At 36.7% G+C, this 144,179-nt stretch overlaps 2 protein-coding genes across 8 annotated transcripts; one reads left to right on the plus strand and one right to left on the minus strand.

Moving 5' to 3' along the window:
* Nucleotides 1-16,909: 16,909 nt before the first annotated feature.
* Nucleotides 16,910-42,777, minus strand: LOC149792949 (uncharacterized). Of its 7 annotated transcripts, none has more exons than XM_089966805.1 (11): nt 42,480-42,733; nt 38,802-38,856; nt 37,373-37,446; nt 33,137-33,210; nt 31,870-32,184; nt 27,158-27,291; nt 26,142-26,268; nt 23,533-23,661; nt 21,006-21,044; nt 18,941-18,982; nt 16,910-18,292 (listed from the first exon to the last, which is right to left on the minus strand). In XM_089966805.1, exons 4-11 carry the CDS (start codon nt 33,198-33,200, stop codon nt 18,207-18,209), a joined length of 936 nt encoding a protein of 311 aa, XP_089822931.1. In that variant the 5' UTR covers nt 33,201-33,210; nt 37,373-37,446; nt 38,802-38,856; nt 42,480-42,733; the 3' UTR covers nt 16,910-18,206. The 7 variants fall into 7 exon arrangements, with proteins under 7 accessions (XP_089822931.1, XP_089822930.1, XP_089822929.1 ...); XM_089966804.1 differs by having other exon boundaries at nt 42,443-42,733; XM_089966803.1 differs by lacking the exon at nt 42,480-42,733 and adding an exon at nt 41,882-42,082.
* A 22,669-nt stretch (nt 42,778-65,446) lies between these two features.
* On the plus strand, nt 65,447-78,539 carry LOC149792950 (neural cell adhesion molecule 1-like). The gene is made up of 7 exons (XM_089968925.1): nt 65,447-65,520; nt 67,877-68,071; nt 72,023-72,286; nt 73,009-73,281; nt 73,817-74,080; nt 74,446-74,588; nt 78,519-78,539. Exons 1-7 carry the CDS (start codon nt 65,481-65,483, stop codon nt 78,537-78,539), a joined length of 1,200 nt encoding a protein of 399 aa, XP_089825051.1. The 5' UTR covers nt 65,447-65,480.
* The last annotated feature ends 65,640 nt before the right edge of the window (nt 78,540-144,179 follow it).

The raw sequence follows: 144,179 nt of genomic DNA on the forward strand, positions 1-144,179 counted from the left end.
GAGTAGCAGACTTGAAAAACTTTTTGAACTCCAGATGCACCTGGAATATGCCAGATGCCACCTGAACGAGCTGGCTGCGGAGGCTCTTGTGGAAGAAGCCAGGATAGAACAGGAGGAGGAAGAGAGAAAAATGAAAGAAGAGGAGGAAAGAAAGAGAGAGATCAGGTGTCACCCTATGATGAACCCTGTGTGCAAGGTGACACCTAAGGCAAGAAAATCTCCCCAACCTGTAGCTACACCACATTTACAACAGGAGGTAAGGATGCCAATTCATCCTAGAATAAGAAATAGAAGAAGAGAAAGGGAAGTATTCACTATTCCAGAGACAGAAGATTGGAATAGTGAAGCCACTCAACCCGCCTCTGCGCTTACAGCAACAAGGGCGAATTGGCAAGGAGACTGGAGTCGAAGATGTGTGTGTGTGCCAGACCAGGAAGGTGCCAGCATTAGATAGGTGCATCTGGAGTTAAAAAACAGCCCTTTTCAGGGCTACCCCAATCTCTAGAAAAGATATAAGAATCGATTTGCCAATGTGTGTAGGTAAAGTAGTGTGAATATAAACACTGACTCTTTTTTTTCTTGTGTGTGTGTGTGTGTGTGTGTGTGTGTGTTTGTTTGTTTGTAAGCGCTCACGTACGTTTGTGTGGATAGTAGATTTGGGTTTGTTTATTATTTCTTAGCGTATGTGGAGAGTATAGTTTGGGTTTTGTAACCGCTCACGTACGATTCTGTGGATAGTAGATTATGGATTTTGTTTTAATGATTTGCGTGTGTAAATAGTAGATTTGGGGTTTGTTTATTGTTGCTTCACTTATGTGGATAGTATATTATATGAAATGAGAAAAGTAGGGGATGTTTTCCTTCACGTCCGTGCGTTGTTTGGTCATGATCTAGGTAGGATCAATTTTATGTCTTAGGGGGATGTTTTCCATCACGTCCGCACTTTTAGTATAAAACTAACAGTGTTTGCCATTGGAGCCCATTCTACGGAATAAGCAAACAAGAAGATGCCAGCAGCTTCAGCTTTGTATAACAACCTTATGGGAAGTTGGTATTGGATGGTGGATCGATTGAATGTAGCAGAAAGGCTTGAACAGGAATGGAGGCATGCAGTGACAAAAGACTTAGTCTCAAGACAAGTAACCAGCCTGCACTTAGCCATCAATATTGTAAAAGAAATGATATAGGATGAGGAGAAGAGAATCAGAGGTTTAATTAACCCACCGTATGTGAAAGTGGACAAGTTGAAAGAAGCCATAGTTTATGAGACGAGTGTAAGGTGTTTTTTAGAAGACATTGTAGAATGGACAGATTGGTCTTTTGTGAAGTGGGGCTTAGACAAGCTTAAGAAAGTGGAAGAAGTAATGAGGAATGTGTGACCGAAGAGGTCAAGAAGATCAAAGAAAAGTGGTCAAAGGAAAGAAAAGAAGAAGAAAATAGAAAGAAAAAGGAAGAACTAGAAAAACTAAACTCAAACTGGATGAAATTCCAAGAGAAGTTCCGAGCCATGGGTCACCCGGACTGGATGCCGGAAACAGAAAAGAAGAAGAAAGGAATGATGGAAAAAATAAGAAGATGGTGGAAAAAGTTAAGGAGTTAGAACAAGAAGAAGAAGAAAAAACCCAAAGGCCCTTTTCAGGCCACCCACATTTCTCAAAAAGAGATAGCCTTTCGATTGCCTACCCCTTTATAACAAATTTAAAAAAAAAAAAAAATCCCATGTTCAATTCCCCTTGTCCCTAAAGTAGTTTTTTTTTTAACATGTTCAATTCCCCTTTGTCCCTAAACAAACCCAAACTCTATTCCCATGTTCAATTCCCCTTGTCCCTAGACAGACCCAAGCTCTATTCCCCATATTCAATTGCCTTTGTCCCTAGAATCGATACTTTTTTCCATTGTTCGAATGCCTTTGTCGCTAAAATCAATATTTTCTTTTTTTTCCTTTCTCCAATGTTAAATTCCATTGTCGCTAATCTTACCCAGGGTTTTTTGCCCATGTTAAATTTCCATTGTCGCTAATCTTACCCAGGGTGGTTAATGTTAAATTTCCATTATCGCTAATCTTACCCAGGGGGTGCTTTTAATGCTAATTCCCATTGTCGCTAATCTCACCCCTTTCACTACTGCTGTATCCACTGTTTTATTCGTTCGCGTTTTTATTCTCTTGTGTGTAGATAAGGTGATACGCGTTTGCGTTGGTGTATAGTTGCACGTGGTTATATTATTTGTTCCAGTATGATGAATTTGTTCTAGTAAAATTTATGAAGGTGGAGGCACGGGTAACTTTTGTTTTATCGGTACATGTGCAATTCTTATTTTTGGTATTGTTCCTCAAATGTACGATTCTCTTGTTCATCACAATATTCTCGGCATGCAAGTTCTACTTTAGCCTTTCTGATCCTTCTGTTCCTCATATTCATGTTGATATATTTGCTGCATTTCTTCCTTTGTATGTTTCCAGAGTCGGTTACGGGTGGTCTATGCAATCTAGATGCGTACCCGGACAAACACATCTGAAATAAACCTTCGTTTTAATTTTGTAATCACAAATGCATCAACCGCTTGTCGCAAAAGATCCCACTGTTCACCGGTAGTTTGTGTCTTTCCTGTAAACTCCCTAAATACATTTTAAGGCCACTTGTCTAGCATGTGCTTATCATATGTCTTTGATGGCATTTTTGATGGGTAGCATATCCAGTTGCATGGAATATTAAGAGCGAAAGATCTTATCACAATCGGCTTAAACCGGTGTTTAAAACTGCGACCTGTAATCAGGCATTACGTTTGGCCTCATTTCAATATATTATTATAAAATGTTTATCAAGTGTAATAATATCGTCGTTGATAGACCTAACCTCAGTTGGAAAGGATATAATGATACCATCCATTGCTTTGCTAACATCCGGTTCTCTTTATGTTCCAGTGAGCTCCGCCACTTGTTCTGCGGTTGCGTTTGTTCATTTTTAATATCACTGGCACATTCCTCAATCGCCTTTTATGGTTTAATCAGCAACGTAATGTATGTTGTTTCGAAATCCCGTGACGTATGCTCATGATATTTATCACAAATGTAAAATACGTTTGATACTTTTGCGGACTTCTATATTACAAATCAGTTCATAGTGTTCATTAGCGGCTTTACAGCGTTGCTTTTCATACCTTTATATGACATCAGTGGACGATATCTATATAATTTCATTTATTGTTAAATTCCGCGCAAATAAGTCACAAAATTCAACCCACGAATGGTAGGCGGCATACCATTTCCAATGCATATTCGCAAGAACGTGTGCGTCAATACCACGAAATATCATTAACATGTTGCAAATGTCACAAATCACCATAGCCACATGTTCCTATTGACGAATGAAATAGATGACGCCAGTGCTGTTGTGCTGAACTCGTGACTATATTTGATTTCACTTGCATTGAAAATTGTCAATGGTGGGTGCTTAGTCGATGGTGAATTAACGCTTTTTGAAAGACGTTTTTGAAAGACGATGGTGCAATCAAATACAACGAGCCACAAGTTAGACATGGTAAAATCGAATTAAGCAACAGTTGGGTTTTTCCTGATCCATCAGTGCCAATGATCTGTACACGAACTGAGTTTGAAAATAAATCAATATGCTAAGACGGTTCAGATGTTGCCTTTGCGGAAAAGGCGATGATCAAAACGTCTTTTGTCCAAAACCATGTGTGAATTTCCTTTTTCGTGGTGCCATTGAATAGAATAGTATATAAAAACAATCATACAGACATATTACAAACTATGTCGTGCATAAACACGTAATAATAATCATCGAGTTTAAGCACATAAGGGATAAGTAGCTGTTACTGGAACTTGTGTTTGATGTGGATTAAAGCAAATTCACATTCGAAAGAACCAATCCTGTCATCAAAATGAAGTATTATAGTGCAGAACGATCGCACCAATGGGTAGTACGTCTTGGATTAGTCATAGCAGCATTGAATTGTGAAATTGCATGTTCGATTGGATTAAAACGAGCTAATGCGAATGGACTAAAGACTGTTTCATTTACACAAATAACCATATAATGACTTTGACAACGTTCTTCATCAGACCCACCTTGGTTTGCAAGGGTGGTAACAAAGGCTTCCTTGATTCAACAAGTGGTGGATGCTGAACATGTTTCCTCCTAGGTTCCAATGGCTGTCGGTGTATCCAATATATATTAATGTAGTGGGAATCTCTCGCACGACTATCCCATTCGCAGAGAAAACACAGTACTTTGTGTATCTTGTCTGCAGACCAAACAAGATAGCATGAACTTTCAAATCGCCACAAAGCTATCACTGATGTTGATCATAGTCTATGCACCACAAAATTATTTTCAGGTTTTCATACGTTTCCTTCAGATGGACTGCATGACTAACTCTAATTGATGGCAAAACATTGACATTATGCAGAAAAAACTGATTTGAGTCTAGTCATCGATTAATCAATGAAAAGTCTTCAGTTATCTGGATCATGAACGAGGTTGGCTACTGCCATCACATTTTCATGAAGAAGAATGGACAAGATCCTTTTGACTTTCATGGTAAATGGAAACCCTAACATCACGTGACAGGAGATTACTCCGCTTTAGTCTGGAGCTAAACAGCTCTGCCTAACTCTTGGATACTTCCAAATCCCTGTCAAGATCAGTCATGTTAACTTGTGTTATGAGGTGTGGTTCAGAGGAAGAGGATGGGATAAAATATGGATCATGGAGCATTGATGGGTCAGTACTAGAAGTTGTATTATCTTTCTCTTCCCCGACTGACTCTAGTGATAATGATTATAGTGCATCATGAATAGGCATTCCTTCTCCATGATGTGCTGGGTAAATAGCTTATTGAACATAGTGTTAATGCACAGTCCACGTTTTCTTCTTTGACACACCGTTCCCAACTGGGCGCACCATGAAGTAACAATTGCTGATATGCTATGTTGGCTCTCTCCAAATCATTGACACTTCAAACGGCGTAGATTTCCTTTAGCTGTCCAACCACTGGCAAAGATTTGTTGCGCAAGAGTCTCACCATGTGCGTTGGGCGCACCTCTTGTAAAAACGCAGATACATTCAAAGTCCACGTGGATAATATAAGGGACTTTCATCTTTTGTTGCAGTGCAGTAAATATTAGCATTTTTTCAGGTTCTTGCATTATTGTCCCCTGCTATTTTCAACTGATCTCAACACATTGAACATCATAATTAGTAGTCAGTTGTTGAATTTTACATGCATGAAGTCATGTCTGATTCGAAATGTCTTTGGTGCCGGCTTGTGGTATAATTTAAGCAACCGGGCAAGATACTTTATCCATCGGCAGTGTGATACCGATTCTAGTCCCATCATTTCTTTAGAAACATCAAATCAATCGGGATCAGTCCATGTTGTCCATGTGTGCATAGTGCGATCAAATAAAAACCTCTCTCCAGAGTAAATACATTAACATCAACATCTGGATTAAGTGTTTTGAGTTTGGTTACTATGGCCTTAATAAGGTGCACACAAATTCGATATTGCCAAATTTAAGCTCACTTTCATACAGGTGCTGCCGAAATTTTCGGATCCACAGTACAGTTTGTTGTAAAATATGTACCTTAACATTGGAACATCGGTCATGAGTCCTTCTTAAACATGGCGTGGGGTATTTATCCAGCGTTATGAGATACTTTTCAGTACTTGTATTAATTGCGGCACTGATGGCGCTGGTTTTGTTACTGTTCAGGATTGTACGAGCACTGTTGTGAATCCAAGGCTTAGTAGTTTTAAATGTATTATTGTCCCGACCGAGCGGCATTACCAAATGTGTATTAAGAACAATATCTGCTTTAACTCCAAATGGTTGTAAGACCGATGTGATTCAAGGATTCATATTTGTTCACATTTCTCGAGCCTTTTCGCCTTGTTTGGATATGTATAGGATAATCGCCACATGACGTTCTTATTCGAGACTACAAGTATGAACTTTGAATTCAGGTATTTGTGATTTCTGTGTTCATTCACAAATAGAGCAACCTCTTTAGAGAAAAGCAGATTAGATACGTTTATTTTCATCCCAATGGCGGCTTTGTTGATCGTGGAAAGTTTTATTCATATTCAAATGAACCTATTATTACAAGTGTATCATCTTTTCTAGCACTTCTTGGTATTCGTACATTACTCTCGTGAGGAAATTGTTTCAGTTTTTGTACCTTTGTTGCAATAGTAATAGTTGTTTTCGTATTGTATTAGTAACCGGTGCTAGGCAGGACGATTCTGTGTAATTATTTGTGATAGATTTAAATTTTTTCAGGTTTACTTTTTTAATTATATTTCATGCTATTATAATATATTCTTGTTTACGTGATTTGTGACTTTTTCTTCACAAAATATGTTTGACCAGACTCTTATTGTTTTATAAACACCTAAGGCTGACCTAGTTCCTGACCATAATTCAAAATTAGTAACAGCCACGTGAACAAGTTCTTTATTCATTTAATTTTCTTGTGTAAATAATACGAGTGAGATAGAGGCTGTATTGGATATGTGAGCCTAGTCCTTTAAATAGTTTTAGTGAAGTAAACAACTTTTTTTAATTTTATTCTCGGAGTAAACATGATCACATGGCCCTCATAGGGTATCTATTCTGCGTCTCAAATTACTGTATAACCATTGTATTAGATAAATAATCTCAGTCTGGGCTTAAACACTTATGTTGTAGCAAGTTTTATAGTTATATTTTAATTTTTCTTCAGATTATTTGGATTCTAAATGATTATTTCGTTTCTCTGGAAATATTTGAGTGTTCGTACATAATTCGTTGACAAAGAAATTTCTTAAAAATTTTAATCGGCTTTCCAGCACACACTGGAGCGTTATTTCTTGTGTCTCTACAAGGAACTGTAGACAACAGCATTGTATAGGATATAGCACACGTCATCACCGTCCATGTTGGATTTTCAGCTGGACTCGAACTTGAGTTCATTCGAACATTTCATTATTAGGACTTCTTCAATTTTTATTCGTGGATTATTCCTGAATTAAGTTTGGATTTGATTCTTGAAACCGCAAGTTCTTATTTTTTTATTTTTACAGAGTTATTCCTGGGAAATAAAGTATTTGCTATTTTTTTCAAAACTTGCTATGTATAGTTTCTTTTGTTACTGTTTATTCGAGCCTAAACACGTAACATCATAATGACATGTTCTGAAGCAGAGTTCATATTTTCAACGGAATACACCTTTACACTTGTTGCGTTCCAATGTCACTGAACGTTTTATATATTTAAGGTGTATATCATTGGGTCTAAACACACTAGAGATAGAGTTTAATTTATTTTGCGCTGAAATACTAAACGAGGGCTTTGTAAATAAACTGGCGTGTTATGCGAATACTTCTTAACATATACATACACAAACCAGTGGAGAATGTGTCTTAAGTCAATAATGGCAAAAATAAACTCAAAGGATCCATGAATCACTTCTGCGCCAATCCACACACTAGCGTATGGTAAATCAAACCCAATTGTTCTAAGCATGCTGGACTGTTTGTAAATCTCAGATACGGTTCTTGCTTCTCTGGACGTAGAACGAGGTTAACAAAGTCCCCACGATGAGTTAGTGGATGCCATAGACTATTGCAATCGCCAGTGTTGTATCATGTTATAAGCTTCTTATGGTACTTTATACACAAACAAACGAGGTCCATCAGCAGTAACACGATATAGCAAATCATCCGCTTTCAAATAATTAAGTGTGCCTATTTCAGGATCCTCATTGCGAAGTTCCCTTGCGACACTAGATAACGTATCGATATTTTCTGATATGTATAATAATGAGCCTATTAAGCAAACAGTTGTGTTCAGATACATTTAGCGAGGAATAATCGAACTTCATTTTAAATTGAGACGTGTTCGCTGACTTATTGGAGTAAACACTATTTTATGAAAAAATTGCTTGCTGAATTGTTACTTAAACATTTTATTTCACTTGTTATATTACATTTCCTAAGACCATGATGCAAGCATTAAGATTGCATGTGCTTCTGTTATAATGCAAAATACGGATCACAACCAAACGCAGAATACCACCACGAAAAGATAATGATATGGTCATGAAAACCTCAAGGTTTCCACGTTCGCTACAAGTCTAACGGGCTTCCTGCATATGTTCTCGAATAAGATGATAAATCTGAAAGACACAAGCCAGTCCCTAGACCTGACTACAGGGCAGACCTAAATAACCGTATGGTCATTATGAAGCTGGTCCTCTCCATAAACTACTCACAAATAACGGCATTTACTCAGTATATTAAGATCTCAAAAATCATATAGCATTTCATTGTTTTCGTCCAAGTTTTTATGAATGGATCGCCGATGTATTATATAAACACAATATTGTTTGTATGTATGTGCAACCTCTACGCAAAATTTAAATATGGTGTATGATTGTGCAATCGCGGTATTACTTTTGGTTTTGACCACTGAAGTCATGTCAAAATTTTTTGGAGAATCCTGATAAAAGATAGTAGACGATAGTCCAGTTAATGTATATATGTATACTGACCCCAATACATTCAACATTTTCCCTGTTAGGGTCTTCGGCTACTTCTTTTCCGTTCTGTTTTTGAGATATATAAAAATCATAATCAATGCAGACCTAGTAGACAATTTTTTCGATGTCGCGATTGTGATTTTTCAGAAGAAAATATCACTTGGTCCTTGAACGCCGGTAGCGCCAGGACGTGTGTGCTTATCACTAGCCAGGTAGCAGACAGTGAAAAACTAGCATGTTTGTTTGGCCCGTCGTCTGCCTTACCTCATTGGCAAAACAGGATATTTAATATCTGGAAACATTGGTTTAGTCTGTGATTACTGTATACCTTCGAGGACGTCGCTGAAGATTGTATTCCGTACATCACATTAGTGTACATGACAACACGGCATAACTACATCTGGATGCTATTGCTTTGCTAGAATGCAAAGCTTACACTCAGCAGCAACATTTAAACCAGTACCGTGCTACTTGGTGTTGTTTACTCCATTAACTTCCGCCGGACTAGCTGAAACAGAACAAGAGCATCTCCTTTAATCCATGTAAGAGTGGCTTTGTGCACACGATGACAGTACAAGAAAATCTTGGTATTTCCAGGTCATGGCACTTCCATGCTATCCGCTTACACATGCATAACCCGCACAACTTAGAATGAATTAATCCCTCGTATAACTGTCTTCATGGATAAATTGTAATGTGGATGTACCCAAAGTGCAATAATGTCCCGAATGATTTGCCTAAGAAAGACCAACACATCCCTCTACAAAACGTTCAAGTGCAATAAACGCGATGAATGCATTTGACACTACCGTGACAATGGTGTCTGTTGGCACTGGTGTGGCGGGTTTTATAAGTTTGTTGAAAATAAGCCCCGACTCCGTTACAACAGCTCATGCAATCATGGCTTGAAGATGCAATATGGATTATATGACTGGAAATAGTACTAATTGCCAAAGATATATTAAGCAAACGACAGTATGAACTCTACGCCCTGTCCAAAACAAAACTGACCATCTATCTAAGGTACTAATCCACAATGCCACCACTGAGGAACAATTCGAGCGAATCCTTTATGAAGTCGACAACTGTGAAACCTTGAAAAGTGCAATATTGGATAAGACACAATATTAGCAAAATACTATGTTGTGTATGGGTCATTTGGGTGGTCGTATTTCTGACACATGTTTTACACTGTGTTTATTGTTATAAAATGAGATAATACATTATCATTTGTCTTTTCTAAATTATTTTTTTAATACTCTATATCCATAAGCCATTTACTAAATTGAAGGTAAAGTTTTGCATTTTTTTTCTCTTCTTCTCTTTTCTGGTAAAATGTTGTATCCAATAATATTTTATTGATGTTTTAAAAACGTACCAGAAACTGGATTTCATGTATATTTGAGGTGTACTTCTCTTGAACAATATACAATTTAATGTATTCATGCAATAGGGTTTTACTAATTATTTTTCTATATGTTTGAAGGAACGAATAGAATTGAAACATTTTTGTGCAGCTGATGCTGTGTTTATTGTAATATACACGATAAAACTATTCGTTGCGGGCGTACTCCTCGGTTGTACGATATAGTGCATGGCCCAATTATTTTTTAATATTATTAAAAGTGGAAAAAGATCTAATACAATTAAATATTCGTAAATGTCGTACGATCTTGCCTTAAGTTGTGGATAATATCATGCAATATTGTACGATTTTTATGTTTGTATATCCATGAAGAAATGGCACAATATTAGATTGAACAATGTTTTGTTTTAATTTTTCCACATGATGGGTTGTTTCAAAGAACAACTGAATATGAAAAGTCAAATCATTTCGCATTCTTCATTTGGAAGCCACATTACTGTACTATGATCCTATTAATTATGCCATGCATTATGTAACATATTTCTGAATTCTGATGCACGACGGACGATAAGATTCAAAGTAGATTATAATGCAGTCTTTCTCTACCACAAAATAAGATAGCAAACTGTTTAGTTCTTATCACTAAACTTGTGTTCACAAAACAATAGTGTATCCATGTTGCGCTAAAACACAAATGCTACAAATGTACAAGTTTTAGGGTCCAGGTAGATATAGCATCTGTTGCTCTTGGACGGTTAGTTCCTCATTCTCTACTGCGCTTATATAGAGCCAAATGCGTTTTCTCACACATTTTATGCACGATTCCTACCAGCATTGTACATACATTTTTAAGAAGAATCAAACAAAACGATCATAGACGATCACATTCACTGCATTTTTAGTCTTTCTTCTCTGATAATTTTACCTTGGCTTGTGCACTTGGTTAATTTATTTCTGGAGACGTCATAGGTGCTGTGGAAAACATTATATAGAAACTGAATGCGTCTATGACTCGTAACATCGCGAAGTTACTAAATGCGACATTTAATCTGTTTTTCCAATACTATCCCAAGTTCAAAATATCTTTATTAGGTATAGATTAACTATCCATATACATAATTTATGGAGAAGTTTATTAGTTTTATAAAACATAAAATTAGGCAAAGAGTCATTAACTATATCATATATATATCAGTAAATCGGAGTTTTAGACAATTATACATTATATTTTACTATGTCACGGAGCAGCAGCGGCTTTTGTGGATCGTGGTTGTTGTTGAGGGGTGGACAGAAGACGGTATTCGTTAGTGTTCCTGGTAGCGTGGCATCAATTGGCAGATATGCCAGACACGGAGATGAAATGCGTATATTGGATACTGTATTTTGTCATGCTTCGATAAAGGACAAATTGGTGTACATGGATTATTATTTATTGTATGAACGAAAATACTCAACGCTTGTTGCTGGGTACATGCTCAGAGAAATATAAACGGGATAATAATCTTTACATGCTTGATATGTCGATCTAGTATCGTCGCCACTCAACATACGCAGGGATGACCACGGAAGTAGAAGCTTCTCAAACAGTCCTTGTTACACGATTCCATCTATTTAGCCTAATGCAAAAAGGGGGGGGGGGGTTCGTTCCGGACAGGATACGATGTTCTTCGCCATCCAAGTTGTAATCTCCCTCACGAAGTGGTCCTCTCTGGACTGCTTAGAGCCATAAAACCCAGACTGATGAACATCCTAACATAAGGTATTTGATAGAAGTAAATCAACTGTAACCTTAGCGTTAAGGTTACATGCTGGCCTACGTATATGCGAGCCGAACAAGGTGGCGAAGTTGCCTGATGACCGTGACGGGCTGATCCTAACGGATATATCTAAGAACGTTCAGAAACGAGGAGGTAAAGTTTCGCATTTCGTAGCTCTAGCCGTTTCCTTGCCAAGGAAGTATATCCCCCACCAAATGGATTTGACTTTCAGCAGAGCCGTTGTAATAGGAGTATCACGATGCTCGATGTTTGGATGGATAATCCCTTCGTTTCTTTAAAATATTTATGTTCATGCCAATCTTTAATTTAATTATAGTATGTACCTGGAAACGACATGCTTTTAAAAACCGACGTTTCTGATGAAGATCTCAACTATAACCATCGCCGTCAATATATTTGCCTCAATGCTCACCACCCTATAAGCATCTCCGGTAAAGGTGTGGATAAATCCATAAAACTAATATTGCTTTTGGACGATGATAAACAACACTACACATCGACCAATGATGTTTCCGGGATGGTGTATGACATAACCTCGCGTCTGATGTCAATGCATCCATACGTTTCTTCCACCTAACCTTCGCAATGACATCCACGTCTTGTTCCCAGGAATAGAAGACAGGGCATTTTCAGCCATGTTCATCATTGCATTCATACATTATATATACATACTTCGTGATCTTTATAAAGCGCAGATAAATCTCGACAAATGTATTTTGTACACATCGTTTACTCATTGCTATCTGACACACTGTATCTTTCTTGCACATATAAATTTGTAACAACTTATCGGCTTATCGGCATGGAAACAAAATCCGACAAAATGTCCCTCAATATCAAGCAAACCTTCCTTCATCCAAACCGCATTCTAATATAATTAGAAGCAATCAGTTTTGATAACAGTTCTTGGTAACCTACTAAATCATAAACACTGTCATGGAATTTGTCTCTACGGTGAGGACGAAAGTTGTGGCATGACAACCTTTATACTGATATTGTGTTTCCTGTATGTGATAGGGGTTGCCAAGAATAAATCTTCATATACTATGGAAATACCAATAGTTGAAAAATAAAGAACTGATTATGTGCTTCTGTAACTTTTCAAACTCTCTGTAAAACTATTCACGTATTTTCATTGGCAGATTCTGAATATGGTCTTATCAGCTAATCATTAATATAAATGTCTTTATTTTACTTTTTGTATAAAGAGATAGCGTATCCAGCAACAAAATATATTTGCTGCGAAATCTGTTGCTTTTGAAGCAGATAATAATTAATGTATCTGACACTTCACCGACCGTAAATGTGTTGTGTAACCCATGGCGACTTTGAACATTTTGGTAAATCTGTTGTAAGTCTTCGGCGTCCATAATTATTTAACGTATCTAAACACTGTAGTTAGAAATAATATTATCAAAGACCCTCTGATATATTGGCAGTTGAATAATAGCTGACGATTTATACGATCGACCTTTTTGTAGCATTCAGATATCACTGGTACCCAATGTTCTTTCTGATGTTATTGTTTAATCATTACAAACTGTTTGTAAATGCATTGCGCTGCTTCAGAAGCATACTCAGAACGTATTTCGTTTTCAGGTAATAGCATACTTTGTATACGGAATATCATCTGGTACAGTGCAGATCACAACTTTGTAAGCCACTAACACCCATCATACGTCTTAAGGAAGTCTCGAATTGGAGTCACATTTAAACGAGACATTCTCTAAAACTGTTTTGTAGCATAGCAACTTTGTAGGCAGAAGTCACCACACTACAACTGAACATCGGTACTTGTTCCCCTCGTCCTGAATAAATAAATACAACTCTGGTCAATATTTGTCTTACTTGCCATTCCATCCTGATATTTGGGCCATTTTATGAAAGTATCAAATTGACTTTCAAATACACAATAAGCAGGCAAAGCCACATGAAACGAGCATTCTTCTTTGACTTTTTCCACTCGATGAGCTAGTGGCCTCTGAAGTGGTAAGCACGTGCATAACTTCATTCACTACATAGGTACACTCACGACACCACTATACCAATACAGCAGAATGACCGTGTAGACTCGCAATGGAGCGGGAATGTCGTCCATGGCTGCTGATGTTAAATAGTGCGGCATTACCCTGGTCGACATGCACATTTTCTCACTCTAGTTAATGATCGGACCTCAAGTCTGTGGGAAGCCCATTATATCATTGCTGTGTCGGTTCCATCAGTATCGATGAAAATGAGCTTGACTCAAAACCAAACATGGATTTAATTACGGGTCCCTCACTGGGTTATATTGTATCGTCCAGTCCATCTTTCTCAGTCGACGTATGTATTCACATTGATATGTCGGTCATGGTACTTTCCCTTTTTAATAAGTGAGTTAAGCGTGTTCGCATGTAAGCGTACATTATTGAGTGGATCACAATGGTTTAACGCGAAGGTCTTGATACTGTTCTGATTGTAAAGCTTCTTCTTTCCACATGACAACGTCAAACAATATGCTCGTTCAGAAATCGAGTGTAAATACTTTGACTTTGAATTTAGCATCAAGTTATACATGTTGGTTCCGTAATGGTATCCCCATTGTTTTGAGTTACCACTGACAATCATGTATTATGAGGTCACGTCCTTTCGTACATCTCAATGGTCACCACCGATATCTGGGTGATGTCTAAGGCGTTGTTCAATTTTAAACCAACATTAGCTGTCACGTACGCTGCATACGCGTTGGGACGAGTAACCTTTGTCGCCTTTTCGTATTTAACCAATTAACAGAAAAGGTTCGCGTACCATCACAGAGTTTTCGTTTGTCCTCCACCAATTGAATGCCTGAGCTTGGATCAGCCGAATATTCAAGAATACAAAGAACACAAATGGTTGCATTTGGTTTCTTCCCCTTGAAATTCACCCACGTGATATGGCAAATGCTTTGCATTGGTTCTTCATATAAACACATTGCATTCAGATGTTCTATTCTTAATAGTTCTTAACGTGCCGACATGCATCTAAATTCTGAATAGTTTTGAAGCGTCGGTCCAAGTCACATTCCCACAATTATACAAATTATTATCCTCGTCTGTCTAACCTCATGCCTCATTTGAATATAAACATTGAGCCGGATTTTTCAGGTTTTCATTGACGTAACCATGTAGGATATCCGATAAAGAATCTTCACTTAAATTCGTAAAAGATCTACAGTTTAATAAATCTCATCCAACCGCAGAAGGACTTAACATTTTCTTTTTCAAAGGCTTCTAGATCAAGGAATATATGTGTCCTCACTTACAAGTAATTAAATCAAAGTGTATCATCGTCATCATCTTCTTTCTTCTCTCCTTCTTCTTTCCTCGTCTTGTTGCTGCTGAATAAACACATCTTTTGTCGTTGCAAAGAGCTCTCTCTCCTTTTCTCTCTCTCCATATTATCCCTCTTTTTCTCTCTCTCCATATCCCTCTCTCTCTCTCTCTCTCTCTCTCTCTCTCTCTCTCTCTCTCTCTCTCTCTATCTATCTATCTATCTATCTATCTATCTCTGAAAGCAGCCAAGCATGATACAATTGAATATTCAAGCAACAATAGTACTAACGTCACAGGCAACAATTATTACGAGGTAGCGGAAAATCAGCCATGGCTAAATAAAATAAAACTCCACGTCTGCAAGAACGATACTGGTTACAGATGCTTTAGAAGTCGTAGTATTAATAATTATTTCGGTTAAAAGATGCATCCGCCACATGCATATTACAACAGTTTGACCTTTTGCTGTTTCAGAAACATATATACGGTCCTTCAATGTTGCCGCGATGGTAAATAGTAAACACTGGTGCACTTATATACTGACTGTGATGTGACTGAAACCGTGTTGTGACTCACTTTTGTAATTGGATTGGTGAAACAATCCCCTCTCTCTCTCTCTCTTTATATATATATATATATATATATATATATATATATATATATATATATATATATATATATATATATATATATATATATATATATATATATGAGCATCTTTCGCTTATTCTTTTGCCCGAGGCAGGTTGTATACCATATGGAGTGAATATAGCAGAATAATCTACTAGCGAACATTCTGTTTAACCCGACTACCTATTTTACCTGATGACCTAATAGGCCATGACCAAGATTACGGAAAACGAAGCAGAAGAATATGTCATAAAAGTCAAGAGTGTCTTAAACGGGTTTTACTCTATGGAACTGCCATGCGAATAAGATTGATAAGTAATAGAAAAGTGAAGTGATGTGGTTTGTGTGTGTGTGTTAGATTAGGTTAAAATATCAAACTGCCCTTTTCAGGACCGCATATATTTCAACACACAAGTGAGTTACTAATCATAATTACTAAAACAAATTGTAGTTTCTGGTTTGTTATGTAAGTTTCTGATTATCTGTGTATGTTCTATACAAATTTAAACGTAAAACTCCTCGCTATCCATTTTCTCGTGATAGTATGTGTTTGTATGTAAAAGTATAGTACTGTGTCTATAAATACTTCAGACCCTTCCTTGCATGCGGTATAATATTTTCATGTAACGGTAGAGTAATGTTTTCATAAACACGTCAGAACCGCTCCGATATATGGTAGGCAGAGTGCTTCGATATGAATTATAATTGTAACATTACGTCTTTCCAGATTTAATTTTCTTTGTCCATTTTAACATTAACATTTCGATTTGTCTCATTTAACTGTCGGTCTTTCTTTCATGCACAATTTAAAACTTACCATTTTTATTTAATGCCGAAGCTGTACATTATACTGACCCCATAAACACTTTTGACCCCACACAAAGTGAAAAAATAATCATATTACGATGATTATGATATACATATATATATATATATATATATATATATATATATATATATATATATATATATATATATATATATATATATATATATAGATAGATAGATAGATAGATAGATAGATGGATGGGTGGATGGATGGATGGGGGATATATATATATATATATATATATATATATAGTTGGAGTTGATTCTTTAAACCGTAAGTTCTTATTTTGTTATATTTACATTGTTTTTCCAGATAAATTAATTATTTATTAAATTTTTCAAATCGTGTTGTTTTCACTGTTTATATATTGCTGTTTATTGCAGCCTACACACGTAACAATAAATAGTTCGAATAATCGGATCGAAAGCAAAATGCAGACATGTTTGAGAACGGTCATAACAATCACTTCATATAAAAAAATCTTAATCTTTATTGAAATCTGTATCCTCTCTCCAGATTATGTCATATCAGTATAAAAAAACAATAATCTATAATGTACATAGTATTCATTAAGATTTGTTCTGTTTTCTCCAAATCTCTGTTGAAACAAATATTGTTGCTTTCTGCGCGCATGCATCATACATACATGAGACAGTCAAAGGTATATACCGAGTATAAGAAACCATACGTGTTATATTAATATCAGATGTGATATATGAATAAATATTATATGAACGAAAAAAATTAAAACCTATGATTTTCCTTATAAATATATCCTGGTACACCTGCACGATATACTGAAATACATATGTAATTTACTTAAAGTCCATAAAATATAGAACAAAACAAAAACAGCAAATGGATACTAATAATGTTATTATCGAAGAAAAACTATTTCCTCAATTTCTATTTAATGAACAAAACTGTGAATTTATGTAACTATAATTCAACTTTATTTTTGATATTCTTATTAAGTTTTGATCTTATTTATTGTCTTTCTCGTTTCGGAAAATGTATTGACAATTTATAGTCGGCTGATTTGTTTTGCGATACTATACATTTGTCATGAGGATGTACATCAACACCAGCATCAGTCTTAACTAACTTCATTTGCTTCCTAGTTGACTTTTAATAAACAAACGACTAGGTCAAGGATGATCAGTCGGAAACACTCCATTAGTGACTATCAAACAATTGATTATGATATTTGAAAATAATAATAAAACGCCAATACTTTCTGAACTCTATCTTTAAGTTGTCAAAATTCCATGCGAGTTTATATTATGTAGCCTACACGAACTATATCAATAATCTGTAGAACGTACGTATACTAACATTACATTTTTTAATATCATATTATCAAACGTTGTAAGCTAATGAGTTATTACCTTGTGCATAACTGAATAAAATTGTTCTCATGTTCGTATCTTTTGCGGCTTATGTTTCAAATATCATTAAAATACTGCAAAACATCAGAACATTTAACTACACTCACATAGAACTAGATGGAAGTCGTTGTGAAATTAAAGTGTTTCATAAATGCCTAACTTCATCATAAACAAATATTAATCACAATTTTTTTTTTACTTGCAAAATTTAAAATATTTGTATTGACGATTACAAAAATCTAATTAAAAAATGTAATGTATCGAATGAGATATTTGTCGATTTATATTAACACTTGCAAAACGATTGTACTCAAACCATAAACTACTTATGGTCCGTTTTATGTATATAGATTCAACATGTTGCCTTTTTGTACACTAATTAGGTGTTCTGTGCACGCTCTATTGTAACATTAGTAACAGAACCTTGTGTGCCCACACCAGATTCATTTGATATTGACTCAGCTCCTAAAATAAAAAATATATGGTTAAATTGTATTAACCGAATAGAATTAACAGTAGTATGCGTAGGTTAATAAACTTGCAGAAAATCTTAACTTTCATCAGTGTATAATGAACGATAGCACAAGTCACATAAGGTCATGTGAAAAGAAGTTTTACTGCGAAGCAAATATTGACACACAACATTTTTGGAAATATTTGGCATACATTGGTAAAGTCAAATTAAATATTTTCGAATGAGGTCATAATATTGTTCATTCTGCGATATTATTAACCTATATTTATTTTGAAGAGGTGCACTAGTACTGAAGATTGTATTACTAGGCATATACATTTGTTCTAACTGCAGGACTGTGAACTATTCTCTTGTGGGTTTTTTTATGCCACTCTGGATCAAACAATTTAATATTATTATTATTATTATTATTAGTAGTAGTAGTAGTAGTAGTGGCAGCAGTAATGATGTTATTATTATTATTATTATTATTATTGTTAATTCACTCAAAGTTCAAGTGCAGCATTTCTTTGTATGATGGCACTATAAATGAAAGATTATGACCAGATATCATACCATATCCTCGTTTGTTTATTCACTACGTATTAGGAGATACAATAAATTAAGAAAACAAAAATAGATTATGTGTCATATTTTACCATTTGATTGTATTCCATTTACTGATAATAAAGGTATTGCATCTGAAAAGAAACAAAAAGCAAGAAAATGGTTATATTATTGAAATAGCATGCACTTGAAGATATGTAAAATATAACGGTTTCCTTTATTTCAGCACATTATTGGATACTTTATACAGATCAAAAGCACAGATATAAAATGTCGAAATAAAGAATTACACCTAACAGAATCATTTTATAAATTTCAAACGTTTGTGTATTCACAAATGGATTTGCGCAAAATAACTTAATCTACACATCAATATCTGAACGAGTAGTTCACAACAGTGGTTGCAGAATATTATTGACATATCATATGAACCACTTATTTGTCTTTAATATCTACAACATGTTGTCAGTTTTCGTGTCTTTCAAGAAGTTCGTTGTGGAATGGGAATCTCCATAAGATGGTAAAATGAAATTTATTCAACGATGTCAATGGCAGCAACAACTTTTCCTCCATCTCTTGAACCGTCTTTGAGGCTAAGATATAAGGTTCTGATTCTAACCATTCCCTAAGTTCAGTAGGACGTGTGGTTGGTCACGTGATATGAACGTGGGGATGAATAGTAACTAAGGATTTATCCGACAGTAGAAATAATCGATATATCAAAGTACTTGATATTAATCTGACAATCACTTCTTCTAAAACGTTTTGTAGTCATCATGAACGCACTAAAAATAAGGCCGTTCTCAATGACCTTAGGATATTTTCTGTGGACAAATCTCTCTAAAAATGGGCATAGCTATTAAAACATATTATCATAGATATAAGACAGCATGATTGTTATTAATTCATTTGATTCTCTTATAAGGTCCATTTAACAAGATGGACCCTGATTAGCTAAATACTTTTTCATTATTTGGATACATGTTCTGGCAACGAAAGTAGGCTACGTAAAATGATCGTAGTTCATTATCCTGATCATCTGAATATTGTTTCAAATTGTTGACTTTTAGAATTAAACTATGAAGTATATTGTGCAAAAAAAGATTATAAACACACACACACACACACACATACATACATACATATATATATATATATATATATATATATATATATATATATATATATATATATATACATATACATATATATATATATATATATATATATATATATATATATATATATATATATATATAGGTGTGCGGTGATTCTACATAAACGTTAACCAAGAAAAGAACAATATATTTTTATTCACTTCTGACCAGCTTGTTTTATTGGATACGTGACTCATCAATAATATAAAATGTGATGTTTACATTGCTGTCATAAATACCACATAGTTATGTTAAAGAAACAAGTGAGTATCAAATATGTAAATAGTAATCGAATAGTCTATAATCACAATACATACATCGGATGAAGTGCAAAGTATGATATCCTACCTCGGTTACATTATTGTGCTTCTCGGAATATTACATGCAAAGTGTTTAAGATCATTCATATGTCGATACATATTGAAACTTTGAACCATAAATTGTTATCCTATCACAGACAAATACAAACATATAGTGGAAACAATCATCATAAACAGTTCCTCGACATATAATCGTGTCTCTCTGCTAACGGCCGATTTTAACATCACATTTTTCAAACAAGACTCTTAAAAGTTACCATTAAAATAGGGTCTCCTTGAGATTTAAGTGGTTTGACGTATAGAGTTAAAATGATCAGTATACTGTGTGAATCGTGGTTTCTAAGATGTTATATATCTCAACCAAGGAGATAAGATGCGTCCGTTCTACAACATAAACACACGTCTAATATGGACGTACGTAACAAGCCATAATGAAATCCATCCTATATGGAACATACGGGCATTATCTGTTAGACAAACCTGTCTAGCTTGTTCAAAGTTGGACAAACAATAAAACCTCCAGAACAGTAACTAGCATTATATGAATGATGAAGAACAACGCAAGATGGATTTCGAACATTTCAATTAGTTCAGGTGACAGTCGATAAAGTGAGTCAACCATTCTTCAGTTGAAAGATACGTGTTTTAAAGAACAAACATGCTGACATTGTAAAAATTACCTTGATTATTTTCTGACTTTGCATTCTTCTTTAGCATGTCTAGATATAAAAGAGAAATGTTTTTAATTTTCAAAAAGTCGCAAATTTATACTGACTCTTCGTTTGCGAATAGTTTTCTTACATATCTCGCGCAAGAGTTTAAACTTATTACTGGTCGTTAAATAAGAACATGAGAAGACATTCTGTGTTGTTAACTTGCTGATGACGTTAATATCTAAAATACGGCCTACCATCCGCCTCTTCAACCTCCATTCCCCCTTTTCCGAGACATGAGGAAGCCCGCCCTCATCAAGTCTGAGTAAGGCGGTGCGACTACCGAAACAAGAGTGGTCGAATAGGAGAGAGAGGAAAATAGCTGGGTAACTACATTATGGGATATGGCATTTGTTCAAAGGCATAATACAAATTTCACCTTGGCTATCTGTTAATACTTATAGAGCTAAAGGAAGACAGCAGTCGGGACGGTCAGCCTATCTCTCTCTCTCTCTCTCTCTCTCTGAAATATATATATATATATATATATATATATATATATATATATATATATATATATATATATATATATATATATATATATATATATTTACATACATATATACATAAATACATACATGCACACACACACACACACACACACACACACACATATATATATATATATATATATATATATATATATATATATATATATATATATATATATATATATATATATATATATATATATATATGACTATTCATGTAGATGATTAGTCTCCCCACTACTGTCCCCACTACTGCCCCATAACTATTTAATACCCTTATACCTAAGAGAGGATTTTTATATTATTAAGTACTTCATATATAACAACTTCTTAATTTCGGTCAACTCTCTCCACATACACATTTTAGTTATTTTTCATTTGTGATTAGTTCCATTCCACGGCAGGCAGGACAAATCCTTTTAATCTAGGACCTGATACTTGCAGTAAAATAAATTAACTATTTTGTAAAAGACTGTCCTCAGGAAATGTAAAAGCATTCACCATTTACAATGCCTAGTGCTGCTTTGTCAAAAAGAAATCAGTCTCAGCAAGATGTTTTTAAAAATCAAATTTTGAATCATGTTAGAAGATATTGACTCAGATCGATCATACTTTATATGGCAAACTTGTTTTATTTAAGTAGTTTTAGAAATTACAAAGACACACGCTAAGAACAGTCATTACACCAAGGGGTCACTTGCTTCTTTAATTAATAAACCGCTCTAACTGGCACACTGGTTAGTAAGGTTGCTACGTAGATACGAAGTTTGAAAGAATGGCTTCTGAATCGACCAGTAGTATATTATGTTTATAATCACATCATTAGAAATCCTATTCCCTTATCCCGTAAGGGGAATGTTTCCCATTAGTGTAAATATCCCCCTTAGCTTCCTACATATATTAAACATTATCATGGTGGTGTGGTGTACATACTCAATAGTTTAAATGAGGTATGAAGCTGAGGCAGTGGAAGTCGTTCAGAGGAGGGTAAAATGGTTGTGAAGTAAACTGCAGACAGTTTCAAACCTAATTTGAATACCGCAAGGAAGGTAATTGCCGTTTAAACTTTAACATATCGCTTTCATGACAATACTCCTTTTTATATCATCTCATCTCTAAACAATCATGTATTACCGTAGCACAATAGATTAGCACTAACAACGAGAATAAAGTAGTCAACAAATTTATTATTTAATGTATATTTTGGAATGGAAATTGGAATAATTTGTTTGTTTTCTCAACAAAGATGTATTGTATGTGTGCGTGTTTACATGTGTGTATGTGTACCGACATATGTAAGTACTAAGTTGTTTTTCATCAACTGACATGCTTCCAATAGTAAACTGAATCTTAGGATCAACAAAAAGAATAGCATTAATTGTAACTGAGAGATGTAGATGAATCCAAATATAGAAGGACATACAAAATTGAAGATATAAATCTCCATTAATTGAAGAATGCATGAAAATAGTTTCAGTCGTACTGCGGAATATATCTGCAAATATATTCCATTATCAAAGCAGCCAACCAACCTAGCTAATGATACAATTAACTATGCGGAGACTAAAATGTGTGTCACTGCCTCCACTGTATTTCTATGCATCTGAAATGGAACGATCCAAGTTTTCGACATTACAGGTATAAACATGATCGCTAATGACCCCTATGTAAAAAGACTACATGTATCATTCAGGAGGGATTTGTTTCGCTAGAAAGTATGCACAAAATAACAGGAAGATAAAGGTAAACAATATGGTACATTCCATTAAATCTAATCTATTTACTCTACCAATAAATGATCAACAGCATCATTGAAACATATGAGAAAGCATAATACTATGTAATTAAATGTTAACAATTATAAATAACTACCCACGTTCCTACATATATAGATCATTGCAAAAAAGTAAAATTCATCAATTAATTCGTAATTATATTGTCCTTGCCGTGAACATATATTGCATTTCTCAATTACAACAACCAATTAAAGAGGTAAAACTTACGTTGTATGCGCCTGCATTGGATGAAAAGTACTGGTAAACCCACAATAACCAAAAGCAATACGCATATGATTCCCACAAGGGTACCCGTTGTCACTGCTGATAAATCTGTTACTTTTCTTTGAATCCTACCTGTAACAACATGGAATAGAGGGTCTATATATATATATATATATATATATATATATATATATATATATATATATATATATATATATATATATATACATATGCTAAAATGTACGTAAATGTGTACATATGTCCTGAATTCGACATTTTGGATCCTAAGGACCTTTATTTGATGAGATCCTTCAGAAACATCAATCAGAGCGATAGGTTTAACTGATTAAGAACAAAACATTATTTTTATTAAGTATTTGTTGAGTTTACCTGTCGCATATTTGCAACATATAGTAGAGAATTTCCCGCCTTTATCATACAACCTACATTTATTTTAAGAATGTTTGGATAAAGTGATTGTTTTAACGACTGTACAATTAAATACAACATAATGACCAAACGACGCAAAAACAACTAAAACTACTATCTGTATTAGACATACTTCGCCTGCAAATTTCTAAAATGATTGTCGATAATCCATCTCTTTCAATTTAAATAAACCTATTAACATTGTTTCAGACATATAACATATCTCTAAACGTATATGTGAATAGGAAGCCAAATCATTTTATGATAAACGCTAGGCTCAGTTAATTGTGTAGGACCAATATATATACATCAAACATTATCAGCGTTTGAACCTGTCTCTATAGATTTAGTATATACACTCGTGACGAAGACTGCAACAAGGTCATGTGATCTGGATCGAATTACAACATCACTGCTGCATGAGTGCTTATACCCAATATTGCCTTCACTAACTGGTGTTATTAATAACTCTCTCTCATCAGGGGAAATCCCATCATTTTTCAAAACTGCCATTGTAAAGCCTCTGCTGGAGAAGCCAACACTCGACCACAATGATTTAAAGAACTACTGCACAGTTTCTTATCTCCCATTTATATAAACAAATCTTAGAAAAAGTTGTTCTATTCCAACTTTATCTCATCTGAATTCAAACAGTCTTGTTACCAATGTCCATCATATATATAGCCTTTGCCACAGTACTGTAATTACTCTTCTGAAAGTTGTTAATGACATTCTATCTGCTTTGGATAGCGGAAAAATTACAGTCCTCGCCCTCCTTTATTTGTCTTCAACAGTTGACACAATATACCATGATATATTGCTTCACCGTATCCAGCATGTATTTAGCATTCATGATACAGCCGTACTGTGATTCAAGTCCTACTTGGTCAGCAAGACACCAATTGTGTCCGCAAATTGAATATACTTTAGCCCCGTTGCTATATGTTGTGTTGTTCCAAAGGGGTCTGTTCTTGGAACTGTTATATTCATTATACACACTCAGGCGCTCTCAATTGTCATAGATCAACATACAGTGTCTCACCAATTGTAACCTGATGACACCTAATTATACAAATCTAGCCACCGAACTGAAGTTGATGCTACCATCCAAAGTGTAGATAGGTGCCTTTCTGAAGTGAAATCATGGATGGCATGTAACAAGCTGCAGATGAATGATGGTAAACTGAAGCCATTCTGAGCACAACACAGAGACTTGCTCATTCACATTCGTTACCACAAACACTACATATAAGATTAAATATACACAGTCAGTACTAAACCTAGGTGTTACACTCGACAGAACTCGCAAATTGCACCTAAATGCCATTAACATGTGCAAGTCTGCATATCTTAAGCTGAGACGCATCAGCTCAATTCGCAAATATCTTTCAGTTGTTGCCATTAAAACACTTGTGTATTCGTTAGTACTTTCAAGAATGGAATATTGTAACTCAGTGATGTCTGGTTTCTCTCAATATCTACTCCAGAAACTTCAAAACGTTCAAAACACAGCTGCTCGGATCATCCTTAGAGTACCACGATCAGAGCACTCCTCCCCCTGATATGTACCCTTCACTGGCTATCCATTCGATCCGGAATCAAACACAGCACTTTCTCTCTCTGCTGTGTTTCACTGACGGACTCCAGTCCAACATACCTATCCGACCTCTTCCATGTGTACACGCCAGCAATATACTTACTTTCCTCTTCTGACAACCGTATACTCAGTACTCCTACTATGAAAGTCATATGGAGCACTTTCTTTTGCATACCAGGGCCCAGCAACGTGGAACAAATTGGCCACTGAACTTAGACACAAAGACACAGTTATCTCATTAAAGTGTTCTCTTAAATAAAACACACACACAAATATATATATATATATATATATATATATATATATATATATATATATATATATATATATATATATATATACACTGCATCATTTGCAAGTGATAACATAGGTTTATTTTGTCCATTCCCTTATTCTGTTATTTGTTTATGTATTTATTTTTCTTTTATTCATTGTCACACAGAATATACTAATCATAACTGGCGTCAGCATTTCTTTGTATCTTCCAGTGCTTAAAATACAAACTTTTTAAAAGCAATTAAGCCATTATAATGATGATGGCACCAATACTAATGCAATGTGCAAGAGAAAGACATAGATTTCATACTTTCATCTTTGAAAACTGTACAGTAGTCAGATAACTTTGAGCTCTTCACACATCTCAATGCAGGACTATTGATACATGCATAGACCGTACCCGCCTCTTGTCCCGGTTGTAAATTTATCTCGTTGCGCTGCAAAATAAATCATATTCTTTCTAGTTTTATAAGCTTTTTCAGGTTGTGTTTTATCTCACATGTTAATTTCCTGTAAATATCTAATTATACATATTTCTATAATTGATTCCACTGATCCAGTTTTGATTAGAGATACGTACATCTTCCTGATTAAGTTTTAAATATGAGACAGGTGTGATACTGATTATTATTTAATATTATTTAATGACGTAATATAAATGATGCATGTTTTGGCAAATACGCAAACGCCATCCCGTTTGTGTTTATATTTTTCTGACTGATAAAGACAGATTGCAGCTAGTCACACCAATATATCGGCATATGTGTTTTTTTATCAAAGTAAAGTAATCCCTAAAATCCATCAAGCCAAAAACTGAGCATGATAATGATATGTGGTACTGATTATTTGTACGAGGACATATATACCTTTCTTGATTTACAAAGGTCCGTAAAAGTTAGAACTAATCTTTTACTCTTTCGATACATCACTTTGCACTTAACACCATTGCATGTTATAAACTAGAAAGTACAGCAGGACCAGTTTGCACTAAACACCATTGCATGTTATAAACTAGAAAGTACAGCAGGACCAGTTTCAATATAAATGGTCCTCATAATTGCGGTAATTTTGTGGTAAAAAAACACCCTTCTTTCTGTTAACAATGTAACTCCTTGAATATGTACACGCACGCATCGTGTATCTAATTTTTGAATGTTAAGATAGTGTATAGCTCCATCTAGGTACCATCCTTTCTAATTAATCGCTTACTCTGAACAAAATTTAGTTTAAGGAAGTGACGAGTATTGTTGCTTGATCCTTATAATAGCTAATTCTTATTCGTAATATTTTATATATAAGAATGAGGTATTCAATTGAATTACGTACGTCGACGGATATACCAGGCTGTTCCAGCCAATATGCAGTTGCTGTAGGTTTGCCACAACCGTCCGGTTCTAGATAGGTTGTCAATGTGTCATCACCACGTATTATCTTCGGTCTGCAACGTGTATCCGGAGCGACTAGGATATTACGAAACGAATAATCTTGGTTTATCAGTCTTGAAATTTCGATTATATGGATGTTGAAATTAAATTCATTTATAGTGTCCATATTAATATTATAAAAAACAATCCATACTGCAGAGCAAAATATTTCCTAGCAGTTGATATGGACAGTACTATTCTCATAAAATCTTTTCCTGATACATTTTCTTACTTTATGTCCTGAATCAAATCTAAACTTGTACGCTCTGTACCTGTTTATAATTACCTAATAGAGTATAACGAATTAGACGTTTTGGAGAAACATATTAGCTTGGACATTCATCTCTTCTATATGAGCTGACATCATTTTACTGTCAGTGGTAAGTAATTTAGACAGATGCTTACAGAACTGAAGCGATACTTCCAGTCACACAAGACCCTCATAAGTGGTTCCTCCTCACAACTATGATTCTACGTTACCCAAACACTATCCCTCGAACACCATATGCTGTACAAAATAGTCGGTACAGTATATAATTATCATATCATATGACAATTAAGTGCTTAATCCACAGTACTATATTTCTACGTCAAAAAACAAAAACAAAAACATATTGTTATGTACGGAGGCAAGATAATGAGTGATATTTGAAATGTCATCTTATTTTCTCATTAGCTTTATGGACAGAGATAATTTTTATTACGGACGGTCTTATCACGGACGGACTTTAATTACCAAAACACCCTGCTTTTGAAATCTAATACCGGTCAGCAAGTCAAAATAATGAACATAAGTGATAGCATTTTCTGAATAACGGCAATTTTGTGATACTTTTAAGATACTCGCCTGTGTCATCCTTACCTTCCCTCATGTGAAGCCAAGAGATCATAAGCGTGTGGGGTGGTTGAAACTAAGATCACTTATATATTAAAAATTAATATATAAATTAATTCGAGTAGGTTCACTCAATTATAATGTCAATAGACTTTAGGAAGCTAAATGTATTGTCACGGAATTAAACTCTTTTATTTACTGAATACATGGACTCGGATTTCGTTTTTTGTGTACAACGATACCCGAGGGTGATTTATGTATATTGTATCGTATTTCGAAATAGTGAGTTCGGTTCATCCCATGCCGCACGTGCAAAGTGATCTTGATGGGACGAACCGAATGCCGACATTGCACAGACTGTCTGTGTATAAATACCTCACCGTATTTACATTTCCTTACACTACAAAATAGTCTTGTCAGCGGGCATTCTGCTTCATGGACATCCACATCTTCAGCTGTAGAGCTGTCTGTGACCGAGGTGTCCGGATGGTGTAATGTCCGGGGTGGCCGGAATGTCTAGTGTCGAATGTCCACAGTATCCGGAGGGTCTAATGTCCGGGGTGTGCGGAATGTCTACTGTCTGTGACCGGAGTGTTTCTGTCTGTGACCAGAGTGTCTGGAGTGACCAGAGTGTCTGTGTCTGAATTGACCATAGAGTCTGTGTCTGGAGTGACCAGATAATCTAATGTTCGGGGTGTCAGGAGTGTCTAATGTCCGGAGGGACTTATGTTCGGAGTGTTCCGAAGTGTTCCAAATGTCCGTAGTCTACCGCAGCTGTGAAGCTGGACTGTAGCAGCGGTGGAGCTGAAACAGTGTACTGATGATGAAGTGTATCTCCGTACATGTAATTTCTTAGCCGTGGGCTAATTCTGGGGTTCGTAAAACCCAGTGTATCTTTCGGGACTCTAAAGATAAGTTGTATAAACTGACCCCCTGATGTATCACCATAATTTCGCAACCTGAGTGAATGCATTTTACTACTTGAGTAAAATTTTACATTGTTTACTACCAGAGTAAACTGTATCCATCGTTTCATTATCAAATCTCTGTGAACCATCAACCCCTGGCCTTTATATTTGCTAAATTAATTTATTCGTATTTTTCATCATTAAGTCTATACGTTCTAATGTTAATTTAATTCAATATTTGGATTATATATATATATATATATATATATATATATATATATATATATATATATATATATATATATATATATATATATATATATATATATATATACGCACATTTTCATAATTGGTTGCTCATTCAAGTCATCAATTATTAAACATTGTATTTATATCGTCGTCATTTGTTCTGTTCTAAATCCGACAATCCCACCCGGTTATCTTGTTACATGTATATATACCCAAATCACCCTCTCTCTGTCTCTCTCTCTCTCTCTCTCTCTCTCTCCACGTCACACACAAATTCGAACATTTTTTCTCTTTCTCTCACCACACACACACACACACACACACACACACGTAGTAAATAAATAACATGTTTGGTGTGTCAAACACGAATGCATACAAACATCGACACAACGAATATTATGTTAAGCATTGCGCATTGCGATTAATGTCAACTGTGGCAATTGACGTATTGGTAACCAATGACGAACGTGACATTTATTTCGAGCTGAAGTTAAAGTGTCAACGCATATTGCACAATCGAAGTCCACTGTTCAAATTATGTAAATTAATATTTGCGAACGTATTTTAGGTGGAAAAAGTTATAGACGAGACTCAGATATCACAGTAATATACATGCAATATATTTGAAATTCAGAAATGAAAACAAAACTATAATTTTGATGGAAATCAGTCATTTTATTTTCTTGTGACATGATTAAAGAAGACAAAATGACCAAACATTAAATTGGTACGTCTATTAATACAACATATGGACATTTGAAACAGGAACAGCAGCTTAAAATGCCAAACTGAATATGTAACTCGAAACAATAACATACAGTGATAGTAATGTCTGCAGCTATTGTGATGTCTTGCTTTTTAAAGTGTGAACCTTTATGCACGATGCATTTTTGACACTGTAATGAACAATTCAAATTGCAACTCACTAATATGATATTACTTGAAGAGTTGTTATCTAACCATAATTGTTAATCAACCAAATTTCCTGATTACAATAATTTCAAGCATGCATGCTCTGAAATATTTCTGGTGAATAATTATTTCTTGACTTTCTCGATTTTGTCATTACAGATTTTCATAGAGTTAGAGGCTGAAGAAGTGAATGAGTTTTACAATGCAGAGGTGAAAAGAGTGCGAGGTTGAGGAGTTTTAAGAGAAGTTGGAGAAATTACATTCTGAAATACCTTCGATATCGGTAGAACAGCGAACATCATAATCCACTGCTATTGCCGCAATAATGACATATATTGTTAAATCTGTCTCTTTTAACAAGCTTTACACTATTCCAATAAATCGTACTATTTGTCATTCTTTTTTAATATAATGTAAACCTGGACACGACATTTACATGAGGTGCCTCTTATATGCCATTCTATTCAACGTATACAGTAAGCCTTATTTTTCTCTCCTGCCTGGCCGTTACATACATATCATTTCCTATTCAAGGACAGCCACCTTTTCTACCAAATCAATCACGTATGCACAACCTCCAGACAAATAAGTTACATGTCTTCAATATAGTTAACCCGGCCATACTATGAAGACAAGACTTGCCCACATGCACAGATTCCAACTTTGCATTTATGATGCTAAGGTACTCGCTGAACTTTGTAATGCGAACATCCATAAACAATCATTTCCAAATCCTTTCAATCTCAGAATCAGGAGACAATTCCAAGATCTAGCAAGTACAATTCTTATCCCATCATCATTACTGAAATAATTTAATGACGCAGCCTAACGGCATTTCTTATTTGCGTTATTGCTGAATGTTTAACTACTTAATTGCAGACCTCACCATCATGATCGGTATATTTTAATAATATATGTTCAACCTCCAGAATCCACATTGTATAAAAAAACTGCTGATGCCTTCACTACCACTCCATTCCAACCACAAATTTAGGGTATCTTCCCTTGGACAAATAAATAAGGCTCCAATATAAATTCTCTCAATCCGTGACTTGTTTATTTTTCCTACACACTATTTATTGAACGACGGTATTGATGTCAATCCAATACGTTACACTGCACACTGAAAAGTGCCTTTCTAGTGCTAATGTTTTTCTATATTCCATGCGCATACAATGACTTTTCCTATTCTATGTAAACTAAATAACGTTACAAAGCAAACCTTGCTCTATCGTAGGTAAGGTTAGAAACGTTTTCACGTATATCTTTTGTGATCTTATACAACGTGATTTCTTTATGCAGATACATATGATCGTTCTAGATGAGAAAGTAAATAGTACTTTGTGGTTTAATTTGCATCTTTCCTAACCTTTTCGAAACATTTCTAGATGGCCCAGAATGTTTAATAAATTTTCTTTGTTTTATAATTTCAAGAAACGTCATAAATTTATCCAACTGGTTAAGTGAAATCCATTTGTAAAGCAACATATATTCATGTTGCATTTTGTGAAGACATAATAGTGTTGGTGCATGGCAGTTAAAAGGTTTGTATACTGTACACACACATATCAACAAAAAAAAACATAACTTCAGTTTCAAAAAGAGTGTGCTTCTAAAAAGAAAAACAAAACAGAGCAATAACAAAATCACACTCCATTCTTTGTTCACATTCTTAACACGCGAAAACTTTAAGCAAAGAGGAATACTCACCAAAAACATTTAACACGACACTGTCTTTCCTAGTACCGTTTTTTGTTGTACATTCAATAGTATAGTTTCCATCGTCTTTATCTTGAAGGTCACGTATCCAAATGTTTCCATATTGGTCAAGACCAATCCTGTTACCATATCCATTTAAAAATGTTGAGTTCAGGACAAAACTGTGTAGAAACCACATAGCAATCTGTTTATAGCCGTCACCATTGACATAAAGTATCAAAATTGTGTGAGCATGATCTAGATGAATGTTTTGAAAAAGTACGATGGAATCCCCAAGACATCCTTGTTTTTCACCATACCCTGCCCCTGAAATTAAAGACTATGTGATGCATTTTATATCAATGATATTATCAATACTACTACTACTAATACTACTACTACTATTACTACTACTACTAATAATAATAATAATAATGATAATAATAATAATAGTTCATTGTCATGGTCGTTGCTGGGTAGATTTCACTTATCATCATAAAAAACCGATAGATTTAAATACTTTGAAACCTAGTAACAACTCTCAGGTTAGTTGAAATTAGTGAGAGATCTCTCTCTCTCTCTCTCTCTCTCTCTCTCTCTCTCTCTCTCTCTCTGACACAACACTTTCCTCGAGTCGATGTTGAAAATTGTATCCTGAGAGAAAATATAAATGGAGGGGTGGGGGCTGTTTCATTTCAAAAGCAGTAAGTAATGGCATATAAGTTCAATAATACTCGTATATATTAGAAGTCAAACCAACTAAATAGTTACAAATTAAAAACAATTCCCTGGAGTGACTTCAGTGGTAATTGTTCATTCAATATATGTCTTTGACTACGACAGTACTATGTGCTTTACCTCATCTGCGATCTACGTTTTTCTGTATTGTAATGAACTTCATTTTAACCTTGTATTTTAACAATATGTTCATTGTTGTTACTGCATACATTAAGGCCAAAAGAAGCACATCATTGGTGGTTAGATAACTATCCATATGTATGTATAGACAATGTCGTGTTAGTGTCAAGTATAAAATAGTCATGTCATTGTTATGGAATCATAGAGAGAAAAGTAGGCGGAGAAATAAGAGAGGATAAACAGAACATAATCTGAAAAACTTGAACATACTGAACTTACTAAGTAATCTATATTTCACCACAATAACAACACATGTTCATCAACTGTATATATCACATTATATCCCAATTGTCTTACCATAATATATGCTATAAATTATAGTGAAACAAAACACAGAAAGCATTGTATAAACATTACGTACCCAATGACAATCTTGCCAACACATCTATCAGCAATAACAGACAACACTTTCGAGATACTGTCATCTCAGTAAATCTTAGAATGAAAAATATATTTATAAGTAAGCAAACATGTTTATGGAAGTAATAATTAAACAAAACAAACTGTTTTCTTGCTTACGTGTTATACATAGTAGTGAAATGGGGTTTTATTTGAGTAGGTTACCCAGAAGATATCGTCAAATTGATTCAAATTAGCTTCATACTAGGCTGTTTTCTTCACCTCGTTTGCAAATGCTAGTAATCATTGTAGAAATTACAGGCAGAATAAAAAATCGTTAATATGTTTAATGTTTCATCACGAATCGTTATCTCGCTTTCTCTTACGTATTTTCAAAGTTAATATCAGTCGTTACATATCTGATACGCAAATTTTAAGTCATATTTAACACTGTTGATTTGGAATATTAAAAAGGGACATACTATCAAAAGATATAATTGCTAAATTGTAGTATCTATTTAACAGGAAATAGTTTATCAAGAAATTGCTTCCCTATTGTCCAAAAGTATGTTTTTTGTTTACATTGGTGCGATATGACAAAATCATTTCTACAGCTATCATGGAAACACATTTAAATTCAGACCAGGCATTGCAGGCGAGATGCAATATTTAAGAAAAATGAGTTCCCGACATAAGCAAGCTTAGAAATATAACAGATTACCATTGTACCTATTTGCGATTTGAGTTCGTGTACTTTTTATAATTTGATTCACGGAGAAAATACTCAAGTCAAGTTTTGACCTTCTTATGGATGAACTAATGTTATCACAGACAAAGCGATGCGTCTTGGTATGCAGCAACCTGCAATGTTCCTTCTTCAAACAAACATTACGTGTGTTGTAAATTTCCACACAAAAAATAGCCCATGCAAGCAAACCATACTTTCGCCACCATTCTTCCGAGCATTTGTTTAAAGGTTTATATAAAGCCAAGATTTGAAACACGTACTTAAAAGTCAAAAGAACAGGCTTTAAAGAAGACAGATTATCTCGTATATGCAAGTGAGCTTCATACGGTAGCTCGCTGCATACACGGAGATAAACATTACATGCAAGCAATAGCTTTACAATATGTATACTCATGGTTGTGTTTCCAAGAGGTGGAGCATTCCCAATTTGGATAAATGTTTTCTTAAACTCTTTATAATTAAACTAGTCATTAATTTAGTTTTCCTGCTCGGGCTGAGGAGGGAGAGGTCGGTGTTTTTATTATCTACATCTGGTTCGATACTTTATTAAGCACAACAAGCGTTTGAAGGACAATCTTCCAAAGCACCTGTTTTATATGGGCAATTACTTGTATAAAAAGACATCGGACACATTTGAACTAATAACAAATACACAGTCCATAGCTTTACTCGAAACTACATGTACGTCGCTGATGATACTTGGCTCCATGTATGATAATTCATATTATATACTGCCAGCTACTGCTCATGTGGTTTTGTGGTTAGAAGCTTCCGCCTCAGAAGCCGGAGGTCGTGGATTGGAACCCTGCACGAGTCAGAACAAAGACTTACAAAAATGGTACTAACAGCTGCCTCGCTTGGCGCTCAGCATTAAAAGTTTAACGTTAGGCCTGGTCGGCCTGGTGTCAGGATAAAGTGACTGGGTGGGAAATCATTTTACATGTCTACTGCATGATTTCCCAATGCAAGACATCACTATAAACTGCCGCACTGCAGACATCGTAGCGACATGACTTAAAAAGTGTTAGAGCTACGTTAAATATCCTTCTCACACAAACTGGTTTAATAAAGATAAAGGGTAGAACATAATAAATAAGCCTGTGAATGCATTCCACAGCAACAACTTATTTACATCAGTGTGAGTGACCACAGTTTTTGTTTCTGGTCCAAGGTCATTATGTTGTTTGATATATCACAATGTAAAATGATGTGAGCATTAAATATCTTACAAGTCTCGGCACCATCAACAACGTGGTTACCAAAGAAAAATATCTTATACTAAATATGCATTCTAATTTTGTAAAATATGATTGCATGTATTCTCTTAAAATATTGACTTCAGCGATGGAGATTGTTTTGGTTGGATGATTCCGTGAAACGGTTACTAGTAGACATAGCTTATCAACAGTCAGTGAGGAAGTATCCGTTAGTAAGTTTCTACATGCAAAGCTGTATTGGGAACCACCTTTCCCTTACCAGAGCTCGCTGGAGGCTTTTATCACTGGAAATGTAGAGCTTAGTCTGCAAATAGCAGGAATGCTGATACAAGATCAGACGACCCATGTGTGAGACGATATTTTCATTAGTTACATTCATAGCAGGTCGATGATGTTGAATTCAACATCATTATTACTAACATACAGAATCCTATGTGTTTGTATACTTTTCGCCACATCTGGGAATATATCATTTAATTTATATTCGTGTCTTTGTTCTCCGTAGTAATGAACTTCATCAACAATGGTTTAGATAGTGTCCATAAAGTCATTTTTAATATATTTTGTTTACAGAGATGATATAGAACGTAAGTGAGTACAAAATATAATTCTGAAACTGCATAACCACGAAACAAAATCTTTTCTATATACTTTATCAATCATTTCCAAATAAGAGTGTCTATAGGTCCAACTTGTTTACCATAAAAATAGAATGTCACGACAGTTTTAATACAATAAGAGGACTATTTTGTTTGTTTCAAATATGACATTTTCCTTCTGTCACACCCTGCTAAGCATACAATATTTCCTTGTCAATAGATGTACAATTGTGCATACCACTTAAATGAGATAGTAATACACCGTTGCAAGAAAACCTTATGAGTAACATGATAATTTGTATTTGCAGGGGATATTATATCGGAAGACAAACAGTTTGAAAGACTATCATACTAAATGGCATAGACTTGCCAATATAAAAACAAAATTGTGCTTCTTGGAATGATTTCAACAGAGGGACATGCAATATGTTTCGTCCTGATACCAGCAAATGCTTAGCCAGGACAGAGAAATAGTCCGATGACTAAATATGGCAATATGGCTGGATTTGGATCAGGATACAATATTAAAGTAACGGGAACGTATTTGAAAGACTAAACACAAATAGGGTTGGTAGAATTATTAAGAAATGGTTTGCAATCACATTGGGTCGATCCAAGCCTGCCATGAGCGCAATACTATGAAACTCGGAATTTAAAGTATCATACAATTCTTTCATTGCAAAACGCCAATCTCTGAACGTTAGACAAATTATCTAAGCAGAAAACTAATAGCCTTCAAACAGGAATACTTTGTACTGTAGGTTGAGCTTGATTCGGAATATTACGTTGGTAAGTTTAAGATGTTACATGCAGAAACGCGTTATTGCTTAAAAAAGATTATTTGTAAATTACACGATATTTTTATTGTAAATGAGTATATACATATGTATTTTTTCTGTTGAGAAATATTCAATATTAAATGTTAATTTGTATATCATTAATGAAACGAAACTTTATTTCCGCGAATAGTGCTGTTTCATATTTTAGAACATATTTCAGCCCTGGATACGCAATTGTATGGCAATGAAAGCAAAATCACATAGCTAGAGACGGAATCTTGGCAAGCACTTTGTATTTAACCAATATGTATGATAAGAAGATATCGCTTTTTCAAAGAACAAACATTCATGGCAGAAAACTTTAAAACAGAAGAGTATTATCTTACTTTGAGAACCAATAACTAGAAATTTTAATTGATGCCACACTTTTTTTCCTAAAACAAACTCTCGCATAATTAATACCAAAAAAATGTAATGGTCATCTGCGTGATCATATCGATTCTTGGTTAGTACACATACGATCCCTAAGGGTTCGTTCAATATCACATGCGCAGAATAGTCCAATATACGCTTATAAAGCATGTATCCTCAGCTTCAGGAAAAAACTGCCCCCAATTTCTAAATAAACAAAAGATACAAAAAATTTCTTGCATCAGGCAAATGTCCCATTTCTTAGTTAATTTCTAAAAGACAAATAAATACAAATTCATCACGTCTTCATGCGTTGAAATGCACAAATATGATTCAATACAGTGGTTCGGTAATTAATAGTGCATTATACTTTAAGAATTAAATTGATCTTAACGCTAGTATCAACTTTATATATTCCCGAGATCAGAAATCGTTAATATATTAGTAGTATGTTTCATGTTTCAGGACCAGTCATAGATGAATATGTAGTTATTCTTTACGCACCCTTTACATAAAAGCAACTGAAACTGGTCGAACTCTTTCCAGAGGTCACGATACAGGTCACTTCATCTGAAATACTTTGTAAGTAGATACACCTTTGAGTCAGACGGTGATTCATCGTCACTATGCTGGCGGTAAGCTACGCGTTCGTCTATCTGTCATGGCTTTATGCATATGGTCGAAGAGAGCCTGAATTACTTAATTTTCTCCGATGAATTTAAGTAGTAATACGGGACATGATTTGTAGCATCAAACTCTACTTCACTAGTTTCCTAGGAAATTCAAATGCAAGAAGCTGTATTGATAATCCGATTGTTATTATCAGTTCGGTACAACATCATCTAAAGTCACTCAAACTTTAGTGGACAGTGCCCATCCGCAAACGGTTAGTGTTACCCAATATTTTACATCATTTTTATTCCAAGAAGGTATTAGCTGGCCATCGTGCTTATTATTATTATATATATATATATATATATATATATATATATATATATATATATATATATATATATATATATATATATATATATATATATATATATATATATATATGTGTGTGTGTGTGTGTGTGTGTGTGTGTGACTGCATATAATGCTTTGTTTTTGCTCGCATAATTTTGTCATTTTTGGGGTACGTAAATTCAGCCATGTCGTATTATCTAACAAAACTTGCCTATTAGGATTCACTGGAATGTGTCAGTTATTTATTAAAAATAGTACAATAATGAAAAATCTTATCATGGTTGTGAAATATTTGATCTTTGGGCACATGGCATTGAGTTAATTATCCTCTCGTACCTCTCGAACCACAGTACTTTACCAGTTTCTATGTCACCAAATATGGATGCAATTGGTACCCTACTGAAGAAATGTGGGCATCCCAGTAAACATAATCTCTCTTGTTTACTGTTCATGGTTAAAGAGTTAACTGTATGTTTTGCTTGTGGTGTACATTTGTGAAAGGTTTCTTAATTTTCAAAGCAACTTTCCATCTGACTAACGTTTTGAGTCTTGTAACGGGTGGTAACAAATTAATAACTATCTCACATTAATGAGCCTCCTTTCAGTGAGAGAGAAACCACCTCAAAAAGAAAGGTGTCGCTGAAAATGCTCAATCATCGGTCCAAAAGTAAAGTAGAAAGAAATTGATACAAAGTTATGTTTGAAGAGTCAAAGCTTTCTGTAATATATATATATATATATATATATATATATATATATATATATATATATATATATATATATATATATATATATATATATGCTATACAAGTCATAAACTATATTTTCTCCCCTTTATAACTTCAACATGGAAGTTGCATATATGATCATAGTAGATTAATATATGTCAGGACGTCGAACATTACCCACATATTCCTCTCTTGAATACATATATTATCTTATCAACGTGGTGTACATGTAAGTATTACCTATGCAGACCTTATTCACGGACAGACGTTGGCAATCCGTCACAGTTGGTACGAGCTGAAAAAAAAGGTTTTAATAAATACATTATACGTACCGTATATACCAGAACGTTTGTGCGTGTACAACTCTACAAAAATTGGTGCGTTGAAGATGTCCGGTACCATATACAAAGGCCTTATAATGTGAAGTTTTAGTAAAATGTATTTTTTTTTAATTATATAATGACCGTTTTCTCGGGTTTGACAGATTTCAGTTTTCAACATCTAGCACGGGAACTACACAAAGAGTAGGGACAAAAGTGCGTAATTAACACAAAAGATGCATCCTAGATTAGGATTCATGTAAATAATGGTCCGTTCTCTAGTGACAATTCAACAGATATTACTAAAGTCTTATACTAAGTACGTTTGAATGGAAATATCTCTGCTTCAACCTGCACTCGGTTCCACCCCCACCCCCTTCATGCAGAAGTCTTTCAGAAAACTGTACTACGAAAGTCAATACAATATGACTTGTTTCGTTTTGTGGGTTTGTTTCAGCGCACGATAGGCTATTCATGGCGACCAGCATGTTTGGTGGAGGAAGAATCCAGTAAGAGGCATCGACACACAGCAAACTTTCCATATATATCCTAGCTGCTCGAGCCGGAATGAGACCCCACGCTAACAGTGGTTAGATATCAATGACATATAAAGACGAGTACCTATGACCACTCGACTTCACGGAGATCCTATGCGATCTAAATCTTATGAACCTAAAAAAAAACAATTTCAGTTTTTATAATTTAAAAAAAAAATTATTTGTTTATTTATTTATTTATCTAAATATTTCTTTCGGTATGTCTTTATTTTGTATTTGGCGGAGGGAGGATAAGTACATAACAAAGCTTAAACATATATTATACATAAAAGTAACACTGATATATTCCGTCATACCTCGGAACGGTTACTGGTCCACGAGACACTAGATAATCGATTTAGGGATCTCCGTTTAGCGAGCCTTTAAGAAACGTAAAGAGAGAGTGTTTTGATGAACCTGCTTTTTTTGGTTTTGTTCAAATTCTGGTTTTCAATAAATGTTGTACTGTTTTGCCAGTTTATTTGTAGCAGACGAAAACAACCTTCGAAATGTTGTCAATGATATATCAAACCTTTAACGCTTTGATACATTGGTAGCATGCTTACACTAATTACGTTCCTACTACATTTCTTTCATTTTCTTTTTTAAAACAAATTAAATCTAGTGTAGGAGTTATACGTTCCGATGCTCCATGGCCATCGTATTTATATTAGGCCTTAATTTGTGACTAGGCATGCAAACTCCAGTGAAGTTATGTGACATTTTCAAGAAATATAAATAACTGTACTACTGGTGTAAACGCATAGTGTGGAGCAGACCTGAAAACAACTGTTTGTTGAGTTTTTAAGCAAATGCCTAGAGGATGAAATTAATAATCACTCTTTTTTTCGGTTTAGAGGTTAGGTGTGAATTATGTTGAATGCAGTTAGAACTCTTCACATCTGAGGAAATATCTCCACCGACCCAGTAATACTACTATAGTATTAATATGAATGTGTTTCCTACTGACTGCAATACAATGTAATAACTCACGACCTCATGAATTAGTGTTGGGATACATGTACACCAGAATCATAACATACATGAAGCAAGTCTTTTCAGCATCTCTTTTAATACATTTTCAATCGTACGAGATTAATTTAATAGCTGATTAAAATAGCAAAAGTCAACATCAGAATCAGGAAACATCATTATGTGAACTTTGTTGGGTTCTTTTAGTTTCATTTTTCTATTTTAGGAAGGTTTAAAGCTTTTGCATGTAACTTAATATTCTTCTTTTCCATAAACTATGCAATACACTGAAAACTGAACAACCATTTTCAATATAAATCATATATTTACAGTTATGTTTAAACTGCATTAAGTCTTTCATGGCGTTTCATGTTATCTAACCGTAAAAGAAGACATATTGAAATTAAGTGATATAAAACTTCAAGAAATATGATATATAACATACATGATTATAGTATATGTGTGTATCTAGCGATCCATACTATTTTACTTAAACGTAACGCTGTGTCTTAAATCTCTGCAACGACTATTGTGGTAGCATGAATTGAGTTTTAAACAGTATAACCTCAAACGAGCCTCAAACGCATTGATAATAATAATAATAATGATAATGTAAATAAAAATAATAATAATAAAACTAATATTAATAAAAATAAACGCAAAACAAATTAAGAGAACAACAATTACGGTATTGTACGTGATTGCTTGTACAAAAACGTTTTGAACATTCATTCATTATGACGTATATAATAAATCGATAATGTCCATAATCAGTTATAATATAAACATGTTTGCTACTTTGAGTGCTTTCTGTATAATGCCGGTTAGGGAATTAATTGAATATAATAAAGATGCAATGCATTGAAACACATCTATCTATCTATCTATCTATCTATCTATCTATCTGTTTAAATATGAAATATGCACGGAATACGATACATTCCGTATCAGTGTTTACCTTAATCAGCCTATAATTTGCATCTCATAACTGGTTAATGTGTCGACATATAACAAGAAGTAGGGCTTTGTAGAAGACAGGTAGGTAGCACGATGAACGATCAAATGATATTTTCATGTGAAAGAGGAACTAAGACGAAGAGTGATGTGTATTTGTTTTTTTCGTATGCATCGGTTACTAAAAGAAAAGCAAACACGTTTACATATTGTTTGAAAAGCATCCCTCATTCAGAACAACAAATGTAATCCCTCTCGGAACTTTTTATTATCCCCAACACTGAGATCATACCAGATCTAAAGAATGTAGAGCAACAAAATACTATTAATTTGTGCCTGCTAAATGGCCACGTGAATGAAAAAGTAGAAAATATTGTCAAAACTTATTTTTATTAATATGGGGTGTCATAAAATTGAATGATATTTATAATCCTTAAACCTCAATAGTTTGAACTAGTAACAATAAATACTGCTAAATCTTAATGTAGTCAGTCAAAATCAGAAAACAATGAATCAAACGTTTGCGTATTGTACATACCACAAATGTCTTGCACTAAACTCCACCTAAAATCTCTCTTTACGAAAGTGCAAGGAGAGGGCTTCTACACCATCGTACGTATTCCACTAGAAAATACCCGTATGTTTAACGCTAATAGTACGGTAAGGTTACACAACATCTGAAGTGCATGTAATATCTCGGAGGGAACGTTATATATGTATACACCTATACCATTAATACCGATCGAGACAATCAATAACAGAATATATATGTCATTGGAGATCGGTTGGCAACTATCCCAGTATTAGCTATATCTTGTTGCGAAAACTAGGTCTGCTTTAATTTGAATGGGTTGGCAACTATTCAAATATTAGGTATAAAGCGTTGCAAAGACTGCGTATAATATATTTTAAAATGACCGTCAGCTACTCAGATATTACGTATCTCGCATTGTCGTGAATGGGTATATTATACTTTAAATTGGTCGGCAAAGATTCAAAATGAAAAACTTAAATGATCACTATACTGTAATAGCTACAATTAATCAGCGTTTTGTCATAACAAAAAAACACATTTAACCAGAATTTTCAATACAAATACCTCTATATTTAAACCAGTAACTTGAAGATCAAAATACCGGACACATCTCTAACGGGTCAGTCTCCAAGATTTGTTGAACTAGTTCGTATCATAAGACATATAGTCCACCATAATACCTGGTCAGCACATTGTGGATTTCAATTATACTGAAAATGGTCGTTAGTCAGGTGTTGTAACTGAGAGGGCCATTATAAAAAGTTCTGATGTAATTTCCACACCGGAATTTTCTCTCGGGTAAATCATGGTGTTAGACACAAAGATATCTCATTACACATGTACACCATTGGTACATAACTGAATAGGTCTACTTACACCTGTACACTGGTGTAATAGTCCATAAAATCCAACCACATATGTGTATATAATATATCAATCACCTCAACCGAAAAGTCTTTTGCTACCATATAAATGACTTGGGACATATACAGTCGTGAAATTAATTGCATAGCAAGTGCTATGCTGTAATAGGTCAGAGATATGGTCACATATATGTATATCTGATATGTATATTTGTATAGATATATTAGCCCCATTTCAGCAAATAGTGTGGTTTCTTTCGGTGGAGCAATCTATAACTATATATGACTCCAAATTGATAGGCGACGTTGACACTGGGACATTCTATCGAAACCAACGTATGAAACAGAGGTCGAGATAGATAGATGAATCGATAGATAGATAGATAAAACTGGACCTATAATTTGATATTTAAAAAAAGATGTATTCATAAAATAACTTCAAATGACCTTATCCCAAACTGGAAAATGGATACGTCAACTACCGTTATGAATATTTTTTATGAAAACATAATTTTATGAACGAACTAGATATGAAAAACGTTGTCTTCCTCTTTTCAAACAAACGTGTTCCTTAGTCAAGAGTTCTGAAATAAAATGAACTTGTGAAAAAATATAAATGACCGCAATACATTATACATGAGATAATGTATTTTATGATTAATTGACAAACAATCGATGTAAATTGCAAGCTATTACCATAGGTTATATTTGTTGCGCTGTATGCAGTTGTATAAACTAGAATATATATTTCATCAATTTAAGTCTATATCCCTTCCGCATTTGTTAAACATCGGAACTCTTGATTAATTACACATTTGTCTTTATGTTCTACAACATCTAAAACTTTAATCAAGTTTGAAAATAAACAACGAACAGTATAGGTTTGTGACGTTATCGCAAGAACAATAATTTCTCAAGTAAGCACGATTATAGAATCCTCTAGCTTACCTATGTCCCAATCATGATTTTCTGAAAATATCATGTCTTTTGATGGCATTTTCATTTCGGAAAAAAATGTACGATAAGAACTATCATTACCATTAAATAAGGAATGTGGTAAACATCAGCTAGACAGGTTAATTCGTTGGGGAATTTCAAAGACCTAGACTCAGAAAAAACTAAACATGTTTACCTCTATTGATAAAGATCGTAGTATTTAACCCACTCTCATAGATAAATATTAGCTATGCATTATTTGTTTATAAAATGCCAGTTACTAGTCAGATACACAATGTGTTTTATTTTGGACCACATAGCCAGAATAATTTGTATTTTTGTGCTAAGACTTTCGATTTGTGTGGAGGCTTTTACCCAATTTATTATTTTCTGAAACAACAAAGTGCTCAGTTATTCTTGGACATAAACATTAATTTGGAATTATGGTGAATTAAAACACGGACAAATTGGATCATTTTCTTGTGATAATAACACATCAGACCATAGGTACATTAGTATATTCAAAGACTATATACACTTACACACCTTTAGCTCTAAATCGTATTCCGAGCACCATCACAATTCCATTAGAAATGTATTCATTAGGACTGGTGATAGAACGTTTTGGACTACTTGTGATTTAATTCGCAATATTGTAAGCTCTTTTTTAAGTTTTCACTTTGTATGCTAGGGAACTACATTATTTGTTGAATTTTACTGAACGTGTTATTTTCGATCTTTTAATTGCTTCGTTCAAGTCGTAATATAAAATTTGGGGTTGCTCGGGAAACGAATGTCTCTAAATTACTTCAGAAACCAATGTTTTGAAACTTAAATTCTCTTTATTTCGAAAATCTGTATGTACCAGGTATTTTTATAACATGTTTGGGAAATATATAGTGAAACCAGGAAGCTTTGAAGATGTCATCTAAAGAGGACTTTATTTTAAGTCGTACCCAAAAAGGGTTAGAGCCCTTGCGAAATGATAATATTTTTCCGCTTACCAGATATTATGAAGGGGCGCGTTATTTAAGATTGCCACAGACTGAAAAAAGTAACAAGATCAAGACAGAGCTATTACAAATGCTCTCATTTCAAAGAAGACTTGGTCAAGGTCATGTATTGAAAGTAATACATGTCTTGGGTCATAAAATCTCAATCTGATGTTATTATGGAGAATTATGAATATTTTTTGTCGAAATATTATGTTTCACTTATGTGTGATTCTGCTAATTATATACCAAATAATTTTTCAATGGAAACAAGAGCTTATCTGAGTCGTATATTATCAGGTACTTGGTCTTCTTCTGACATGTCTACTTTTAATGAACGTGTTTGTATTCACCGCGTAGAATACCCCTTTGTTACTGGTAACCCATCGGGGATATTCGTTTATTACTAGGTTTTGACCTAGCTGGAGACAGGGTTGTAAAGAATCCACGTGTAACTGTAAAGCCTTTTTAGATCAGAAGTCGATCTTAGTGAGAGAAAAAAAAAATCTCTAATTTATCCCACGCTTGTTACTAGAGCTATGGCGAAGAAAGTTCTAGAAAATGATGTTGGTCAGGAGAGGAGATCACTCCCTTAGCTGACACGTTTATTGGTCAGGTTTTCTGCGAAGTGATTTTTTGTTCCCTGTATGAATCATTCAAAAAGTTCTGATGTGACGAAGTATATGGCTTGGGTTGGGTGATCATAATATTGTATTTAAATTATTACGAAGTCCTACCCAAGCTCTATTTTGTTTAAAGTCAAATTTAATGAAAGACAGATGTAAAGCTCTGAGTCCCCAGTCAGCAATGCCGATGGGTAGATGGCTAAATATACCAAACAAATGAAATTCAATGTATAACAATTTAATAACATTTCAATTTCCATCAACTCGATCCTTTAATAAGATAAACCTATTGAATCAATTAGTACTGTGATATCGATTTCCACCTGTCCTTGTATTTCTACTTATATGGTGTATCCTTTCTATCTTATCTCTCACAATTCCTTCCTCTCTACCTCCCCGACCTTTCTCCAAATTTATTCTCCTCCTCCTTCTCGACTTTCTCTAAACTCCTCCTCCTTCACTTTCTCCGCCACGACTACACTTCTGTCGACCTCGACTGTCTCGTATACAGTCTAATTTCCGTCTCCAAGTCTTGAAGGCTTGGTACTCAATGTAACCGAAAATTCCCCGTCTCAGAGAAAGCTTCCTGTGAAAACAAAAACACGGTACAATCTTTTTCCTTTTCCTTCTGATCTCTTCCTGTGAAATCAAAAAGACGGTACAATCTTTTTCTTTAGCCCTCTCATATCACACTACACACAGCGTATCATCAGATAACGGCTATTACATTTCTTTGGTCACGCATCTGTTCATGTCGAGATACTCATACGTCCTCCTTGTATGGTAAAACAAATGTTATAATACAGCACGTTAATAATTACTTCTTATACATAAATCAATCAATTCCGTCACAACAGTACATATTCCTAATCCTGCTATTCTATACAATATGACAATAATCAGACGCATTGCTTTACCTTACAACTCATACAAAGTACGCAGATATTTAAATATACCTGCTCTGATATATACATACGCCCAAAGTAACTAATCTTACATATTTCGAGTAACACGATTTGTCTTAGATTTTCGCAATCTTTGCTAAGCACCACCTATCAAATAACTGCTCTTTTTCTCTTACAAAATTAACATGAGTTTCTCCAGCTTCTCTTCTATACTTCCTGATTTTTTGCCGATTAACCTCAGGGACCAACTCATAACCCTTTAAGATGCATTCCATCACTTCAATGATAGAGTCTGATACGAATAAAAACGCACTTTCATCCAAATCATTCTTATCCACTAAATATTCGACCTAGATATGTTCCATTTCGTGCTTCATTAAAAAAAGCTTTTGCCTCAGAAAGATTGTATTTATGGCAAGCTGAATTTATCCATTTTTTTTTGAAGGAATCTAACTGTTCATGGGTAGGATTTGAAATAACGATCTCCACATTAGATGACATTGTAAAAAGTTTGTTGATTTCACAATAGATTTCTAAAATGTGCAATAATACTTAGGATTTAAAATATTCCGAAACTGGGGGAATTATAATTTCAAAAGCAAAGTTCTCTGAACTATTTTAGCAAAATTCGTTCCCGGACGAGCGCCCAATTTTATGTTACGAGTCTATGCTCTTAAAATAGGTAGCAAAAAAGAGAGAATAAAACAAGCTTTGTAAAATTTAAGAAATAGTTTTTTCCCTAGAATGCAAAGTGAAAAATGAGCAAAAAGAACTCACAGTATTACGAATTAAATCCAACAATTGTCTAAGAATTAAAGACATATTCCTAGTAATAAAACGTCCTGAATATAACTCAATTCAGGTCCCGAAGAGATTCAAAAAATGTTACATTTCAATAACATGTAATAGAATATAAAAATGAAACTGACAAACAAACAATTAAATTAAATATACTTAATACAGGCACATCAAGGGAAAAGGTTATCTAATTGCAGATACACGTGTGCATGTGTGCATGTAACCGTGATATATTGCATAATATGTATATATATATATATATATATATATATATATATATATATATATATATATATATATATATATATATTTCGTGTCATTCGTTAGACATCAGATTATGTAATTTGTATCACATGTATATTTGACTAATAATAAAAAGACAGCTTTAGTCTGTAGATTTCTATTTTTAAGGTGGGTGGTGTTATGTACATTTAATTTGAAATTGTTAGTTTATTCTCCTTGAGAATATGCTATAAATAGTTAGCATTGTGGACTTGACCTTGTCCTAAATCAAGTTCATTGTGAAGCTGACTAGTAACTTATATTTTATGAACAAATAAGTCATAGTCAATAGTTCTCTATGAGATTGGACTTGATATTAGGATCATTATCAATGTAGGGAAACATGCTTATATGGGTCTCGGTCATGGCCATTGTAATACCCCGACTAAATAAACGGTGTAACTTATTTTACCAAATTCTTTTCTTTTAATTTGAATAACAGACTATATCTAAGAGTGATCTGAGACGAAAATTTCCAATAAGAGATAGTATTTTCAGAAAATGATAATTGCGACGTAGGCCACGTAGAGGGGTTTATAATCTTGCTTACTTAAGAAAGTATTTATTCTTGCGATAACATCAGAAGCATAATCATTTGTATTGTTTTATTAAGATTTTGTATTTGGGTGGGAGTGTTTATCCAAACAATAATTCTCTATAACTAGAAAGTGCTCCGTAATATTACTGTATTAAAACATTGATTTGGACAAATATTGAATCCAAACAATGACATGCAAGAATATGTTTGGGATTAATTGGAAGACCGTTCATATATCAGCACAGGTCAGGCCGCTGGTGCATTATTTTCACTCAAGCCAACATGCACATAAATACTGAGGTCTTATTTCGGGTCCTACTGAAATTTCATTAGAACTGTTTTCATTCACAATGGTGATAAATGTTTTTGACTCTTTGAAACTTAACTCGCAATAATGAAAGTTCTTTTTAAATTTGCACTTTCTATTATAGGGAATAACTTATTTGCTGAATTTTGCAAAAAGTACTAGTTTCCCTATTATCTAATTCTTGTGTCATAACCACACAGTCTTAATAACAGAAAGTACTCAATATCGAAATCGTTTAACTTCTTTTTGACCAGAAGCTTAATGTCAGGTTTATTTTAACAATACATCATTTGAAAGGAGGAAAGACTGCTGGAAACATTTATATGTTCCGTTGTCTTTGTAGCGGTGGAGATTAAGTGTATCTCATTTTTGCGTGTGATACATATTTGACTGAATTTTTAATGCTAGTTCATAATGCTCAAAATCAAGTGATATTAACAGCATAATGGTAACATATGCAGAGGGGAAACTGGTATAACCTGTATGAGTGATAATTCAAGACCTTTCATAGCATCATATTATATGTATCTTCTAATATAAACAGGTCAGTTGTTCTGAAGTATGTATTGGATAATAATACTAACAAAAACACGAGAATTTTATATGATATTTGTCTAGGAAATCGGGGCTATAATATAAAGAAGTGTCGGTAGTTGTGATTGTCATTGGCATCATCTCAGTCACTCAAGCTCTAGTATAAGTTGTACTAATATTAGTAGTAGTAATAGCAGTAGTGTTGGTGGTAATATTATAAAAGTAGTTTAGTAGAAAGTGATGTTGCAGTAGCAGTAGCAGCGGTAATAATTTGTTGGGCAATCACAAAACTATACATTAATAATAAATGCTGGCACTATTTAAAACGTCACTTTTATGGAGGAACTACTTACTCCCTTTTTACATAGATCCCGATTGCACATTTAAGACGTATGGAAGCTTCTGCTACTTGAGAGACTATTTAAAACCAACGTATAGTTAGCGATAAAAAAATAAACACCAGTGCGTATGTATATTGAACTTATTCTTTAATCTTGTGTGGCAAAATGCCACTATACTGAATATGATCTAATCTCCTAAAATAGTGTAAACATGACATATGAATATTCGAAGGAGAAAACCTGGAATATATTTATTAACACATGAATAAATACAGAGTGCAATATTTTATTTGTTTGCTAGTAGTAGTGTTAGTAATATTATGTGTTTGCTAGTAGTAGTAGTCGCTGCAATAATGGTTGTACAATTGCATGATTTAGCTATTTAGCAGCTGTAGTATAAGCAGTATTTTCTAATGCACTTGGAGTTACAATAGTTGTAGTTGTCGTAGCAGTTGTAGCAATAGCCATTGTAGTACTATTTGCTGATGTATTCTTTAAAACAAATATACAAGCTAGTTCGAATCTCGTTTTTGTAATGAACCAGATTCGAATACTATTAAAAACTAATCGCATCTTAGGAAATCTTATGTATTAAGAGTATTATCGTTTATCCCCATTCAAGATCTAACTAATCCCGTAGTATAAGATACGTGATATCTGCGTTGTATCAGGAAATGTGTATCATCATGTACGTACCTAAGAACGTGCAGATTGTGGTGACTAGCATTTACGTTTGTAAATGCTTGTTAATTCGTCAAATATTATAAATTATCGATTCATTATATATGAAATAAATAAAGCTCTTGCATAACATGATCTGTCAATACGATCTGAGAATTTTCTGTAATGTCTAACGTTAAAAAACGTGGATAACATTTTCGGTATAAATATCTTTTATATTTTTTTAAGGAATATTGTATTCATGAATATTATGCAAACAGTAGTAAATTGTCAGAATGAAGGTGGTAATGAGGCATTCACTTCTGCTTAATACTTGTGATAACTAGCGATTATCGCACTCCGAAAGGTACAAAGTAACGTAATTATATGTATAGCCGAACATATGCATTCAATACATCAAAATATTTACATATGTCATTAACCCAAACAAGCATTTTCTCATACACGCCTTTGTTAATATGGGATTGATTCTATTCAAGATAAATCAATACCTTACCAACTAATTTGGCGCAAGATTTTATTTAATTTTCTGACTATCTGTGAAGATATGTCCTGTCCCAATAACACTCTGATTTATCTTGAAAATGATATTTAATTTACAGTAACATTTAACGGAAACAATGTATTTTACTCGTGAAAGGTAAACTAAATCATAGACAAGCCATAGGTATCGGTTGTACGATCAAAAGTGTATCGTATTTGGACGAGTGACTGATCTTGAAATTATATAATTCAATATATATATATATATATATATATATATATATATATATATATATATATATATATATATATATATATATATATATATAGTGTGTGTGTGTGTGTGTGTATATATATATATATATATATATTACGTATTAGTGAGAAGAGGTGACATAACAATATATATATATATATATATATATATATATATATATATATATATATATATATATATATATATACGCACGCAAGTGCACACATTCATTATGTGCTTATCAATAATTTATTCATCAATGTGGTGTGTTTAGTTTTTAATACCACATATTCGCGGCAGTTTTTCTTGCTTTAAATATAGAAATGTTATACAAAAGACATATGATTCCTTTAATTTACAGGCATTGCATATTAAGGAAAACATCAAAAGTTTAATATATGATCTACAAAATATGTTTCCATTGAAAACAAAGTCGATGACAGATGAAAAGCCAGTAAGTACACGTCCGGTTACGAATTAATTTTCCATGTAATTTTTACGAGAATAGGACTGAATTTACAGTAACCTGGTTGTTGAATATATAAATACGAATGGGGTGTGGGTCATATTGGACTCAATTTATTCTTTTATTTATTATCGGGTTTTAATATTTAATCCATCGGAGACCACTAACATGTTTTATACATGTCCTGTATAATTCGCCAGCAAATATCGATAAAATACATAGTCTACACATAGGATGCTCATTCAATTTACGTAGGTTGTTATATACAGATTTATCCCAGTGTATGGATTGTACTCAACTGGGCGCCCTGCATCTCACAATTCACATAGCCAGTTAAAATGTATATGCTCAGTACAAAATGTAGAACATAAGTAATATACTCCTGATCATAACTCGGCAACAGAAGAGTGGTCCAGCTATAAAACAAAACAATATAAACCCATATATTTATAAGACACGTTCCATTAAACAACCTCAAAAATGCAATTTTACATTATCTATCAAATGTTCAGCTATTCTGAAAATAGTTATGTTAAAACTGGTCTAAGATATATATTGATTCTTCAGTGAAATCACTATTTCACACCATTCGCAACATACGAGTTGTGACCATAACTTTAATGTTTCAATACTAAAGCGGAATATTACTTTATAATGAGTAGAGTATGGACAATAGTTTTATCTTCATCGGACATGTACTAGAGTAGCAATTAATATTTTTATTAATTTTATACAATAAGTATAGGTTCCTTCATTTGTATGTGAAAATATGAAAGAGTTTGTTTGGATGGAATATTGCACGGCCTTGGGAGTGCAGCATATCCTTCCGACAAAACAAATGCAATAACCGTTTCATTATATGCTCATTTTTCTTTTTTTTGCATTCTATTTAAGGCTTAATTGTATAAACAAAATCCACTACAAGAAACAACGTAAATGAATGTATGCCGCATTCCAAACTAAATACACAAGCGCAAATTTCATCAGTACACAAATCAACATTATTACTGCTCACATAACTCCACCCAGATAAATTTGAACTTAGTCGCACGTTCGATATATCTTTCGAAACAAAATGACATGTCTAGTTAGAATTGAAATTTGGAGTCATATTGTGAATGAATGTGCATTGCAACACCTTTTTCCATTTGATCTGGAATGAATAGATTTATCTTTCTCTCGATTCTAGGAAATTTCGTGATTATGAACTGGATTTGTATGCGACGATTCCACATGAAATACATGAGATTGAATAATCTAATGAGAAGCGAGTTGACATCTGCAAATGTGTTTCTGTTTCTGCCATTGAATGTTTGAAATCATAATGTGGAAAAATATGAAGTCTTTAAATTCCCATTATCAAAAGGACGCTATAGAATTTAATGCTTATTTTATTTGGAGTGTTTCAGCGTGCCTTAATAAATAATATTTTCAACTTTGCTTTCTATACAAGTGCGCATATTTATAAGGAACATCTTCATTTCTTCTAGCCTGCGTTTTATTCACATCTCAGATTATTTCATTTGAAATGAGTGACCTATGTGGGTCCGCATGTGAAGCCATCCAAGACCGATTTGTGTATATTGTATCGAATTTGTAACTGCGTTAGCTCATTTCAGAAACACATTTGCAGATGTCAACACGCTTCTCACTAGCTCATTTCAGTTCTTGGATTTGATATCCTACAACGTATTACGATGTCAGTTGTCAGCTAATGCAGTTTTATTTTTCTGAAATGTGTTTGACCTGTCAATTTGTATTTTCAAGCCCCATAGTATTCAACATAATCGTAGGATGCAATTACAGTATCAATACAGAACAAACGAGCCCTAGATTAGACATTGAAGGTTCTTTAATGTATGTTTATAATTTGAATAAATCTGTTTTGCGTGTAACCTCTTATAGCCAAAGAGACAAAATCAGTACATATATATATATATATATATATATATATATATATATATATATATATATATATATATATATATATATGGGGTGGGTGGGCAACGTGTATTCCGTACATATTGATTTGATTAAACATATCCTCAGAAGTATATTATGCAATATATTTCCTCGCATTCTGACTATGCGGTTCTTTCCTGTAACGAATTATGAAACGAAACACCGAAATTGAAAGTCAACATGCTGATTTAAATGCTGTGCACTAATACAATTTGTAACAGTAGACAAGATCTTATAGTGTACAATTGCTATACATAGAGAACACAGGCTGCTTATACATAAATTTAAACACATTTTTATTTCATAATTTTTCAGAACTGAGCAAAAACAAAGCGTAAAAAAAAACAAATGTAGACATCCAAAAGACATACACAGCATATACTTGCACTATAATTTGTGGGGAATTGAATGAACGTGACGAGCCTGCGGAGGTTCACAGGTTCGAGTATAGTTGTTCTTAGTAAAATTAATTTAAAAGGATCACCGCTTTAATAACAAAATATAAAGACGATATTGCCACTGACATGAATGTTGTTCCTCGCTCCCTCCGAGTGAAATGCTGGACGAATGGCAACTGGGTGCAGTACTGAGACAATCATATAACATAATTGGGTAAATATATTTACTAAAAGTTATGTCGTCTGAGATCTTGCCAAGCATGTATTCTGATAGCTAATATGACTGGAAAACGAACATTTTATAACGCTGGTTCTTATAAACCACTATAATTGTTTCAGCATTTAATTTTTTTTAACGAATGAAGCTTCAGAACCTTATTAAAGTTGAGGTGTCTTGTCAATGAAGTTATGTACCTTAATCTGTTCAGCAAATACGTTAGAGACTAGCAACTGTATAACATTCAAGATTCCTGATTATTTAATAGATGCCTTCTTTAAATCCGTTCTCGGATATAATACATCACAAATACTACCAATATATTGCACATCCAGCTTTCCCAGATTTTGTTTTGGCAACGACAGTTGTACGCCCACGTAGGAGAATGTCATGCAATATGGCATTTGCGCCATTTACCGGTGATATATTAGTTGCAAAATCAGGACGCAAAATCTTAACGAAGCGTTACATAATTGAACACATTCGTGCTTTTAAATCATTTGAGCACTTCTTTTTAATTTTCGCGCAATATGGAAGTATATTCCAGCTATATGTATATCCCATTTTCTCTCTCTTTCTCTCTGTCTCCCTCTCTCTCTCTCTCTCTCTCTCTCTCTCTCTCTCTCTCTCTCTCTGTGCTTTACATTATAGAAAAAGAATTCACACTTATATTTTCTAACTGTTTAAGCGCCATTTTATTTACTGCCATAAGGTCTATGGTATATCTATTATTTTCAGTACTCATCCTGATATATGAATCACATTAGACAAGTGCCTGTTATGGCATATAGTTAGGTCGTTCATCTAATTATTGTAGGCGGTATTGTTTTACACTAGCATCATATTGACAGAAAGCTCAATGCTATGCTTGACTGATATAAGTAATATGTGTGTGTGTGTATGTGTGTGTGTGTATGTGTGTGTGTGTGTGTGTGTGTCTAAAAACTATTACATGCATCAACAAAATGGAGTGGACCAAGTGCACTAGGAGAATTTAATATAACCAAGATAAGTCTTAAATGTGTCGGACCTTACCTTCAATGTGTGCACACGATAGTCAGAATAGACATGTACGACTCTTGCGACCGAAAAACATTAACATGACAAATCAGAGAGCGAGTACATGCACCAATTAAATCCCTTCCATTACGACACCGACGTTCAAGCAAAATACCACCCACCCCCTTCTGCTCTTATTGTACTGTTTAAATTACATGTGATATATCTGAGCTATACAAAGATAAATAGACCACATAAATTGGAATGGATTGTAAGGGTTGAAAAATTACATAGCACAGGAAGAATGCAATGTAATAGCAAAAAGACTTACAACACATCTTCAATTATCTAACTATTCTCATTGTATGAACACATGAGTCTTATGTTGTTGGATGATGGTATACGCACATTGGGGGAAGTTTGAATGTCGCAGATGTTCTTCTTATACGCCTCCCTCAATACCCCAATCATATTTAATGGAGGGTTTCTTTGGATAATAACACCAGTTTTGATTAATGGTTTTGACGGAAGATATTTATTTGTTCTGTCTATTCGAGTGTACAGTCTTATTTTAGTTTGGAATTGTTGTTGACTCTATGATAACGTTCACAGTAAGTCACCTGTTCTGCGACCTGGAAAGTAAACAATTATCAAAGACGTGGTAAGCATATTGATTGTGTGATCCATGCTATATGTATAGACGACCGACCGTGCTTGTTCAGTCTTTTCTAAAGCGGTGTTGCGAATTTCGTCCTTGTTACTTCAATGCATTGACCTAGATTTTGTGCTAGTAACGTCTATTTAAAGAAAACATTTAACATACCCTCAATGAAAGAGAAGAAGAAGGTAAATATTTTGCACAGAACATAAACAACGCTGAGTCATTTTTCAAAGAAATGCGTTATGTAATTTTCACTTTTTCATTAAGCTATTTTTAAATAGTTTGCAGTATAATATTTTTTTTATTCAACCAACATTATGTTGCTTCGAATATTAAACGCCTAAAACAAGTCATGTATTTCATTAAGCTCTTGTTGCATATTACTTACCTTAATTCGTTTTTATGTAGGCATTGCAATAAATATTTTAACAGTTAGCAAAACAACTGTCCCACGAACAATGAACTACCTATTACATTTAGGAAATCTAGTTTCGAAATACGAAATATATCAGGTAGTCTTCACATGAATTATGACTGTATTAACAGTGATCCCATTGTTGAATGGAGACAAAATGGTAAAACACGTAATCGAAATGTGTACAAAATGTCGGTAAGAAAAGGGTGCTTACGTCAGAAAAAGAGTTTAAACTGATAATATTTATCGGGAACGTTTTGTCGTGCTTTTTACGTACCACTCTGAATGTTTAAGGTCAGTTGACATCATGATATACTCGTATGATAGAACAAGCATCACAATGCACATTTTCTTCTTCCCATTTACAGGCCACAATACTTAAATTTTCTGAATTTTGAATGTCGTGAATGTTCTTCTTACACGCCTCCCTCAATACCCCAATCATATTTAATGGAGAGTTTCTTTGGATAATAACACCAGTTTTGATTAATGGTTTTGACGGAAGATATTTATTTGTTCTGTCTATTCGAGTGTACAGTCTTATTTTAATTTGGAATTGTTGTTGACTCTATGATAACGTTCACAGTAAGTCACCTTTTCTGCGACCTGGAAAGTAAACAATTATCAAAGACGTGGTAAGCATATTGATTGTGTGATCCATACTATATTTATAGACGACCGACCGTGCTTGTTCAGTCTTTTCTAAAGCGGTATTGTGCATTTCGTCCTTGTTACTTCAATGCATTGACCTAGATTTTGTACTAGTAACGTCAATTTAAAGAAGATATTAAATATACCCTCAATGTAAGAGAAAAAGAAGGTAAATACGTTGCACAGAACATAAACAACGCTGGGTCATTTTTCAAAGAAATGCGTTATGTAATTTTCACTTTTTCATTAAGCTAGTTTTAAATAGTTTGCAGTATATTTTTTTATTCAACCAACATTATTTTGCTTCGAATATTAAACGCCTAATACAAAGTCATATAGTACATTAAACTATTTTTGCATATTACTTACCTTAGTGCGTTTTATGTAGGCATTGCAATAAATATTTTAACAGTTAGCAAAACAACTGTCCCACGAACAATGAACTACCTATTACATTTAGGAAATCTAGTTTCGAAATACGATAAATATATCAGGTAGTCTTCACATGAATTATGACTGTATTTACAGTGATCCCATTGTTGGATGGAAACAAAATGTTAAAACACTTGATCGAAATGTGTACAAAAAGTTGGTAAGAAAAGGGTGCTTACGTCAGAAAAAATGTTTAAACTGATAATGTTTATCGGGAACGTTTTGTCGTGCTTTTTACATACCACTATGAATGTTTAAGGTCAGTTGACATCATGATAAACTTGTATCATTGATCATGATATTAAAACAAGTATCATAATGCACATTTTCTTCTCCCCATTTACAGGCCACAATACAGGCCACAATACTTAAAATATCTCAGTCTTGCGACATCTACATTTCTTTTCGTAGCGTATTTTTCTCAGCTGGTTTGCCTTAGGCATAATGTGCTCGCACTAGGAACTACTTTTCGAGGTTAGAACCCATTGTTGTATTGTGCTCTGCCTGGCGAACAACAAGAACAATAACGGAGATATAATAAACAGATGATTGTGATTGTGATTTTGATTTTTAACGTAGCTTTAACAATTTTTCAGTCATATCGCTACGATGTCTGCAGTGTGGCAGTTTATACTGATGTCTAGCACTGGGGCATCATGCTGCAGACATGTAGCATGATGTCTCACCCAGTCACATTATCCTGACACCAGGCCGACCAGTCCTAACACTAACCTCTTAATGCTGAACGACAAGCAAGGCAGCTGTTAGTATCATTTTTGTAAGTCTCTGGTATGACTCGGCCGGGGATCGAACCCACGACCTCCCGCATCCGAGGCGGACGTTCTAACCACTAGGCCACCAGAACGGTATAATAAACAGGACTATACTCATAAATACATTTACGGTATATGTAACTTATATAACACAGCATGCAAACATTTGGAGAGAGACAAGCCCATACACAGACACGCTATTTTGTATAGCTCATATATGAAAATGTATCTTAACATTCAAAACTGCATGGTCATCAGTGATGACCACATACATAAAATGTATGAATCCTCGCTACTGGGCTCTAATATAAGATCATCTATGTTAACGACGTAATGGCTTAACAGTATGATCCACTATGGGGTACGGAGAGGGGCGACGATCACCCAAACAACGAGTGGGTAGATATCTCTTTAAAGCAAGATTGCGAACTAACTTTAGAATATTTCGAGATGAGCGAGAGGTAGAAGCATACAAGGACACGGCATGGCTAAGAATCGCAAGCAGTGAGAAACCAAATTATATCCTACCCCCATATTTCCGGTTGACCTTATAATAGGATATCGAACGGATAATACAAAAGTGCATTGTTTAATGACTGCTAAGCTCACACTACAAACTGTGTATCTGATAGACAAATCGGGTAAAAATCGCATAGTGACAATTGCAGCTGTGCTCTTGTTATCTAAATGTTTTTATCAATCACCTTATTTATTTCTATATGAATGTGTATTCCTTTATTTTTTTCTGCAAAACCAGTGCAGTCGTCATGACGAAATCGCAGATTTAATGTCATTACAAGATGATGTAGGAAATGTTTATTGGATTGTTTATAACTAGCAATGTACTCCTGCTTTGTAAGGTATGCAAATGTATTGTTTTATGTATTTCCAAGTAATATATCAAACAATATTTCATATAATTGATGAGGACTTGTAAGAACTAATAAAGTGTTAAAAACTCTTTTCTTCGGATAATAATACCCATTCGGCATTAAAACTGTACTTGGTAGACTCTAGAACGTAAGAAAGGTAACACACTGGAATAGCTACATCGGGATGCCAAGATAAAATAAAGTTTTCGCAGTTAGATTGATATCATAAATTGAAAATTTGCAAAGTAATGAAAACAGCGTACTGCAGTTAGAACTAAATGAATTTTCATACCTAATATGTAAAACCTGTTTTACATGCTTTGAATTCAAAATTATTTTACGAAATACATTGATATAATCCTGTTTTTTGCTCAAAGTCAAGAAATGATTTTTGAGACCTAGATTCAGTTAGCTTGTAATGGTATATTTTATGTCCAGCTATACAAGTGGTTGCGTTTAGTTGATATTCTTGTGATACACAAGTCATTTTGTCTGCAGTATTACTATCGTGTTAGTTACTTGATAATAGTTTTCTTTATATTACAAGGCAGTTCATAAACATGTAATAAAAAATGTAGATAAATGGTTATTCATTTGCTCTTGATTGCCGGTGTAATATTAGAAGGCAGATATGCCCAAGAACGAGCTGCAGAACATCTGATGCATATAATCTCAACCAGAGGCCAGGCACAAAATATTACCAGCAATGCTTGTTCAAGGAGATGTCATTATGATTATATATTATTTTAACATACATTACACATCTGGTCCACCAGATGCAATATATTCTCTATGTCATATTATTATTGCTCGATGATATGCCCTCAAACAGAAATTAATATTAGTTAATGTTAAAATGATAGACATTCCATAAACGGCAGTATGATCTAAAACGGGAATATAATATTATACTATTAATATACGGAGAGTCAGACATGGTCGAGCTGATCAAGATGGAAGGGAGATACATCCCTATAAAGAAGATAAAACTGTACACCTATGTCAGAAGACTGGATTTAGGGATGAAAAAGTTTGTGGATCAAATATAGGAAAACTGAAATGTATTCATAGCAACACGGTCTTTGAGACTGATTATGTTGACGCTGAAGTGTGTGTTTTAAAAAATGTATCTTCCTTTTAGATACATGATATATTGGAATCGATATATATGCCCATTGTACTTCCCTTGGCTAAGTGGACAAATTAAATCAGATAGCTGAATGTGACTCTGGGAATATATTAGTGGACCAGTCCATAGAACAATTGTAATTCACTTGTGAAATGTATCAATAAGTTTCAAAAGATAGAGATTTGTGTTGGATAGTCACTCTGCCTAGGGAGGGTAACTTGCAGATAAAGTTAATACCGGAAGATATGAACATAATTGTTATGAAAACAGACTGTGTCAAATCTACAATGCTATTATATAACAAATGAATGAATTTGTTACCGATAATCCGCTATAAAAAGAATTACGAAAAACATATTTACACACCGATGTATATGAAAATCCAACTTTAGAAAAAGGAAGGACTTTTATACGAAATGATAATAGGAGAGTTCATATGACTAATTTAGCGACCGTTCCGGTGGTTTAAGAGGTTAGAGCGACCGGCTGGGATGAGCGAGGTTGCATGTTCGAACGCTGGTCGAGTCATACCTAAGACTGATAACAATGGTACGAGTAGTTGCCTTGCTTGTCGCTCATATTATATTATATATATATATATATATATATATATATATATATACATATATATATATATATATATATATATATATATATATATATATATATATATATATATATATATATATATATATATATATATATATATATTTAACCTAATAATTAGCAAAACAATAAGGATTACTTGCATCTATAACACTACCAATAGATATGATATTCTTCTATTATATTTTGCATACTAAAACGCCGTTTGATTCATGGATATGATTCATGGGCCAGTGGTCTTTATTGCACATAGTCACTATTGTTGTTGTTGTTAGTAGTAGTAGTAGTAGCAGTATTAGTAGTAGTAAGCGTAATACAAAATAAAAGCACGACAGCATCAGAACAAGGAAGTATTACATTAGTTTACCGCTTTAACGAGCTTCTGAATCGCAAGGTAAAACTAGATAGATAATCCACGCAAGTGGACCATTATAAAAGTATCCAAAAATAACACGTTTATGTCTCCGCTGTTTGTGTCTTATGACTGCGAAGTCTACATTTAGTCAAAGACATCTTATTATGTTAAGACACATTTATTGGTAAAATTACAGCTAGCTAGAGTTGCTTTATCATTGGACTATTTGCTATCATTTTCAAGATAAGTAAAGCAAGAAACATGAAAATTTTGTTAGTGGTCCAAATATTGAGGGACTGTATGTGGAGAACAATATATTAAAAGAAGAGTTACAGGAACAATCTAGTCTACGTAAATTGATCTGAAAACATTTTAATTCTGGCGTTGTTTTGATTTTGATAAATTAATAATACATAGCTAATATTTTTCCTACGATTGTCGATTAAGTATTCGATCATTATTAATAAAACTTGTTTGTCTTAGTCTGAATATGGGACAATGGAATTCATGTATATGTACCAGTAGATGCGTAGCGTCACTGTAAATCATGGAATAATGCATAAACGCAGCTCTAGAAAGGTAAGTAGTCATTAAGACTATTAGTTTATCATAGGGTTTATCATTCATGTACATTTCTCTTAATTTAGTAATATACCTTTCGACTGACTATTACTGTTCCTACATTTCGTAAAGGCCTTAGCAAACGCGGGGTCCAATTTGCCTCTTTTGGCGCCACCCCCTCACCCCCCGATTTATTCGCGGGGCCTCTTGTGAGCAAGGCATTTTGAAATAAGCTTTAAAGAAATTTTATGTGATATTGAACTTTAAATATGCTTCCATCGCTTTAAAATTATATTTCTCTATAGATATATTTAAAACAAATTTAAATGCGCGGGGCCCCTGGGAGCGTGGGGCCCCATTGGGCCAAATCGGTCAAATCGGCGTAAGATCGGTCCTGCGTACATTAACCTTACTGCTCATTTCCCAGTAGCGGATGTCCATTTTGTGTCGCCTATGCGTTACTATGCTATCCGTTAACAGCGCTAGTTCAAATAGTAACTGATCTTAGTGATGCTAGGCCGTCATGTATGTGTACGGTATACTTTTGAAAATAGGTCATAGTTCTTGCCATATATGGTATTGCAAATTGTGCAAGAACATTATTTAATGCACGTGTTCAGATTGACAGGCTCGACTACTAACAATGGATGAACTTATATAGGCGGTCATGGAATTTATAAAATAAAAACATATCCAGAGTCCGGGATTGTAAATGCAGAAATAGATAATTGACCATTTGTAGATCATGTGAGAATCTGGAAAAAAAATTGTTAGATTAATATTATCGGAATGCCTAATATCAACTCATGATATCTTAATTCATAAGCATTATTGCCGACGCATTACAATTGTTTTTTTGTTTTTTTCTACTTTTGCAGATACACGCTATATAACATAGGTAATGTATACATCCCTAAAAGAACATACCATAGAGGTATGGTATCACTAGGACAGCCATTGCAGAAGAGTTGAGATTTAAGCTAACACAATTGGTGAGTAGTGACTGCTCCGAAGGTAACTTGTTTTTGGTAAATGAAAGGCAGTTATGCAATTATTGGATACAATATATACGTCATACGATCTGAGCCTGTGGATTTGCGAAATATAATTCCTAAATCAGCATCTTTCCTGCAACAATAGCTTATACACCATTTTGAGAAGTTGGAAGATTTGGAAACAATGCAATATGTGAAGATATTATGCCATCACGCGAGTCGTTACGCCTACGGAGCATGTTGTAGATCCTTTCGACCTATGTCTTGTGCTTTTGCAGATGCACTGTGTGCACCACTATACTAAATGTATACCATCCTAAATCAATGCAATGGATGAGAAATTAAGCAATTTACAATAACGCTATGGTTTGCAAAAGCTCTCATCATATAATACAAGACTTCAAAGTCAGTTCGTAAATTTAAAATGTAAAACAATATTAAGTCGGATAATGTGGCTTGTAAATTCTGATTCTGAGTTAGGTCCTAACCTCTCCCGTTTTGACCTAAATGTGCCAGTATGGGACAATAATATGCCCTGTTACGTTGACATAGTTGTCCGTTGGTCTCCCTGGATCTGCTGAATATAACCCAACCATTCATTTTTTTTCTTCTTTTTCTTCTCCGAATTGTGGCCAACGTATCCACTACGTATGCATGTGTTTATATTTCAAAATTAATACTAACATTGTGTTTGTATTATGCAAGCTATTAATGTCAGTTATAAAATTAATGATAGCTGGATTTAATTCAAACATGGACACGATACATATTGTCTGTCTTAAATAACAATTGTGTTAACTAATATCATAAACACTTTATATTGTGAATAAATTATATATGGACAGTAACAAAACCTACTGTGTTAATGTGTCGTCGAACTCCTTGGCCACGTTCCAGCATGCAGCCCTAACTAGTACAAATTAGGAAGGAATGAGTGATATGAAGAAAAATCATTCCGTGCTTGTCACCATAAATTACCTTTCTAAACTTTTAACCGGTGAGAATTTGTCTACCTATCTCATATCATGAAACGATAACCGACGAGAGTTAGAAAGTGTAATCAGTTGTGTAACTTAATATCTGATCTTATCCTAGTCGAGGGGATTATAATCTGATTACACATCCCCGTCTGTTTGTACCTCTCCCCCCTCCCCCGATTTATTTAAAATACCAAAAGCACAAATGAGATATTAGATGTACATAAATCAGTTCATTTATTGATTTATAAATTCAAACCTGATTAGGCCCAGGTGGGACGCTAACACTGTTATGATCTGTGCGTTTCATTTCAAACGGAAGTAAAAGTCTACCCTGATCGCCCGTCATTGCCAGTTCCTGGACAAGTCCATTTTCAGCGACGGTGTGTATACACGACTACACATGTATGTACATAGAAGGATAATACTATGTCGTTTGCTTTCTTTATGTCAATGTCGAATCAATCAAAGGAAAATAATGACAATTACCAACATGCCTTTCTTGTGGATTAAACAAGCGGTGTATTTATATGTACATGTGTTCACAGGATATAACTCTTAACTCACAACATTATCATAATTTACGGCATTATCTTGCTGTTAACGAAGACTATGAACTTCGTCACAATGTTGTGTGAGGGAATCAACTTGCCCAGATATGTACGCAGCATAGTGCAGTGTTAGTATGTAAAGTCCGTTATACATGACAGGCTCAGAGGGATTCCAGTGTTAGGGTCACTCTAGTCACATTGAGATTAGAAATTGATGTTGTTGTTTTTGTATGGTTTAACATTTTTTCCCGCTCAAGATAGGTTATAAATGGCGGCCAGTATAAATGGTGGAGAAAGAACCCGGGAAACCCCAGAAAGAACCAAAGGCCCACAAGAAGCTACTGGCAAGCTTTCTCACATACTCACATTGGCCAAACCTGAGAGTCGAACACAATGTTAGAAATTACAAGTCAATTAATGAACTGACTAAGTTATGTGCACTTTTTATCACATTAAAGATATCTGTTTTTGAAATCGGTTGAGAGCGGGTACAAACAAAAGGGGAGGTACACTATTACAGTATTGGGTTTCATATACTTACCTGTGGCCAGATTATATCACTAATTGTTTTGTGTCGTCGTTGCTGTTTTTTTAAGAATTAATAATATTAGTAATTTGTTATGGACCTACTACTCAACATAAATAAAGAACTGACAAACTATGATTGCAGTGGGATTATTGATCTTGATCATAATGCGTGGGATGGGCTCGACTGTGCCTTACGCATGTGCCCAAAATGGCCTTTGTCTCGTAGTTAACATGACTCACCTGTTTATCAGCACACCATTGATTGAAAGATTATATTTCCGTACGTTAACACTTCGTTCAGTGCCGACTTACCCAATAGGCCGACTAGGCTCCGGACTATGGGCCACGCGCCTTTTAGGGGCCCCGCGAAAACTGATCAACATAAAAGTGATATGAGATAATTTGCGAGGGGGGCCCCAAGATTTCGACTGCGTAAGGGCTGCCTAAAGGCCTCTACATGGTTTAATCCGGCACTGACTTTGTTTACATTACAATCGCTAGACAAAAAGTGAATATTTGTCATTGTAAAAGGCTGTCTTCGCATCGAATAAAAGCACCTGGTTTAAATCCGATAGTGATAATTACAACAACTCTTTGTTTTCAGCGTGAAAAATGAATTACGCATATTTTAGGAATCGTTGACAATGCCAAGAATCTGACATTCTCTGATTTCTTAGTTTTAATCTTTGCTCTTTTTCAGATACCACAAAAACCCACCTTTGAGAGAGAGAAAGAGAGAGAGAGAGAGAGTCACACAGACGAAAATTAGATAACGGTATGAGTCCCAATCTTGTCTTCGGCTTTTTGGCTCATGGCCAGCAAAGTAATATTTCTTCCTTGTGGTAACAAATGCATTGATAAACAAAGTAAGATAATCTAGGGCTTAACATTGCCTTTTACGAGGACGATCAACCCACACATTGAAAATTAAACACCTTCAACTCACTGCATAGATAATACGACTCTAATTGTGGCAAGCGTAACTACTTTAGCTTGCACGAAAACATCATCCGCACTAAATATCATTAATGTTTTCTAATAACTATGCGTCCTTTTATAAAGTTTTTTTTTTTTGGTGCATAGCAAACAGGATATTCGCATTGTATGCGCTATGAAGAATCATTATAAGCAAAGATACTATATACCTTTAACTTTAGTGACAATTATTAATGCTCTTTGCATAGTCCTTCCAATCGATTGGTAGCTGTTTAAAATTGCAATCATGCATGACGTCGATAGGACACATTATACAATTTAGTCGATTAGGTTAGTATGAAATTTAAATTGAAATAGAATCGATACATAAAGAGACAAGCGAAAATATATCTTTATAACGCCTGGGTCAAATGAATGGCTAATTATACGTTTAGATACCAGTACTTGTATATGCTGTTTTCTCTTTAATTTTTCATTCTGCATATCCTCTTCATGTTTTTGTGAAGCGTTGTATTTTGTCCTCACTATTTAATTCCAGACTTTTTGTCAAAATTAACCCACCTGATCTCCTGTTATATGGGCACCAGAAAGAGAAAGATGCATCCCACAAGAGAGGGTAATTACTGGTCGTATCCAAATATATATATATATATATATATATATATATATATATATATATATATATATATATATATATACATACATACATACATGCATACATACATGCATACATACATACAGTGTGACTGGGTGGGACGTGATGCTACATATATATATATTGTAATGGACATACTAAGAATAAATATTATATTGTAGCATGGTAACAAAATAAATGCTTTGTAGCTTCTAGCTACCTGTATTTCCTATTTATCTCTATCTACGTTTTTAGGTTAGTAGTAGTAGCTGGTAAAATAGATCTCCCTATGAAAAATAACGGTGCTGATAATTGGTATGTAGCCCAAAGAAATGAGCACTACGTACTCACTCTTTCATCAATACAATTAAAACCTGTATTTCACAATGGAATTTTATGGAAAATTAACAGTATTGGTTGATGTGGGGCTCAGTCTAAAACCTAACATGGCAGAGAGAGTACCGAGATCTATGAAAAAGCATATAGGCGGACGATAGAGCCTTCAGATGACTAATAACAACAGCATATATAAAATGGATGTATATGACTGGATGAATGAGGGACAATAGAGCCATCTGTAAGAATTTGTAATTACAAATGTGAATATTGGTCTTTAAGGGGAACATATTACAAAGTCTGGAAGGTATTTGGAATGTATCATTTGATGATATGATGCTTTGTTCTATCAAATATATGTTCAAGAAAATAGTATTTGTGTGTAGCTGGAGATGAAAAAGGAGAGAAACAATAATATTCCCGCTAGCAATAGCCGTTTCAAAATTCTTGTTTAAAACATTAATCAGAATAAACGTAAATGCATATCAGTGAATGAATACATTATACTCATAAATACATTTCCTAAAAGGGAAACATTAATTCGCATCTAAAATTAATATAACGAAATACTGGGCATGGTTAATAACTAATACAGACTTTAAAATCAACCCTTACCCATTACACACTATATCTCCAGTTTAATATGACACATTTAACACTTTGCATCAAACCTATCCTATTCAACAAAACGTAGTGCATTTGTTGTGGGTTTTTATGTGTATGCCACAGGTCCTGTCAACTACTAGTTTACTTAGAGAGAACCGCTCCTGTTGCTTAACTGGAGAGAGCTTCCGTCGCGGATGCGGGAGGTCGTGGGTTCGAACCCAGACCGAGTCATACGGAAGGCTTTTTTTCTGTTAAAGTTATATCGTTAGGGTATTTGTTATATATTTATCTTATCTTCAGAAGCTGTAAAGGTTTCCATTGATAGTTCAGCAATATCTACTAACGATAAGAGGCTTATTTAAAAGATGAAACTTTATTCAAGTTATAAATGTTTATGTCAACATTGAGTCATAATGCTTTGGTTAAAAACATACAAATATTACAAAATAATAAAGACAGACACTATATAGATTTTCATCATATACTTCATCATATGGTAAGTAATACCTATTTATGCAAAAGTGTGTAGTTTGGTTCATTTTGCAGTTCATCCCATATATATATATATATATATATATATATATATATATATATATATATATATATATATATATAATTCGCTTCCTTCTATTTTATGTTATATATGAAACCGATACCCTACATAGTTTCACAGATTTCCTCTTATTCATCTTCATTGCCGTTCACAAACACAATATACCAAGCATTTCCTATTATACCGGGAAGACATGTTCGATGTTCAGATACTGATTTTACAAATTAAAAAGAAGTATATGCCCACCATAATGTATTTTTCCGCACTTATATAGTATTTCTCTGCTTTGTCTGGGGAAGATGTTTTTTGACAAGTGTTTTGGTGGGGTGTTATGCAATGTAAATCTGATACTTTGCTCATGTTATTCTCTTTTTTCTCTGAATCAAATCTACTGCTTTGTTTCTTTGTTTTTACATTTGACATACTAGCACTTATAGGGTGACCTGTCTCTCTATATACGATTGTGGTGACAGTAATAAAATTTTAGTCATATAATGGATATTGTTTATATCACCGTATTCCGACATGGGGAAAAGTTGTCATAATTTATTAACGAAGGAAATGTACATGAGTAATTATTACTTGAAAGTACGCACACTTGTGTATACTGTTTTGTGATGTAGAACTAGTCAAGTTTATTTCTGAATAAAACTGTATAACGTATTAATTGGAACATGCTCGTCTTGTATATAGTGCTTTGCTGCATGGCAAAGAGTTATGATTTAAATGGAAGGACAGTGCAATGTGTAATAGGTAGAAATACGTCCTTATCATTCATGTCCAATAATATAAATAAAGACGCCATTGTTATATTTCATAACTCGTTACCTCTTCTGCGTGTAGTGTCAATGAAAACACAGTTTTTCCTACATAGACAAGACGAGAGATTGCAGATTCATGTCAACAGGCCTACTTATAACACAGTGACGGTTATTATTAACATTATAAATGTCACAAAAATGGATGCTGGGATTTACAAAATGGAACGAAACTTGAATCCAGGTGAAGTCATTGACAGTTTGCTTCTACAAGCGTTTGGTAAGTTAGACCGTAAGTAAAAGTTTTACTGAGCTATAAACCACAATCTCTCTCAATATACGTATAACCTATTTAATGTTTTAATGTCATGACTTTAATAAAATAGAGTTAATGCCTAACTAAACAACGACGTTGATAATTCAGACATTGCCTTCATGAGAAAACGTACGGGCTTGTGTGAGTTAGCAAGTCTGAGCTGCATGTGAGTATTTAGTGTTAGCTGGCTTAACAAATTACCACGATACTATTTTAGTCATGAGTACCGTACATACATATATATGTAGAACGATGCATGAGTACACAGATGTGTTTGTATTCAATTCCTTATGCACCTCTTAAGCTTAAATCTACAATTTCATGTCACTGCTATGACTGGATCTTATCTGAAAATACATAAACTCTTCATGATTTAAATCTTTATTCAATAAACATAAACCAGCACAACAATAAAAATGAGAATATAGGACAATACAACTAGATGTGTTAATTATTTGAAGAAAAAATGATATGTATACATTATTGCAGTGTCTGAAGAGATTAATTCATATATGGGTCAAACATATGCCGTATATGTGTTTCTGCTTGACATGAATTTTCTCACTTAATCAAAGGCTAGAAAAATCCCAGCCTTATAATTGTAAAATGATGTGATGATTGAAATATAGCTTAATAACACCGAAGAGCAAAATCAGCACACCTAAGCAATCTTTCTCTCCAATTTGTTGTTAATCCCTCTCTAAAGATAGGTCAGCCACATGGGTTTCTTTTCTCCAGTCTGCCCTATCATGAACGCTATTGCATTCAGTCTGAGTTGCTGCAGATCCTGCTGTACCACATCCATCTAACCTTTCTTCTGCCTTTCTCGGCTTCGTTGTACATATACCTCTGCCTTCGTGGTTCTTCTGATGCAACTGTTTCTGTCCCTCCGTTTCACGTGCCTAGATCACCGTGTTCTGCCTCCCAGAACCTTATCTTTGATACAATCTACTCCAACTGATCTGCGGATGTCTTTTTTTTTCTTTCGTCTCTTTAAGAGAGATCCCGGTTAGCCAACGTAGCATTCTCAATTTGGTCCAATCTTTGAGCTCTGCTGGTTTATTCTTTAGTGATCATGCTTCTCAGCTAAATATCGGCACTTGTCTGATCAAGGTTTTGTGTTCTTGTCTTTTAATTGGGACTGGCATCTTCCGATCACAGTCAACAGCTGTTAAGTCTTTATACTTATGCTGGGCTGCCTTGATCCTCTGTTGACATTCCCCTCGTAATCTCCCTTCACTTTGACCACTGATCCCATATACATGAATGTCTCCGGCTCCTGCAATACATTTCCTTTGACATCTGTGTTTCTCAAGGGTATATCAACCTTTGATCTTATCAAGGTTTCCATCTTGCTAGCATTGATTTTAAGACCTCTAAGGACTTTCAACCTTCGCTGAGACTTGTGCCACAACCAAGTAATAGGTATACAGCATGTCACATGGTACCTTTCCTCTGGCAGTTGCACTGACGGCATTCACTACGATTATGAACAGTAGTTGACTCTGGCAAGTTCCTTGATCAACAACATCTCGGATTCCATATCCCACTCTACATCCCGCATTGATTCTCACCATCTTTCTTGCTCCTTAATAAATATATTTAATGACTCGTATAATCGTCCTTTTTTAATCTCCGGTTTTTGTTACTTTTCAATACAAACGTCTCTTAGCAATTGACCCCAATCCTTTTCAAAATCCACCAACATCTAGTACATCTTCCCGTCCACAATATGTTCATGCAACTGCTGCATCAACTGAGCCCTTGACAGGTACGAAACTAGATTGATTGTCATGGATGTTTACCCTTCCTCTGATACGTCTTTCAATCATTCTTTCATACAACTTCAACACATTTTCCAAACGTTTAGTTCTTTTGTAGATTCAACATTTGAGTACATCTACCTTTTGCTCGTTGATAGTCACTATTTTCATTTGGTAACTTTTCCTGCCTTTCGAAGTCATTCACGATGATGTACAGCCAACCTACACCAACTTTCCCAAGAGCCTTAAGCATATCTGCTGTGATTCTAGTTGGCCCCAATGTTTGTTACTCCGCATCTCTTGTATATCCAACTCAATCTCTGTGTGAGTGATTTCGTTTTCTAGAAATTGCACATTATCAGAGCTCTCCAATGGTTCCCTGGCATTTCTGCATTAAGCAGTTCCGCGAGGTATGATTTCCATCTATCCCGAATGGCATCCGCATTTGTCAAAATTGTGCTTTTATCTTCGATCATGTTAACGGTTTGTTTATCTCGGCTGCTCTTTTGTCTGGCCTACGCTATGTTGTATACTTTGGCCTCCGCTTATATTATTTGTGTTTCATTGCATAAATCTTTGTCCTTGCCACTGCTTTAGTTGCTTCTTTAAATTTAAATTTAAATGCCGCTCTCAGGTCAGCATATATTTGCACTTCCTGCAAATTCTTAAGGACAACCCTCTTGTTCTTTATTGCAGACTGAAAATCTTCTGCCCACCACGATATGTCTCGTTCATTTTCTTTCTTGTATCATTCCACGTATCATCATTGCTGAATCCATAGAATTTAACTTTAAATTATCACACGATTCCTTTCCAACTTCCCTCGTTCGCATCGCCACTTATTGCTTGAATGAAACCAGGCTATCTTTTAAATTTCCAGGTCCTTATACATTCTTCGCTTGGGCCTCAATTGTTTCGTTTTCACAGGCATCTGCATGCTCATTACCAGCACACTGCCATCTCACCTGGGATGACTTTATAATCGTATATACAGTTCATGTCTGCTTGTCGTAGTAGGAGATTTGACTTGCATTTGACCGACTCCGGTATGTTATATGGTGCTCTTTCTTTTTTCCTATATCACTTGTTAGATACGACCAAATCCAGTTCCTGCACCATCTCCAGAAAACTGTTACCTTACCCGTTTCTGTTGCTATACTCATGTCTTCTACGGATGCTTTCTTCATATCAGTCATTGTAAGTTCCAACAAAACCGCTTATGTCCGTTCCGATCACTATTCGTTCAAAGTCTTGCACAGTTGTAACCAGCGCTTCCATGTCCACAAGACAAGCGTATTTGACCACTTACATGCAGCCTGTCTGCGGATCTTGTACATATATTATTTTGAACAATTCGCTATAACATATACAATCACTGATACATTAAAGTTGTTGTCGTGATGATTTTCCATGACTTTGAAGTTAATGAGCGTTTTGAAGTTATCAAGCACATAACACATTTAAACAAACGTGTGAATATATGTCGCGAAGACTTACATACATATGTTTCTATATTTTATTTATTTGTTTTACAATAATCCAAAGAATTTTAGTGCACACGAGGAGTAGCTATACCACACTTTGTTCAAGATGGACCGTGTATTTCTCTTCCAAACCCCATAACTTTGTTTCCATCAACAAAAGTCAGGTTAAGGTTCTGTAACGGTTGTTCTAGCTTTTAAACAGTACAAAAGCAGTTGCATGGTTCTCATTAAATATTAAACAGTATGCACAGAAATACACGATATTATTCAAGAAGGTTTTTACGGTCCGATTATGGTTGGAATACGTAGTACAAGCGCCAGTTTCCAAACCAATTACAGCTGCAAGAGACGTCTGTTCGATTTCACGATTAAAGAAGAATATTTCCGAATTATTCACTGTCCTCTTTCACTAGTCGCAAACCTTTGTCCAACTCGGTCAAATATATACGACCCTTCAAACCATACCCTATTGCCCTGAATGCATTGAAGTCTATGTTTCAGCGCTTTATGAAGAGAGTTTGCAATTGCAAGTTACACAGAGCGTAATTTTCATTTTTTATTTGCAATAAAGGATGCAAATAATGAAAGTACCAAATTGTTTCGTTATGAAGAAATGTTGTGTTTTGTATGTTCAGCAACCTTTATTATGAGAATGTTTCTCTCTTCAGATGCAGCAGCCTTACCAAGGATAACACTGGTTCCACATATTATCTCGGAACCTACCATAGAATTACAGTGTGGCTCATCCATAGAGTCCTCAAAAAAAGTCCTCTGGAAACTGAATGGCTCTGTGATAGTAGGTCACAGCAAATATTCCCAAAATAGTGCACTGCTTGTCATCCGCAATGTAACTTCCGATGAAAAGTACAACTTATACACATGCAAGGAATTTGAAAACGGACCAGAGAGCGATATGTTCATACTAAATATTTGTAAGTATTTTTTTTCCTTCCATCGAATCGAATTTTTAAGATGTGTGTTTATGTGTGTAAAAATGCGACATATGCCCGATTATGTTGCTTTCATACGCTAGTTCGGTAGATATTCAAATTATATGAGTATGGAATAAGTGTTGATGCAGTAGTTAATTTGCATTTTAACTCTAAGCTGTATTCATAATTCTATATTTATGTACAAGATTATTCCAACGAAACTCTAGAACACTTTCATTTAAATATTTAATGATATACGACCATTTCATGTAAGTCTAACTTGAGCTAAATGATTTTGATAATGAATGCTATACAAGAAGTTGAACATATTTCAGGTCAGCTATATGAAAAAGACAGCTATATGTTTCGAAAGTAACCATTTAGAATACTCCAGTTTAGAAGCTGTGTAGCAGATATAGAGCAATATACAGAAGATGTTATTTATGTAGTTTAAAGTTGAAGATTGCCGAACGTTGTTCTTGAGTAGTCTATTTTTATTATTTGACCTATAGAACACTGACTGGAACATTAACGTTTTATTTTTAACTGGTTGTAGGCGTCCTTTAAATAAAGGTTTGGATACCGAAGCAAAATAGAACTTAGTCTGATCGCAAGGCAGAAATAATCGATGTTATAACAATAGATTTTATGGCTAAATTAAACTCTGTTTAGCTAGGTTTAGATGTCAAAATGTTCAAAGGAACTTTATTTGTTCTTTGTAGTTGGACCTAATGTCATAAAGTTTGCTGCAAACGTCACGGTGGCAAAAGAATATGAATGGCTTAATATATCCTGCCTTACTGACTGTTATCCGATTTGTGTTTGGAATTGGTACAGACCGGACATTTCGTCGGCTCTAGAGAAGATTAATTCAACTGGATACGAATTACAGTTAAAGAACAGAACGCGGAAGGACGCTGGAGGATATTTGTGCAAAGTTTTTAATATTATTGCCGACACATCACTTGAAGGTGTCACATATTTGGATGTTGTCTGTAAGGATAACACGAACAACAACAATCTACTATTAATATTGTTTATGCTGCTGCTACTAGTACAAGTACGACTACTAATATTGTGGATAATAATAACAAACAAATTTGACTAATTTTTAGTTTTATTGTTATATCTCAAGTAATAATTGAACATTTGAAAACAATTTGCGCGCAATATTTTACATTTATTAGAATAATCAATTTATCCAAAAAAAGAATGTTGGCGTATGCTTATTTTTAAATATTATCAACCAAAAACTTTCCTAAATATGGCATGTATTATATATAATGCAGGACGCAACAAATTCAAAATTACAGAACTATTTTAGTTTCTCCGTGAAGAAGTATAAAAATAATATGAGTGCCCTAAAAGAATACAATTTTAATCAGGAACACAATTTCACTCTAACCTGACTGTATTTTTATTGACAATCTCACGTCAAATATTCTTCTGATAATTGTGTATCGTATATAGTATATGGCGTATTGCATTATCTAGAGTATTATGTCCAGAGTATTTCCTGTTTTGTTTCAGATGGACCAGACGAAATATACTTAGACACACCTGACACCACAATTCAACTGGATGTATTTGACAACATATCTATATTTTGTAATGCGGATTGTTTTCCACCTTGTCAGATCAGTTGGACTGAGACAAGTAGACACATTGTGAGACCTGGTTCCGAATTAAAGCTTAGTCATGTAGTAAATGATGCCAACTACACATGTCAAGCAACAAATACAAGAATGAGCAAACACATCTTTTCCGAAACCATATACATTAAAGTGACATCGGGTATGCACGATAATTTGATTTGATGATCATTCCATTGTCAGTGATACAACAATGTTTAAAACAATATTAACTAGTCATAACGAGATATGTTATTTTCTTAAAAACCAACTTATGAATATTTTATTCGGGTGAATATAATTTTATTATTGTATTACTAATGTGTAATACTAAAACATATTAATATTCAAGATGATTTATACAATATATAGCACTAACGAATTAGTCTTTTCTGCTTATGATACAAAAATTAAGTATTTTTGTATTAGCAAAGAGTTGAGCAATCATCACTTTAATAGAAATTATATATACAGGGTAATATGCATTATGTACTGCATCCTTAGGGTTATTTCCTTTGCGTCTTGCAGGTAGGAACTATTACAGTACTACGAAAATGATACCGGAAAATCCTGGAAAAGGTAAAGAAACATGTAACAAATGGGCGTCTCGCATTCTATTTTTCATACATTTCTGTACAGTAATTTATTTGACGGGTCTACTGGAATATAAAGTAAAAAAAAATATTCTGTAAAATAAAGAATTAAATTCATTATATATATATATATATATATATATATATATATATATATATATATATATATATATATATATATATATATATATATATAAACGCTCCGGTGGCCTAGTGATGTGAGCGTCACCCTTGGATGCGGGAGGTCGTGGGTTCTAACCCCGGCCGGTCCATGCCAACAACTTAAAGAAATTGTACTAGCAGCTTGGTACTCATCATTAAGAGTTTATTTCTAGGACAACTCGGCCTGGTGTCTGGATAATGTGGCTGGGTAGGACATGATGCCACATGTCTGCGGCACGATACCCCAGTGCTAGACATCACTATAAACTGTCACACTACAGACATCATAGCGATATGACGGAATATGTTTCAACGTTAAAAATAAAAACACACACACACACACTATATATAATTTTGGGAGCCACATATCATCAGAAGAAATGCCTATCTTTAGAAGTCTTGTATTTTCTGTAGAGCCGACAACTCGATCAAACAGGATCAGTGATTTAAACATCAAATACATCGCACTAATAACGATCACAATCGGAAAAATAATGAATGAAATTGTCATTTGTTCATCAAGGCATTTCTGAAAAAAAATGGTCAATATACTAAGACTTTTACAAAAATATTAAATGAAAAAAGAAATATGCATTTAATTCAGAATTGATGTTATGGCTGATATTTTAATGAAATACATCAAAATGAAAACAGCTGCAGGAACGATAACATCTGCAGATAGCTTCAGTTAATGAGATAATCTATATGATAGTAGGCGGAATGTTTAACTGAGAATTAAATCTCAGGAACACTGACAAGTTTCTAGTGTAAATAAACGTTAAGCTAAAATATATAGCGACTGGATAAATTTATAAATTTGACAGATCAAATGAAACGTCTGTACCATCCAGAGATACGTTTTAGTTACAGCTGAGTTATTCTAACATAATATAACCGTGATCTATATGGTTCCGCATTTCAGAATAAAGAAACTGCGTGACCATTGTAAGTTACAAAATTAAGACGGATAGTTTTTGCGACATAATCGAGGAGCTGAAAGGAGTCTCTATGACAAACTAAAACTTGTCCCAGGGGAGCATTACATTGTCACTAGTTTAGCTCATGTTAATAGTTCAATAATATCATCTATGAAACGTTAAGGTGTCGCAGTCTTTGACGCTTATGGATGATCGAGAACATACCTGGGGGTGACATAATTTTGATCCCCACGCATATATATCAAGGCGGAAAACGAATTGTTTTGTGATGATGATAATGACGATGTTGATTATAATAATATAAATATAAAACATGATGGCAATTTCAAAATTTACTAATATCATTGGCCATATAATCATGATATATATTTACTAGTAATGATACCAATTATTTTCCACACGCATGCAGTTTATTTTAACCCATTCAAGTAAATAACGATGTGAGCGTATTCATTCAATTTTAACATATCTGATGTCTTGTCCTATTGATCCATTTTGTCAAGTGCAGCCGAAATGTTCAAACATCCTAGTCTGTACAAATCACATGGAGAGCTACGGAATTTGAGCAGGTATATATCACCTGACCTAGAGCCTAGATAATTTGTTATTAGAGCATACATTGTCAGCACTTGAGAACACTTGTATGAAAACGATGGTACTACCACAAGTTCTTCGCCTTAATAACGATGCAAAATACAAAGCAAGCGGCGCCTTTAAATGCAAGAACGCAGAAAGATTGTAAATTTAAGAATTGTTATTCAACCGTGCGGTGTATTAATGTGACATACCGTTAACAACGTTCGTTGCAGACCATACGTACTGACATTTGTTTCTTGTCACTACGTACATCCTGCCCTTAGACGAATCCAAAACTTTAGCACACAAGTGGAGATCTGAAAATGCAAATATTGAAATGAAGTTTCTGGAAGATTCAACTTTGCCATTTGGTTAGCAATCACCTTCAGTCAGGTTTGCGTTTACATTATCTGCTGACATGCTCCTTTCCTGACATGGTGCCCATCATTTACATTTATCGCGCTCACTACCAGGTAAAACTGATTCTCACACATTTGCGGTAGCAGCTTTGGGACCAAACAGGGTGGAACACGCTGCTCTGCAGCACACAAAGTTAACTTGGGCACACGAGTAGCCCACATGAGTAGGCACCAATCCGGATATTAATTAGTAAGGAAAACCTTCCCAAGCGCCTGCTGTTGTCACAGATTTATCCAAAGTCACGCATCAGCCGCAGACAAGGAAGAATGAAGAGATATGATTTAAGATTCTCGCTTTACGATAAGATGAAAACTCTTTAGCGACTAGCCTGATGCGTCGCTCATATCGTCGGTAATTGCTAGCAGTGATAGCGCGAGTGGAACCATTATTGTTGCGGAAAGGTCGAACAAACAAATAGCAGAAGCTGAAAAGCACGACGAAACAAAAAATCGGTGCTTGTTATAGGGTATATTTCGTCGGACCTTCAGTCCTTTTTCTTCTCCGTTGACATCCATATTGCATATCTTGTGATGTTTTGCAGAAACAAGCGGACTTTCGCCTTAGAACGGCAAAAAACGCAACATTAATTGTAAAGATATGTACGACGAGGTTTCCAGATAGAGGTTAAATAGCATTGCCAGCGGTATTCGGCATGAAGAACAAGACTGACTCAATAACTCTGGACGAAAAGACATATGCCTCTTCTGCCGCTGTTTTAAACTGTTCCAGCTGATTTGATACCCATCATTTTGCCCCACTAGAATCTGGTATAGTGTCGGGGCTGGTTTTTGCATTGGAGATGTGCCACCGTCGTGTGACTACGAGTATGATTGTGGTTATGATGAACCCCGTTGCGGTGCAAAACGAGGCTCTAATGATACAGCGATGAAAGTGATATCGGTCAATATCATGAGCATATAGACCTTAGCATCTATAGGTTTAACTTGTCCATGTCCAACGATATGTCCTAGAAAAGTTACACTGACACGGCAGAACTCATTTTTGAATAAAGTAATTGTCAAACATGCATCAGTGGGTCTGTCAGAGAATTTCCGATTTGTAGCTAAATGTTCTTTCCAGGTGTCGTTGTAGATTATGACATCATCGTGGAAAGCATCACACTTATCTAGACCAGAGGTAATCATATTTATTAGACGTTAAAAAGTACTTGGCGAACCTTAAATTCCATACGGTATCACTTTATATTGGTAAATTCCATCTTAAGTCACGAATGCAGAAATTTCCTTTCCTCTTTCCGTCAGTGGAATTTGCCAAAATCCTTTCAGAAGGTCAAATTTTGGTGACATACTTGACATTTCCTACCGTATCAATACAGTCATTCATTCCTTGTATGTTTTGTCACACTGTTCATCTTCCTATAAGTAGTGCACATACGGAAAGTTTAACTGGTTTCAGAACAAGCATACATGGTGAACTCAGGTCACTTTTACTTGGCTCTATGAAATCATTCTCCAGCAAATACTGAATTTCCTGTTTCAAGTATTCCTGTTTGAGAGGTTTCATCCTGTACGGGTGATGTTTCAAAGGTTTGGAATTTACAATTTCAACGTCGTGGCAAATGTGGGTTGTTCTTGCAGGAACACCTGGAAATAAGTGCTCATATTCAAATAATAACTGTTCCTTTATTTTTCGTTGTTGCAAGTGTGAAGGTTTCTTGTCCAGATCATTCATAATTTCTGAATTCCGAAGATTTCACACCCCAATATCCGATGATATTCCTTCACTTAAATCATCACTTAGTGGGACAGATACAACCAAATTTATTGCATATTTACCTGGCTATCTCTCTCAATGTACTCCTTTAGCATGTTTATGTGGCAAAGTTGCTTCCGTTTTCGCCATCCATGAGTACTTATATGTAATTTAAATCATTTACATTCTTTCTGTGTAGGGACCATACTATTTGACGTAAAGAAGATTTTTGTATGGGCAAGAGAGCCAGGTCTCTATCACCAGGTTGAAAATTCCTTTCCTTTGAGTTTTTATCATACCTTACTTTAACTTTTGATTGAGTGGAGTGCAGAGTTGCAATTGCAGCATCACAAGCGTTTGATCTTTGATAACTTATACTTAAAATTGGAAATATAATCTAAAAGGTTAATTTCAGTAAATTTATAAGAAAGACGCTTCTCTTTCAACAACTTCAATGACCCACCCATAGTGGGTTCAAAAACCAGTTCGAAGGGACGGAATCTTAAATATTCTTGAACTGATTTCCTAACAGCAAACAATAGCAAATTAATGCATTCATCCCAGTCTTTACCGTTTCAAAATAATATGATCAACCATATTTGTTAAGTCTAATGAAATCTTTATAATGCCCCTTGGCTTGCCGGTTGATAGGCAGAATATTTGAATTGTTGGAAGCCTAACTCGTACATAACTTGTTGGAAAATTCCAGAAATGAAATTTGAAATTGATCATTTTTGACAGATATGGGAAGTCCAAACTGAGTAAGACAAAAATATCAAAGCTTTTACTTTTGTTTGAGATTTAATATTCATCAATGGAATTGCCTCTGAAAACCTTGTTGACGCACACATTATGGTCAACAAGTATTGGGTACCTGACTTAGTCTTAGGTAAAGGACCAACACAACATACCATAATTATGCTAAATGGTTCATCAAATGAAGGAATATGAACCATACATTTCTTCTGATTGGTTTTCCTAACATTTAATAAGTATGACTAGATCTACAGTATTTACAAATATCACTTTTTATTTTTGGCCAAGTGAGTCAAGATCGTGTGAAAAATCTGATTAATCCCTAAACGTCCAGCCAAAGTAGTTTCATCGGCTAGACAAAGTATTTCCTGTCTGTACAATTTTGGAACTACAATGTGATAGTTCACTCACCAGCAGGTACATCGGGAGGTCTCCATTTTCTGATAAGAATTCGATTTTTAATAAAATTACAGACAGGCACTTCAGTGTCTTCAGTTTCACTAATGGCCGGTTTAAACAAAATGGAGATCTCATGATCTTTTTCCTGGTAGACGACAAGTTATTGTCGTTTTTCCCCCAGTTAAAGAATAAAGATAATGAGTAGTTAAAAGAGGATCACCGTTATCAATACTTTTTGATTGATCCAAACAAGGAGTGAAATTGACTTCCTCAAAACTCTTCCCAATACATGTTTCAGATAAGTCAATACTTTCCTTATCAACATCATTCTCAAAAGCGTTATTTTCCATAGCTCAGGTAACCACACAAGCTGCGTATAAATAAGGGACTTCCTTTTCAATTCGATTGACTTTCTGATCCAAACAAGTCTTGTCAGTTACAAGTGGATTAACCATAAACATTTCTCTAGCTGGGTCGTTGCCTAGTGATAAAGTAATGACATCAACGGGTAAAGCACACACTTTTCTGACTGTCACGGGTCCTGAGACTAAGTCTGATGACAAATTTACACAATGGAGAGGAACATTAACAAAGCCGCACTCTACTCCCTGAACAAGAACACTTTCGTTAGAAGAAGACTTCTCAGAAAAAGGCAAAGTACCTGACAATAAAAGACTCTCAGAAGATTCTGTGTCACTTAAAACTTGAATAGGGACGGTATTGGCCAAAACATCCATTCGTGATATAGAAGCCTTCTAAATGAATGTTTCATAATTCTCCATAATACAATCAAACGGGGATTTATTAGACCCAACAACTGTATTGCTTTCAATACATGACCGTGTTCTTGACCTCTTAGAAATAAGAGGATTTGGAATAGTTATATCTTGATTCCGATGTTTATATTTCAATTTGTAGCAATCAGAAATAGCGTGTCCTTTCTTCTTGCAATAGGTACACGTAGGAAGAGACAAGGCTCTTAGATCAAGCTTATCTCAAGCTCATTTTTTAAAAGTTGTGGCAGATTGAGATTTAGAAGGACTTTTATTATCCTGAAATATATTTCTGCCAGAAGACTGCTAAGTGGAAGTCTTGTTTACAAAATAAACTGTATGAGCTAAAAAATATTCGTCAGCAGCACGAATAGAATTTACAAGGTTTCGACCGTATGCTCATCAAGATAAGCTATAATGTGGGTATATATACAGTTCTCAAAATCTGTTTGAGACTTTCGTAATTTTGACCAACTTTTATGGCTAGCCACCATTTTCACATCTTTCAAATCACCGCTCTTTGTCTCTTGCAAATTCGACATGAGTTTGTCCAGCTTCTTTATTATAGTTTCTGGAGTTTTGCAGATAAGCCTCAGGGACTAACTCATGATGCATTCCTTCACAAAATCATTGCCAACACTGTTGTACCGACCGAGATTATATATATATATATATATATATATATATATATATATATATATATATATATATATATATATATATATATATAAATATATATATATGTATATCGGTCTTTGCCAAAAATTGGTCTAATTCACCCTTGGTCATTTCAAATTTTCAGCAACTTTTTCAAACTAAGGAAAATATTTGTCTACATCTTTTTCTTTAAAAGGGGCATAAACCTAATAATCGTATTAATATCAAAATTTGAATTTGTATGTGAATTGCGAATATGCATTTCACTTGCCAGCTCTATTTCATTTATTCTAAATTGATATTCTCTCTCTTTCTTGTCACTTTGCATTTCATCTGCATCTGTCTCTCTCTCCTCTTTCTCCTATTTTAAATACATTTGTTCTCTCTCCTTTTCCGATTATAAATACATTTGCTCTTCTGTAACTGTATTTGTTCGTTTTGTACTATTATGTGTCTTTCTGTCTCCTCTTTCTCTGATTGTAAATGCATTTGTTCTTTCTCTTTCTCTAATTGCAACTATTTTTCTTCTTTATCTTTCTGAAGTTCCAGCTAACTAAAATCTAATTCCATCGTGTATTTTAATTTTAATTCCTTTATTGTAATGTCAGTGTTTGATCCAAACTTACTGATCGAAACCAAAGCACTTTAATCCAGAACATTCTTTTCTACCAAATACTGGACCAAAATATTTTTTATTTTTTTATTCGTTAGTAAGCTTTTCCCACATAAAGATAATATTTTCGGGAGATGAATGAATTCATCTTATTGTTTCAACGGTCTTATTTTTCTTGGGTAGCACCTGAATGAAAGATTTACACTTTTGATGACATTATATGAAAAGCTTGCTAATATCACTGAAGGTTTCAAAAATGTAAAATAATACTTGGGATTTATAAACATTTCAAAAAGAGGGGAATTTAAATTTCAAAAATCAAAGTTTTCTGAATTATTTTAAAAAAAAAAATACATATATCCTTGACGAGCCCCAAATTTCTTATCACGTGTTTAGGCTCTTTTACATAGTAACAAGAAAACACTGAAGACAACAAGCTTTGTAAAATTTAAGAAATACTTTATCGTCCTAGGAAAGCATGGTAAAAATGAGAAAAATAACTTACGTTTCTACAAAACAAATCCAAAGATAATCCAAGAATAATCCAAGAATTAAAAAATTAAAATCCTGGTAATAAAATGTTGAATTGAATGTGAGTCTCGATGAAGTCCAAAATAGCAGGCGATGACACATGTTTTAATCAGTATAGTACTGTTGTGTCTACATTCCTTTGTTGAATTCCCAAAAAATAATATTGCAGCGTTTGAATTCTGTAAATTTCGAGACCTGCCTTTGTCCAAGAATTAAGTTTGAGCACAAGTATTTACAGGGAAAAATAATCTCTTGCAGTCCGATTGCGTGGGTTTGAGTCTCGGATTCGGCCAATGTGGGTATGTGAGAAAGCTTGCCAGTAGCTTCTCGAAGGTCGGTGGTTCTTTAAGGGGATTTCCCGGGTTCTTCCACCACCATTAATACTTGCCGCCATGTATAGCCTATCGTGTGCTGAAAATGGCGTTAAACCCTACAAAAACAAAACATCTTATTAAATTAAACTCAAACTGGTAACAACAAAAATTAAAACACTATGACGACTCATTGCGTAAAGCCCAAATGAAATTATTTCTCAAAACATCACTGTTTACCGCGCAAAAACAGACGCCCAGATGAGGGTCAACCTACCGGTAAAACCAGAATTGCTAAATAATTGATACATGTTTCTAGACCAACATAGAAGGTATTTACATATCTATGGTCACGTACTCCAAGTGCGGCCTCAATTTCACTCTATAAATCCCACACTAAAATTTTTAAAATTATGAATTAAGGTCAGCATTAGATACAAACTTCATATATTAGTTTTTCGATACATTGAACTGAATTTCAAATATCAAATACAGTAAATACAATGACATTACAAAAGCATTTAATTGAATAAAAAATAAAATAAATAATGTGAAACCAACATACACACAATTAAATTAAACTATATATAAATTAAATAAAATATACATAGCACACATATAGTGTTTTAAAACGCATATGTGCTCCTTACGATTAAATGTGGGGGGGGGGGAGTATTATAATAGTGACCTCGCACATGGTCTTGATCTTGCAACATGTCATTGTGTTTTGTTAAAGACTCTTTGTCTCCTGCACCTAGCAACACCTCTGCAGGATTTCAAAGTACGTCTCTGGTTTCTTCTCGCTTACTTTCTAGGCACTCCCTGAAAATGGAGAGACTTGATCACAGTGGGTTAAATATGATAATAAAGCAAGACCCATCTGACACATGGTCAGCAATTTTGTTGCGTAAACTTTATTCTTGTTTATCCGCTGGCCCTTCTGTAGGAACATTTTGCCATTCAACATTAGCATAATGGATATATGGAATACACATCTGGCATGGGTGATTCTGGAAGGCTATCATGGCGCTTCCTTATTTCGATACGAACATCAGATACTTGTGTCATTTTGTTTATAGTGTGTCAGTCTTAAGTGTGGTTTTCAAATAGGTTTGCCCAGATGAAAACGTGGAGGCAGCGATGGAAGACGTACTGGTTGTTCATTGATTTACTGTGCTTTTTACGGTGGTCTGCTTGGATTGTTTATCCATACATAATGGCTTCCTTCTGCTTTAACTGCGCATGCAATGCCTGCAATCTGAAACTGAGCTGATGGCGTTTAGTCTAGTTTCCTCATTATTATGTTGTGGCCCTAAGCTATTTACACGTATGGAAGCGATAATTATGATACATTTCACCAAACCAAAGAAATTGATCAAATCATAATTTCAAAGATGACGATAGACCGAATATGTCATTTCACATTATCTAGGTAGGCCTGCAAATGTTTGATATATTATAATTTGAAAAGGTCAGACCAATAATTGTATATGTAAAAGCTATAAAACCAATCAAATTTGTTCAATATATACGGGCTTGTTGTACCACAGTACCGCCAACGCTCATATTTTTACCTTCTCCGAAAACACGTGTAAACCTTGATTTTTGTATAGATTTGCCTCTGCAATTGCTTGCATAGAACATGCACTTATTTAACCCAGTTGTTATCCTGGCAATATACTGGCTACGTTACAGGTGCGTTATCACGTTTCATGTACCATTTTCTTGTTTAACGTCGAGACTTCTGAACGTAATTCCTTTCTCCACATTGACTATTGATTAATACTAATTTTCATGACCTGCAGATTGAAATTTCTTCATTCTCGATTACGCTATATTTACCATAGACGCAACGTTCTAGAAAGTAACAATTAAAGCCACCGACTGTTTCGGTTACTTAAGTCTTAAATAAAAACGCAGTAAAGACATATAAGAAGATTCACAAAGGTAATCTAGCGAACGTCTAGTATTCTATAATGTGTCTTACATGCACAAAGTTAAATAGTTATATTAATACATCCTTTCTTGCGAACAATTTCTGTTTTAGTATATGTGTTTGTCTGCCACGCATATTGAAGGTTTAAATGAATTTTCGTGGCCGTTATATACTACACCTTTTCACTGACTATTTGCTTCAACCATTTGTTCCAAAACATGAGGGCAAAATGAACATAAACGTTATGATGCCACGCAAGGTAATTAGTATTCTACGTGTTGTAGGATATTTAGCTACTCCGTTCAATGCACAATATTAGAAATAAAAATACTTTCACGAACATATATCATAATGTGCTTTTCTTAATACCCCTGAACGTATCTTTGCACCGATGATAACACAAACATATCATATCCAGATACACTGGATAAATCGATTATCAATGCGAACTGAAATCAAGTGACTAGTGAGCTGTACATTAGGTAAAACGACTATAACCGAACTAGATTACCATCGTCTGGTACAGGGTCCAAACGCTCGCTTTCGAATGCAGAAAACACAATAAATACTAAACAATTAAAAGGTAACTGCACAATCAATTAAAATGTCAGTTTACAGATGTTTTCCCTTTATGGGCTGTACAGTTCACATCACCTCTTTCCTGGTTATCAATTAACTTAGAAATGTGCTGACAAAACAAATGTTCGTCCTTTGTCTAGAAACAATTACTCAGAACAAGTACAAAACTTAGATCATTAGATGTAGGTGAATTATGTTAACGGTAAATGGGAATAAATTATAAAATATTCGAATTTCTTGGGATCACTACATTAAGATTGTTACGTGTCCGAAGTTTTGTCCCATCCTCAACACAATGTCATAGAAACACATGTAGAAGTTATACAAAATCAACATGATCAAATTTTAAATATATAAAAAATGAGCACATACGTTGTTTGCGTGCATATAAATCGTGATTTTTGTTCATAATGTAAACACATTTCGACACATAATAATACTATCTTTAACCTTAATACTTGAATTATTATTAACCACTAAACACAAAAACTTAGGTAAAGTATTGACTTCTAAATGCTTTAATGGCGAAACGATATACACAGAATTTACGAAATGGAAGACAGAAAGAAGATATAACGAACAAAGCGCATATTTATGTTATGTCAGTAGTGAATAGGGGCGGGTTAGCGTCAAGGGGACTTACCATTAAAATCATGATCCCGGCACTTTGGCGTCTATGTAAATTTAACATGGGGAAAACTAGCCCGTCACATTGGCGTCAAGGGGAATTAAACATGGGAATAAATCGTGGGCCTGTATAGCGTCAAGGGGAATTGAACATGGGAATAGATTGTGGGCCTGTATAGCGTCAAGGAAAATTGAACATGGTGGGTCTGTATAGCGTCAAGGCAAATTGAACACTTGCCTTCTGACAAAATCCCGGGCAACTTCATGCTTCCATTCACGTTCAATCCTTTCCAAAATATGGGCTCCATCCACCATCCAATACTAAATATCCTTCAACTGGTTAAACAATTCTGTTACAGCCACCATCTTCCTTGTCTTTTTTCCTTAGAGTGGTGAGAACAACGAACACTGTGGGTTCTTATATAGAAAGCGCGGACGTGAAGGAAAACATCCCCTACTTTTTCATCTCATATTATATACTATCCACACACGTAAAGCAGCAAAATCAAACCCAAAATATACTATCCACACACGACAAGCAGCAAAATCAAACCCATTTATTCTGTCCACACATATTTACGCCATCGCTTGCAATCATACACACATACACACACACACACATACACACACGCGCCCGCGCGCGCACACACACACATAAACAGATACAATCACACCAGGAAAATGAGTGTTTATAATCACACTACTCCACATTCACACATTAGCAAATTGATTACTATATCTTTTCTATAGTTTTGGTTAGCCCTGATAAGGGCTGTTTTTGCGAACTCCAGAGGCATCTGTTAGTGGTGACACCTCCCTGGCCTGGTACCGCACACGCATCTCCGACTCCAGTCTCCTTGCCAATTCACCCTTGTGACTGGAATCGCAGAAGTGGGATGATTGGCTTCAGAATCCCAGTCTTCCCTCTCTTGGACCCTGTAGAATTCCCTCTGTCTGTGCTGAATTCGTGGATGCTGTTGTGGCTGTGTCTGCCGTGGAAGAAGTTGTGCCTGTGGTGTATCTACTGGCTGGGGTGATGTCCTCACTAAGGGTTTCACCTCACTTTTTTGCCTCATTATTATGTGAGGCAGGATTCCTATTTTCTTTTTGTCCTCTTCCCTCTGTCTTCTATCCTCCTATCTCTTCTTTAGCCTTCCCTCTTCTACCTCGACCTGTTCATTTAGTATGCGCCTGCCATATTCCAGGTGCATCTGGAGTTCTAAAAGTGTTTCAAGTCTGCTACTCATATTTACTGTTGATCAATGAACAAGGGTAACCAATTTATACGAACAGCGCGGACGTGAAGGAAAACATCCCCTAAGACACAAAACTTATATTACCTAGAGCATGACCAAACAACGCGTGGACCTAAAATAAACACTCACTTACTTTTTGATACTACCCATCACTATTCTAAAAATAGCCACTTAAATCAAATACTTACACACACACACACACACACTTTCCAAGCATGATAAATAATTCATGTGCTTATACACGCACTTCTATTTTTTAACTTACTGAAGGAAATCGATTGTTATTTCTTTTCTAGAGGTTGGGGTAACCCTGAAAAGGGCTGTTTTATGCGAACTTGAAGCCATGGCAATCTTTTAGGTTCTAAGATTGCGGCCTCCTCTGACGATAGGATTTCTCCCAGGATAAGGTCTGCTTCTTCGGAAAGAGAAGAACTCTTTGGTACCGATACGACAGTCGACAAAGTCTATGTCAGGTTCAGGTTGCTGCTGCTGCAGCTGTTGTTGCTGTTGCTGTTCTCTCAGCCGCTTCTGAAGTCTGTGCTTCCTCTGTCCATTATTCTTTCTCCCTGTTAATTTGTTCTCTGAAGACCTCTTCTATCAGGTCTTTAGTGACTTTTAACATTTTCACATTCTCTATCTCTTCAGGCTTCGGTATCAGACCCTATGCAAATGGACGTAGGCTTCGTTTAGCTTAGCTAATCTGGAGCACATCTTCGTAGGAGGATTAGTCGACAGTGATGGTTAGACTGCAGACAACCCCGGTTTTATAGTCAAAGCCCGGACGTGAAGAACGTGAAGGAAAACATCCCTACACGGTTTTCGAGTCGGAACGTTCAAATAGTGCCTCGGGAGGTATAGTAAGAAGTCAAAGAGCATGAATCAGGATACTGATTGCCAAACAAACCACAAAGACATTTTTTCTTCAAAACACAACATTTTTATTCAAAATCACTTAACACTAAGAAGTAACCATAACATTTTAACATTAATAATCCAATTTAGCATTAAACATTTTTTCAAATAACAAACATTTTTCGTCAAATAACACTCTATTTTGGACAGGGTTGACAACGTTATGAATGAAATTGTGATTCCAACTGTTGGAAGTCATTAGGCCATTGATGGACACTAAGTTTCCTAGCTTGAGACAAAATATAAGTATAATGGTTACAAAACCATCGATCTACTTTCACATCGTTTCTAGAAGAAGAACGAGGATCAAAATGAGTCACTAAATGTTCTAAAGAATAGTCCAGACTGCGATGATGCAGAAAATACACACAGTACTGTCCACAAACCAAGGAATATGTGCCTTGTAATTTCACATAATTTAATCGCGTGGTCTGACCATTTCTTCTCATAAAGTCAATGATATCGTCTTTCAAAGGAAGCAATCCATACGAATCAAAATATTCCACACATCCTTCTTGAGGAAAGTAGACGGCTACCCAGTGGGTTCCTGGAAGATGACTGTCGTCCGTGTTGATCACATAAGCTTGATGGTCTTGAAGTTCGCGATGAGGGAGTTCATCTTTAGCACTTACGACAGGATTCCAAGAAGCAGTGTACGAACTTTGGTTTAAAAATTAATAAAGTTAACAGCTATCCATGTTTTGTGTGGTTTTTTCTTCACAGGTAACGATGAGTGATCAATTCGATCCTGACTTTTCCTTGAAAATGTCTGACAAGTAACCTTTTCGTCGCCTCGTCTCCCAACTCTGATCCAAGAGAGCTTCGATGCGATAGATCTCTTGAGTTGTTAATGGAGGACAAGAATGTTCACGCAAGTCTTTATACCACTGATGCAACACGGCTTCTTCCAAGATGAAACTCCAAGCTTCGTCCAGATATTCGTCCAATTTTTCTTCTTCACTCAACATCAGACATTTATCGTGCTGAATTTGACTGGGATGATCGTTGTGACATCCATAGCAATCTTCCTTGATCAGTTCCTTCATTTTTTCTGCCAGGACAGTAGCAAAACAGGAGACTAAATGGTCTTCTTATTCTGGCCATCTCGACTTCATCATGATGACTTCTTCGTCTTTGTCTTGGGAGTTTTCTTCCACAGTCTCTTCACATCCATGTCCAAAGTTTCTCCAGTAGGTAAAGAGGGATAACAGTCTTCCATAGCTTCTAAAAATCTAGAATGACTTCCCTCAAACTGTTGATTTCTAGCGTATTGTCAAATTGTGCATACAGGCATGCAGGAGGAAGTTCACTGTGTCAGGTAGAGGATTAGTAAACTGAAGTTCCACTCGAATTTGACCGGATTTTATAGGGTGGAAATATCCCTCGTTGCTGCCTTGGTCTGGAGTGAAATCAAAAGCCCACAAACCATAGCCTCCTGTATAGTCCTCGTACGATATGCCGTGACTGGTGTTGGTTCTTAACTGTCCGGTGGCTTCGTACAGGGACAAGAACGACCTCAAGTAATTCCTGTCACCAAACTTAGGCTCAAAGGGTCGGGTACACAGTGTTTTGCCATCGCAACTGACATCGATCTTGGCTACGTTGTAATGATGAAACAGGAAAGGATTTTCGTTGTGGACTCGTTGAAGGCTGAATTATTGACGATACCAATGATCAAACACTTGGGTAACTGGCCTTGGAACAGATGTACAGCAGGAATAGTGAACATTTTACTTGCATGCGTCGTATCGAATAATTGGCGGTCGTTCTGTTCAACGTGTGACTGATGTCGTTTCCAACTTTGGGTAACACTTCCACGGGTCGCACGTAGAACCTGGCTTCTTGGATGATGGTTTTGTACTTGTCAGCATGGGCCATCAAATGGAAAGCGGTACTGCTACGATTCAGTCTCAGGATATTCCCGTTCAGTAAATACTTTTCTGTTAACGTCTCCAAGTACTTCTCAGTTCTAGGTGTCATCAGCGGAGAAGTGAATGAACTTGATGATATCTAAGACGCGGTCACCGTCCTTGCAGGTCGTGGTTTGCGAGTGTAAGGTTGTGTCCTGGCCGAAGTGCCTCTCTTGCGACTAGTTTTCTGTCGGCTTTTCTTTTTCTGTGGACTTTTTCTCTGTTTCTTTTTCTGTGGGCCTTTCTTTCTCCGGGGTTGTGACCGGAAAGAGGAGGGTCCCGCCACTGGAGAAGTTCTTGGAGACACGGGTCTCCTTGGGGCCCTGATCTTGAAACCGTGGCTCTTTTTCTTCTTGGATCTTCGTTTGGGTTTTTTCTTGGGGAGAACTTTGGCAGCATTAGGATCCCATCTTAAGAGAGAGCGAATGATGACACCTCCTAGAGTACCGCTCCCTCCAGGTTTCAAAATGATTTGTTTTTGGTTTGAGTGTCGATGCGGGGATCGGCCAGTTGGGTCAAAGCGACTTTGTTTCGATCAAAAAAGCGTTTGATTTGATGAGGAATCTGAATGATCCCTTGTAGTAATTGACGTGCTGTCACCGTGAATCATCGTTAACCTTCTCTGATACTGGCTTCTAAGACACGATCCCGTGTTTGTGGATTTTTTTCTCGACTGATGCCATACAAGGCACGAATCAATTTGACGGGAATATGCGACTGAAGGGACGTCATGTTGAGACTGTGTGAGACAGACGAAAAGTGTCTAAGGTTTTTATAGATTTTTTGTGGGGTTAAGTCGAGGACGGAGACGTGTACAGGACAGGCCCTCCGTCTTGGCACCAGTGGTGAAACAATTGGGTACGAAATTGCAAATCGTCAGGGGTAGTAGCTTTCAAATCGACAAGTAAATAGGCGTGTTGAATTTGAGTGGCATTGTCGTACGCCTGAGTGAGCAAAGGCGTTCCTAACTGTTTGGTTAAGACTTGCACTTGCGATTTATCTCGAGGGTTTTTAAACAAGACCACGTAATGAGCACTGAAACTGATGAATCGATGGGCTTTACTTTGTTAAAACAAATTTTGAGTGATGCAAACGACACGAGCATTACGATGATGCCCTTTGCGCGTAAACCAAAATTTCGTTTCTTCTTCGTCTTCTAACATGTCGTTGAAAATGACCAAATGGGTTTGACGGGAGTCAGACACGATTCCATCGTCTTCTTTAGGAATGCCTTCCACAAACACGATAGAATCGCCTTGACTTTCTCGCAAAAGGCTGTACGCGGATTGTCACTCTTTGCAACACGAAATGATGCGCTGAGGTGGATGATCGATCAAATGATGTTTATGTTCGATCTAACGTTTGACAAATTCGCTTTTGCCTGAACCGCTAGGTCCAGTATTGAGCATGTTAAAGGGATGGCGAAGATTCAAAGCCTCCCAACTAGCGCTATCTCAATGTTCGTCGATGACTTTGACAGTGGAGGAAGAGGGAGTAGAGACAGCAGAGGTAGCCATAGTGTATAAGAATGTCACTTGTGACACGAAAAGAGACAATGCAAGAGTTTATATATTTTTTCAGGACACGTTTATTGAATGTTTTAAACATGAACACGAAAGACAAAAAATACATAAAAGCCAAAGGCTTAGGCACAACGATAAAAGGCACATGAAAACGATCAACGTGGAATAGAAACAAGTTTATGTACAACATGTTTTGGTTAATGTTCTGACCAGTTCAACAGGGGGTAAGGTTATACATGTGTCCTCCCGAAGGATCTTTCAGAAATGTCCACGACAGTCCTGTCCTGGGTGACGAGTTCTTCTTCTAGTATTGTCACTAACACAGGTTGAAAGGTGACTTTTTGCTTTGGACGTTGAAAGGAAGGATCACAATTATCGAGCATACTGGGCCACTTCTTGGGTCATGGCCTCAAAACCCCATTTTTTTTCAGGCAAGTACATCTTTCCAATCGGGGTGTAAGTCACAAGCTACACACACATAGACATACACGTCTTCGGTAGCTAAAAGTTGACGAATCTTTTTTTCCTGTAGAAGTCGAGAAGTATCCAGATGAAAACGCAAGGCTTTGAGCAAAATGAGTCTTTCGTGACCATTTAAGGCCATTAGGGTGATAAGTACTGTTCGTAAAGAGTCCACAAGGAATCAGCTGGTAAACGAAATCCCAGAAACCAAGTCACTAAGACACAAACCACTTGTTGACCTAAATTGAACGGAAACAGTTCTTGTAATATTTGATGGCAATGATCCACGGTTTGAATATGGTCATTGAGTTCCTTCCACGGAATCTGTTCAATCACATGTGATAAAAGCCTTGGCATGGCAGCCTGTTTTTATACTCTCTTTTCCTTTGAAGCAATACACGTACTTTCTACCCAGACATCTCCAGTTGGAAATTTAAATGCTCCAAACTGTAACCTACACTTCAGAGTTCGATTATAAGATTCCTCTTTCTCTAAGCAGATTCCATGTAAAATATTTTGGTAATCCTTTAATTTGTCTTCCTCAATTCGTTACACTAGGTGAATCTCGAAGTAACCAAAATCACAAACATGTCGATCATTGGCGACCTGGAAGTATTGAACAAGGTCTGACACTGAAACAATTTCTGACGAATCAGTTCTCTTATAGCATTCAGGTACCAGTGGGTAAACACTTGGTGACGTAACGGATGCAATTGTTCTTTACGTTTCACTTGTATTTTGACCAGTTCTCGGTAAATGCGTTCTCTCAACTCCACAGGCAAGCCACGACTGTTCTCTTGTAAAGTATCCATGAATAGGTCATATTAAATCCTCTTTTGTCTGACACAAGAAATATACCGTTTGCACAGACATGGTTTTACTACAGTGTTGAATATAAATCGTTGAGTCACTAATTTACACATTACAATTCGTTCAGAAGTTTCCTGTTTCACTAAGTTGATATTGTGTAAAAGATGTAAGTAAGTCTTCAACTCTTCCTCTGGAACTCGATGCAGTAAGTTTACAATGTAGTACATAGAATCATCAATAGCAAACCGATTCTTTTTAAAACCATGGGGTCGTTCATGATTATATGTCCAATGGAACAACTTCAACTGAATCAGTCATTGTATAGCATTCAGGTACCAGTGGTTAAAACACCTGTGACGTAACGGATGAAACTGTTCTTCACGTTTCACTTGTATTTTGACCAGTTCTCCACAGGCAAAGCACGAATGTTCTCTTGTAAAGTATCCAAGAATAGGTCAGTCAGTACAATTTACTTATCTTCTCATAGAGCAAAAGTAATCCACATAGTAAGTAATTTCTGATCACTGTCACTCAGGGTAACGTTCAAGAATCTCACTGAAATCTTGTGTTGTAAACGGTCTAAAGCGGTATAATAGGATGAACTCACCTTTGCTCCAGAGAAATCTAACACATTGGTTGAGGTTTTCACTTTCCTCTTGTGAATTTCTCGGCACAAAAGTTCTACAGTTACCTATTGAGATTTCACTCCTGCAAGTCCCTGCCAAACTTCCTTGTAGATCTTCTCTTACAGTTCCTTAGGTAATGATTCAATATCATTTTTGAAATGAAGTTTAAATACTGGTCTCGGTGATGTCCAACATTTGACTCCTAGCCAATCTGGTTTCTTCTGCAACAACATGGAAAGTTACTTCAATGTCTCGGTCCCATTAAAGGTAAGTAATGACAATTCGGTGACCATCGAGCATGTTCTAAATAGACCGAATCTTGTGGTTCCCAGTGGTGAAGTGACACACCGCAACTGAAGTACTTAACTTTATCCCCATCGCCCAAGTAGAAAAATCCGGCTCGGCTAATTTTTCGGGGGTCGGTCCTCCCAGATACTTAGGCCATTTTCCTTTGAACGATTGAAGACGCTTTTCAAAGTCGCAGTATTCAGGCAAACGCACAGGAAACGAATATTCGTCTTTCATAGGATCTCGATGAGGGTAGGGTGACATCAATAGGAGTTTGCTCAGGGCTGGATGACATCCGTAGGGTGGTAGACGGGAAGGTTGACATCCACATTTAAAATGAAACCCAGTAAAGTGTCCAAGAGGATGAGTGGCATCGATTTCACATCCGTCAGGTTTCACACGCACAGCATCACTTTCCATGATAGTGGTAGTGAGAACAAAGTTCCCATGATGCTTTACGGCATCGCTAACGTCACAACGTACAGCATCATTCCCATCGCAAGGCTCACAATCGCACTCGTCTGCAAACTCCGTTACGGTATTCCAATGGTAACCGCATGGACACTTGCAGTTTCCCTCTGGACATTTTCCGTCGCAATGAATGGGTTTTATCCATCCAATATTAGTCACACTAGGGGAAGATACAACTTTTTACAATCCCCAAACTGGAATGTTGTTTCTTTCAAAGGATTCATCTTGTTCGCTTGGTCTTGGTAGTCACAATGAACTGTCGATCTTGGACATTGTCCCTTTTAAAATACAGACCAATACCAACATGTCCATACGGCAACATAAAGTGATTGGGAAGTCGCACTCGCTTCTGTTACACGATTTGATTGACATTTTCCAAGGGTCGACTGACGATGTGATGAGTGGGTAAACGTACAATCTTTTTTGACTGATACATAGTCACTTTAAAGTGTTCATCTTTTCCAGACTGCAAGGCTTCTTTCAATACGCCAAAGTTCACCACTCGACTGGTACGATAATTCAGAGTCAATCTTTTCACTTTGCACTTCGTATGCACTTCTTCTTGTTTGTCCCGATATTCGTAGCCGTACTTTTTAGGACCGCCACTTGCTAAACTTAAACTTTTCTCGTCGGGGTGCTCGTCTGTCAAGGCTCCTAAACGGTCTCCTTCGATTTCAGGTTGTTGTTGAATCGGGTGATCGATGTAAATGCAACTGTCCGTGTCAAAGTACAGGACGCGTTCCCATAACAGTTCTAAAGCTTCGTACAATTTTAAGCGAGCATGAGGTCACGTAAGCAGCAATGATGATATTTCAGAATTTGTCGGCTTCTACAAAGTCCAGATCTTCTTCGTAATAGACTAAGATCAAATCCTCACGAACGACGTCCACGTGTTTCATATATTTGGTTTTGTCGTGAATCATCATGAAGTATCGGGAAGGTTCTGTCAAATATTCCGTCTTGGGTAAATACGGTCGTTGTGCCATTTTATCGCACAAGCAATTTAACATCCCTTTGACAAACAATCGCCTTACTTCGTTTTTCTCGATGTGGTCAAAAGTAATGCCTTCTTGTGCCCATTATTTCTCTTTGAATGTCATTTGGTCTTCGGGAGTGTTGTTGTGTCTTAGGAAAGTGGTACATTTCGTACATTGTAACAGTTGGTATCCCATGTCCAAAGATTTGAACAATTCCACGCTCACACGCGTCCCTGTCAAGGCACGTTCTTCCTGGGTGTGCTGACAAGGGTGGTCTTGGTTGCAATTTGCTGGCACAAGTACGGCACAAAGGAAACATCTGTTTGTCTTGACAACGGTGAGGTAACACGGATGGTACAAGTAGGTGGGAGGCAAAACTTTACATTTGATCAAGCCTTCGTATTGTCGAATGTTTTTCAGGTCGATGTGTTCCGTTAACAATTGCAGGTGCCCTGCAGGAAAGCGACAATATTTGGACACGTAGGGATACAGCGAACACACGTCCAAGTATTGAATTTCTTCTCCTTTCTCTTCGTCGGCTTGGTACAGCAAACAGGTGGCATTGGTTCTTCCTCCGTACAAACTATCCCTCGGATTCATGGGGTCCATGAACTTGTAGCTTTCCACGATGCGTTTAAACTCTGGATCGAGTTTCAAAAGGTGATCATACTTGTATTCCCACATTTCCACCACTTGGTATCCTTGCTGTTCTAACTTTAGGCGTCGCTGACAAGTGGCCTGATACAAGTCTTCCATGGGTCGATGTAAAAACTGATTTTTAGTGCCACGGTCAGGGTAACAGACGGGACATCCGTGAAATAAGCAACCGTTAAACTCTTACACGATCTTGGGGTTTTCTAAGTCCCAGCCATCGACCGAATACGTTCTGATGGTCTTTTCGCCCCCTCCATTGCTGGCATGCTGAATCCATTTTTCTTCCTTGTCGCACAAGTAATGTAACCAACTTTGGGCTTTGACCGAGTATTGACGTTTGACACAGTTAGTCGTTTGAGGACTAATGACAGCCACAGTGTTTTCAGGCATGAATTGTTGTCGGTAGACTAAGGAACATGCTTTGGCAATAGTGCAAGTTTCTTTCAATGGATCGACCACTCTGTGTTCCATGAACAGTTCTCGAAATTTTCCACAGCAATGCCGTAAAATGTCCACGTCGGAACGACAATACTTTAGCATTTCTTCCTGAAAGTCATGAGCGTCCGAGGCGTGAGCCTGGTACCAAGCGTAGATAGCTTCTCTTTGTTCGGTACGCATGTTGTCGGGGTATTAATAGTGAACCTCAGGCAAATGGGGTAGAACGGCATGTTGATTAGCTTCGGTATTGAAAAAGTGTGGAAAGTACCCTGTATCCATTTCTGTCATTCCAAACGTTTTAGGCATTCGACTCAAAGGCATGGCCAAGTAACTCATAGAAATTTTAAACAGTACGTGTCCCACTTGCATGAACATGATTTTGGCTCCGTTCAAAGTGACCTTAGGACGCTCTGTGCCATGTTCCGTATAGTATCTGAGAAGAAACTATCCATTGTATCCCGAGAAATTGTGGGCCATAGCTGTGGCATGGCGATGACAATCTCCGTAACGTTCGATGTCCCCTTGGCTCCACGTCTTGTCGATGTGGTCTAGGACCCATCGAGCGAAATGGGCTAGCGTGTTCGGTCCCCGAAAGATTTTTTCACGTCCTCCAGGAATCTTGCTGCAGTGAAGGCAATATCTCAATATAGGTTATTGAATGCACTTCTCGCACGCTCGATGAGCCACGCAGAAATTAGGAATGTGAATGCCAGTCTCTTGCATGCATTCGAAATCGAAAAAGATGAAATTGCCTTTCTTCTTGTCATTTTCCTCTTGTAGGGGCTGATACTTTTGCATGTAGTATTGATGTTCAAAGTCCACGATTCTGTGACAAATTTGACATTTTTTCTTTCCTCGACATACGTGTGCCTTGGCAATATTGGTACATAGGCCTTGTCCACAGGTAGGGCACAATCTCAAGAGTTGACAAGCACATTTCTTCTGCGAACCTTGCGTTTTTAGATGTTGTTCGCACACAAGCAGGACAATGCACTCGTTCATGTCCTTCGCCCAGACAGGGTTGAGAGGCCAAACATCCTGAACATTTCGATCCACAATGTTTGTGTTGCTCTCGATTGTTATAGCCATAGTCACATTTCTCACAGTAATACCTGTATCCCAGGAATGCGGTGACACTGGTAATGGCATAGAAATGTTCATCTTGATGATAGAGGTGAATGTATTTTCCATCCTTAAAGTGTTGGCCTCGAAACAACAGAGGTCCGCGCACTTATTGAGGGTGCACTTTCAAGGTGTATCTTGGAGCTAGGGCATCTTGCAATATTTGCATCTCAGGAATGCCACAGGGTGCGTCTATTGACAGGCCGGCTTGTTATAACAGGAGTTCTGCTTCATTTCGTTGTTTGGCTCGGTGCGATTGTTGAATAGTGTTCCAGGCTATTTTCCATTTTACCGTGTCGTTCTTGTTTGCATAGGTTCGTCCCAGCACGATGGCACAAACTAAACACATCTGGTCTTGAGAATTGTGAGGCGACAGATCACGTTTCTGCCTCTTACTTTCTTCTTCTTTCTTCTCAATTGGATTGGATCGTTTCATCTTCACTGCAAAAAGTCAAATGACTAAAGTTTAAACACCATTGGTTACTTTGTAGCCACGACAGAATAGCTTATATAAAGGGTGTGAGTCTTGTCCTTCCACTATTCATTTCACTCTCAAACCGAGCAGAACGATGGACGAGACTACACATATCGAACTTTTCATCAGCGCTTTGCGAGGGGTCATCCGAAAATTTTCTTTCGACCAGCCGAGGGACTACTCACCCTCCTTTCGAGATAAAAATCAAGATACTTGCTATATCTGTCAGAAGAAATAGCATTGGTCATCAGAGTGTCCAGACCGTCAAAAAAGCAAAACACTGGCTAAACGAGACAAAAGTCAAGATAGCTGTTATCATTGTCAAGAAAAAGGACATTGGTCTCCAGATTGCCCTAAGAAGCAACAGGAGCAAGAAGAAGAAGAGAGGAGTTATGGAGAGGAAGAAGAGGAAGAAAGAAGACAGGTGAAGAAAGAGAAACATGAGAAAAGAGAAGAAGGGAAGAAAGTGTGGATGAAGAAGAGGAAAAACTGTGAATGTGAAGAAATTAAAAAATCAGAGAGATAGAGAGTGAAGACAGACAAAACAAGAAGCCTATGAACTTTTTAAAATGTTGTGTTGTGAATTGGATTGTAAAATTTGTACCAGAATAGACAGTCTATAAAACGTAAGTGTCTCTCGGTTTTGATTTTTAGAATAAAAATCTACACTGACGTACTCACACATTCACACGTACACTAGGGGTAACAAGTTTTTTTCAGTTTTAATTGATGTTGTCCATTGCAATCCTATCTCTATTCGAATGACATGGGTGGCCCTGAAAAGGGCCTTTGGGTATTTGTTGGATTTAAGCAACAAAACTTACAAAGCAATCAACTTTAACTGCCTTAAGCCTTTGCCACGGCCAAGGCCTACTTCTGGACTGCGTACAGTCGATGTTGATTTTGTAAAAATAATTAAGGTTGGTATGGTAGGTGTTTTCACAGGGTTAGGTTTTTTATCTCGGGAAGGTCTATTTCTCTTCGGTCGTAATAAGGAGGTATGATACATTTGTTTCAGACTTCTTAACTACGCTAAAATGTCTAACAGTACCGTCACGGTTTGACTTTCACCCTCTTGTTTATTTGCTGCTTCTTGTTGTTGTTTTTTCTTATCTTTTCTTCTTGTTGCTGTTGCTGTAGGAGAAAAGCTTGTTCCGCTTCCTTTTGCTGTTGTATAAATTTCTCCAATTCTTCTTTCTGTCTCTGTTTAAAATTCTCCACGTGTGGTAAAGGAGAAGGTGGCAAAGGTACTGATTCCGGAACAAATTCTTGCGAAAGAAAATCCACAAAATCCCAATTCACCTCTTCTGGAAGTAAGTCCGGGTTACCTTGGGTAGTCTCAACGGTCGGAGCACCCCAATTCATGGTCTTCTGAGTTTCCTCCATGTTGCTGCTCATTGTGTTGCATGGATTGACTGCGCACAAACGCTAGTGCCTCTATATAGGGAATGTGACCTCACGGACTGCTCTCTTCCGATTGGACAAAGGGTGACTGAATTTTGTAATGCATGTTTGGATTGGTCAAATGAACTCAATCTGTTTCAATCCTCGCTCTCTCTATAAATAATCGCTTTTCGCTGCATTCCTTCTGCTGTTCTCTTCACCAAAATGTGGACCGACGTTGCATCCTCAACTACCGTCTCTTCCATGCTGTTTAGAACTGACTTAGCCATGTACATGGATCCGATTCACTCAGGTGCTGTGGAACACAATGATTATATTCATCCAGTTCACACTGACTATATCCATCCAGTGAACACTGATTTTCGTCCAAGGGATCATACGTAAGACATTTAATTGATGTATATAATTTTGCACATAGGAAAACTTTCATAATGACGAATATTTTCTAAATGTTTTGATCAATGCACTGAAAAGGTAGTAATCTTTGCTTGAATGATCACGCAAGTTTTGTTTTTTTCTAGACCACACCTTACAAGCAATACATTCATTCACGTTTACTTATATCTTCTGTAGAAAGTGATTATCATCAAATACAAAACAGTCAAGGATATGTAAGTACCTATGCACCTTTCATTTATATAATATGAAATGACAACGGTGACATAATCACAGGCAAAATCACTCCTTATCCATGTTCCAACTGCGAATATTTCTATACATTGCGAAAAAAAAACAAAAACACGCAAGGTTTATTCATATAGCTCCCAGTGCCACAGAGGTGAAGATTAACATTACATTTCTATATGATGTAATCTTTATTTTAATGATATACGAAATACTGTATAATATTTAATGCCATGAGGTATACGACATTTTGATATTATTCATATTTTATCAATCTTTACATTTTGCAAACATTATTCACATTGAGTTGTAAACGTTTGGATGGTCTGCTCTCTTTAAGAACGATCGACGTATTGACCATTCTCAGAATGTATTCATGTATTTATGTGACCATTGATCAACGAATCCAAAACGACGCTAAGCTAGGCACAAGCTTCATTTTATCTCGCAACCATGGCTGAAACGATTGATACTGCATACAAATTAATGACCAATAATTTTTGTTGCGTTGTGCAATGGCAATGCTAGAATATAATTCACATAGATTTAAACTTCCACAATATTCCGTTAGTGAAGATGGAACTTTGTAGAAAATCGACAATGTGATGAGGGGCCGAATTTTAAAATAAGAAACTGAATGATTGTTGGTGTGTCTGTATTTTGTTGCAACTAAATGATGTAAAGAGAAATCCAAACGCAAAATAGGTTCTGCCGATGAAGCAAATGAGTGTATGTATGTGTGTTTCATAATGGTAGGTTCTAAAAATGTTACCCCAAGTCGCATTCCCCAAAAGGGTGTAACCGAAATCTCTGAGTATCTCTACGTAGCTTATTCATGTAATCGATTATATATTGATGTACGAGTAGTAGTAGTTAAGTGGGGCGATTTGGCGACGATGGGAATTAGCATTAAAATACCTCTTGGGCCTGTATAGCGACAATGGAAAATTAACATGGAGAAAAATCGTGGGCCTGTATAGCGACAATGGAAAATTAACATGGAGAAAAATCGTGGGCCTGTATAGCGACAAGGGGAATTAACATGGGAATAAATTGTGGGCCTGTATAGCGACAAAGGGAATTAACATGGGAATAAATTGTGGGCCTGTATAACGACAAGGGGAATTAACATGGGAATAAATTGTGGGCCTGTCTAGGGACAATGGGAATAAATCGTGGGCCTGTATAGGGACAAGGGGAAATTGACATGGGATTTTTTTTTAATTAAAAAAAATAAAAATAAAAAAAGGGGTAGGCAATGGAAAGTCATTCTCTTTTCGAGACCTATGAGTGGCCCTGAAAAGGGCCTTTGGTTTCATCATCATCTTCTTCTTTTATTTCCTCCACTTCTGTAGCCATCTTCTAACTTTTGCCATTATTCCTGTCTTCTTCTTCTTTATTTCTGATTCAGGCATCCAGTCAGGATGACCTATCGGTTGGAATTTCTCCTGTATTCGTATCCAGTTATTGTTGAGTTTCTCAAAGCTTTCTTTTCTCTTTCTATTTTCTTCTTCTTTTCTTTCCTTAGTCCACTTTTCTTTGATGTTCTTTACCTCTTCCGTCATCACTATCCTCATTACTTCTTCCGTTTTTGTCAGCTGGTCCAACCCCCGTTTTACGTATCGCCACTCCGTCCAATTCAATATCTTTTCTAAGAAGCACCTGACTTCGATGACATTTTCAAGTGCTTCCTTTAAACTTCCCACTCTTACATAAGGCGGGTCAATCAATCCTCTCAGTCTCTTTTCCTCTTCTTCCATCATTCCTGTTGCTATCTCCTTTGCTTCCTTCAAATTATTAAAACAGTCAAGACACTTTTCTAATTTGAATTCTTTCTCTATCTTTTCCATGACAAACGTAACATCTACTATCCAATAATCAACGCCTATCAAATGATTCAGTAACGCTGTTGCTACCACCATTTTCTTTGTCTTTATTCCGTGGAATGGGTTCTAATGGCTAACACTGTTAGCTTTATAGTTAAAGCGCGGACGTGATGGAAAACATCCCCTCCTTTTCTCATTTCATATGATCTACTATCCACATACATGAAGCATCAATAAACAAACCCCTAATCTACTATTTACACACGCAAAGCATTAAAATTAAACCCAAATCTACTATCCACACAAACCTACGTCAGCGCTTACAAACACAAACACAAACACTATAAAAAAAGAGTCAGTGTTTATATTCACACTACTCTACCTACAAACATTGGCAAGTCGATTACTATTTCTTTTCTAAAGGTTTGGGTAGCCCTGAAAAGGGCTGTTTGTTTTTAACTCCAGATGCACCTATCTAATGCTGCCACCTTCCTGGCCTGGCACCACACACATCTTCTTCCCCAGTCTCCTTTAACCTTTTTTCTTCGGAGTGCAGAGGCGGGATAAGTGGATTCAGAATCCCAATTGTCTGTCTCTGGGATTCTGAAATTTCTTCTCTCCTTTTCCTCTTCTTTTTTTCTTCTTTCCTCCTCCTCTTTCATCCTTCCCTCTTCGACAATGGCCTTCGCGGCCAGTTCATTTAGTATGCGCCTGGCATATTCCAGGTGCATCTGGAGTTCTAGAAGCTTTACAAGTCTGGTATTCATTGTCTTGTTAACGAATGAACAGGATAGCTAGACTGCCCAGCGATTTTCAATTTATACTAAAAGCGCGGACGTGAAGGAAAACATCACCCTAAAAACAAAATTGATCTTACCTAGATCATGACCAAACAACGCGCGGACCTAAAAGAAACACTCACTCACTTTTTTATACTGACCATCACTATTCTAAAAAATTTTATTAAACAAATAATATACTATCCACATACGCAAAGCAATCAAACCCCAAATCTACTCTCCACGAACGTCAAACAGCAAACAAAACATGATCATAATCTACTATCCACATTAACACATACACTCACATCACAAAAGAGTCAGTGTTTATATTCACACTACTTTACCTACACACATTTGCAATCGATTGTTATTTCTTTTCTAGAGTATTGGGTAGCCCTGAAAAGGGCTGTTTTTTTTTTTTCTTTTTGTTTGCTATGGCAATCTTTTAGTTTCTAAGAATGCGACGTCCTCTGAGGATAGACTTTCTACGATAGGTCTGCTTCTTCGGAAAGAGATGAAGAACTCTTTGGTGTCGATACGACAATCGACAAAGCCTCTGTCAGGTTCAGGTTGCTGCTGCTGTTGCTGCTGCTGCTGTTCTTGTTGCTGTTGCTGCTATCTCTGAAGTCTGTACTTCTCTGTCCATTTATCTTTCTCCCTGTTCACTTCTTCTCTGAAGAGCTCTTCTATCAGGTCTTCAGTGACTTTTAACATTCTCACATTCTCTATCTCTTCTGGCTTCGGTATCAGACTGTGTCTGACCCTATGCAAATTCACGTAGGCTTCGTTTAGCTTAGCTAGTTTGGAGCACATCTTCGTAGGAGGATGAGTCGACAATGGATGGTTAGACTTTAAACTTCCCCGGCTTTAAAGTCAGAGCGCGGACGTGAAGGAAAACATCCCTCTACGGTTTTTGAGCCGGAACGTTCAATGAGTGTCATGAGAGAGAAAGAGAGAAGTCAAAGAGCATGAATCAACATTCTTATAGCCAAACAAAAGACAAAGGCATTTTTTTTCAAAACACAACATTTTTTATTCAAAATCACTTAACACTAACCAACAACAACTCTAACATTTTTAACAATAATTCAACAATATAACATCAAACATTTTTTCAAATGACAAACATTTTTTTCAATTAACACTCTACTTTAAACAGGGCTGACAACGTTGTGAATGAAATTGTGATTTCCACTGTTGGAAGTCATTAGGCCATTGATGGACACTACGTTTCCTAGCTTGAGACAAAAGATAAGCATAATGGTCACAAAACCATCGAGCTACTTTCACATCGTTTCTAGAAGAAGAACGAGGATCAAAATGAGTCACTAAATGTTCTAAGGAATAGCCCAGGCTGCGATGATGCAGAAAATACACACAATATTGTCCACACACCAAGGAATCTGTGCCTTGTAATTTCACATTATTGAATCGGGTGGTCTGAGCATTTCTTCTCATAAAGTCGATGATATCGTCTTCCAAAGGGGGCAATCCGTACGAATCGAAATATTCCACACATCCTTCTTGAGGAAAGTAAACGGCTACCCAGTGGGTTCCTTGGAGATGACTGTCGTCCGTGTTGATCACATAAGCTAGATGGTCTTGAGGTTTGCGATGAGGGAGTTCATCTTTAGCACAGACGACAGTATTCCAAGAAGCCGTATACGAACTGTGGTTCAAAAGGTAATAAAGTTCCCAGGTATCCATTTTTGTGTGGTTTTTTTCTTCTTCAAAGGTAATAATAAGTCATCAATTCGATCCTGACTTTTTGCTTGAAAATGTCTGACAAATAACCGTTTCTTCGTTTCGTCTCCTCACTTTGATTCAGGAATCTTCGATACGATCGATCTCTTGAGTGGTTAATGGTGGACAAGAATGTTCACGCAAGTCTTTATACCACTAGTGCAACACGACTTCGTCAGAGATGAGACTCCAAGCTTCGTCCAGATACTCGTCCAATTTTTCTTCTTGACTCAGCATCAGGCATTTATCGTGTTGAATTTGACTGGGATGATCCCTTGATTTCAAACTCGATGGGAGCGGAATCCGTCAATGAGGAGACGGGATGAAATTCCACCCACTGGGATCCTTGCATCATCATCATGGTGTGAGGCATGGCAAACAGATCCAGTTCCGACTTGGAACAGGCGCAAGACTCTCGGTGCATCATTTTTTTGTTGCTTTTTCTCAATAATCGAAAACGTCTAAGTCTCGAACGGTTCTTCTTTTCTTTGCCTTTCTAGTTTTAGACGTGTGAAGTCTGGTGAAAGGGTGTTTTCTTCGTCGTCTCTTTCTGCCTTGTCCTTGCTGAATGCCTGACTCGGTAGCGTGCAGGGCATTTATAGGTGTGTCTCGTCGGTCCAAAATGTCTTTACCCGTTTGTAGCAAGACATTTTTGCCTGCCCTCATGAAGGATTCTTTGGGGTTTTGTTTGTCCATGATGACATTTTGGAGAAATTCTTTGCCTTGCGTCAGTGCCGCATCTTTCAAGGCGTGCAATCCTCGTGTCACCATCGGTTTCAACACCGGAGCCACCGAACGAAAGGCCGATTTTAACATATCTCCTAAACCGTGTCCTCGCTGTCGAGCAGCCCCTCGGTACACTGGATACATGACTTACGAGTCGTGAGAGAACCGTTTTCGAAATGGAGTTTCACCTTGACTTTTCCTTTGGTGAATGGAATATTTTGTCCCAAATCTCCTTTTATAGCAATGTTGACCGTGTCCAAATACGACTTGCTGACAGGCAAATAATGAGGATGTACAAATTCGCGGTGAACGTGGTAAGTGTTTCCACCTTCCTCGTCAGTGACCGTGGCAGAATCCACTTTGAAAGGAATGACACGCAGTAACGGAACGGAGGTGTATCCCACCACGTTGTACTCCACCACATCGGAGTACACGAACATCAAATTCAGTCCCTGGTTCAGTTCTACCGGGGAATGAAAATACCTCGCAAAATGCCCGTTGTTGTCAATCTCTGCTTTCTCAATCTTTTTGAAGTGCTTATCCGTGACCAATTTGAGGTCTCCACCCAAAATGTCATACAATTCAGGGCAAAATTTAACACGTATACTTTTTTCCTCACTTTCAAATTTGACGAGTAGACGGTGAGACAGTTTGTGGTACTTAATGGTGACACGTTTTTTTAGTCCGGTCAGAACTTTGTCAAATGTTGCATAGAATTTGTCAGCGATGGCCTCCACCAGATGTTGACCACTAAAATAATGGCCTGAGTTAATTTTAAAGTGATAAACGTAAATAGGAGGAGAAGGGTCACTGCTGCTGCGGGGTATTGGGGTCTTGGGAAGTGATTTATGTTGAGAAGTGGTCGTCATGGCTTGCTGCACTGTTGGGTCCAGAATTTCGACGTCAAAAGTGTTTTGAGTTTCAGTGATGTTTTTGATTTGTGTTGGGTAAATCATTTCTACCAAAGCCACTTCCCAATGGGCTTCGTGATCTAATTGGATGGCCTGAGGTAATTTGGCCGTGTAACAGCACAACGCGATGTGGGGAAAAAACACCTCCATGGAACTGTCACTGGGTAAGGTTAAGTAAAATTGGTTTTGGTGACTCATAATTCCAGAGTTCTGTGGCTGTCCGAGGGGTTACTGGACGTCAGAGGCGTGTCTCCGCCCAAAATGGGGTTCTGGTTGTGGTTGTTGTTGGAGTGGTGACTGGCACTGGCAGTGGACACAAGGTTTCCGTGGTTCCCGTTCGAAGAGAATTTCAGGCAGGGATTGGGAAGCAGGTAACCGATGCAACTGCTCAATAAAATGGTCCACAATTGTTTGTCTCCTTCTTGCAAACTCAAATTGGCAATGGCTGCCCCGATGACACAATACACCACAAAGATTTGGCAGAAAAAGACGATTTGCGTTTTAGGCACACGTTCTCCACACCACACGCACAAGGGTTGTTTTTGTAAATCTTGCAGAGAAGAACTGGGTGAAGGAGTGGTCGACGTAGCTGCGTCTGTGTGAAAAGGCATGATGGTCACTTCTTTTTATAGTCGATGACTTGCGAGGCGTCGATCCAAGAATCAAAACTGGGTGGATATCCTTTCCAACGTACTTTGACTTCTTTGACACGTCGTTTGCCTACTTTACGGGTTCTGCGTTCGAGAATGCTTTCGATATCGTACACGTCCTCTTCTTTTTTGGTGACACGTTGTAACTCGGGCAAATAAAACGTTCCTTTGAGCACTTCTCCGTTCATGTCTTCCAATTTATAGACGGCAGGATGACGGCCATGCACTCGTCCAGTGACACGAAACAATTCGGTCGTCCAGTTAGGTAAGTAACCTTTGTCGAAAGTGCGTTTGGTTTTGCCAATACGCACCCAATCTCCTACGGTCAACTCTCCACTTTTCTTGGGGACAGCCCTCGTCGGGGACGTACCAAACAGGCGCTCAAACACCAACACTTCGTTCTCGGGAGTCACTTCTTGCGGGGCACGTCCGATGCTTCGATGATAAGATTGGTTGTACGCTTGCACCAGGTGCGGTAAGATGTCGATGTACTTCAGAGTGTGGTGATGCGTAAAATATTTCCACATGCGTTCTTTCAAAGTGCGTTGAAAACGTTCCACGATGCTGGCTTTGGTTTCGGGATTCTCGGTGGTAAAAAAATGAATGTCACGTTTCTTTAATTCTTTTTGGAAAGCTTGGTTCAGAAATTCGGTACCTTTGTCCGTTTGCCATCGAAGAGGGTGACGACCGCTTTGTTTCAACACCCGTTGCAGGGCTCACACTAACTCGCTGCTCGATTTGGAAGTCAAGGGCACGACCCAGGCAAATTTAGAAAAGACGTCGATGACACAAAACAAATATTTGTAGCCACGATTGTAGCTGGCCAAATGAGAGACATCGGCTAAGACGGCTTGCCATTGATGATCGATGGAAAACTTGCGTCGAATGGGTTTGTGTAAAGTGTAGGTAGCTTGTTCTTATAACCATCGTTGCACTTGAGGTAAACGGAGACTTTTCAGTCGAGTTTTGGCAGCACGATACAATCTTTGAACTCCTGTGTAACCTGCAGGATGGGAGGGATCGTAGTAAATGCTGGCTAAGACTTTTTCCATATTTTTGTGTTTGTTTGTTTGTTAATAAGTGACCCACTCTTCGGTGATGCTACTTTGGGTGGGTCGAAAGGGTGGTTTAGAAACGGATTTACGTGTCCGATGGGCTACGGGAGTAGAAGTCGAAGGTAGTGGTGTTGGTGGAGGTGGCAATGGAATGGCTTTGGTCTTCTTTTCTTTTTTCACTTCAGGTTTCCCTTCTTTCTTTTTCACTTCTGTCGAAGGAGGAGTGGACATCATCTTTTTAACCCAAGCTTTCATTTCTTCTCGTTCGGGTGTGGGGGACGGGGTCAACAAGGATGCTGTAATCTTACTCGAAATGGGAGCTGCTGACGGTGTTTGAAACACTTCTCGCATCTCTTCTTCCTCAGGTTTTCGTGGGGTAGCATCTCTGGTGACCCCTGGGGATGGTAGTAGTGGTGGTGGTGGTGGTAGTGATGATGGTGCTGGACTTTTCATCAAGGTCTTAAAATCTTTCAGAGTGGGTAGAGCTGTTTCGTCTAAAGCTTTCTGGCGAAAGAGTTGCAGTCGTTGCAAGAGTTAACCGTACTTTTGCGATTTTTCTGTTTCGGACAAATCTTGGCGATCCATCAAGGACTGCAGTTCGTGTTGTAACTGGGACATCTCGCTCAAATTGGAATTGGGAGGTAAATGCGGGGTGCGTTGTTCTTGCCCACGATGGCATTCCATCCATCGTTTGTAAGGCACTAAAGCTAGTTTTCGTCCTTCCATGGGGTTGTCAGGGGTCGATTCTGAGATCTTGGGACTTCAGAGGGCCTTTTTATCTTGCTCCCAACATGGTTCCCAAGACTCCTTTCAGTAAGGGGCCTAACAAGAGGGGTAAAATACCTCCACGTTGGACCAACATCTTCTTCTTTTGACGAATGGGAATTTTCTTTTGAACCATTTGGCGAAGAACGTGACGATGTTTGCCTAAGCATTGTTTCTGGTGTTTGGAGAAAGGGATCGTGCCTTTCAACACGTTCAAACAACATTCGCACACTTTATCGATGACCTCTCTGGAGGCCGATTGAATGAGTTTTTTTCGTAGGGGTGGAGAAGCTTTGGACAGGACAGATAACATGTCCCCATGTTTTACTAAACGAGGAAGTAGTCCTTTCCTTTTCTTTCCTTGGGGTTGTTTAGAAGAGGGATGTTTTCTGGAGGGTGACATCATCAGGAGCACCAAAACACTGATACCCTACTTGGTCACAGGCCTTTTTTATACTGGAACGCGTCGCCACTGATTGTCTTTACGTCGTATCAACTTCAGGACAGGCATGACACGTCGTGCAGGGGTACGCAACGGGCTAAATCGAGCCAGTTCTTGCTTGGACAAATCCAGTAAACTTTGTAACATGCCCGATCTTTCTTGAACTTTGAATTTGGGAGCAGGTACTTTGTGAGCAGCAGCCACTGCCACTAAATTGGAGGGTCCTGCCACTGGTGAAGTTCTTGGGGTCATCAACGGAGAAGTTCTTGGTGTGATCAACGTCTCCAAGTAATCTTCAGTTCTTGGTGTCATCAACGGAGAAGTGGATGAACGTGAGGCTGCCGGAGACGCGGTCACCGCCATGGCAGGTCGTGGTTTGCGAGTGCAAGGCTGCGTCCTGGCCGAAGTGCCTCTCTTGCGACTAGTTTTCTTCTGTGGGCTTTTCTTTTTCTGGGGACTTTTTCTCTGTTTCTTTTTCTCGGGGCTTGTTTTCTTTTTCCGGGGTGGTGTCTGGTAAGAGGAGGGTCCCGCCACTGGAGAAGTTCTCCTTGGGGACCTGGTCTTTTTCTTATTCTTGGAGCTTCGTTTGACTTTTTTCTTGGGGAGAAGTTTGGGGGCATTAGGATCCCATCTTAAGAGAGAGCGAATGATGACCCCTCCTAGAGTACCGCTCCCTCCAGGTTTCAAAATGATTTGTTTTTTGGTTTGAGTGTCGATGCGGGTATCGGCCAGTTGGGTCAAAGCGACTTTATTTCGATCAAAAAAGCGTTTGGTTTGATGAGGAATCTGACTGATTCCTTGGAGTAATTGACGTGCCGTCACCGTGAACCATCGTAAGACTTCTTTGAGACTAGCTTCTAAGACACGAGCTCGTATTTGTGGAATTTTTTTTCGACTGATGCCATACAAGGCACGAATCAATTTGACGGGAAGATGAAGGGACGTCATGTTCAAAATGTGTGTGAGACAGACGAAAAGGGTCTGAGGTTTTTATAGATTTTTTTATGTGGAGTGAAATTAAGTCGAGGACGGAGACGTGTACAGGACAGGCCCTCCGTCTTGGTACCAGTGGTGAAACAAGTGGGTACGAAATCGCAAATCATTGGGGGTCGTAGGTTTCAAATCGACGAGTAAATAGGCGTGTGGAGTTTGAGTGGCATCGTCGTACGCCTGAGTCAGCCAAGGCGTTCCTAACTGTTTGGCTAAGACTTGCACTTGCGATTTATCTCGAGGGCTTTTAAACAAGACCACGTAATGCGCATTGAGACTGATGGTGCGATGGGTTTACTTTGTTGAAACAAGTTTTGGGTGATGTAAACGACACTGTCATTACGGTGATGCCCTTTGCGAGTGAACCACAGTTTAATTTCTTCTTCGTCTTCTCCTAACATGTCGTCAAAAATGACCAAATGGGTTTGACGGGAGTCAGAGACGATGCCGTCGTCTTCTTTAGGAATGCCTTCCACAAACACGATGGAATCGCCTTGACTTTCTCGCAAGAGGCTGTACGCCGATTGCCACTCTTTGTAACACCACACGATCCGCTGAGGTGGTCGATTGATCAAATGATGTTTATGTTCAATCAAACGTTTGACGAATTCGGTTTTGCCTGAACCGCTAGGTCCCGCAATGAGCATGTTAAAGGGATGGCGAAGATACAAAGCCTCCCAACTGGCACGATCTAAGTGTTCGTCGATGACTTTGACAGTGGAGGAAGAGGGAACAGAGACAGCAGAGGTAGCCATAGTGTTAGGAATGTCACTTGTGACACGAAAACAGACAAGACGAGAGTTTATATACCTTTTTCAGGACACGTTTATTGAATGTTTTAAACATGAATACGAAAGACAAAAACACATAAAAGCCAAAGGCTTAAGTACAACGATAAAAGGCACATGATAACCATCAACGTGGAATAGAAACAGGTGTCTGTGCAACATGTTTTGGGTAATGTTCTGACCAGTTCTATAGGGGGTAAGGTCATACAAGTGTCCTCCCGAAAGGGTCTTTCAGGTCTGTCCACGACAGTTCTGTCCTGGGTGACGGGTTCTTCTGGCACCGTCACTAACACGGGTTGAAAAGTAACTTTTTTCTTTGGACGTTGAAAGGAAGGATCACAACTCTCGAGCATACTGGGCCACTTCTTGGGTCCAAGCCTCAAAATCCCATTTTTTCCAGGCACGGACATCTGTCCAATGGGGGTGTAAGTCACAAGCTACATACACATCGTCATACACGTCTTGGGTAGCTAAAAGTTGACGAATCTTTTCTTCCCGTATAGGTCGAGAAGTATCCAGATGAAAACGTAAGGCTTTGAGCAAAAGGAGTCTCTCGTGAACATTTAAAGGCACCACTTTCATGTTGAATGGGGTGGTAAATACTGTTCGTAAAGAGTGCACAAGGAATCGGCTGGTAAACGAAATCCCAGAAAACGAGTCACTAAGACACACACCACTTGTCGATCCAAATTGAATGGATACAGTTCTTGTAATAATCGATGGTAATGATCCACGGTTTGAATATGGTCATTGAGTTCCTTCCACGGAATCTGTTCAATCACTTGTGACATAAGCCGTGGCATGGATTCCTTTTTTTATTCTCTCTTTTTTTCTGATGCAATACACGTACATTCTACCCAGACATCTTCGTTCTCCAGTAGGAAATCTAGAATACGGTAACCTACAGTTCAAACATCGATTAGAAGTTTTCTCTTCCACTAAGCAGATTCCACGTAACATATGTTGGCAATCCTTTAACTCGTCTTCCTCAATGCGTTGCTCTAGGTGAATCTCGAAGTAACCAAAATGATGAACATTTCGTTCATTCACTAACTCACTAACAAGGTCTGACCACTGAAACAATTTCTGACGAATCAGTTCTTTTATACCATTCAGGTACCAGTGGTTAAAGATCTGGTGACGTAACGGATGCAACTGTTCTTTACGTTTGACTTGTATTTTGACCAGCTCTCGGTAAATGCATTCTCTCAACTCCACAGGCAAGCCCAAAATGTTCTCTTGTAAAGTATCCATAAGTATATACACTGTTTTTGGAATCCTTGGGTGGTGGCCAATAGCCTCGTTTACCTTTGTGACTGATGTAATATCCACTCATAATCAGTCTTCTTATACTTTGGAACAGAGCATAATTTAAAAACGGATGAATAACTTTGCGTTTGCGTTTCACTTGTATTTTGATCAGTTCTCGGTAAATGCGTTCTCTCAACTCCACAGGCAAAGCACGAATGTTCTCTAGCAAAGTATCCATGAATAGGTCAGTCCGTACAATTCACAATCTTCTCCTAGAGCAAAAGTAATCCACATAGTGAGTAATTTCTGGCCACTGCCATTCAGGGTAACGTCCAAGAATGTCACCGAACTCTTTTGATGTAAACGGCCTAGAGTAATACAATAGGACGAATGCACACTTGACCCAAAGAAATCTAACACACTGGTTGACTTTTTTCACTTTCCTCTTGTGAATTTCTCGGCACAAAAGTTCTACAGTCACCCATTGAGATTTCACTCTGGCAAATCCCTGCCAAACTTCCTTGTAAATCTTCTTTTGCAGTTCTTTAGGTAATGATTCAATATCGTTTTTGAAATGAAGTTTAAATACTGGTCTCGGTGATGTCCAACATTTGACTCCTAGCCAAACTGGTTTCTTCTTCGTCAACGACATGGTAAGTTACTTTAATGTCTCGGTCCCACAAAGGGTAAGTAATGACAGTTCGGTGACCATCGAGCATGTTCTACGTAGGCCGAATCTTGTGGTTCCCAGTGGTGAAGTGACACACCGCAACTGAAGCACTTGACTTTATCTCCTTCGCCCAAGTAGAACAATCCGGCTCTGGCTAATTCTTCGGGGGTCGGGCCTCCCAGATACTTAGGCCATTTTCCTTTGAACGATTGAAGACGATTTTCAAAGTCGCAGTATTCCGACAAACGCACAGGAAACGAATATTCGTCTTTCACAGGTTCGTTTCGATGAGGGTTGGGTGACATGAACAGGAGTTTGCTCAGGGCTGGATGACATCCGTAGGGAGGTAAAGGTGAAGGACGACATTCCCCTTTAAAACGAAACCCAGTAAAATGTCCAAGAGGACGAGTGGCATCGCTTTCGCATCCCTCAGGTTTGACACGCACAGCATCACTTTCCATGATAGGGGTAGTGAGAACAAAGTTCCCATGATGCTTTACGGCATCGCTAAGGTGACAGCGTACAGTATCGTACCCATCGCGAGGCTCACAATCGCATTCCACTTCCAAAGCCCCACACTTGAGTTGTGCCTGTCTAAACTTGTTTTGTGTTTCTCTGAAAGTATTCATTTTGTTCGCTCGGTCTTGGTAGTCCCAATGAACTATCGATCTTGACCATAGCCTCTTTTTCTACTAGTCACAATGCAGTCTCAAGCTTGTACATCGTTCCCTTTTTATGTTGTTTATGTATTGTTTTGGAAGGTACCGTCTCTAAGGTACCGTCATCATTGTACCGTAATGTCATGGGTGGAAAGGCCATAGAAAGGTAAGGGCAGTGCGGAGACCATCGAGTATGTTCCAGAATATCTGAATCTTTATCGATACATAGATCCATTCGTAACTTCAGGCCACAAGCGAAACACTGTACTTCATATCACAATCCTGACTCAGGTCCCAAGCAGACAAATCCTGTTCTAGCTAAAACATGCGAAGAAGGTAATCCTTCCCTATCCGTAGGCCATTTCTGAAACGTGTCCAATCGACGGGCACAATCACAATAGTCAGGTAAGAAAACCGGAGAATGGTAGGGTTTGAACGTGGAGTTCTCATCGGGTTTCTCACTCGATTCTTGCTGTGGCGAAGTCATCCTTCTGGTGGGTGGCTATCCGCTTATAACCAATGTTTTATACCAACATGTCCATACGGCAAAGTAAAGTGGTTGGGCAGTCGCACTCGCTTCTGGTACACGATTTGATACACTTTTTCCAAGGGTCGACTGACGATGTGGTGAGTGGGTAAACGTACAATCTTGTTCGGTTGATAGGTGGTCACTTTAAAGTGTTGATCTTTTCCAGACTGCAGGGCTTCTTTCAGTACCCCAAAGTTCACCACTCGACTGATACGATAATTCAGAGTCAATACTTTCACTTTGCACGTCGTGTGCACTTCTCCTTGTTTGTCCCGGTATTCGTAGCCGTAATTTTTGGGACCGCCACTGACGAAACTTAGAATCTTGTCGTCGGGATGCTCGGGATGCTCGTCTGTCCAGGCTCCTAAACTGTCTCCTTCGATGTCAGGGTGCTGTTGACTCGGGTGATGGATGTAAATGCAACTGTCCGTGTCAAAGTACAGGACGCGTTCCCCTAACAGTTCTAAAGCTTCGTACAATTTTAAGCGAGCATGGGCTGTCACGTTAGCCGCAATGATGACATTTCCAAAAGGGTCGTCTTGTACAAAGTCCAGATCTTCTTCGTAATTGACCAAGATCAAATCCTCGCGAACGACGTCCACGTGTTTCATGAATTTGGTTTTGTCGTGAATCATCTGGAACTAGCGGGAAGGTTCTGTCAAATATTCCGTCTTGGGTAAACACGGTCGTTGTGCCATTTTTCCCCACAAGCAATTTAACATCACTTTGGCAAACGAGCGCCTGCCTTCGTTTTTCTCGATGTGGTCTAAAGTGATGCCTTCTTGTTTATAGCATTTCTCCTTGAATGTCTTTTCGTCTTCGGGAGTGTGATACCAGGAAGGATAGCCGCTGGCTTCTTGCTTCAGTTTCAAAAAGGCATCCACGTAGTCGGCGAAAATGCCTTTCTGCGTGGGGTCACCCTTCTGGTATTGTTGTGTCTTGGGAAAGTGGCAAATTTCGTACACTTCTAACAGTTGGTATCCCATGTCCAGAGCTTTGAACAATTCTACGCTGACCCAGGTTCCCGTCAAGGCCCGTTCTTCCTGGGTGTGCTGACAAGGCTGATCTTGCTTGCACGTTTCGGCACAAGTACGGCACAAAGGAAACATCAGTTTGCCTTGGCAATGGTGGGGTAAGACGGGATGGTATAGGTTCGTGTGAGGCAAAACTTTGGACTTGATCAAGCCTTCGTACTGTCGAATGTTTTTCAGGTCGATGTGTTCCGTGAACAATTGTGGGTGCCCTGCAGGAAAGCGACAATATTTGCACACGTAGGGATACAGCGAACACACGTCCAAGTATTGGATTTCTTCTCCTTTCTCTTCGTCGGCTTGGTACAGCAAACAGGTGGCATTGGTCCTTCCTCCGTACAAACTATCCCTCGGGTTCAGGGGGTCCATGAACTGGTAACTTTCCACGAAGCATTTAAATTCGGGATCGGTTTTCAAACGGTGATTGTATTCGTGTTCCCACATTTCCACCACTTGGTATCCTTCCTGTTCTAACTTTAGGCGTCGCTGACAAGTGTCCTGGTACAAGTCTTCCATGGTTCGTTGTAAAAACTGATTTTTAGTGTCGGGTCAGGGTAACAGACGGGACATCCGTGAAATAAGCAATCGTTGAACTCGTACACGATCTTGGGGTTTTCTAAGTCCCAGCCATCGACCGAATGCGTTCCGATGGTCTTTTCGCCTCCTCCGTTGCGGACATGCTGAATCCATTTGTCTTCCTTGTTGCACAAGTAATGTAACCAGCGTAGGGCTTTGACCGAGTATTGACGTTTGACATAATTGGTCGTTTGAGGACTGATGACAGCCACGGTGTTTTCAGGCATGAATCGTTGCCTGTACACAAAGGAACACGCTTTGGCAATGGTGCAAGCTTCTTTCAAAGATCGACCCTTCCGTGTTCCATGAACAGTTCTCGAAATTTTCCACAGCATCGCCGTAAAATGTCCACGTGGGAACGACAATACTTTAGCATTTCTTTCTGAAAGTCGAAAGGGTCCGAGGCGTGAGCCTGGTACCAAGCGTAGAAAGCTTCTCGTTGTTCGGTACGCATGTTGACGGGGTCGTAATAGTGAGCCTCAGGCAAATGGGGTAGAACGACGTGTTGATTGGCTTCCGTATTGAAAAAGTGTGGAAAGTACCCTTTAGCCATTTCTGTCATTCCAAACGTTTTAGGCATTCGACTCAAATGCATGGCCAAATAGCTCATCGAATCTTTAAACTGCACTTGTCCCACTTGCATGAAAATGATTTTGGCTCCGTTCAAAGTGACTTTAGGACGTTCGGTGCCATGTTCCGTATAGTACCTCAAAAGAAACTGTCCATCGTATCCGGAGAAATTGTGAGCCATCACTGTGGCATGACGATGACAATCTCCGTAACGTTCGATGTCCTCTTGGCTCCACGTCTTGTCGGTGGGGTCTAAGACCCATCGGGCGAAATCGGCTAGCGTGTTCGGTCCCCGAAAGATTTTTTCACGTCCTCCAGGAATCTTGCTGCAGTGAGGGCAATGACTGAAGATAGGTTCTTGAATGCACTTCTCGCACACTCGATGAGCCACGCAGAAATTAGGAATGTGAATGCCGGTCTCTTGCATGCATTCGAAATCGAAAAAGATGAAATTGCCTTTCTTCTTGTCTCCATCCTCTTTCTCTGGTGGGGGTTGGTATTTTTGCACGTAGCATTGGTGTTCCAAGTCCACGATGTGGTGACAAATGTGACATTTTTTCTTTCCTGAACATACGTGTGCCTTGGCATTATTGGTACGTATGCCTTGTCCACAGGTAGGGCACAATCTCAGGAGTTGACAAGCACATTTCTGATGTGAACCTTGCGTATTCAGATGTTGTTGGTAACAGGCAGGGCTGACAAACGTGCGCAGACAAGCAGGACAATGCAATGGTTTTTGCCCTTCTCTCAGACAGGTTGGAGAGGCCAAACATCCTGAACATTTCGATCCGCAATGCTTGTGTTGCTCTCGATTGTTATAGCCATAGTCACATTTCTCACAGTAATAACTGAATCCCAGGAATGCAGTGATACTGGTAATGGTATCGAAATGGTCATCGTGATAATAGACATGAATGTATTTTCCGTCCTTAAAGTCTTGGCCTCGAAACAACAGAGGCCCACGCACTTCTTGAGGGTGCACTTTCAAGGTGTAGCGTGGAGCTAGGACATCTTGCAACTTTTGCATTTCAGGAATGCCGCAGGGTGTGTCTTTGGATAGGTCAGCTTGTTGCAACAGGAGTTTTGCTTCGTTTCGTTGTTTGGCTCGGTCCGATCGTCGAATAGTTTTCCAGGCTCTTTTCCATTCTGCCGTGTCGTTCTTGTTGGCATAGGTTCGTCCCACCACGATGGCTCAGGCTAAGCACATCTGGTCTTGAGAATTGTGAATTTGGACGAGACTCTTTTTGGTGCTGCGAAGGTCGTTCACCAGTAACACCTTATTGCGTTGTCCGGTCCCTTGAGGAGGAGAGACGTGGGTCATGTCCAGTGTGGCTTTTCCATCGGTGATGTCAAACTGGTCATTAGATTGTTGCACGTGTTGAATCTTGTCCATGACTTTGGAAGCAGTTAGTTCTGCGGGTCTGCTAAACTCGATCCAAACAGGGGATTTCAAACCGTCGTGTTGTATGGAAAGTCTCAAGCGATCGTCTTCTTTGGGTTGACATTGTCGCTTGAGTGCGGTGAGCAAAGAATCCCACACCCCAGTGATGAACCCTTCTGCTTTCTCTAACGGTACTTCAGCCTTGAAATCTTTAAACTTCACTGTGTATTTGTAAGCCGTGGTTCTAAATTTTCTAGAGGAGCGCTTTTCCGTCTCTCGAATGGAATAGTACTTTTCAGGGTTGACTTAGGGTGGTGAACTTTGTTTAGAGGGTTCGGATTCTGGTTCACTCGTGTCCTCTTCAAAATCACTGGCATGAATTTGTGCCAAGACTTCAGCCCTGGTACGAGGCGATATATCACGTTTCTACCTCTTACTTTCTTCTTCTTTCTTCTCGAATGAATAGGATCGTTTCATCTTGAGTGAAAAACGTCAAATGACTCAAATTTAAACACCATAGACTAATTTATAGCCATGGCAGACCAGCGTATATTAAAGGGTGTGTGTCTTGTCCTTTCACTATTCATTTCACTCTCTAACCGAGCACAACGATGGAAGAGACTAGCCAAATCGAACGTTTCATCAGAGGTTTGCGAGGGGTCATTAGAAAATTCTCTTCAGACCAGCCGACGGACTACTCTCCTTCCTTTCGAGATAAGATACTTGCTATATCTGTCAGAAGAAAGGGCATTGGTCTTCAGAGTGTCCAGACCATCAAAAAAAAAAAAGGGGGGCTAGAAAAGACAAAAGTCAAGATACCTGTTATTATTGTCAAGAAAAAGGACATTGGTCTCCAGATTGCCCAAAAAAGAAACAAGAGGAGTCAGAAGAAAAGAGGGATTTTTCAGAAGAAGAGAGGGATTCTTCAGAGGAAGAAAGCAGCCACGTAAAGAAAAAGAAACAGGAGAAGAAAAGAAGAAGGGAAGAAAGTGAAGAGGAAGAGGAGGAAAAGACTGTAACGGTGAAGAAATTTAAAAAACAGAGAGACTAAACAATGAGACAGAAGAAGTGTATGAACTTTTTAAAGAGCCCTGTTGTGAATTGTGAATTGTATTGTAACTATTGATAAAAGAATAAATTAGGTATAAAAAGGTAAGTGTCTTTGATTTTTGATTTTAATATAAGAACGTACACTCACACACTCATACACAGACACGAACTATAGGGTAAAATGGTTCTTTTTTCTTTTTTTGAGTTATTGGCAATTGAAAGTCGATCTCTTTTCGAGAGACGTGGATGGCCCTGAAAAGGGACTTTTTTGGTGTAGGGGTGAGGTTAAGCAATCAACTTAAACTGTCTTAAGCCTTTGCCACGGCCAAGGCCTACTTCTGGACTGCGTAATGTTGATGATGATGATGATTTGGTTGAACTCACTAAGGGTGGTACGACAGGCTTAATCACAGGGTTGACGTGTTTAACTCGGGAAGGTCGTATTCTCTTCGGTCGTCATAAAGAAGTCTGATACATTTGTTTCAGACTTCTTAACTCCGCTAAAATGTCTAACAGTACCGTGAGCGTTTGATTTTCACCCTCTTGTTTCTTTGCTGCTACTTCTTCTTGTTGTTGTTTTTTTCTTACCTCTTCTTCTTGCCGCTGTTGCTGTAGGAGAAAAGCTTGTTCCGCTTCCTTTGTCGTTGTTTAAATTTCTCCAATTCTTCTTTCTGTCTCTGTCTAAAATTCTCCACTTGCGGTAATGATGAAGGTGACGAAGGTTCCGGAACAAATTCTTGCGAGGTAAGAAAATCCACAAAATCCTAATTACCTTCTTCTGAAAGTAAGTCCGGGTTCCCTTTGGCGGTCTCCACTGCTGGTGCACTCCAATGGATCGTTTTCTGAGTTTCCGTCATGTTGAATCACTGTCGCATAGATTGACTGTACACAGGCGCTAGCAAATCTATATAGACCACGTGACGTCACAGACTGCTCTCTTCGGATTGGATGCGGGCTGACTGAATTTTGTAACGCGTGTTTGGATTGGTCAACAAACTCAATCCGTTTCAATCCTACCTCTACCTATAAAAAAGCGCAGTTCACTGCATTGATTCACCTGTTCTCGGCGCCTCAAGATGTGGACCGATGTGGAATCTTCTACGCTTGTGTCTTCAATGATGTTCCGGACGGACATACCCATGTATGTCCAATCCAAGTGGACAGTTGTCCACAGGACAGACACCAGTATGTGGATACGTAGGATCTACGTAGAAAGACAAGGATGCCTCAAAAGAGTCCTGATGTACGGTCCTACAGTGAGACGCAGCCTAATGACAAGAAGAAGACCAATGTGCTGCCCTTTATGTTAATGGATACATTAACATAAACCCAAAGGCCCTTTTCAGGGCCACTATAGGTCTCGAAAAGAGAATGACTTTCCATTGTCTACCCCTTTTTTTTTTTTTTTTTCTTTTTTTTTAAATCCCATGTTAATTTCCCCTTGTCCCTATACAGGCCCACGATTTATTCCCATTGTCCCTAGACAGGCCCACAATTTATTCCCATGTTAATTCCCCTTGTCGCTATACAGGCCCACAATTTATTCCCATGTTAATTCCCTTTGTCGCTATACAGGCCCACAATTTATTCCCATGTTAATTCCCCTTGTCGCTATACAGGCCCACGATCCACGATTTTTCTCCATGTTAATTTTCCATTGTCGCTATACAGGCCCAAGGGGTATTTTAATGCTAATTCCCATTGTCGCCAAATCGCCCCACTTAACTACTAGTAGTAATTACAGAAAAAGTGAACTATCTTATCTAGTTGAAAAAAAAAGAAACAGTAGAATGAAAATCACCACGATAGAGAAGAGAGATAGTACCAGTACAAAACAAAACGATGAGAGGACAAGTTGAATGAGATTACGAGAGAGAGAGAGAGAGAGAGAGAGGGGGGGGGTAACGTGACTGGATAAGAATTAATGAAACTATTGATAAAACAAAATGATGTGTGTAAACAAAAGGAAAGATTAACACTTAAATCATAGGCCATTGAATTGTCTATCAGTGTAGTAATCCGAAAGAAATTCCAACTAATGCAAATTACAATGGCAAGTGTATTTCCGACATATCAACAATGGCTTATGTTCAGTTGATAGGCTAATGTCATGTTTTAAAATATTTGTTTTTCTTTCAGATATGTCTACCCAACATCATCTTTGAGCTTTAAGTATTATTGTTCACATGCAGAAGTTATTAAATGTTAACAAAAAATAAAGACCTTATCATCCGGCGCTTTTGTCTTCTTTGAGTAAACCCTGTATATACCCTTCATATATGTTTTAATCTGAACCCGTAACCAATTTCAGAAATACTGGTAGTCATCCATCTGACCTATGTTTTTGTACTGGATACATTTCTTACAATTGTCATATAGAATCAGAGGGTTTTCGTTATGTTGCTTTCGAAGACATTATCGGTATTTCTTCTTGAATCTAATAATATTATTCAAAGCAATGTTCATCCTTAAATTAGGGAATGATTAATTCATAATAACAATTGTATTTACTAAGCATGCAGTCATTTGCAACGAAATGACTAATATTCAATGACTATCTCATTTCATCCTGATATGGACCGGGCTATGCCAGATGGCGTGCATGATCAACGACACAATGTAGCAATGGGTTTCTATGAGTCGTAACAGGGTTTCCTAATTGTTCAACAAGGCATAAATGGCTCGTACATGTTGCTAGATGTTGCTAGATTAGCTGGTTGGTTTTATTTGATTGTAACCTCTCATTCAATGCAATATTGTCAATATCATATTTAGCACACTAGAGCAAAATGCAATTCCAAAGGACACGCGGAGGAAGATCCGCGCACGCAGCGATGAGTACGGAACTAGAGACTCCTGAATGTTGGAATGCAAAATTCTGCATTACAATAACATTTGAAATACAGTCAATGACAGCGTCCTTATTCATAAAGTATACAAACATGCAACAAATTGCCAGCATGTATGTTTGTATGTATGTATGTATGTATGTATCTATCTATCTATGTTTGTACATTGTTGTTGTTGTATAAGGTTTAACGCCATTTGTCAGCACACAATAGGCTATACATGGCGGCCAATATTGATGGTGGAGGAAGAACCCAGGAAAAGCCCAGAAAGAACCACCCACCCACGAGAAGCTACTGTTTGTATGTATGTAGGTAGGTATACATACATACATATATATAGGTTTATAATGACAGATGGTGAAATGCGTGCATATGCTCATTGTAATTTGTTAGGCAATCATTAGTACCAGCGCTTGTTTTCTGATTATAACACAGAACACTAAAAGGTTTGAAATTGTATGTTGTATTGTATTTAACATGCGTTCACAAGTAAAAGACGTTTGTTATATCATATAGTAAATATCATATGAATGACATGACTGGAAAGAAAAGAACCAGATGTTATACTTCATATATTAAGACCTGTGTTAAGGTTTGCGTTAGCTTCTTCTAGAAATATGTATCTATGTATGGGAAAATTTGTGACACTGGAAGCTAATTTGAAAAGTACATACAGATTTAAGTCATCATAAAATCTACGTTCACCGCCACTAACTTGCTATCAGTTGCATTATATAATGCTACTAGCAAAGTAGAAATATCAACAGGGACATGAGCACGACTTGGCCGTGGAAAGTAATTGAGACAGCTAAAGTTGATGATGTCAATTCCATACGTTTTTTACTCCGAAAATGGAAGCCAAACTGTCCTCTTCAGGTTCACATATATTTCTTAGAAATAGTATTCAGTGATTGCAAAACCATCTAAAAGTGAAGTCCTTGTTCCCATCATTTAATGTTTAGCTCAGGTGAATGTATTCAAGATTTATCTTTGTATAAAGAAATCTAAAGAACGAGACAAACGTTCTTTGATGATGATGTTCTTAATCTGAATCACAATGAAAAATCACTACCACATAATACATGTTCGTTTCCTTGCACTGTCTCAGTTTATTCAATTTGTTCTCTGTCATAGGGTCATCCTCTCCATTGCCTTCTATTTATCCTGATTTCTTGACTTTCCTGACTTTCTTAACGGGCACGAGGTCTCTTTCTATTGCTTCTGAACATCTTATGAACCTGAATATGGGACAAGTACAGTTTGCGTTATATAGCCTTTACCAATTGATTAAAATGCCCTAAACGTTTAGAATGATGGGAATGGCAAGAATATATATTTTTTTACAATGTTTAAATGCAGACGCTAGCTAATGAATCCGATGTTATCCCGCATTTGCATGACGTTTACTATTACGACGATGACATTATTCATATATTACAACGAGAAGCATTGCACGATTGGTACACCCTGAAGTATATTCAAAGCCATCTGACTTTTATGTTGACATTATGCTGATCTGATGTTGGCAATTAAGGCTGTTGCTGTTGATTATGTCGATAACTATTTATTAAGCAATGAATTATCGATCATTCGAAGAAAATGTATATGATAGCTTAGTCCAGTTGAGTAGTGTTAAATATAACTAGCTAAGATAATCCCTAAATCATATCTCTCTGTCTGCCGTCACTATTGTGCCATAGGTTTATCCTGTCTCAATACATTATGTGAAAGTAAAGACAAATGGAAACAACATTATACTATATAAGAGTTCTACGTATAAATACTCATAGGACAGCGACTTAAATCCCAGAATTTCCTTAGGCGCCGTCAAAATATTTCTGAAATGCTTTGCTATCCATATTCGTATGAGCCTAAAGAAGACAAAGGTCTTTTCAAAGAAATGTATCAAACCATATAAGTCATCGATTTGGAACAATGCGAATAGAACGAAGGAAGACAAAAGGTTGCACACGCCATGTTAAATTGTTTGTGATGCAAATAGACGCAGAGTCAGATGTTACCTGGGACTGAATAACGTGCAGATCTGAGTCCCTACTTCAACTGGTGGATGACAAAAGACAGTTCGTGAATCCAATCTAAATAGTCCGAAAAGATCTGATATTGAAGAATTACATCGCAACGACACAGTTGGTACAGCTTGACTAATTTAGAAATTTCATCATTGCAGTGTGCGTGACAGATGGTGCCCATTGAACTATTATATTATACCATATACCGTTTAGGAGATTATTTGACATAGACAGTCGTGTGTCAACGTAGACCTCCACCAAGGAGCCTTACAGTCCTGAGAGGATGAAGACGTTCATGTGAAAATATTAGACCCACACAAAATTGTAGTTGTATAAAGCCACCCTACCGTCACTCAACCTTTCGAAAAATTTAAATTGCCTGCATAAATGAAAGCGAATTGCTTCCACAACACTTTACCGTACGGATACGCCTAGGTTTCGTAAAAAATGGGGCAAATGCCCCAAACCATTGCTTCATTGCGACTACAAAAATTGATCGAGAAAGATGATGAATATCCCCATATAGCATGAATATTAAACCAAATATTAACTCAAAGTTCAGTACACTTTATCCAAAACAGACAACCTTAAACTAGGCATCGAGAGAGGGGGTCACTACTCTCCAAGTTCTATCACCAACTCAGGTGCGATGCAGCAAAATGATGCCAGAGAAAACACATGACCATGTAGCTCATCTACACCGATATACGACGATGTCCTATGTGTGTTTGGCAGATCTCTTAGCAAAATATATGCAACGCGACCTTTTTGCTTTACCGTAAAAAGTATTCCTATCTAAGGAATCACATCTGTCACAAACTGACTTCAAATTATTCCTTTTTTATGTTCGCATTAAATAAGTTTAGATTCTTATTATTATAAAGACCTCACAATATATTATCTGAAGTCGACTGTGATTAAACGCATTATAGGATGCTCACTGTAGAACACACACTCCTGTAAGTAATATGATCGTGGTAGTGGCGTAATATTTTTCACAAGGCGAGAGGCTTATGCACTTCATAATAATTGCAATGAGTCTGTGTAAAGCGACCATATAAAATTACAACTTTGGCAGTCACAAGTACAATTTATATGGACAAATGCAAAGGCCTGGAATTCAGAGCGACCATAATTAGGTATGAAGTTTCTTTTTTCTTTTATTATCTTTAATAATATCTGAAAAATGTTGCAGATGAAAATTATACTGTTGGGAGGTAAAGTGTTTCTTTTCTCTGCTTTCTAGTTTATATAGAACAGTAGTTTTTTGAGGATTTTATTTTATAAATTACAACTCATTACAGTAGATTGTATTCAATATTTACATGTTTATTGTTATTATAAGTCATTGTTTATAAACTTCAGACAATTACGTTTATCAGATATTTGACTGAAATTCATGTTCAAGTATGCAACGTTAGTACGTTGAATATAATATGCTTTCGTGTTGAAATCTACTGTATATGTCAGCTGCAACGCAAATATTGCATAATTTTCATTGTCTTGCGTTCATACAATGTTAGATTTGTTTTCCTTTAGTGTAGAGAGATAAAAGTAAATGTAGACCTGACATAAACAATGCACTGGAATAAAACAGTTGTTGCTGTTGTGGGGTTTAAAGCCATTATTCAGCACACGTTGGCTATGCATGGCGGCCAGTATTAATGGTGGAGGAAGAACCCGGGAGAACTCCGGGAAGAACCACCGACCCACGAGAAGCAACCGGCAAGCTTTCTCACATACCCACATTGGCCGAATCCTAGACTCGAACCCACGCAGACAGCAGTGAGATGGCAGTGATCCGTAACGAACAGCGCGTTAGACCACTCGGCCCAACGGTGCCCCGAATAAAACAGAGAACATGGGCACAATATGTAAGTTATTATATGTACTATGCACATTAACCCTATAATATATGACTGACCGCGACATTCGTTTTGTAGCTGCCTCCATCATGGAGAGGGAATGTCATTTTGAGACTGTTAATGGAATATTGTGCTAGCCAGGGAATCCTGCCACAAGAACGAACAGCACGAGCAGTCCTAAGGACGTTGGAACATAGGAGCCCCAGTCACAAGAACCGCTTATTTCGGATTGGTTTGTGAGACTGATGAAGAGGGAGTTGTGCTAGCCAGGGAATCCTGACTCAAGGGAGGACAAACCCGGAAGGTCCTAAGAACGCCAGGACACGGGAGCCCCAGTTACAATAATTACCATATAATTCACTGTACATTGGAAAGGTATTGGAGGGCGCACCTACACAATGAAGTAGCCGTTGGAGGGCGTATCTATGCAGTGAAGAAACCATTGTAGGTGTTTATAGTCACTGAATAATAGCTCAGTGCAGAAGTACAAGTGAACATAAAGTGCACTTAAGAACTTGAAGACAAGACACTATTTTAGAATAATTGAAGTGCAGTTGTTTTTGTTACCATTGTGCAGAACATATTGTACCAATTCACATAATCATATAATTAAATCATATTAATATTTGGTGCGTATTGTGTCTATATGTTACATACGTGGCATTCCAGCAATAAATTCGTCAGTTCTGTGGCAGTGGTGTCAGAAGTGTGATGGTGGATTGCAACATCCTATTGTAGAAATATAGATAAAACAAAGTTTCAGCTTTCATAATTATATTGTAAAGAATTATCATTGTTATAATTTGTTTTGTTGCTTTTGTGAGTAGTTTTGGGAGGCAAAACATTGGTACAGACAGAAGATCAAACTGCCAAAGTGTTCCTGTGGTAAATTAGTAATAATATCGTTGAAGGGAAAATTCTATTGCACTTACTTCGTGAAGTTTGCCTCTCAGGTGTGTAAACATTATGTAGTGGTATTTTTTATATTAAATATATTTGTTGATACATATTAACGTATGTTTGCACAGAATAATCAATAGTAATGACTAACACAAGTGAATTGGAGAAAAGGTTTGGTTATATAGGAGAGGACTTAAGGGAACATGTAAGAGCCGAACAAGCTAGGGAGAGGGAAGAGGAAAATGACAGGCTATATCAGGAGAAGAATAGGATAGACAGGAAAAATATTTGCCCAAAAAAGGATGAGCAGGAGAAAATTATTGCATCAATTCATTTTACTATTCCTCATAATCATACTATGCAATCATCTTAAATGTTTGTGCGATGTTTTGTCTCTATATTTTCCATAAGTGCCATTACATCCATCCATTCTTCATTCTTTGACACCATACATGCACCGCTTGTGTTGATATCTAATAATAATGCACGTTTTCTATGGTTTCATCTGGTATTTGCGACATTGATAAAAGACTCCGGACGTTCAAACAGAAATGGCCTAACGATCACGACTCATTAGCTATAGCCAGACGTGTCTACTTGTGAGAAAAATATAAAAAAAACAATGTTTCAGTTGAGATTAGACACTTCACCAATTGATGCATACAAACTCAGCTTAAGTATTCGTACAGATTCAAGTGAAAGGCAGAGAACAATTGCGCAATTTACGACATACACTCCTAAGTCAGTGATAAATGTAACATTTAAGAGGATGATTGTTTTGGAAGTATTAAAATGGTCCGAAAAACACTAACTATCCACATTACCGATAAGAATGAATAGTTCCAATGCTAAACCATTAATCCACGCTTTATACATTTATATCTTGCTGATTTCATCATCAAATGTATAACTGGAAAGATTCACATGACTGGAACACGTCTATCTTATGGGACGACAAAAGCTCCTTTCGATCCCCACATACTATGGATGGAACCCAATCGTAAGAAGACACAACGAACCACAGAAATCTCATTTGCTTTCTAACCAATTTGTCAGAATCAGAAACACGGATATGTATTGGAATATCATTAATTCTTTCATCACAAATATCTAGACGAAACAGGAGCGGTTTTTCCGGTTTCGTATAAACCTTTTTGATGAAAGAGTTGATGATGTTCGAATATGTTCCCGTACCGTTACGATATTTCCGTCATAATGTCAAGCAAAATCAACATTAGGAAGACAAAACAGCCACACATGTTGAAGAAGAAGAAAACACAAGATAAGAATTTTACCTCCGTCTGTTCCAGTACTTAGATGTACAGGATGCTAACCTCATTTACTCTCGGAGTGGAAGACGCGACAGCTTGGATCAGATACATATGTAAACAACTTCGGCAGAAGATAAAAAGAAAGAACGAAAAAGGAACGTGTAAAAGTCACCAAGAAAACGGTCACAAACCCACTTCTGTTGGTCTTTGGACATTTGAAGCATGTTTCGAACCATGACACAAGCGTGTAAGAGTAATATCGAACAGGAAGTAACGTATGGATGCCCGATACATACAACCCCAATCATGGTGCATGTATTAGCTAGCATGTATTACAATCCCGCACAAACTATCGGTTACGGTGGAGTTCAATAATTGCATCGTGTCGATAAAATAACATTTGAAAGTGTACTTGAGCAGCAGGTAGGGCTAACAGACCAATGGTCGAGAAACGTCCAAATGTCGAAAATAAGCCTTCCTACAAATGATCGAGAAAAAAAGCATCGACAGACTTTAAAAAAGCGTCGACACTTTACTGAGAGTTTCTCCGGAAATTTTTCTAATTAATATTACTTTATTGTCGTTGGTGATTTTTTTTTATTTTATTATGCACACTGTTTACGCAATTACGTCTTAACTGAGGTCGCGCCCTCCTTGCTGCTGTTAATTTATCTAAATATCTTATCAAGACCCAAACGATATCTTGTTCTGGGATCATGTAAATGTATCGTTATGAATCAGTGTGGAGTAGCTTGCGCTCGTGAAATGTTTTTAAATTTAATTATATCCATGTCACCGCCACACCAAGTTTGGTGAACATTTCGCAATGTATGTGTGTCTACGCCATTAAATACAACTAAAACATTACAGTTATCCCCGATTACTTTCGGAATCTGTACGTATCGCTGAGTAACGTAAATTGCATCAATGTTTTTATGTCTTCCTCGAGAAAATATTCTAGCTGGATTTGATTGTTTGTCCAGCATCACATCATCATATACAACTAAATTATTAATAAATCCGTCTAAATCATATATGGACGGTGCTTCATCAATATCGGTTATAAATTTAATGACATGGTCATTCAACAGCGTTGCGTTTTCATTAAAATCTTTAAGTACATCATAACACCACTGATCATCATCTGATGGTGCTACCAAATACAACTTATCCCATTTCAGCCATCTCATTATTAAATTAAGTAGCAATTGTGTCTTACCCGATCCAGATGGACCTATTATAATCATATCGATGGAATTCGGTAACGCTGAATGATGCTTGATCGGCTCTTGCTTTCGTGTCGCTGAGAAATCAATTATATCCATGTTATATATAAAATATTTACGGATCTTTATTGTGTTAAATGTAGAGTGCGTACTCCTACAATCGACATAACAACGGTCAAAACAAATAATAGTAGATCGGTACTTACTGGTAAGTGTGAACGTTGCGGTACAAAGAAATTTAAATTTATTCCTGATGATAAAAAGCCTAAAAAAAAGAACCAGTAAACGAAGAGGTGATATTGCAGGCAAGTTAACAAAATTACCAGGAATATTTTGGGCTATATACTCAGGAGAAAAACATCTACCAGGATATAATTATTGCGGTCCTGGTACTCGACTCGATATCAGGCTTGATAATCAGGATCAACCAAAACCAGGCGAGTATCCAATAAGCGCTATTGATAAAGCGTGTCATGTTCATGATGTACCCTACAAAAGTGAAAATCTGCAAGACAGACATATCACAGATGTGAAATTTATTCATGCGTTAAATTCAATAATAAAATTAAAATATAAGAGAATCATTAGCTAATTGGTTGGTAAGATCCGCGATAAAAGGTAAATTAGCTCTAGGTGCTGGTAATTAATTATAAATGGAAACGATTTATTATTCCACAAGAGGATACTGGAAAGGTAACGCAGAAATTAGTAAACCAGCTGATGCAGCAAAAGTCACACGTGTAATTGCTAAAGAATGGTTATCCAAACAGGCAATATGGCAAATTTACCTACCACCACCGAAACAAATTCAGTACGCGTATTTCGATGTCAGCGTCCCAAATGAAGTTCATCAAGCTGATATTCTGTTTGTACCACATGATACTGTACGTATAAAAACGTACAAATACGCGCTAACCGTTGTTGATGTTGCAAGTAGATATAAAGAAGCAGAATCATTATTGACAAATACAGCTGCTGAAGTAGCTTCTGCGTTTAAACGAATTTATCAACATGGACCCTTGCAATGGCCACAGCTGCTACAGGTTGATCATGGCAAAGAATTTCTTGGTCCAGTATCATCTTTGATGAAGCAACATGATCTCAGAATACGACGAGGACATACTGCAATTCATCGTGATCAGGCAATTGTTGAACGATTTAATCGAACACTTGCTGAGCGGTTATTTCGATATCAATACGTGAAGGAATTTATTCAAAACAAGAGATCTCGTGAATGGGTTGCAAGATTACCAAGTGCGATAACTGCATTAAATAATGAAGTAACTCGAACGACCAACATGAAACCTATTAATGCAATTACAAAAAAATATATACCAATACAACGACGTGATTTTTCAGCGCAGCCAGTATTGGTAATGTTACTGTAAGGTATTTATATGAACCCGGTGAACTCGAAGGTGGTAAAAAAAGAGCGACTCATCCTATTTGGAGTGTTACCACACATAATATATCTAACATAACAAGATCCTCAGGTAGACCCGCAATCTATAGATTAGATTATACTGTGATTTACACGTGAACAATTACAGATGATTCCTGAGGATACACAATTACCACCGCGATCACTTAACTAGCTCCTCTACGTCGATTACGCTCAAGACAGGTCAACATGATATTTTCGCATGTATGGCCGCGACTACTATCTTTTCTATCTACGGTAAATTGTCTTGGATTATTACTCGAATATCTCCATAACATCACACAATTACAACTTGTACAGTGATTATTCTGTTGTTGTTTCAACGCTTTGATAAATTGAACGTCGAGATCAAATTTTCGATTATTTATTTATCACTTTGTTTATAACTAGCTAATTTTTTTCTTATTATATCATCGTCGAGGACATCATCAACAATTTATGTAGATTCCATGACAGTCCTCCGCAGCAAAGATATTCTTCTGGCTCTAGACACTGCGAGATAAACTAAATTTGACCATTCGATACGATCATCTACAATCCAAACTCGAGCATCAGCAATAGTTAATCCCTGAGATGAGTGAATTGTCATCGCGTATCCTAGCCGATTTATTTGTTTTTAGCGCGTCTTCAATAACATTGACATCAACTGCAACAATATCATTCAACACCAAATTCTGTTTCTTGGTCTGTCCTGTCATATCAACGTCAATATTTTGCCGTCGTGTATCTGCTGCTCGATAGCATAACGGAACTGGCAACGTTGGAAATTTTTCTTTATGTAACTGAAACAACTGTTGTTAAAGTGTGCCTCTAATGATCTTTCTACATGCCACTATCAAATCATTTGGTCTCCACGTTTGTAGAAAATAGTTCATTGAAGTTTCTGGAATTATTTTACGCATTATTTCACACTGAAAATTATTCGGCTGTAGTCTGATTAATTTTTAAAATTGTTTTAGTTCTTCATCAATTGCTCTATGATCATCATTTATTTCTTCGTAATAATCAACGAAATCTTTTAGCCATCCATGTGTAGATGGTCCAACAAACGGTGGAGGTTGACCGTGATCACCGCACACTATCACATCAGTATTTCTTGTTAACAACGAATCTAGAAATATTTTTTAATATTTCTAACGGCACCGTGCATATTTCATCCCAAATGATGATCATTGGAATGTATTTCTCGCCCATCCTTAAAGATGTCCATGCGTCGCCGCTGTATCTAAAAAAGCTACGATAAGTACATGATTGTACTCCTCGTTGTTTCATCTCTCGCGCGAGTCTATGTGTGGGCGTTAGCACGATCATAGCTGAGTTCTGAAACAGTTCGATCGCTTGAGTGGTTTTACCAAAACCACCAGGTCCGTTTAGATAAACTGTTTTATTTCTAGTTATTGGATCGTACAACGATGGTACAGATGATAATTGTAGTGTTTGATGTCTTTTACAATAAATATCTTTAACTTCAACATCAGCTGATTCGGAATAATCGAGTATATTTTCTTTTTATTTCTGCACGAACCCTATGATGCACAAGTACCGATATGTAGTTTTCTAGTAATCCTGAATATTTTTTATTGATATAAAACGAATCCGTAGCGACTCTGACAACGAGTACAGATACGCTATTTATCATCGATAGTATATTTATTGAAACATACGCGAGCATAGATGATCTTAAATGAGTAAACTGCGGTGACTCACCGTCCATATAACTAACAATTGTACCTAGTTTAATTCCATTTGACAAGAAAGCTATTTCTCGACTTATAAACGTATTTATGTTCGTTGTACCAGCGATTATAAAATCTAACTCAGCATCATCCATAATCAATCTTGTACAATGTCGTCTGTGATCATATGCTCCTTCTTGGGTGAACTTGCCGATTATTTTTCTACCAAGATCTTTTGTAATCTTATGCTCGTAAATCGGTTGTATCTGGGGGTTCATCATCGGAATATTTCTTTTGTTGTGTAACCAAACTTCGGTTTGTTTCCGGTATGATATAATTGCTTCACTTACAATCAACAGTATTAACATCGCACAATCGAGCCAATATCGTAACAGTACTGGCTGACAACATTTTTTTCCTGAAATTTGTTTCCAAACCAGGTATAACAAATCGCATGGAGATCTTTAGACATTTCAAATGTCTCGTTACAAGCAAATCCAGAAAGTCAAAATCCGGTAATGGTCCATTTATCGATACTCGCGTCATCTCGTGCGTCAGATGACCGAATCGCTCAAAGTACACAGAACAATCTCCGTATCCAAGGAACTTCCAGGATAACATGCGACCATACAAACCGAAACAACATCGTTATAATTATACTTGGTATTCCACAATCCACCGTGTCCGTATTCTACACAACTCAGTATTATATCATTAAGAAAATTGGACCGAGTTGGCTTCCACGAATTTTTCTTTCTAGCAAAATGAGCCGCAACTGAGGGAACAGTAAAACAGTTGCTCAGTAGTTCGTCAGTGTCATCTGTATATTGAAGTGCAAGATTTTTCATTTTTTCGTTGTGAAGATCTGTACGATAAATAACACCACTCGGTCTTACAAACTGATCGAACTTAATTTGTTCTTCGGTACAAATACTTCCATCTGATCTAATAATCAGATCGTCGTCTTCAGAACTTTGAAACAGCCATACAGATACAGGATCTTTTCTACTTATTTCTTTGATAAAATAAAACATGTCTCCGCGGTAAAATTTAACAATCCGATCTCGTGGAAATATTGTTGCTGCGTTTATCCACGCGTGCGCGTTATGATCAATAATTTCGATTGAAGCTCCTTTTTATGTATATTTCGATTCATACAAGATGTCTCCGGTTATTGTTTTTACGGTTATTGGGAATTTTAGTTTTGTTTCCTAACTCAGTGACATCTTTGATAGATGCCCCGGTATCTTTAACCATTTCTCTCCACTCGTTTATTTTACGTTTTTTATCCGTTAGATCGTTTCCACGAGTCGAAACGGTAAAATGTTCTGTTACTCACTCGGCTACACAATTTAGCTTTGAAAATCTCATTCGGGCCAGTTTATCAATGCTGGGTTTTTTATTTATCGGATATATTCCATAAATAACTGCTGTCACAGGATACGCTCGCTCATAATACGGTTCGTCAATACCAGTCAGCGCTCCTGGTTTGGAATTTCTACTTAATATAACGATTTTTTTTATTACCAATGACATAACCATATTTGTCACGGATAATCCAATTATCTGTTTCTGAAAGTACAACACATTTTACTCTGAATAAATATTTTGGATCACTTTGATATTCATCAAAGAGGTAGTTAATAATAGCTGCCGCTCGTTTGTCATTCATCGTATCGTCCATGACTCCATCAACACCTTTGTCAATGACTTTGTCATTGCCTATAATTTTGAACGTTGACCATACATGAGATGCACCAGTTGAGTGAAATTCTTTCTTTGCGTCGTGAATTTTATTGATCAAACTTTGATTTTTCGGACCTACTAGATATTTTATTGGTAAGTCAGAAGATATCCTGTCGAGATTAAATTTATTTCTTTTCCAAGTCTTGATTATGGATAATCTTGTAAATTCATACATGCTATATTTCAGACAACTATTTAAATAAACAATATTATATATACAATGTCTCAACGACATAATTGCAGATGGCTTATGGTCGGTTCATTGACCCCTTGTAATAAACACTGCGTAAAGAAAGAATTCTGCAGACAACATTTACAGGCCGTTCGACGTGGAAGCTTAGGACCGATACCGTGTCTGCGATGTGGTGTCGGAGTCTGGGGAAAGACACAGTTATGTGCAAGTTGAGATGATAAGAAATACAGAGAACTTAAGAGATATTATGATTAAAATAAATAATGACCCTGACAGATCTAAGTTTTCAGACAAATTATGATTTAGACAAATGATATTATTGTATAACATAGCAAAATGAATTTGTCCGATATCCTACAATAACAAACTACGAAGCAGGTCGTGATGGTGTGGTTAGAAATTGTAGGCTGAAAAAATAGTCGGTGTTGTTAATAATATTGGTTATCTCGTGTTTACAGTTGGGAAGAAACATTGTCTCTGTTACCGCTTCATATAGGAGTGTCAGAATGGGTTGATTAAAGATGGTCTTGTGATCGATCATATTGACTCAAACCCTCAGAATTGTAGATTTGGAAACACAGGCTGTAACGATAAGAGTGCAAGAGCAGTTGTATCCATAAATATATAAACTGGCGAGGAAATTATATTTCAATCAATGAATTCAGCTGCAAGATATTTTGGTATCTGCCGGTCTTCAGTATGAAAAGTCGCAGAAAATATAACCAAATCCGTTTTCTCAAAAAAATGTAAACAAAAAATCACCGTCCAATATCAACAATGGAGATAAATTATCATCTTTAGCAAGTAATTACCCAGTTATATGTATTAACCATTTATTTAATTTTATTTTTGGTGGTCCAGCATTCTCCATTCCTGTACTACTTATTTTTAGACTTGAGGGAAAGGGAGATAATTCTGTAAATATATATTTGTAGTATATTTCTGATTTTTATGGTCGTAATTAGTCAATTAACCATCTACGTCGTAAGTAATATCAATGATCTGACAGGTAAAAGGATGTTTATGGTTTCTAACTTACAAATTAAAAAAATAAACTTATTTTACATCGAACAATATAGCGAGTTATTTTTAAATCTGTTACGAGAAATCGAGGCAGAATACGCAGTTTTACTACAGATATTTACAATCTTTTCAGAAACCGCTGTTATAATGCAGAAATATTTAAACCGATAAACGGCGCCTGGTGGGAGGTTTACATGTATTTTTCAGACTCGATGTTATCAAAGCAGAACACGCTGTTTGAGTGCATATATTTACATTCTGTTACGAGAAATCGAGGCAGAACACGCTGCTACATTTATATATTTACAGTTTGTTCATAAACCGATATGTAGGTAACTATAAAATATTTGATGGTGCAGTGATTAGAGTTCTGGTGAAAACAACTCAATTTCGCTATACTTGATAAAAGACTCTATTTTGTCAAGGCAGAACACATTTTTAGTGCAGAAAAAAAAATTACAATCTATTCAGAAATCGCTGTTTTAATACAGAAATATTTACAATCTATTCCGAAACCACTGTTTTAGTGCAAAAATATTTACAATCTATTCAGAAACCGTTCTGTAGGTAACTATATAATGATTTCTGAAACGCATATTTGTTAGATGGTTCGATAGCTCAGTTGATAATGTATCAGACCGTGATACACGAGGTCCCAGGATCGAATCCCGCAACTTACAACTGTCGGTGGTTACGCTTATTTGCTATTTTATAATTATTTGGGGGCTCCGCAGAAGCCCCGAAACTCACAGAAAAAAGATACCCTACCACCACGTCAACAAGCGGTGGATACATGTTTTGTATCACCCACGGGCTAATTATTGTGGGGGGTGTCAAAATCTGTTGAACGTAGAGAATGGCCCAGTATATGTTGTGTTGTCAATATTAAGTTATAGGTTGTGCCGTCATAGCTTACAAGAAAAATCGCAATTGGTTATTCTTACTAGACAAACGTCACATTGAATGTTCTCATTTGATAAACCTCACGTTGGTTATTCTCATCTGACAAACTTCACGTCTCTCGCTAGACACATCAGTTTGAAGATGGTTATCATTACCTATATAATACTAGAAAAATATAAATTTGGCTATTCTCAGAAAAATATGAATTTGGTTATTTCACTAAATATCAATTTGGTTCATTCAATAAATACCGATTTGGATATCATTATATATATATATATATATATATATATATATATATATATATATATATATATATATATATATATATATATATATATATATATATATATATGTATGTATGTTGTGGTGTCCTTGTAAATACAATGCTGTAAATATGCTTCAAAATGTTGTAAATAATGCTTCAAAAAACGGGTGACCTCCCCCACATTATATATATATATATATATATATATATATATATATATATATATATATATATATATATATATATATATATATATATATATATATATATATATATATATCATAAAATAATGAACAAAATATTAATGATATTATTTCTGCTATTATAAAACTATAACAAAAATGGAATTAATATATCTGAAGAACTGAGTCTTGAGTTTTTTTCTTCTGATTTTGAAATTTTACAAGAACGTAAGAACCAAGTGATATATACATTATCATTCCAATATAAGTTCATAAAACGAATTCAGGCGGCTATGTTGCAGTCGCTAGCTAATGTAGAAGATGATCTGGTCAAGGAATTCGTCCCCCTCTCTACCGCTATAGAAAAAAATCGATCGGAACTATCCCGCGAGTACGAAGCAAAGAAAAAAAAATTAGTACTCGTATAAGACAATTAAGAAAAATTATGTCAGATCATGATTTTATTTTTTGTGAAATATTTTATTTTATCAGAAATCTTTTATTTCATTTTTTCTGAAATATTTTATTTGATATTTTGTTTTTACTTTTACTGTATACTGTTCAACTATATTTTTCAACGCTGTTTGCCATTCACGTACTTGATTGTTCCTGTAATGTTGCGATGAAACATCATTTTGAACGTCTATTGAGGTACTCATTATATTTTATGCAGTAACTAACTGAGGTGTTTCAGCTACAAATTCCAAACACCACCAGTAAGATGCTGCGTTTAATGTCTTATCAGCTGCTTCCAGCATAAATTCTTTTTCGGCTCCTTTATTTAATAAAAGAGACACAATCCCGGAAAACCTATCGGTGGAATGTCGCCATAGATACTTTGTAAATACCTCAAATTTTGCAGCACTGAACACAGACAGCCTGTACACGCAAGTGACTGTTGCGGTATATTTAATAGGAATTTTTCTCTGACCATGTTGCAAATCCAGATGATACCGTGTACACGATGATGGTGATATGCCCGGGAGTTATTCCAGGGGGAATTTTAATCAAACTAATTTTGTTAACGATCTCAGGTATCCCCGCTACGATGTATTCGAGTGTTTTCTTAGTTGTGTCAATGTTAGTTTTGATATCAGAGAGTTTTACATCAGTGGTGGGCGGAGTACCAAAAAATTCCTCTGCGGCTTCGTTAACGCGCCTACGTGAACTTCATACTCGTCTCGCAACGTGCATAATTTACCATCTACGGTGTTGTAGTTGGTATAGATGTATTTCATCGTTGCGGCATCTTCGTCAGATGTTGGATCTCTCAAAACTACTATCTTATTCCAGTACATGCTGAGTTCTCCCGTCATTGTGTCGCCAGCGTTTCTAAAAGGATTAGCAACGCTTCTTGAAATTTCATTTCTGATGGTTGCAAACGACATACTTGAATCCCTGATTTTTCCGTCATTAGTAAACACAGGAATGTTATCGGTCGAATACTCGACGAATTTTGTAATTCCATTTGATGTTACTTGTTTTTAAAACACCATATCGGTCTTGAAAAATGACAACTTCATCTCGGTCAACTCCAGCTGGATTCATAATATCGGCAAGTTCATCTTTAATTGATTACTTTGACAAATCAATGTCGGATTTTTTCTTACTTTTCCTACTTTTCGAGGACGATCATCCGTAAATATCAACCATTATATAAGATTCTAAAAATCTAAAAATCTGTTTGCAACGATTTACGCACAACGAACTGGTTACTTGCATAATCATGCACGACTTTATGTGGAGGTTTGGATGCTTTTGATTTAGCGTCAAGTACATTAATTGCTTCACGGCCGCATATTGATGGATCTGTCATTGTTTGTGTTGGTAATGTCGAATACCAAACTTTTTGATGAAGTGGCTCGACATACCTGATACATTCAATGGGTGGAGCCAACCCGTACGAATCGAAACAAACAATTCCACGAGTATCAATTGCGTATGATACCCAATGAGTACAGGGTCTTGAATTCGAGTCGAATTTAATGATACCCGTTTCAACGCTTTTTGGTCGTTGTGGTAATTGATCTCGCATGAAAACACCTCTAAAGGCAGATATTTTTAGATCTTTAGCAGCATTAAGTAAATCAAAATTTGATGCTGGAAGAATTTTTTTGTGTCTAACGGATTGTTCCTGGAAGCCTCGGACCTCTTCCCCAACGAGATCCTGGCAATCTAAGGCCGCGTCCTTTTTGTATCCCTTTCCTGTTGCTTTCTTTAATGCCATTCCAGCAGCTGTTCCAACAGCACCTAACGCAGCTGCTTTTGCTACGACTGGAGCGGCTGAGGCAATTAACGCCTAAATGTCCTCGAGAAATGGAAAATACCACCTGTTTTAATCATATCCTTAATAGCACTCGGAGAAAGATGAAGTTGAACTCCGGTTTTTGATTTTAGTGCTTTATTGAAACGTTTAATCTGATTCTTGGTTAGTGACAGTTTATTTGGACCACTACTAGAAATCTGTTCTTGTTTCAACGTTATTTTTGTTCCGCAGTTTTTTGTTGAATTTGATTGTAATGTTTTCACCTGACCATAAGTCAGAGCGACATTAACGTGATTATATGACATTTTATGATAAATACTTGCCATGCTCCAAATAATGAATTTTTTCCTCACTGGTGCATCAACGGCTCTTATTCGACCACTACCAAGTTCAAGTAACATTGCATTATCGCTGAGTATGACTCTATAATCAACACCTCCACCTGTATTTATTGTTGCTTTGAGATGTATATCAACAACAGATTGTTTGGATAAATCAAGATGCTCCAGCGAAAAATAATAGATAGGATACAAAGTTCTAAAATCATGCTGTGATATTTGCAAACCGGTATCCACATGTTCATCACGTCCCATGAATGATATCAAACTATGATATACACGTCCTATATGATTTTATTCATAAATATGTTGTATATTTTCTGTTGGCTCTTGTTGTCCGTTTATCCGTAAAGAAATATATGCAATGCCTAGTTTATCAAATATCATATGAGTACGTTCTTGATTATTTAAACGATCACAGTTCTGAAACGCAATAAAAATATGCCGTGGTGCAGAAACACCTTGTTGTGATGCTATATGCCATGTAAACTGACCGTTAGTATCACTTTGTATACTATCCGTGCTTGTTGTTAACCACGACAGCAGAGACTTACCACCTGTGTCCATGAAAGAAAGCAAGTTTTGTTCTTCTGCGATCGTTGGAGTCGTTACCGGCATCCACAAGGAATATTTTGTTAATACTACTTTACCAGCATCACCAGCAGGTCTCCACAGAGTATCATTATCATCACCCTTTCTTACAAAAAAAAAACAACCGTGTGTCTAGCTCCACAAATAACTTTTCTAACATTTCTACAAAATCCAAAAATATGCGATAGTGGAATTGTACATGAAACACTGCTATTAGCTCATAGCAACATATTTTTACGCGTTGCAAATCCCAAGCTGAAATTTGGGTTAGCACCATGAACCACTCGAGTCACATCAGCATCAGCGTTTCCGGCAAAATTTCTTAGTCGTCTTATATTATACGGATCGCATTCAAGGTGACCATTATTATCTTTTACAAACATCATCGTGGGACCTGCTGATCTTCTATAATCATCAGAATATCTTGCCAATCCTATTGTTGTTGTAGAAATGTCGACATCTTTCTGAATCGAGTCAATATTTTTCCGTCAATCATATATGTGGCGCTATCAAACAGTGCCATAATACCATTGTTGACAAAACCAACGTGTACTGCATCTGCGTAATTAGCATCGTTTGCTCTTACAAATGTACCTTCTACCTCAATAAAAGCCGCAGCGGGAAAGAAATATCTACTTGTGTCATGAACTTGTATTAAACTGATAATCACGTACGGACTTATCTTTACGGACAGGTGCTTCCATGTCAAATGCTGTGTCGGACATGCACTTGAACATCTTATAATTATTTTCATCTAACACGTTCATTACCGTGTTCGGGAAATTCCGCTTCCTGATATTAAACTTGAGATCTGCTAGGTCTGAAAGTTTTTTATTTGCAGCTTGATTTATTATTTTGCTGACGTCTGCGGGCATCACTTTAGTACTCGGTAATTTTACTGGTTGTGATTTTCGTGTTATTAATGGTGCTATTCTATCTTTGGTCGCCGAGAACGCCTTACCAGCAACATTGATAGTTGCACCAGGAGCTTTTTCAAGAACAACATCGATAGCTTTCATTGATAAATATTTTGCGACAGGTGCTACTTTTGGGGCTATCTTTCTAAATAATCCCTGAACAACATCACCAAGTCCATCTCCGTAAGTTATTCTATATATAGGTAATCGTGAATTTACCGCCCTGACCATGATTGGTCTGCGATGAGAACTGTGTATAATCATTTTTTATTTAATTATTTATTTATCTAACAATTAGTCACTGTGATATTCATTAACGAGCTTATCAATAAGTTCCCGGTAAACACCGATATCTATGATACCACCACGAAATAATCGCTGGCAAATATCAGCTGTTTCATTAATTATTTCTGGTGAATTATTTCGAGCTCGTTTTCCTCTTATGAGAACTTCAGTCCAGGCGCTGTTGCCAGACTAGATCTGGCCATCGATTTCATTCCTTCGCTGTTTTGAGAAACATATGTGTACCTGAATAGCAACCTGGTCAGCAGCAGCATGGATAGCGAGCGTACTTGGTAAATATCTCCTGATGTCAATGTAGCAAGCCGTGAAGACACATCTGGGTGGTTCTGGGATATGGAAGCCTGACACTACGGACACATTAAAAGAAAAGGAAAAAATAAAATCAAACATAGATGCAGTACATCCTCGGGAATTGTTTTAGTTTTGGTATCAGTCTGCAAAAAAATAAATATGTGGCGTTGTGAAATAGAAACAGTGTCGTCTTGTTATCGATTTTATTGAAAGCAAACATGTATAAACATGAGCATGCACATTTCTCGCCAATGATTTTTGTCATGCTTAAGTTAAATAAGAGTACTCGATCGGAGAAGTTTTTCCATCAGGTTCGAGTTATTTTTGTAAAAATTGATGCATTCACTAATCTAGTCATTGCTGGTGGGGTTCTTAGGGTGAGATCAATCCCAGCTCAACGATGTGAGATTTCCAACACCGACACGGGTATACCTTATTTAATCCTAAGATAAGAAACAAATTTAATTACAAAAGTAAGATAAATTACCAAAGCCGACACATATATTGACTAACATCATGTATGATTAGAGGACATCACTGGATGCAGCCAAGAGGCAGGACTGCGAGGGCTGGCTAAATATATCCACCAAATCAAAATGCTCCCATAACAAAAGGCACATCAGGTCACTAGGGGAATAATACTGCATGTGTCCAGTTCCCCAAGTGAAGCTAATCAGAACGAATTGCTTAAGGCCCAGCCCATGCTGTACTGGCGAGAGTGTAAATAACCAGACAAAACTATCTGCGTTCCGAATATTTGAAGCTGTCACTTAGACAAGATATTTTTCATTATTGGTTAGAAATAATGTACATAAAATTCTAAATTCACAAGGAAAAGGAAAACGTACGACTGGTTAGCGAGATCCTAATTACAATATATGACCTAAACACAATGTGTAGTAGGGAATATCCCGTCTTAGATAACTAGGAAAATTTGATCGATAGTACGTATATGGCGTTTAAGATATTTCCGCTGACACTACGGGACTTGCGTCTTCTTTATCATATTAATTCACGTTCAGCCATGCCCATTGAGGGGCATACAGAAAAACTTAGAGTGGTTGCTTTTTTGAACGTTGGACTGAGAGTTGTCAGATAATTGTCTCACACGTGACAACTAAAGAAACACACTCTCCGTGCATCATTTTATCGAGTGGCAGCAATAAATCGCTTAATACTACATGAGAATTTGAGACGCCTGTCCTGTAGTGGTTAATTCGTCGCACAGGCAAATTTGCCGTAGCCGACGTAAATTCATAATTGAAGCTTGATCATTAGTATTTATATCATTAATTCATTACTTTCTCATTCCCAGTCAGCCATCAAAATTGTCGCACCTGCTGAGGTAGGGGATGATGCAACAATTGATAGAACGTGATGCCCTGTGCAGCTAATGACCAGTCTCCTAGTCAAAAAACGAAGTCATGAATATAGCCGAGCATACACGATACAGTGCCACACAAATGACCTACCTACCCACCCCCAATGAAGTCGATCACTTCACAAGATTATATAAGGAATTACCACGACGCATCAGGGCAGATTCTTGTGGTGTAGCAGGCCAAGGAGGGAGACCGATAAAAGGTTACAAGACCTAAACCTAAATAACAGACCCAGTAGATTCAGCACCACGGGAGATAAAACCAAGGAAGGGTATCCGGTCAGTCTCCTGTGACTGCATCACACATGACAGCCGATATTGGATGAATCACTTGAAAATATACCAGGAGATGGTAGAGAAAAAGTTTCGTCGGACCTCACCTGTATTTGGTTTTCTTTTCATCTTTTCGATATCTGTTTTGATAATACTCCTATAAGTAACAAATATGATATGTTTGTGCCAAGTTAAAAAATGCAATGACATTTGTGCAATAATGAGTGTTAGTTAACGAAATAATTAAAATTTACTCACGAATTTATATACATTTGGAGAACTGAAGAACACTATGTACACAAAATTCAAACTAGAATGCTTATTATTAATGAATTTTGCAATTGATAGGATTTTCACAATGAAATTTGTGCCCATCACATTTTACGATTTTTACAGACTGCCATACTGCCTAGTAAAACAGGACAGAATTCAAACCATAGCATATCCATGATGTTTCAGAGAGGTTGACTTTTAGGGCATTCTCACTTTCTCCTCTTTTTGATGGATGGTACAGGAGTGTTCTTGGATTATAGGGGTGTCCGTTTGAAAAGAAATAATAAGCGGACGCTGTTTTGCATATTTAGTGTCTTTGGGTAGCAAATTACAATTTTAATATGACTATTTACTCCATGAATACTTTGAACCTATACATATTTTTTTCACCGTAATACCATCCCCATTCTAAACCTGTGAACCATTTCAAGTTGGATTCCCCGTATCTTCCCTTACCACCACAACCACATGTTGACCTATTTAGCTTCATTCCGTATATCAACAAATTGATTTTAAGAAACAAAACTTAATTCAAGCATTTTCATTATAATACCATAAACAATGATACTATGTATGTGCCTGGGGAAAATTGCATTGCCGGTGCGTTTTGCTCTTGTCCGGTCACCTCTCCATTCGGGTCCCTTTTTGGGTAAGCCAGTCCTTCTATAACTTTGAACAGACCATATTAATAAGTATAACGAAGAAAAGGGTGATGTTGGCTAATTATTATGAGCTTGCCGAATTCCTGTATTTCTTACTATATTTGTATCTTCGCAATATTTAAAATCTTGCCGTCATAGTGTCCATAATGTTAGAAATACCGTTCAGACACACTCTTCAATGTGCTGCATTAAGCATGTACGTGCACATGTATTGCAGAGATAGTTAACACGTTCATGGTATCAATCTTTTGAAGTTAGTCATTGTTTGCAAATGACCAACACAGCTTTCCGTCTCTACGAGGTGTAGATGTTTATGGAACATTAACAATTTTATAAACAAAACACTGACAAAATTCCAGAACATTTCACTGTACATGTTTCTGAATAACGATTAAAGGCACACTTTCACATTATTATGACATTTTGTGCATATAATACTGTACATACACATAACAAGACATCAACAAAAGGGATTGGTCAGTTCTAATACTTCTTCTATTTTATGTCGCAGAACATATGTCAATAGATATAACAATTTAAATTTTCATTTTAATGATTCAAAATTATGTTTAGTCTATACAAATGTTGGGTTATTTTCTTCGTAAGAGTAAACGTTTTGTATTGAAGAAACATTTGCGCTGAAATCAAAAGGAGCGACAAATTACATGCATGAATATTTTGTTCTCATAAATAAGTCATGTTCTTATTTATTCTGGTAAATTTTAAGATAATCTGAATACTATCGTGTCAGTTTCCAAAGTCTTATCCAGCACCTATAGTGACTCTCATCCTAAAATATATTTTTTCACAGCTACTTGTTATAGTTTGCAAAGAAACGGTTGAGTACGTAGCCAGCAAGACTAATAACTCTATTTTGAATGGGCAGGTAATTGTATACAAACATGTTCTTTTCAATGCATAAATGTAGTCAAGATGTATCTTTATAAGTTTATAAGCAGAGATTTTTGAAGATTTACGAAACAATACCTTCGCTAATAGTTAGAAAAACTCTGATACATTTTACCTCCTATCGACTTGATGTTTGCTAAATTTCTGCTAACTAGACATGGAGATTTGAAGACACGAAAATCGAAAACCTTAAAACCAAAAACCTTCATGATTCATTTTAGCATACATACATACATACATACATACATATAGTGAGATATATCTTCTCTTACATTCACGGGCTAAAAAAGTGAGTACCATTATTAAACTGTTAAATTTAGGGTTTGCCTAGTGTATTTAAAGCTGCAGATAGATAAGGTATATATACATTTCTCCTGATATGTAGGAGCGATCTCTTTATATCTCAGTAAACTTCAACGTACATGTTTGAATCCCAGCATAAGCGTCATACTTAACGGGGATAACTGAAGGATATGATTTTTCATTGTGAGAAGTAAAGGTCCTCTGAGAATACTGAAAGTATATTTTCCGTCATATTTGCAGAATTATTTTGC

The sequence above is a fragment of the Sinohyriopsis cumingii genome, chromosome 8, assembly GCF_028554795.1.
Source record: "Sinohyriopsis cumingii isolate HCF-2022 chromosome 8, ASM2855479v2, whole genome shotgun sequence".
NCBI lineage: Eukaryota > Metazoa > Mollusca > Bivalvia > Unionida > Unionidae > Sinohyriopsis > Sinohyriopsis cumingii.

Coding starts and splice junctions, on each gene's coding strand:
- LOC149792949 (XM_089966802.1), bottom strand. CDS start 33,200: ATGACAGTATCTCGAAAGTGTTGTCTGTTATTGCTGATAGATGTGTTG. Junction 23,662..26,141: donor TACAGTTTTCAAAGATGAAA/GTATGAAATCTA, acceptor ATGTTGTTACAG/GTAGGATTCAAAGAAAAGTA. Junction 18,293..18,940: donor AAATGGAATACAATCAAATG/GTAAAATATGAC, acceptor TTTTTATTTTAG/GAGCTGAGTCAATATCAAAT.
- LOC149792950 (XM_089968925.1), top strand. CDS start 65,481: ATGGGCACCAGAAAGAGAAAGATGCATCCCACAAGAGAGG. Junction 65,521..67,876: donor GATGCATCCCACAAGAGAGG/GTAATTACTGGT, acceptor TTCTGCGTGTAG/TGTCAATGAAAACACAGTTT. Junction 73,282..73,816: donor CACATATTTGGATGTTGTCT/GTAAGGATAACA, acceptor GTTTTGTTTCAG/ATGGACCAGACGAAATATAC.